The 111,942-nt window shown below is 44.2% G+C and overlaps 8 protein-coding genes and 3 long non-coding RNA genes across 19 annotated transcripts; 7 read left to right on the top strand and 4 right to left on the bottom strand.

The window, feature by feature from the left end:
• Positions 1 to 2,047: 2,047 nt before the first annotated feature.
• Positions 2,048 to 7,734, top strand: PEX26 (peroxisomal biogenesis factor 26). Its single transcript, XM_014870049.2, has 5 exons — positions 2,048 to 2,263; positions 2,780 to 2,920; positions 3,782 to 4,095; positions 4,789 to 4,935; positions 5,306 to 7,734. Exons 1-5 carry the CDS (start codon positions 2,079 to 2,081, stop codon positions 5,407 to 5,409), a joined length of 891 nt encoding a protein of 296 aa, XP_014725535.1. The 5' UTR covers positions 2,048 to 2,078; the 3' UTR covers positions 5,410 to 7,734.
• Positions 7,735 to 8,666: 932 nt separating this feature from the next.
• Positions 8,667 to 18,012, top strand: TUBA8 (tubulin alpha 8). The gene is made up of 4 exons (XM_088164547.1): positions 8,667 to 13,715; positions 14,386 to 14,534; positions 15,093 to 15,773; positions 17,690 to 18,012. The coding sequence occupies exons 1-4, from the start codon at positions 13,688 to 13,690 to the stop codon at positions 17,975 to 17,977; spliced, it is 1,146 nt and encodes a 381-aa protein (XP_088020673.1). The 5' UTR covers positions 8,667 to 13,687; the 3' UTR covers positions 17,978 to 18,012.
• LOC148223507 (uncharacterized) lies at positions 13,908 to 20,690 on the bottom strand. The gene is made up of 2 exons (XR_015803627.1): positions 20,604 to 20,690; positions 13,908 to 14,572 (listed from the first exon to the last, which is right to left on the bottom strand). It is a non-coding gene; the product is annotated as an uncharacterized LOC148223507 (long non-coding RNA).
• A 936-nt stretch (positions 20,691 to 21,626) lies between these two features.
• On the top strand, positions 21,627 to 34,267 carry USP18 (ubiquitin specific peptidase 18). Its single transcript, XM_014870047.2, has 11 exons — positions 21,627 to 21,819; positions 24,550 to 24,745; positions 25,367 to 25,463; positions 27,046 to 27,191; positions 28,707 to 28,786; positions 29,577 to 29,723; positions 30,128 to 30,223; positions 30,717 to 30,887; positions 31,609 to 31,740; positions 32,178 to 32,227; positions 32,593 to 34,267. The coding sequence occupies exons 2-11, from the start codon at positions 24,577 to 24,579 to the stop codon at positions 32,669 to 32,671; spliced, it is 1,167 nt and encodes a 388-aa protein (XP_014725533.2). The 5' UTR covers positions 21,627 to 21,819; positions 24,550 to 24,576; the 3' UTR covers positions 32,672 to 34,267.
• A 151-nt stretch (positions 34,268 to 34,418) lies between these two features.
• LOC106849368 (aldo-keto reductase family 1 member B1-like) lies at positions 34,419 to 45,996 on the top strand. Of its 4 annotated transcripts, none has more exons than XM_088164551.1 (10): positions 34,419 to 36,228; positions 38,787 to 38,954; positions 39,578 to 39,694; positions 40,473 to 40,550; positions 41,876 to 41,998; positions 42,224 to 42,330; positions 43,123 to 43,204; positions 43,643 to 43,726; positions 44,130 to 44,212; positions 45,046 to 45,996. In XM_088164551.1, exons 1-10 carry the CDS (start codon positions 36,214 to 36,216, stop codon positions 45,083 to 45,085), a joined length of 897 nt encoding a protein of 298 aa, XP_088020677.1. In that variant the 5' UTR covers positions 34,419 to 36,213; the 3' UTR covers positions 45,086 to 45,996. The 4 variants fall into 4 exon arrangements, with proteins under 4 accessions (XP_088020677.1, XP_088020678.1, XP_088020679.1 ...); XM_088164552.1 differs by lacking the exon at positions 34,419 to 36,228 and adding an exon at positions 36,307 to 36,410; XM_088164550.1 differs by lacking the exon at positions 34,419 to 36,228 and adding an exon at positions 36,503 to 36,624.
• A 5,485-nt stretch (positions 45,997 to 51,481) lies between these two features.
• On the bottom strand, positions 51,482 to 59,984 carry LOC106849438 (aldo-keto reductase family 1 member B1-like). The gene is made up of 10 exons (XM_014870055.2): positions 59,908 to 59,984; positions 59,499 to 59,666; positions 58,920 to 59,036; positions 57,543 to 57,620; positions 57,051 to 57,173; positions 54,581 to 54,687; positions 54,352 to 54,433; positions 53,735 to 53,818; positions 52,850 to 52,932; positions 51,482 to 52,107 (listed from the first exon to the last, which is right to left on the bottom strand). Exons 1-10 carry the CDS (start codon positions 59,971 to 59,973, stop codon positions 52,065 to 52,067), a joined length of 951 nt encoding a protein of 316 aa, XP_014725541.1. The 5' UTR covers positions 59,974 to 59,984; the 3' UTR covers positions 51,482 to 52,064.
• Positions 59,985 to 60,123: 139 nt separating this feature from the next.
• On the top strand, positions 60,124 to 64,238 carry LOC148223506 (uncharacterized). 4 transcript variants are annotated; one of them, XR_015803625.1, is made up of 4 exons: positions 60,124 to 60,184; positions 60,955 to 61,157; positions 62,837 to 63,002; positions 63,894 to 64,238. It is a non-coding gene; the product is annotated as an uncharacterized LOC148223506 (long non-coding RNA). The 4 variants fall into 4 exon arrangements; XR_015803624.1 differs by lacking the exon at positions 60,124 to 60,184 and having other exon boundaries at positions 60,478 to 61,157; positions 62,843 to 63,002; XR_015803623.1 differs by lacking the exon at positions 60,124 to 60,184 and having other exon boundaries at positions 60,479 to 61,157.
• An 894-nt stretch (positions 64,239 to 65,132) lies between these two features.
• On the bottom strand, positions 65,133 to 73,266 carry LOC106849439 (aldo-keto reductase family 1 member B1-like). Of its 3 annotated transcripts, XM_088164548.1 has the most exons (11): positions 73,089 to 73,244; positions 71,541 to 71,708; positions 71,105 to 71,221; positions 70,629 to 70,750; positions 69,701 to 69,778; positions 69,028 to 69,150; positions 67,815 to 67,921; positions 67,609 to 67,690; positions 66,647 to 66,730; positions 65,620 to 65,702; positions 65,133 to 65,354 (listed from the first exon to the last, which is right to left on the bottom strand). In XM_088164548.1, the coding sequence occupies exons 5-11, from the start codon at positions 69,740 to 69,742 to the stop codon at positions 65,312 to 65,314; spliced, it is 564 nt and encodes a 187-aa protein (XP_088020674.1). In that variant the 5' UTR covers positions 69,743 to 69,778; positions 70,629 to 70,750; positions 71,105 to 71,221; positions 71,541 to 71,708; positions 73,089 to 73,244; the 3' UTR covers positions 65,133 to 65,311. The 3 variants fall into 3 exon arrangements, with proteins under 3 accessions (XP_088020674.1, XP_014725542.1, XP_088020675.1); XM_014870056.2 differs by lacking the exon at positions 70,629 to 70,750 and having other exon boundaries at positions 73,089 to 73,266; XM_088164549.1 differs by lacking the exons at positions 71,541 to 71,708; positions 73,089 to 73,244 and having other exon boundaries at positions 70,629 to 70,684; positions 71,105 to 71,172.
• A 2,318-nt stretch (positions 73,267 to 75,584) lies between these two features.
• On the bottom strand, positions 75,585 to 81,300 carry LOC106849437 (aldo-keto reductase family 1 member B1-like). The gene is made up of 10 exons (XM_014870054.2): positions 81,169 to 81,300; positions 80,920 to 81,087; positions 80,515 to 80,631; positions 79,208 to 79,285; positions 78,858 to 78,980; positions 78,264 to 78,364; positions 77,994 to 78,075; positions 77,412 to 77,495; positions 76,934 to 77,016; positions 75,585 to 76,214 (listed from the first exon to the last, which is right to left on the bottom strand). Exons 1-10 carry the CDS (start codon positions 81,241 to 81,243, stop codon positions 76,172 to 76,174), a joined length of 954 nt encoding a protein of 317 aa, XP_014725540.2. The 5' UTR covers positions 81,244 to 81,300; the 3' UTR covers positions 75,585 to 76,171.
• Positions 81,301 to 81,474: 174 nt separating this feature from the next.
• On the top strand, positions 81,475 to 90,599 carry LOC148223505 (uncharacterized). The gene is made up of 3 exons (XR_015803622.1): positions 81,475 to 82,099; positions 83,670 to 83,727; positions 90,136 to 90,599. It is a non-coding gene; the product is annotated as an uncharacterized LOC148223505 (long non-coding RNA).
• A 1,854-nt stretch (positions 90,600 to 92,453) lies between these two features.
• On the top strand, positions 92,454 to 108,776 carry BPGM (bisphosphoglycerate mutase). Its single transcript, XM_088164546.1, has 5 exons — positions 92,454 to 92,573; positions 93,567 to 93,659; positions 96,054 to 96,709; positions 104,534 to 104,753; positions 108,512 to 108,776. The coding sequence occupies exons 3-4, from the start codon at positions 96,109 to 96,111 to the stop codon at positions 104,710 to 104,712; spliced, it is 780 nt and encodes a 259-aa protein (XP_088020672.1). The 5' UTR covers positions 92,454 to 92,573; positions 93,567 to 93,659; positions 96,054 to 96,108; the 3' UTR covers positions 104,713 to 104,753; positions 108,512 to 108,776.
• The last annotated feature ends 3,166 nt before the right edge of the window (positions 108,777 to 111,942 follow it).

Genomic DNA, 111,942 nt, shown 5'->3' with positions numbered 1-111,942 from the left:
AGAAGGGAGACGCGGACACCAATTCGGTCATCAGCAAAGTCTCGTTTATTGATACGCAGAGTGGCGATTAAATACAGTGCTTAATTAGCTCATGCATAGTGCAAAATCTGAGCTCATCATTGGTCTAGCTGTGCGACTTAGCTAAGCACTTCGGCATTCATGTTTTTCTCAATTCTGCGTGTCTTCCTTATCTCAAGGACACTGTATCCGTGAGACTGAGGCCCACTTTGCTAGCTTTACTAAGTTGATCTGACTATGGCCTTTTTCTTCCAGCTATTCCTGCACCAGGCTCTCTACAAATGACAGCCTGAAAAATATTCCAGGCTGGAGCTTTTCAGCTCTGTTCCCAGCCGATAAGCTGGTCCAGCTCAAGGCCAGGGAGAATTTCTCCTAGGGTGATAATTAGGTAAAAATAAAAAGGAATTAGTAACAAAGATAGAACACCTGTTGTGGTGTGTGCCCAGGCCCTGCAAATAGGGTGTCTTCTCTCTGAACCAATCACCTTTTCTCTACTCTTGGAATTGCGAGTCATCCTGTAAAACCAAGTGTGTTTCTGAATAAACTTGGCTCTTTCTTGCTGTCACGAAAAACAACTATGTAGCTGTGCATTTTATTTCCGCCGCACTTAAAGGGTTAAAACCTCTTTCCACGGCTACAGACATGCTCGGGGTTCGGGTGGGACATTCTCGGGGCTGGGATGGGACACTCTGGATTTTCGGCTGGGACACTCTCGGGGCTGGGCTGACTCCCGGTGGCCGCAGGGAGAACAGCCGAGGTGGCCCGGCCCCTTTCCCTCGGTAGCCACACGAGGAGGAAGATGAAGGAAGCGCGTTTTGGTAGGGACGGGCACCGATCTCGGTCCCCCTTGAGACCCCGCTTTCCACCGCTGATCCCCGCAGAGTCACAGCGGGGATCAGGCTGGAAGGGACCGCAGTGGTCATCTGGTCCCAGCTCCCTACTGGGCAGGGTCATTGCAGAACACACAGCACAGGATTGTATCCAAGCGATTCTAGAATATCTCCATAAAGGGAGACTCCACACCTTCTCTGGAAAATCTGTTTCAGTGCACGGTCACCGTACAGGAAAGAAGTTCTTCCCCCTGTCCAGGTGGAACTTTTTGTGCATCGGTTTCTGCCCGTTGCCTCTTGTCCTATTGCATGGTACCACAGAGCAGAGCCTGCCTTTATCTTCTTAGCACCTCCCTTTAGGTATTTATACACACATTAAAGAGGTTCGCTCTCAGCTGTGTTTTCCCAAGGCTGAACAGACCCAGCTCCCCCAACCTTTCCCTGTAAGAGATGCTCCAGCCCCCCAAGCATCCCCGTTGACCTCGGCCCACACCGGCAGCAGTGACTACAGGTCAGTCCATGTCCTCCCGCAGTGACTGCAGGTCAGTCCATGTCCAGCAATGACTGCAGGTCAGTCCATGTCCTCCAGCAGTGACTGCAGGTCAGTCCATGTCCTGCAGCAGTGACTGCAGGTCAGTCCGTGTCCTCCAGCAGTGACTACAGGTCAGTCCATGTCCTCCCGCAGTGACTGCAGGTCAGCCCATGTCCAGCAATGACTGCAGGTCAGTCCGTGCCCTCCCGCAGTGACTGCAGGTCAGTCCATGTCCTCCCGCAGTGACCACACTCAGTCCATGTTCTGCAGTGACTACAGGTCAGTCCGTGCCCTAAAGCAGTGACTACAGGTCAGCCCATGTCCTCCAGCAGTGACTGCAGGTCAATCCGTGTCCTCCCGCAGTGACCACACTCAGTCCATGTCCTCCCTCAGTGATTACAGGTCAGTCCATGTCCAGCAGTGACCACACTCAGTCCATGCCCTCTCGCAGTGACCACACTCAGTCCATGTCCTCCCGCAGTGACTACAGGTCCCGGCGGCCCGCGGGCCCGGGCCATGCTCTCCGGGGCGGCCCTTCCGCTGCCGGGCGGCTCTATCGCTGCTTTCCGGTGCGTGCCCCAGCGGAGCGGAGCCGGGCCCCGGCGGGGGCGGTGGCGGCGCTGGAGCCGGAGCCGGAGCCGGAGCCGTGCGGGGCCGGGGCCGGGGCCGGGCCCGGGCCGAACCCTCCCGGCGGTGCCATGAGGGGCGAGCCGCTCGCCTGGGCCCCGGGGCCGGCTCAGGCGGCCGCGCTGCTGGAGGAGGCGGCCGATCTGCTGGTGCTGCACCGCGACTTCGCCGCCGCCCTGGAGCGCTGCGAGGCGGGCTGCGACAGCCTGGGCCCCGGCCCCGAACCCGGCACCGAACCCGGCACCGGCCCCGAGAGGTGCGAGCGGTGCCGGCGTGCGGAGGGGACGCGGTGCCGCTGAGATCTGCTCGGTGTCGCACCAGCGCCGGGCGGGCTTGGAGCTTCAGGCCATGCCTGCCCTGCTCTGCGGTGGAAAAACAGCATCATTCTTATTTGACAACAAGTATCCATGTGACGGTTCGGTTCTGCAGCCCGAGCAGTCTCAGGCTCCCTTCCCTACATTTGCAGTGCGGCTGTGCTGCTCCATGACCCTACATAGCTGTAGGGTCTTATCTTTTCTTCTATCCTGTCGATATTTACATGTTTCATCTATGCGTGTTTGAGGGAAATGGGATGTGTCCTTCCTTCTCTCAGAGATACAGTCACCGTGCATATCCTCGGAGGTTGAATTTGCCTTTCTGTAGGGGACAAGTGGAGGGGAAGCAGCTGCCAGAGACCTGTGGAGTACCTGGGCTTCACTGAAGCTCACTGGAAGGGATGCAAGGGGAAATGCGGTTGTAAGAAGCACTTATTTAGGTGTCTGTTCCTTACCAGTTTTGCAGAAGTGAAACGCTCCCTTTGTGTTGTGGGGATTCAGGCGCTGGCTGAGATGAACCGGTGGAGAGAAGTTCTGTCCTGGGTCCTACAGTATTACCATGTCCCTGAACATCTGCCTCCGAAAGTTCTGGAGCTGTGGTGAGTTTCTGTCTGTTGCTGTCAGATATACACAGATATACACACAGGGTTTGCATTGGGTTTAACAGCAGGCCAGGCTTGGGTGTTGTGGAGGGAGCAGAAAACAGAAGAAAGTTTCCCTGCATCCTCAGAACAAGCTCCTTGGAAAATCATAGCTTAGAGATAAGAAATGGATTGTGAAATGGCGAATACAAAAGGAATTTAACTTTCCCCTCTTGGAAGACCCTCTTATCTATCTTCAATATTAGTGGTTCATTTTCTTTTAGTATCCATAGGCCAGCTTTGAATGTAAAATCCCTCAGGGATTGGTCAGAAAGTAGAATTCCCTTGGTAATTGGTGCAAATTGTAAAACCCTCAAAAGATATAAAAACCCCTGTAAAACAATAGCCATGGGTATATGCTAGATTGGATGCCTTCATAGAATAAACCATGGATTTGTGCCTCTCTGCATATGCTGGTCTCTTTTCCCCGCTGGTCTGAGAGCTCCCCACGAGCCAAAATTCTGTCTGGGCAAGGCTCGGGAATGTGCTCCGTTCACTGAGGGCTGTGAAAGCAGTCTCAGGAATCCCAAAGGGACCCCGAAACCCCACCAGTGACATTATGTGATGTTTTTACTTTGCATGGTGTAAGTGAGATCTGGGACAGGCCTGTTCTTGACCTGGGTGTGCTGGAGTGTGCCTGCAAGATTGCTTCATGGTGATCAAGTCCAAAAGGGGTGATGCTGAGACAGCAACATCAACAGCTGCACCTGTTGCCTGCCTCAGAATTCTCTCTTTTGATGTAGAACTTGCCCTGGCTATCAGGGATGTCAGCTTCGACAAGGACTTGTGTTTTTCTCACATTTGTCCCTTGCATTGCAGCATGCTGTTGTACAGCCGAGTGGGGGAGCCGCAGGTGATGCTGGAGGTGGGCAGCAGCTGGCTGAGAGCCCAGGCCAACCAGAGCCTCCCTGAGTTTGGGTCTCTGCTGGAGCTGTACCTGGCGCAGGTGCTGCTGCCCCTGGGGCGCTTCGAGGGCGCGGAGGAGCTGGTGCGGGGCTGTGCCGTGTTCGACAGCCAGCAGCAGCTGGAATTCCTCAGCACCATCCTGGAGAGCCGCTCTCGCTGGGCTCAGCGGGAAGAGACACGCTCAGCTGCTGAGGAGCAGCAAGATCCAGGCACAGAAACTGTTCTGGGTGGGCTTTCCCTCTGTTGTTTGTGCTCTTTTTTTACAGTTTCATTTCAAGTTGGTCCCTTACTAGCAAAGGGTAGCGGGTATTAACTACGTATTAAGAGCATTGCTGCGATAAACAGGCCATGAGAAAGTCCCGTTGTGTATCACAGCAGGAAATTAAAGATTTGGTGATGCCTTTGCAAAGCATATTTAGTCTCTGCCAACATCAAGAGATGACAATTAATGTCCAGGATCAAAAGCACTGTGGGGGTTTTGGAGAGTTTTTTTAAGGTAAAAAAGGAAAACTAAGACTACCTGGCAATCCTATAAGGGTATGTTTTGTTGGCTCTGTGTACAGTTTGCTTCATTTCCATTTACAGTGGAGTCCAAAGTAGAACAATGCCTGTCTAGCATTTAAAGTACTGCTTCTTCTCCAGAGCTGCAAATCATTTGATGTTTTCTCCCAGGACAGAAGCTGGCACTACTGTGGTATATGATCATATTGTAGTAAAGTAGATGCCTAAAAAAGAAGTATAATGAATTGTATTACAAAATTGTACTGTTTCTCTGTTCCATGTTATATAAAAAAACTCAAACCCAACCCAACTCTCATACAATCAGATTTCCAGTATCTTAGTTTCTTATTGTCTATATCTGTGTGATTACTTTTTAAACTTTACTTTGCCCTAACAGCCTTTCTGTTCTTGTTTTCCAGGAGTGCTGTCCCAAAAGCTCCTGACCATGTTTACCTTGCTACGCAGAGCACTGAGGTCCATGTCAAACCACTTCTATTTACTTCCTTACAAGAAGATGCTCTTGGCTACTTTTTTGCTGTACCTGGTGGTGGTGAGATTAGACCCAGGTATAAGATTAAGATTTCTAATTTTTCAAATTCCATTATGGTTATGGAGAAGAAATGGGTTGCTTGTAATAAATTTTCTCTGTGTAAATGTCTCAGGGAGACACAAAATCTGGGTGACTAGGAACTTAGTGTGTCTAATGTTTCCAGTTGCAGTCCATGGAGAAAGATGAAGCTCCACAAATGCCAGTTTTTTGCAAACTCATTCCAGCAGACAAAGACTCTGAGAGGCAGGCAGAGCTGTCCTAGTCTCAGCCTTTTCCTCATTGAAGGAAGGAAGAGAACTAGGTTAGTTAGAACCTGGTTACAACCTGGTTAGTTTTACCTGGTTAGTTTTACCTAGTAAGTTTTACCTTTTTGCTCTGCTTTGCAGCTTCTCCTACATCACTGCCATTCATTTACAAACTGGTCCAGCTCTTCAGACAGGCTTGGGCAGCTGTGCTTTCTCCAGTCCACAGGCCTCCAGTTCGGGACTAAGTGTCTTCCTCCACTGAAAGTGTCACCTTGTTTTGGGGATCTTCCCAGGGAATGTTGAAGTCTGAGATGACCACCTGTGGACTCCTGAAATTTCTTCAGACAGGGAATGGTGGTGTATGAATTTTGAAGCCACAGCAAGTATTCCTGACATTTTGCTTGGTCCTGTCCAACATTAGGGTAAAGCTACTCCTTCCATGTCTGCAACTGAATAAGAACCCTCCTTTTCAAACACTTTGCTGTGGATGTGTCTGTTGAGTGAGGGTTGTGTAGCCAGTTATGAACTATGGAAGAAGTTCTCATCCTTGCAAGTGCTGAGCAGTTCTCTGAACAAGTGCAATAGTGTTCCTGGAGCCATGACTGCAAAAGGCAACAGAGTACCAGTGATTAGGGGAATCTTCTGTTTTGCCTGAAGGCATCTGAAAAGCCCAGTTCCTGCAGCATGGGATTTAGGACAAGCACATGGAAGAAAAAAACTGGAGAAAGTAATGCCTACTGCATTTTGAAAGCCATGGTTTCTCTAGTGACTGATGCCTCTTTGGACAGGCACTGGATTTTAATCATATTTAAGCCAGAAAAATGAGGTGGGTGGGCCACAAAGACTGTTCTACTGTACCTACTCTTCTTAAATGCACATTACAGCACTTAGTGCTTGCCTGATGCATAGTCGTTCTTAGATGCACTTGGTGGTGGTGGTAAGGAAATAGACTTATTTTTTAAAATCATATTCTATGTTATTGTCCTCAGTTGAATAACTGAAGTTGTTTCTTTGTTTTACTCTTTCCCTACCTCTTGCTTTGTTTATGTAGATGTCAAAAAATCTCTCTATATATGTAGAATTCCTCCCCAAGTCCCCAGTGTCCAAAGTCCTGGGTTAGATGGGAATCATTTAGCAATGCTCTGTCATTCAGAACAAAAGTTTATTTTTTATAGAAAGAGAAACTTCTCTGACATCACAAGACCTCCCCCATATCAGTGACAAGTAAATTGTTCCTCTGCAGATCTGTCACCAGACCAACTCCATTTCTGACCACTTGGGGCAGAAATTTGAGGTTTGGGGTAGAACATTAATTTCTCCTCCATCCATTCATCCATCTGTCATCAATTGACAAAGGGTAAATTCCAAGGAGGGAGCACTAACCTAACGAAACACTGCTTTCAAACTGCTGTGTGCTGAAGGGGACAAATTAAAGGCCTCTGTGCCAAAAGGATGTCAACTCACTGATGGCAGCCCAAACTACAAAATGTTTCCAGAGCAGGCTTTTTGGTGGGACCAAACCAAAAGAGAGAAGTAGCCAGTGCAGTCCCAGTGTGGTGTCTCAGAGCAGTAGTGCCCTTTGTCTCTAGCAATAACCATACTCCAGGGTGGTAGCTGTTCCTATTTCCTTCACACACATGGGTGTGTTGGTACCCTCAGACCATGTGTGATCTGCTGCTTTGCTGCCTGCTGGGTAACTTTGCAAACAGCCTAATCTTCACTACTAAAAATAGTTGTCTGTTTCATCTTTCATCTACACTCCAGCATTGTTGTCACACAAACTCAGGCAGGTTATTCATGAGTGCAGTGATGACCTTGCCTAGTTGTCTCAAGAGTTTTTAAAACCCAAACCAATCCCATATCCCTCCCCAGAGTTTTTGTCTCTGCCAGGACTCTACACCAGGTTAAGTAGCACACAGTGCTTCTCCATATAAAAGTGTAATTTCTTATATCCTCTGCACACACAGGGAAGAGCAGCCTTTGATACTGCCAATTTGTTCCTGTAATGCAACTGTAAGTGGATTTACAACACTGAAACCAACACTTGATGTGAAGTCAGGTAGAATGAAACACAGAAGCTCTGTCTGGAGTTGAGCTCTTCCAAGGAATGACCAGGATCAATCTTCTGCCCCCCTGCTTTGCAAGGCCTCAGGTTAAGTCTTTTGTAAGTCACTTAAGGAAATGGCACACTTCACTCTGAAGTCAGGCCAAATTCTTATCAAAGTGACTGTTAGGTAATGAACACTTTTTGCTGTAGTCTTCTGGCATCATTTTTAGTTGGATGGCAGAGGTGCTGTTTTGGAGGATGGTTTGGACCAGTGGTTTCAGCAGGCCATACATAGTTTTTAGAATGCTGTTAAGTGTCATTTACCAGGACTTTTAACATTAAACTTTATTTTAAGTGTAGGTTGGTAACCTTGACTTTATTGGAGTGCAACTGATTTAGAATTATATTGTTTTTAATTCATCATGAGAGAACAAGAAGGCAGAAATAAGCTATCAGGGTTTTTTTTGCAATTAATAATAAAACTGCAGTATCTAATTTTTATAATAAAGTGAATACTGATTTACCTCTTTGTAGAGTTGCTTTTTTGTGATGTGATTGAGCAAAAAAAAAGGTGTTTATTGTATTAATACACTACAAAGTATATCAAAGTTTTCCAGAATTGTTTCACATTGTTTCATAGTTTCAGCATATTTGAATTAAGTAGAGAATGTCTTCTATATGAATCTGGTGAGATCTAATCCACTGATGATGTTGGTAGGGTGTAAGTCTGCATTTTGGGATGGCCAAGACCAATACTATCAAGAATAAAGTACCTGGTATTCATCATTATTAGATGAATGTATCTTTAAATTAGAACTAACTACAGTTCTGACCTTACTGTATTAGGGGAGAAAACTCTACAAATAAAAAGTAAAAATACATATCACAGTTCTCTGTTTCAGGGATAATGCCTGAAAACCAGTATTTTATCAATGTAGCAGCGTTATACAGGTATTTAATTACTAGACTTGGGAAGTTGAGAAATCCTGAAATGAGATGCCACTGGTTCTCCCAGCAGGTGGCAATAGACTAACAGAAAACAGTTATGCAGGGAACACAAGGAAAGTGTTTAAATCCTCATCCACTTTCTGAGGAAGGTATTATAATGTGTGGGAAATGAAAAGGCTTACATGCCCCAAATTAAAAGGAAAAGAGGATTTTATGTGATCACCTCAGAACTTACTAAGAGTGCACTGCTTTGTAAAATGGCACAATGATGTTCTAAAATAACCCATGATTCTGACACTGTTGGTGAGTCATTTAGGTAACCAACCTGTTAAAACTTACCTCCCATCAGGGAGGGAGTGATGGACATCCAGCAGAGGAGAAAAAGCATTTAACTCTCCTTCATTTGCCTCTTGATGTATTTCAATCTCCAGCATACTGAGCTGGGGGAAGAAGGAGTAAGGGGAAGACATTCAGAGTGATGGTGTTTGTCTTCCTGAGCCCCTGATGGAGCCCTGCTGTCCTGCTTGTGGCTGAACACCGTGGGAAGTGTGAATGCACCCCTTGGTTTGCTTTGCTGGTGTGCACAACTTCTGCTTTGTGTGTTAGACTACACCTCAGCTCACAGGTTCTCTCTCACTCTCCTGATCCAGTGCTCAGTTGCCAGTTGGGGTTAAACCAGTGCAACAGTACTTCTGAGTAATAGATTATTCAAAAATGCCATTTTCAGAGATGTGTCTATCTTTAAATAGGGAAAAAAGCTTTAGGTTTCATATGGCAGCTCACCATCTGCCACACAGGTTGAATGCCAGCATCCATCAAGATTATTTACTTTCCAAGGATCCAGGTCCAGGCCATATCTGCCTCATGTCTCTATGGACTCCCACTGGCAGAGAAAATGCCAAAAAGGATTAGGTTGCAAATAATTTAGTAATTCAGAAACCTCTTTTAGGGATTGTCACTGCTAGATCTGATACATTGACTCAAAGTGTGCCTAAGAGGTTTTGGGTGGTGAACTGCTCCAAGTATTTGCTGTGAGACTTTTTCCTGATTCTCTGAAGCTGTAAGCATTAACATTTCAGATTGTCCAGAGTACCAGAGCTTGTCTGGAGTGTTACCACTTCCACTGGAAGAAGGACACTAGACCAACCTATTCCTTAGTCTCAAAGCAACAGTCTGATGGTTTCCTGAAAAACTCTGAGATTCAGCTTAAACAAAGCAGCAGATGGAAATCATCATGGAAATTCTTTGTTGGAAAACAATTATGGCTCCAGAAATAATGGTTCTAGCTTTACCCAGCCAAAATCAAAAAGTAATTATTTGCAGGTTTATGTAAAGAACAGCAAAATTAAGACTGTACCAAAGTGAGTTTATAAAAAGCAGTATGAACTATTTCTCACTGTTAAAATGCAGGTGCTAAAGAAGATACTTCAATGCTGGTTGCCAAACAGTTGCAGAAAAATCTATTAATATCATCATGCCAGAGTAGACTAACTTACATTTTAGGAATTACCTGTTTAATGTCTGCTGATTAAACAACATCATAAACAGTCCATTTATAAAGTCTGGGGATACATAATGCAGATTCAAGCAATCAAGTGTGCCTTCCTCTTTGTTACCTAGGGGTTACAAACACGAGGATTTCTCTGCTGAGAGGAGCTGCAGCTTTCCAGGGGTGAACTATTGCAGAAGGAGCCAAGTGGAGGTGGCTGCACTAATGGTGTGTGTGCTGCAGGTGATGTAAAATCCTGAGCTGTGAGAGAGCACGGTGTTACATGGGCACGTTCCCAAGGAAAGCTGCACTGAGTTTGAAGCCCGGGGTGTCTGTGGGTGGGTGGATTTGCACAGGAGGGTGTTGGAGCAGCAGGGTGACCTCTTCCTCCAGCACTGTGACACTGAAGTGCAGCAGCAGGTGCCACAGGGTGCCTCCTGCCCTGCAGCCCAGAGCCAGCTCCAGCACAGAGCAGGGATCCCAAAGGAGGGAAACACCTCTGCAGACACCATGGTAAGGGGGATGTGGGAGCACCATGGTGAGGGGGACTGGGTGAGGGGAGGCACAGGGGTCTGCTGCTGGTATCAGTAGGTTTTGCCACAGAACCCTGATCTCACACACCACTTACCATGTAAGAAGAAGAGAAAGCAGTGCAGAAAATCTCACTGAAGCATTATGGCATTAAATTTTCTTCAGAGAGTCCCCAATGAGTGGAATTATAAGACAAATTAGATGTGGAGTCTTAGCTGGTTGGTACTTTCTGTTGTGACCACATTTTCTCAACACCAGTTCATTTTCATATGAGATAAATGTGGTTTTTTTTAAAAATAAACCAAAACCAGTTATTTACCTTTGTGTCTGTTTTAAATTAATTTAGCCCCAATGGCTATATTGTCCATAGCTATACAGGATATTCATGTGTGTTTCTGGAGTCCAAGAATCCTTTTCTATATGTCTGCATTTAAGTAAGTGACAAAATGTCCTTTGTTTGTAAGTGTTGGGGATTTGTTATAAATTTGTAGAAATCTCTCAAAACTTCTTAGAATGTGAAAAAATCCATTTCACCTGGTATATCTCTAGCACAGAGTCTAATTTTGGTGCAGAGGAAGAACTTCCTGCCAGCTTATCTTGCAGGCAAAATACTTCCACAGCCTTCCCAGACCTAGGGAAGGGAATGTTTGTGGAACAGCTGGAAGAATAAAGTCTGCCTTTTCCAGTAAATCCTGGAGCCAGGTATTTTGTTTTTTTAAGAGTCAAAGCTGTCCCAGATTTAGTTTCACAAAGGATCTGGTCCTTTCTACTGTTTCTTTGTTAGACCAGTCCTGGTACATTGGTGGTGGGATGTGAAACATGAGTTTGGAATAGACTCCAAATTAAAATATCATGTAAAGATCAGTTTACTCTGACTGTGACGCTGGAGAAGGCCACTCCCTTCCCTGCTAAAAGTCTGGCATCTATTTTAATGCTGTTTACTATGCAAAATCAGAAACCTTTTTTTCATTGTCTTCTCTCTTTGGCAGAATATTTGCAAATTACTGCTGGGGTAGGAGAAGATGAAATGGCTCAAAAAGCAGGATTTCAAACTAGAGCAGCTGAAAACTCAGTCTGGAAAGTCTTCAACTATAGTCCTCTATGAAGTTTTACAATATTAACTTCTAAAAGCAGCATTCACTTGTTCTACCTGTGAAAAAACAGATCAATTCCTCTACAGACCTGAAGAAGTGAGCAAAGCAGCTCTTTAGGTTTAAAATATTGCTTGATTTGTAATTGTGGTTTTGCTTTAAAAGATACTCTTTTTAAAAGCCAGCTGGCCTCATTGCTGTGTTTGAAAAGAAATATTTTTCCTTTTCTTTTTTTTTTTTTTTCCTTATTTTTCTTGCTGCCAGCCTCACAGATTCACCCTGGGATTTGAAAGAAAAGTCAGCATTAATTGAATTCTCTAAGCCTTTGGTGTCTCCTGAGTAATCCTCCATGTTGCAACACACTGACTTATGAAGCCCCATTGTCACTCTAATAACTCAGAGACTTTTGCACAACTCAGTTGAGAAAAACTGGGTTTTGCAAGCACACTTGAAAGCACATGCATTTGCAGAGTCAGCAGCTTAGGAACGAGGACTGAATAGAAATAATCTATTTCATCGAATGAAAGATTTAAATTGAGCTTTCATGTTCATATCTCTGGAGCAGTGTTTTCTTCACAAATAGACATATATTTGTGTTTAAGACACGTAACTGAAGATATTTTTCAGAAGCAACTAGAATTTCAAAAGTCATCACTGCCCCAGAGATGTTGCTGGTCGCACATTATGACTGAAAATTTAGTTTTTGGGGAGGATACATTTCATTCTCAGGTCACAGAATGATTTTTCTGGGTAAGCAGTTATAGAATTTAATTAAAAAAAAACCAACTGGTCAAATCTGATAGTGCCACTGGTTATCTCTAAATGCAATATTACAAAACGAGAATGAGTGAGGATTGTCCTTTGCCCTTAAAGCCAGGCCTCCCTCATATCTGGGCATCTCAATTCTCCTTCCCTCTCTAAAGCCTGGCAGTGGTCAGTGAGCTGCTCACTGAAACCATTCTTGGTTGTTTTCTGTGTGGGGCCCAAACATTGTCTGGAAAAATATGAACTGGCTTAAGCCAAAACTGTGTCAGTTTTTTTGAATTAGCAATCAGCACAGGAGATCACAGTTACTATGACCTGACTTTTTTTTGCTCTCTAGTATAGACAGGGATTACAAAAACCAGAACTCAGGCAGCTTTAGTTGCTCCAAAGAAGAAACCAGAAAATCTGAAAAAATCCACATGCCTGAAGCCACTCTCTCATTAAAAAAAAAAAAAAAAGCCTTCTACTACACCCAGTGTTGCAATTGCTGGGACTGACCCAGAAGTATTTGCTTTATAATTCTGTTTGTGAACTTATGGCCTTCATGGTCCTTTACTTTTAAGTGTACAGGATTTTGGATCAATTGACACCTGCCTACTTTACCTTGATGTTACAGAGTTTTCCTGGCTGGCACAGAAACAATGCTGGAAATCATGCAAATACACTGAACTGAAATGGCACTGTCTGACAAGCAATGGACCCATAAATGTAAAATTAATGTCTGCTCAGGAGCTGGAAGGAACATTTGTTTCAACCAAGAAAATCTGAAATAATTTCCTTAGGTGAAAGCAGCTCTTCCAAGTTTCCACGTGTGCTGATTTTGTATTAATTGGTGCTCAGAGGAGAGTAAATGTAGGAGAGGAAAGGAGGGGTGGTCTAAAAGTTTTATTCTAGATTCATTACTCCTCTATGTTGTTAATAAAAGTTTTCTTTACGCCCTTTAAGTTTTAAACCTACCTTACTTTTACTCCTAATCCTATCTCACAACAAAAAATAAGTATATTAAAATTAACGAATCTAAAGCACTACACCATGCTAGCCTGCTGTCAGAGGGCAGAAGGATCAAAAGACATCACCTGCCTTGGGTTACATAAGGGTGAAGGATGCCACATGGCTGTGTCAGGTTCCAGCCAGGAGTAAAAATAAACCAGACTGGGATGTGCTCCCCAGCAGGGCCAATCCAGGAGGAAAGGTGGGGTTTGTGCAAGTGAAATTTTTTCCTGACTGTTTTATAGTAGAGCACAGAGGTCTCAATTTTTTAAAGCACTGCCTCAGTGTGTGGCATGTGCATGTGCAGCCTCATTGTGGTGGTGGGGCTGAGCACCCAAATGAACAGCTGGCAGTGACAACTCCCCAATTTTTTGGCAAAGCAATACACTGGGAAAGTGTAACCAGCAGGAATAAGGAGAGCTGAGGTACTCTGCTTTTTCTGACCCTCTGTTTCCCTCTCCCCTCAGCGTGAGTGCATCTCTGTCCACGTTGGCCAGGCTGGAGTGCAGATAGGAAATGCCTGCTGGGAGCTCTTCTGCCTGGAGCATGGCATCCAGCCTGATGGCACCTTCAAGGACCTGCCAGATAAACTCAGCTCTGATGACTCTTTCACCACGTTTTTCAATGAAACAGCCACTGGGAAGCACGTGCCACGGGCTGTCATGGTGGACTTGGAACCAACTGTGGTAGGTCAGTATAGAAATAAACCTGCAAAATGGAGATGAGATTGCTTTTCCTCGAATCACTGTGGTGGGCCACCAGTCTTCACTGGCACAAAGCAGCCCTTTGTACCTTGGGCCACCACTAGGTAGCATAAAATTAATTTTCTTGTGACGCAGGACACCAGATTCTATCACAGGTGTTACAAATATAGGAACAGAAGGATCCCCAGCAGTTTAATAGTTGGTACATATAGTGTACAACTTCTCTTTTCATTAATATTTAACTTCTGGGTTTGTTTATCATGACATTTTTGCCATTCAAATTCTGCTTTTCTTCAGTTTGGATTCAAAGTGGGAGCCCAACCGCTTCCTTCCAATAATAGAAGAATGTCTAAAAATTTGGACACCAGGATTTGTTCATGCTTTTTTTTTTTCTGGGGACTTGTGGATGCAGGCTGTACTTGCCACCAACACAGGCTCATGAGAAAATAAGTGGCTGGATTGAAGATGCACCACAAATCAATCAAATGCAACACTGAAAAAAATGCTCTGGAGACATTTCCCTTCTCCATCAGCATCTGTCTTTTGGCATCATGAGCTCCCACGACTGAGGGCATGCACTGATGCCAACAACAACAACAACCACCAGAATTTGTTGTACAAATATGCTCCAGTGCCAATTTCTCTTTCCCCTTCAGATGAAGTACGGGCTGGCACCTTCCGGGAGCTTTTCCATCCAGAGCAGCTGATCACAGGGAAGGAAGATGCAGCCAATAACTACGCCCGTGGCCACTACACCATCGGCAAGGAAAGCATTGACATGGTGCTGGATCGTGTCCGTAAGCTGGTAAGCCCCAGTAGTTTTGAAAAACAGCAGTTTGGACTCTGCAGAAGAAAAAAAAAGGCAGAACTAAAGAAAGAAGGGCAGCTGGGTAATTGTAAATGGTGCCAAAGTTTCAGAAAAGTGATTGCAAGTCATACAGACGATATTTTGGACATGGTACAGAAGAGAGAAGCCCAGGAGTTCACTTCCCAGCTGCATGCCTCCAGGCTTTTTTATGAAGTGGTTCTGAATAAGTAATTTTTAATTATCAGCACAGCCCTACAGCACCAATACTGATACCGAAGGGTGGATTATGCAGTTGTACATTGCTGGTTTCAGCTACAATAACAGTGCTGTGTGAAGTTCAGAGAGAGAAAGAGAGAGAGACCTGGACAGATCCCTATGTCATAAGCTGAGACAGTGAGGGAAGCAAAGGTTGGAATTATCACCAGCCCTTTCCCAGGAAAACTTGACATGAAATCAATGCTGCATACTGCCTATGACTGCTCAGGATAAGCTCACATGGCAGTCTTTTCCACCTTTTTCAGCTGCTGCTCTTTTACTTTTTCTTCTGCTTTCTAGACCGACGCCTGTTCTGGGCTGCAAGGATTCCTGATCTTCCACAGCTTTGGCGGCGGCACCGGCTCTGGATTTACCTCCCTGCTGATGGAACGCCTCTCTGTGGATTATGGAAAGAAGTCCAAACTGGAGTTTGCCATCTACCCGGCCCCTCAGGTCTCCACGGCCGTGGTGGAGCCCTACAACTCCATCCTGACCACGCACACCACGCTGGAGCACTCGGACTGCGCCTTCATGGTGGACAACGAGGCCATCTACGACATCTGCCGCCGCAACCTGGCCATCGAGCGGCCCACCTACACCAACCTGAACCGCCTCATCAGCCAGATCGTGTCCTCCATCACGGCCTCGCTGCGCTTCGACGGCGCCCTCAACGTGGACCTGACAGAATTCCAGACCAACCTGGTGCCCTACCCGCGCATCCACTTCCCGCTGGTCACCTACGCGCCCATCATCTCCTCCGACAGGGCCCACCACGAGCAGCTCTCGGTGGCCGAGATCACCAACGCCTGCTTCGAGCCCTCCAACCAGATGGTGAAGTGTGACCCGAGGCACGGCAAGTACATGGCGTGCTGCATGCTCTACCGCGGCGACGTTGTCCCCAAGGACGTCAACGTGGCCATTGCGGCCATCAAGACCAAGAGAAGCGTCCAGTTTGTCGACTGGTGTCCAACAGGCTTCAAGGTGAGCAGGGCTGCCACCAGCTTCTCTTTGCTGCTTGAAGGGCAGGTTCAGTCGAGTAGAAAACTTGTATTTAAAAAGTTTTCTGTCTTGTTATTTCTCCTATTTCCTCCTGATTCTATTGGGAATATAGATATTTCCCAGTGAACGTAAGAAAAATGCATTTATATAAATGTACCTTTTCTCCTTTGGACATCTCAGTGACACAGGCTCTTACATTTTTAAATAAGTGGAAATTCGGAGTGTGTATGGGTTAAAATTTAAAGCAGTTTTAATTTCAGACCTGACCTTTGGAACAGACAAAAAGAGCTTCTCTTTAGTGTTTGAAGAGCAGTAGAAAACTTGTCTATTTCTCCTATTTCCCCCTGATTCTATTGGGAATATAGATATTTCCCAGTGAACGTAAGAAAAATGCATTTATATAAAATAGAAATTTGGATATCCTAATGACACGGGCTCTTACATACCAAAGTAGGTGGAAATTCAGAGTGTGTATGGGTTAAAATTTAAAGCAGTTTTAATTTCAGACCTAATCTTTGGAACAAACATTAAGAGCTTCTCTTTAGTGTTTTAAGGGCAGGTTCAGTCTAATACAAAACTTGTCCATTTCTCCTATTTCCCCCGATTCTATTGGGAAAATAGATATTTCCCAAGGAATGTAAGAAGGATGCATTTATATAAAATAGAAATTTGAACATCCCAATGACACAGGCTCTTATATATTTAAATAAGTGGAAATTCGGAGTGTGTATGGGTTAAAATTTAAAGCAGTTTTAATTTCAGACCTGATCTTTGGAACAGACAATACAAGCTTCTCTTTAGTGTTTTAAGGGCAGTAGAAAACTTGTCTATTTCTCCTATTTCCCCCGAACATGGGAGAATATAGATATTTCCCAATGAATGTAAGAAAAATGCATTTATATAAAATAGAAATTTGGATATCCTAATGACACGGGCTCTTACATACTTAAGTAAGTGGAAATTCAGAGTGTGTATGGGTTAAAATTTAAAGCAGTTTTAATTTCAGACCTGACCTTTGGAACAGACAATAAACATTGTCTCTGAGGCACCATCTAAAATTGAGGAAGTACCAAAATTGAGGAAATACCAAAACCGATAAAATTAATAAAGGAAATGCTGATATTAGGGAATCTCTTAGTTAACCTAGACATATTATACAACCTCTCCCCACTGACTGCACAGCAATGTTGGGAAACATATTTTCAACAATAATACAGACATTAAAGTGGAAACATATTTGTCATATGAACAGCTCCTTCAACAATGAAAACTTTCAACTGGAGCCAACTTTTTCTTTTAGTTTCTACAGAGTATCTTGATGAAACTCTATATTCAGTATTGAGTAGCTGTGTACACACATATATATAATATATATAATATCTATACTGTTCTACTGTTTAACATACACTGATGAGTTTGCAGCTTCTTTTTCTGTTAGTTTCTACAGAGTATCTTGATGAAACTATATTCAGGATTGAGTAGCTGCATGTACACTGATGAGTTTGCAGCTTTCTTAACAGCTACTCAAGATGGAGATAGAGATGGATATGGATATTAATATTAATATGGATATAGATATGAGTACAGATATGAATACAAATATGAATATAGATATGAGTACAGATATTAGTATAGATATGAATAGAGATATGAATACAGATATGAGTACAGATATGAATAGAGATATGAATATAGATATGAATACAGATATGAATAGAGATATGAATAGAGATATGAATACAGATATGAATAGAGATATGAATACAGATATGAATATTATATGCTCTTTGACATTTGTAATGGGGTTTGCCTACCCCAGCATCTGTAACTTGACTCTCATTTCTGCAGCTCCTTGCCTCCTGCTGTTTTACAGCCTTCTCTCCCATTGCTGTCCCCAGGTTGGGATCAACTACCAGCCTCCCACGGTGGTTCCTGGTGGAGACCTGGCCCAGGTGCAGAGGGCAGTCTGCATGCTGAGCAACACCACGGCCATTGCTGAGGCTTGGGCCAGGCTGGACCACAAGTTCGACCTGATGTATGCCAAAAGAGCTTTTGTGCACTGGTATGTGGGTGAAGGCATGGAGGAGGGAGAGTTTGCAGAGGCCCGAGAGGACCTGGCTGCCCTGGAAAAGGACTATGAAGAAGTGGGAACTGACTCGTTTGAAGAGGAGAATGATGGGGAGTGATTTTAAAATACATTTTGTTCCTGGCGAGCACAGAATTGTCTCTGGTCACTGTATTGCATGTGTCAACAATTAGGTCAGCTTTTCTGTAAGTTGTAAACATAAATTTAGGAGTGACATTTTTTATTCTATAAATGACAGGCAGATCCCATCAGCTGTAGTAATGCCCCACCACTCCAGTAATGTAAAAGAGACTCGCTTTCCCTTGCACACTTAATATGAGCCCTTAAAAGCTCTAATGTACATGATAAACTCACTACATTCCACATAGGTCATCCCAAAAAGCTGCAGAATCCTGCTCCTGCCAACAGGGACATCACAGACATCTGCCAAAGCTGGGATTCTGTGGAATCCCCAATCAGCTACAACACTCTTTGGGATATTTGAAAAGTCATGAAGTCCCAGGGGATTGGAAAAGGTGAAACATTGTCCCCATTGTTAAAATGGGTAGAAAGGAGGGTCCTGGTGGCTGCCAACCTTGTTGGCCTCACCTCTGTGGGAAGATCATGGAAGAAGTCCTCCCAGGAGCTATGCTAAGGTATATAGAGGCAGATTTAATTGGATGCTCATGGATAAATTAACTGGGCACTAATGCATGAAGCACCTAGGTGCTCATGCATAAATTAATTGGGAATTTATTAACACCTTGGTGTGACAAATGAGATGTTGTCTTGCTTTTTGATTAGGTTCTCCTACATGCATTTCTGATCCTCCTTGCTCATTTCAGAACCTGGATTTTTTATGATGCTGATACAGAATTCCTTTCAAGAAGAACCTGCCTATAAAAAGTAAGGCAATTCTTAGAAATATCCAAGTTGCCTTTCTTTTAGGACTGTGAACTTGCAGACCTGAAAACATTTCTGGGACTGATTCTGCCAGGTTTTCTCTCAAAAAGTAAGACAATATCTCTCCTTTGTTGCACAGGTGTGTTCATAAATTCCCAGTTAATTAATGCATGAATGTTACTTACCTCACATTTCCCTCCCTTACCCCTTGTATTTCTCATCCTTTTTTCACCTCACATTTCCCACCATTTTTTCTCTCATTTACTGCCCTTTCACCCTCTGTTCAAATACTTCAGGTGTTGTAAAGAGGAGGATTTTTCCTCAATTAAACATTAAATAATGGAAAAGGCAAGTTTTCCTTTAATTGATACCCTTAAAATCACAGGTGAAAAGGGATCCCTTTAAATACAGACAATAATGGAAAAGGAGATTTCCCCCTCAATTCAAACCCCTTTTCCATCCTTTTAAACCCCCCTTCTCTTTTCTGGGGTCACTGGGATGCAGTAGGGGGGGACAGGGAAGATGAAATAGAAAAGAGAAAGAAAAAGGATCTTCCCTGCTCCTCCCCACGCTGCCCCACCTGCTCAGGTGTGCTGCTCCCCTCTCCTGTGCTGTCCTGGCACAGGGCTCGTCCCTTTGCCCATCCTGAGCAAAGCCCTGGGAGCAGCCAGGTGTTCCCCCTGAACAGCCACTGCTGGCATCATTGTCCCTTGAGAGATCCCTGGGGATTGGGACAGAAACAGAACAGGGACAGAAACCCCCTGAAAACAGCCCCGAGCAGGGCCTGCCCCTCCTCATCCTCACTGACCACACCTGGGGCTGTGATTTCTTGTCTTCCCCAGTGCTTTTAGGTCTCATCCTGACGCTCTGATTTATTTTATTTGTGGGGACACTCAGTAACCAGCAGCCCTGCTCTTGATTGAAGCAGTCAAGGCACTTTTTGGAGCTGTTTGGACATTGGAAGTGCCGTGGCAATTATCAGCAGCTTTTGTCGCAGGGACACTCCATGGTGACACTCAGCAGTCAGTGCGTTTGGACCCCCAAACTCTGCACCTTTTCCCTTTGAGCCCCTCCCTTCATCTGAGCCCATTTTCTGGGCTGGCTTCTGCCTGCTACCTGCTTTGGAAGTGACGTGTCACTTAGGCGAAGCTTAAAATACTCTTGACACATAATACTCCTCCTAACTGAGTGTCCAGGCTCTCACAGAGGTCATTACCAAAAGCTCTTTCAGCTCCACCCGGAATATCTAGTTCCTGTGTAAGCTCCGATGTCCTTTTGCACTTTGCTCAGGCGGTTTCCTTCTCTCTAGGTAATTTTATGGCTTAGAGGTTCTTATCTCTCCCTCTCTTCTATCAGGCAGTCGCCACACAAGCCAGTAATAGGAAGAAGATGTCAGGAAAATTAATCCACAAACACCAGAGGTTTATGTCCAAAAAGGAGACAGAGGAGTCCTTTTTGTTTTATTCGAATAAAGGGAGAAATCATGGGGCATTCCCCTGGAATCTCTCCAATTTTTGGAGGACCCAGTCTCCCTTTTTATCCCAATTTCCCGGCCACATTTCCCTCTTTCTTTCCCCGTGGGCTGAGGTACTTGAGAGGTACAGACTTCCTAGAACACCTGATACCTGAGATTCCCCTCGAATGTACAACCCTCCCTTTTAATTTTTAATTCTTAGAGAATTCATGGTTTCCCCCCCACCATTGTTTCTTTCCTCTTTCGATATCCAGTTTCATTTATCAGCAAACCTACAGTTTGTTCGTAAAGGCAAATATATATTTTTTTTCCATTCGTTAGTTAGTGGAATCCTTCCCATTGTTAATCTCTCAGTGCTGGTTTTACCTACCCGCAAACCCACAGCTTGTGTGTAAAGACAAATCCTTCATTCTTCTCAGGAACGTCACTAAATCTAAACTATTGCTCTTAAACTCTGCCACAGCCACGACGCTGAGTCATTTGTGCCGTTTTCTCAGAAGTCCCTGCAGATATGTGGGATATACAGATGTACCCTCCAGATATAGATACAGATATATCCAGCACAGTTCTCACTCTCCCTCTGCCTCGACTGAACACCTGTGTGATAATTGATAAAATTTTCGTGTTAATTACAAAAGCATTGGGTTTGTATAAACCAGAATACTAAGCTCTGAAGTGAAGCATGGACACTAGATAAAGGAAATTATATGATTAAATAATTCTGTTTAAAATCACCTTGTTATGTTATGTTGTATTATGTTACATTATATTATGTTATGTTTTCCAAATAAGTTGTATCGGCTACCAGCTTGCAAAATCAGACTTCCCAATAGCCCTTCCTGCCTTTGTCTGATCAATGCTGCCTATCTCAAGGACCAGAGTCCCAGAACTTCTCTGGTGGTTATCTACAAGGACCAGATGGTTATCCGTGACTGATTATCGCCCGGAGGCTTTGGGAATTTGGATAAGGATGTTTATTCGACCACCACTTCTTACCTGGCAAAATTATGACAGCAAAAAACCCCAAAATTATTGATTACAACGAGAAACCACGGTATAAGAAGAGGCTGCAAACCAAGGTTCGGTGGGGCGTGGAGTGGGCGGTGACCCCTCGCGTTCCCCAGCGCGCTGCTTGCTCTGTCTAGATCAAATAAAAACAACCTAAATTTTGCCGAATATCGAGACTTTCGTCTCTCATTTATAACACCCAGAAGGGAATAAACGTATTAAAGGACAAAGAACCGGCAGTAAAACCCTCTCGGCTCTTTCTCCCAGCCCCCTCCGTGCCGGGAGGAGGCGGCTCCGAGTTTCACTTTCTGTGCCCGCTCTCAGCCGAGCGAGAAATGAAACCTGCGGGGCCTCTCCCGCTGCTCCTCCCCGTTCCTGCTGCTCCTCCCCGCTCCTGCTGCTCCTCCCCGCCGCTCTCCCGGCTCTCCTGGCCCGGAGGAGCGGCTGTGGCTGCCCTGGGTGAGCTCTGCTCTGCTCTGCTCTGCTCTGCGGGCAGATGTGCCGTGCCAGCCCCGCCGTGCCAGCCCCGCCGTCAGCCTGAGGTCCAGCTTTTTCTTTTGTTTTTCCTGCTGGAAATGGTAAGAAGGCGGTTTTTTGCCGGTTTGTGGGGTTACCGGATGTCCGAGGCGCATGTTATCAGGAAGGAAGGAAATAGGGAAATAATAACGGGGAATAGTTTGGCTGCTAAGTGGGAAGTGTGCTTTCCGTGGCACCCCAGAGGAGTGATGCGCTCTTAGGCGCTTCCTTGCCTTCAAAGGTGGGTCGGCACTCCGAACCCTTCGAGGAGCACCTCAGGGGGACCCGAAAAATCAGAATAATTAGGGTTGGAAGGGAGCTTGAAGAACATCCAGTTCCAACCCCCGTGCTGAGGACAGGGACACCTTCCAATGGAATAGATTGCTCAGAGTCACATCCAACCTGGCCTCCCCACCTGCAGCCCAAGATTCCCATGGAGGAAACCTGCCTTAGCATCATCTGCACCCCAGGATTCCCATGGGGGCGGAGGAGCTGGCAGGGAAGGGATGCCAAGTGCCAGAGGTGGGAACCCTCCTTGAGCACAGGGGTGCGGGGAGGGAAGGGACAATTTGGGGTTTGTCGATGTCTTGGGAGGGCGGATGGAGAAAGGGAGGATGCTGGGCTGGCTGAGAGGAGTGTGAGGGTGGATTATTCTGGGGTGGAGGGTCTGAGGGGGACATCACTGGTCCCTGCTCTCTGCCCGGGGCTGGTGAAGTTGCTTGGCTTGGTACTTGAGGTCCCAAGTCCTACCCGTGACTTGCAAAGAAAATCGAGAAGCAGCGCTGCTCCTCCGGCACTGGGGACAGGAGGAGAGACTCCTGCTCAGTTCCTTGGCTCACTCATCGGTTGTTTTTTATCCTTGTGCAGGGAAAAGGAGGTCAGGTGCCAGCCTTAGGAAGGCTGTACAGCCAAAAGGAGGCGGTTCCAAGGGTTGGGAAGTTGTACTCGTGTCCCTGCTCCCACAGCAGGATTCCTGATAGTGGTGACTGGGAGAGAATTCCATGGAACCAGAGACACAAATCCTCCTGTATCCCCCTGCACCTTCCTGCCCTGAGATCTCTTACCTTTTCCTCAAGTCACCCAAAGCCATTCAGCCCTGTGCTTGCTCTTTATTCCCACTCTTAGTCCTCCCTTTCCCGTCTTGCAGGTTTGCTTTATCCCCAGTACATCTCTAGGTGTTGTAATTACCTCTGGGCTGCCTCCCCTCTCCTTTCTGTCTCTTTTGACATCCCCTCTGCCTGGGAGCATCCCTTACCTTCTATTTAGCTGAATTTATGTGGGTTTAGCTGGCTGATTCTACACCAGGCTCCCACTCCAGCTCAGCTTTCAGAAACGTGAATGTGTTGTTAAATCATCTCCGGGAGAACAGGCAGTCTGTGTTCAGTTTCTCTTCTCCAAGGGAGAAATCCGATGAAATTTACCTTTTCCTGCGTAGCTGTTCTAATCACCAAATTTGTGTAGAAAAAGTAATGTTCTCAAATCTGTCTTTCAGAGTTGTTTTTTTTCCCCCCCCAAAAAAAATTTCTCGGCAAATTCGACAATATTTGGTGAATCTTAGACACTTAGAGATGAAAAGTAATCTTCAAAAGTAAAGAATTAAAAGTACAGTTGGAAATAAGTGTACTTAAGCTTAAAGGTAATAATCAGGGAAAAAATCCATTTCATTTCTAGCTTCTCTGCCTGATTCTTCAGTAACTGATATTTAACACTATTAGGCATAGTTAACCCAAAAGCATGCTTTTTAAAGCAAAGATTTTTTTTTTTTTAAATGAAAGGCAGAACCAGGATTTTGCTTATTTCCCTTTCTTGGTAGCTTTTCTTCATTCTTGTAGTTCTTGGCCTTAGGTTGATTTTACACACTGTTTAATACTTGTAAAATAATAATTTCTGAGCTTTTTTGGGGTCTCCACCCCCCCTTTGCTGTGACTATCTGCTTTTTTTCTGATTCTATCTCCGTTTTGGCAGCAGGCTTTTAGAAAGTTTCCTTTTTGCCTGGTTGCATTTGAACTTTTATCAGATTGTTTTGTTTGTGTACTTTTATTTTGCTTTAGTAGCTGAGTCGCAGGAGATTGTCAGAGTAATGGTCAGTTGAATACTCCCTTCAAAATCTGGGCATTATAATGGTTCTCCTGCACGAACAGTTACATTGCCTGTGATCACTCGAAGGAACAGAAAAAGAAACTGATATGTTGGTGCTTTAGTGTCTTCCACAATGACAGTCCAAAGTGCCACAGTAGTGCTGTGACCCAAATGCTTCAAACCAATGCAGGGAGCTCAGGACAGAAACTGAACGTGCTTCTCTGGTCAGAAGAGAAGATGAAAGTTGACCTTTTCAATACTTGGGCTGCTTTTTTTTTTTTTTTCTTGATAAAAGATTTACCAAATCTTTCCAAACAGAAGTGTGTGGAGTTCCTTGGTTAGATGGAGCTGCTTCTGTGGAACTGAAGGCTCATTTATTTATTTAGCCACAAGAGGAAGACAGGATGAGAATTGTCATGAGATTCCACTTCTGTTCCCTTAGCAATAGCCTGCACACCTCAACACCCGTTAACCAAAACCCATTAATTTGAATTAACCTGTTAATTCAAATATCCCACGTGCTGTTGCAGTAATCTTACTGATTTTATTGATATTCCAGACTGGGCTGGATGGGACCCTGAGCAATCTGATTTAGTGGGTGACACTAGAACCTAGATGATCTTTAAGGTTCCTTTCCAACCCAAACCATTCAATGTTGTTTTGTTTTGTTTTTTTTTTCTTTCACCTTTTTCATAATGAAAACGACCCTGCAGTCCTTCTATCCTTGAACAATATTCTTGATGGGACAAAGAAGTGGACGTCAAGAAGGAAGCAAGAAACCAGAGGTGGCCCTAAGTGAGACCATGGAGGCAGAAATTGAAGTACAAAATAATAAAGAGGAAATTGAAGAGGTGAAGGCCAAAAACCAGGAGCTGAGATCAGTCTTTGGCATGGCAGACTTAAAAAATGGTAATAACATTTTGCCTATTCTTCACTGTCATATTTTCTGTTTCTCTGTCCATAGGCTTAATTTTCTCCTATTCCTTACCTCCTCACTGAGGAATATACAGATGATTCTCATTTTGCCTTGCCAAGTAATAATTTTGAGGTTTTTTTTAGAATGGAATTCATGAAGATCTCAGAGCTTTTTCCCAATTTAAGCCCTCAAATTGGCCATTGCAGCCAAAAAAGCCAAGTTGCTGGCTCTGTCTCTGTCCAAACACAGCCAGCATTGCTGGATTTGCTAAACCATGCACTGGGGCCCTGATTATTCCCCTCATACCAGCAGTCTTTGCCTCCTCTTGTTCTATTTTATGTTCAGGTGTCTTATGAGAGGACTGAAAATAGAGGAACTGGGAGAAATCTGAGCACCATTAGCCTGGTTTACTTGGATTTTTTTTCAGTCAGTTGCCAAGAAAAACCAAATGTTATCAGCTTGAGCAACAGAAGAATAGATGGAACACTTTTTCAGGTGTGACCAAGATGCTGATCACTGAATGACTGAATACTTGTGCTGCTTTCAGATAATTTTCACTTTCTTTTCCTGTACCTATCCCCAGGGCCTCACTTCCTCTTTTTTGTCCCCTGCAGAAGCTGTTGGACTGTACAACCTTGGCCAGACCTGCTGCCTGAACTCTCTGCTCCAAGTGTTCCTCATGAACATCCACTTCACAAGGATACTCCGAAGGTACCTGTTGGAACCACCTGAGATATTTCCATTGTTTCCCTGTTGTCTCCACTCCTTTTTTTTAATATGGGACGTGCATTTCAAGGCTTGGATCGCTGAGGTGCTATCAGGATGCTTTTAGGTCCCTCAGCAAGGTCTCTGCCTTGTTGTGCCTGTCAAACAGCCCTTGCAAAGGCAGAAGTTGCAGTTTTTAGACTTGTTAATCATCTCTGATTCATTTCCTGAGCTGAGTCTTTATGGTTTGTATCTCTCTTTTCCCTAACAGGATATAATTTTATTCCAGGTTTACTCACAGGCTGTTATAACAAAGGATGTGTCACTTGTAGCTATCCCAACTATTAATTTTGTCACTTGAAGCATGTAAATATAAATATACTCTAATCCCTGACTGCCCTGCCTAGTCCCTGATAGAGAAGAGTGTTCTTGCAGATCATAAACACATAGCATTACTTTGTTTGGCTTGACTGTTGTCCCTGTGTGCTTTGAGGAGGATTTGGGCTTCTGTCTCCCTACTGACCACACTAATAACTGGTTTGATTTGTTTTCAGTTTACTCACTTCACTGCAGATTTAATGATCTAAGTGGATTGTTGCAGTCAGGTAGATAAATCATAAAAAGAAAGGCGTCATAAAATCATACCTTGCTCTCTAAATTAATTAAATAGATTAAATTAATTAACTAAATTAATAGCTTGCTTATCACTTCTCCTATGGGCAGCTAAGTAATTTGCAAGTTCCCATGTGGAAACAATCTTAAGCATGAAAAAAATGACACAACAAACTATTCTGGTAAGAGAACTGTTTGCACCTGCAAAGAACAAGAAATCTGTCTCGTGGGAATCAGTGAACAAAATATGTAAACTAACCAAGAATAGAGAAATTTGATAAACCAGTAAAATACCTTTTACTAGCCAATGGAGTAATTGGCAAGAAACCATAGAGTTGCACACAAGGTCTGTAAAAACTATGTAAAATAAGTTGTGTGAATAAAGAATTGGCTTTTCCCACATGAAGAAAATGGAGTCTCAGCTAATTTATTACCACAGTGGATCATTTCCTATTCAGTCCTTTCTTATATGCTCACTAGTGAGCAGAGGAGAAAGACAAATTCCAGACATGCAGAAATGATAAATGGGAAAAGCTAAATAGTGTAGACTGTAGGTTACCATGCTCATGTGAAGAAAGAAAAACCTGTGGGCTACAGTAAATTCAGGGAGAATTAAGAGTTTTTGTTGGCATACAGTTGAAATACAAGCATTATGATATATGTGCCCCATGAAATATTGAGAGTGAGGACATGAACGAGTGGGAGGCAATAAAGGTCTGAAATTGGCTGTAACTAAAGTTGCTTCTAGAGGCCAGAAAGCACTTGAGGTCCTGCTTGGCTTGTCTCTTATTCAGGAACAAGCCAACTTAAAATTTTACTTGAGAGCTGTCAGGCTGGGCTGTGGGATGAGCTAGTGCAAGTGACTGCTTTCCCTTATTCCTTCTTTTGCTGTTTCTTCTTGAGCTGCTGTCTCTGCTGCTGACCTGTGCTCCTTTCAGGTGTGATGTCTGATATTTCTCCATTAATTCCCTTTCAGGATCACAGTGCCATCCTCTCTTGCCCGGAGGACGAGCAATGTCCCCTATCAAATGCTCCTGCTGCTGGAGAAGATGCAGTGTGGCAAGTGCAAAGCTGTTTGTCCCGAAGACCTGGCTTACTGCCTTTCAAAGCACAGAGTGGCATGTAAGCAGCCCTGCCTGGTGCCCACCTCTGTCTGCATTATCCAGCATTTCCAAGCACTGCAGGCTCCAACATCTCCTTCAGGAATTCAGGAATGCCAGGAGTTAGGTGCACAGTCACACAGTGCTCTTTGTAGCTGAGTGCATTGCTGTGTCTCACTTGTGAAGAGAGGAAAAAAAATAAAAAACCCTGCTGGATATATTTGCTGATATCCAAAGGGTGGGAATACTATCAGACTGCTTGAAAATTCAGCTGTAGATACTGGCAGGGCAGAGAGGAGAGTTCATTGTTTGATTTGTCTTGCTGTACTGGCATCATGATAGTGAAATAGCTGCTGTTACTTATTAGAAGGAAGGGATAGTGTGGAAAAGAGAATGAATTCACACAGATCCCCTCCTGCTCCTTCTTAGAAGGGCAGAGAGAAGAATTTGCAGGCTAAATCTCCCAGCTGGTCAAAGTTCTAAAAGAGAGAGGTTTTTAATGCATGAGTGACCAGTGACAATGGGATGCCAAGAGTCTGCCTATGTGTACAAATACACAGGGTATAACCAAATGCCCTTGTCTTTGTCATATAAAAGCCCAAACAGGAGAGCACTGAAAGAGGAGGTGCCCTGACCTTTATAAAAGAGGAACACAAGATTAACTCATTATCCTGTTTGTATCAGTTTTCTCCTGACTCTGAGTGGCTTTGCAGTCTGCCATCTCTCTAAAGAGAGATAGGGACCAAGGGGTTTATACTACCTGGTGTGTGAGACATATGGGTGGGCCCTCCTGTCATTTTAATCTCAGCACTCAGGAGCATTTTCACCTTCATGGGGCATGAGGGGATGGGGGAAGCAGGTCTGTGGAGTAATGAGGGTGAAAAAGAGAACAGAATCTTCCCTGTGTTGTTTCTAAGGAGGATTCAAAGGGAACTGCTAACAAGGGCATGGTAGGACATGTGACATAGAATTGATAGGACAAGGGGTTAAGGCTTGAAATGGAGAGCTGGTTTAGATTAAATATTGGGATATTTGGATTAAATATTAGATTAAACATTTTTACTGTGGGAGTGGTGAGACACTGGTGCAGGATGCCCAGAGAAGCTGTTGGAAGGTGTTTGTTGTCTAGTGGAAGATGCCTTTGCCTGTGGTAGGGGCACTGGAACCAGGTGATGTTTAAAGCTCCTTCCACCCCAAACCATTCTCTGATGCTGTGAAATGCAGCTCTCAACTCAGTGAGCCATCTGAGCCCTGCTCTGGTAGGTATTGAGTGTCCTCTTGTCCCTGCATCTGGTGACAAGGACATGACTTTTGCACTGGGTGGTACAAACCCTCCTGTCTTTTCCCACTGCCTGCTCAGCTCACGTGGAGAAATTGCAGCTTGTGTGCAGCCTAAGCTCTGTCTCTGCAGGGAGGAGCAAACAAGAGACTGGTTCTAAGGAGGGACAATAAATCTCCCTTTGCCATGTGTGGGAAATCTGTGCTTGGTGCTGTTCCTGATACTGATGGAGGCTGTATTTTCTGTTTGTTTCTGCAGTGTTTGTGCAGTATGATGCTGCTCAGCTCTTTCTGACTCTCTGGAACTTGTTAAAGAAGCAAATGAAAAAGCCAGAGCTGGTAAGGATGGTGACTGAAATGAATCTTTGCCCCTTATCACGTGTGGTTTCCTCTGCTCCTTGAAGGATCCCATTCACTGGCAATTGTCCAAAGTTAAATTTTTAAAGTTAACTCCTCCTTCATTGCATCCTTCAAATGAGACAGAGAATCTTTGTTTCATAAGCTTTGACATTTTGAATCACAGTTAAGTTTTGCTCATCCTGCTTTCAGGGTATGCCAGTCTCCATTCTAATAGGAGAGCTGATTAATAACTAGAAGATTGATTTTTTTTTTCCAGCATTGTATTTAGTTATATTTAATTTATTTCCCCCCCAAATTTCTGTAAGCATTTATTGGTGTATCTTGGCACAGCTTTTCCAATCATTGAAGTCAGTTACATTCATTTCATTATAATTAATCACTGATAGTACATGATGTATCCAACAGTTCCTCCCATGGGACTGGGAAGAGAAAAGTGACTCTTTCCTGACTGACTGCCACAGTTTTATTAATACAGAAGACAGGCTCCTCTTGCAGTTTCAAACAAAACAGAATTCTGTACCAAGGCAGATATTTAACTCTCTGATCTTATAGGTTGTGTCTTTCCCCTCTGTCAGGGAATGAGGGGAAGGAGTTGCTCTCCTTTAAATTGTGAGAAGTATCCTGTCCACATAAGTTATTGTCACATCTTGGTTCCAATCTTAAAGCAATAACCTGGCTTGAAATGGCCACCCAGGCTTTCCCACCCACAGGGAAACAGCTCAGATGTTTCTTCATAAACCTTTTTGTGGCCTTTTTTTCACCCCTCCAGGTGGAAGAGCTGAGTGATTTGTACACGATCTGCATACAGGAGCATCTGGCCTGTCAGAAATGCTCTTTTGAAATAAAGAGCAACAGCACCATGTTAACCCTTCCAGTCCCAGTGCTGGATGCCAATTCTCACAAGCTGAGGAATCTGGTAAGTTTAGCAGCAGCACTGTTACCTTAGGAGATGATTCCCCTCTGTTCATAGTGGATTTTTCAAATGGACCTTATTGAATCTCTGACCCCTTTACACTGTTTCAGCATAAAGGAACTGCTTGGAAAACCTTTATGACTTTGAAGTAGGTATAAAAGACATTTCTACATCAATATCTTCTTTGTGGAATATGTGTATTCCTTTTTTTTCCCCAGCTATTGCAATTACAGCAGCAGCTAGGAAAAATGAGGAACCTTTTGTTCCAGGCTGCTAGGCAGGCTTTTGTCTCTTGAATAAAACCTGCCTTCTGTAACTTTGCTGTTTGCTTGGACTCTCTGAAACAATGTAGAAATTAAAATCCAGCTTGAAAAATTCAGTTGAAAGAAGTCTCTATCTTTTTTTAGGTGGACTGTCTGCGATACTTCTTCCATCCAGAGGAGCTGACTGGACAAAACAAGTGTTTCTGTCAGCAGTGTGGGATGAAAACACCTTTTGTGCAGGTAATTGGAGAATTATTTTCCCATGTCTGATACCCAGACCTCCCTTGAGGACTGGAGAGGGTGGGGAAAGGACTCAACCATATCAGTTTAAGAGGAGAGCAACAACTCAGATTTGTCAGCACAGCAGTGGCAGCGTCAGTGGCATTTTTCCTCCTGTTGGGAAGGGGGTCCCTTGTCACAGGGAAGTTGGTTTGCCTCTCCTCACCCTCCTAATGCTACCATCTAGGGCTGGGAATGCACATGAGAAGTGAAGCAGCTCTTGAGACACCCAAAGCTGGGTGCTGATGACACTGGAGCTGAGACTCGTGGCTGTCACAGCTCTCTTGTGTGCCTGTGCCTCGTGTGCAGATGGGCTACAAAGGTTTGGCTGTGCTGTGGGATTGGCAAATACCCACTGGAGCACTGGCTGTTCACTGGGGGACAATGGCTGTTTCCACCCTGCCTCCCCAGGGTTTGCTCCCCAGTTTTTCATTGCATTATTTATTATTTACAGAGCATGAAGCTCGTCCATCTGCCCCAGACTCTGACCTTGCACCTGAAGCGCTTCTGCTTCGAAAGATCCTCTCACTCACACAAGCTGAGTCACTCCCTGCCATTCCCACAAGAACTTGATTTCAGGGAAGTCTTGACAGAAAATCAGTGCCAAGCAGATGACAGTGAAAAGGTGAGATACTCCTGTTCAAAAAGGGCAGGTTTTCTTCTTCTCTCTGCTCCATTGTCATAAAAATTTAAGAGGTCACACCAATACTTGTCTCAGTTAAAAGTGCCTGAAACTTTACCTGTGCCTGGTGCTGTCTCACATCCCATAGATTAACTGGTTCTGTCATTATTCAACATTCTGTGCTCAGATTAAATCACCAAAGGCACCGTAACTGGAGCTCCTGCCTTGAGGGCAAAAGCCAGGCTTTGCAGATCTCCCCTGTCCAAGACAGGAACTCTATTCCTGGTATTTCCCCTGTCCAAGACAGGAACTCTATTCCTGGTATTTCCCATGCAGCATTGTTGGTATTGTTGGCCACAGAGTTTGGTGCTGTTGGCCACAAGAGCTTTGCCAGGTAGCTGAGATGGATCTGCCCCACTGTGGATCTGTTTCCCTTTCTGGGAATTAACAAGGGGAAGTGTGGCAATAACAGAAGTCAGCACTGCAGTGTTGGCTGTGGTGAATCTCTTTGCTGTTCCTTTGCTGTCCTGCTGCCTTTTCCACAATCCCCTGGGCTCCAGGGAGGCTGCCAGGCAAAACTCTGAGGGTAAGAACAAAAAAGGCAGGATACTCAAGGCCAACCTGCCCTTTTTTCCTTACAAAATGCACATCCTTGCTGCTTCTCTGCAGTCCGTGGCAGGTGAGAGTCGCTGCACTGGAAGTTGCTCTTTGTGTCTCTTTGCAGGCTGCCTGGCAGTACGAGCTTTTTGCTGTGGTTGCTCATTCGGGATCAACCAGCTTTGGCCATTACTGTGCCTACATTCGGAGCCTCACAGAGTGTAAATGGTATTGCTTCAACGATTCTCACGTTTGCCAGGTGAGCAGATCAAACCACGCTCCTTCTGTGCCTTCCACACCCCTCCAGGTCTCACCCAGCCTGGCTGCTGGCTAAAGAGAACCAGGAAAGGAAACTGAGGCTGCAGAGCTTTGTCCACCTCTGCTGCAGGATGCTCAGGGCTGAGGGCAGGGTGACTCTCACTTCTGTACCAAACAGAGCCTCAAGTTCTCTTTTGTGATTTGCAGAAGCAGCCATTTGCTGAATCCCCTACTCCATGTACCCTACATCTGCTTAATGCATACATTCAGAACTGTTTTTCCTCAAAGAGTAAAAGCAGTGATCAATTTTTTGAAAGGTGTTTAGTTCCTGGAAGTGCCACTTATCCCACTCTTATGAGAACTCCTGGGATGGTATCAGAATGTGTCTGTCTCTTAAGAGTTTTTACCAGTCTCCCCTTGTGTGTTTTTCTTCTCTAGGTGTCGTGGGATGATGTTAAATGCACCTATGGACGTTCCAACCTCAACTGGTATGCAAATGTATCCCTGATTTCCCCTAATGCTGCTCTGGACATTGGAATGAGGGTAGCAAAGAGAGGGAGGATAAATGGTTTGGGCTGCATGTTGCCTGGGGTGTGGTGGGGATGCAGCAGAGGTGTCAGTCAGGATTTCTCCATGGTTTTTGTTTGGATGCATCATTAGAAAATGAGGTTACAGGAGAGAGATAATCTCTGCTATAAACTACAGCACTGCCAGGGAATCTTGGGAACAGTGGAGAGGATCAGCTTAGTTGACCTAAAGCTCAGAAAGCTGAGCAGGAGCAATTCTGGGATGTTTACCTGCAACCTGGATCTTCAAACATACCTTGTGATTTGCTTTCTCTTTGCCTCCACAGGAGAGAAACAGCCTATCTCCTGTTTTACATGAAAAAACACCCTCAGCAGCCCTGTCCAGGAGTATCAGAATGTCTCTGAAAGCTGTGCATTGTCCATGGGGCTCAGCATCTCTGTGCCAGTGTGGACATGTCCAAACTTTTCACAAGGAAGACATTCTGCACTCAGCAACCTCGGTCTTCACATTTCTTTATGGAAAAAAGTGCAGCAGACACTTCAGCTAGAGAAAGGATCTAGGAACTGTTGTAACTAGAGAGCACTTATTTCATGACTCTACATGTTCATTTCCTCTGTAAAAGATGGTGAAGTTAGTCCTTGTCTCTGCTGCCTTACCATTTTCCTTCCTGCTCATGCCTGGATTCCAGTCCAGGGGAAGTGTTTGTCCTGAAAGCCTGTGTGATGTTCCAGGGAGGTGTGTGCTTTGGCTGGAGAGCTGTGGGAGTCACACAGAGCTTGAGATTTTCTTTGTCCTTTTAGCACTGTGTTAGCTGGGCAGGACACCCCAAAAATCACCCCAGAGACAGCTGGAGGAAGGAGCAGAACCCTTATGACATCACACACTCCTTAAAATCCTCCCTGAAAATGAATCACTGCAGGGGCTGAGATGTGCCAAGAGGTGTTTTAAATCAGGAGCTACTGGAGCAGTTCTGATTTACAGAATGAGTTTCTATACATTTGTGCAGGTGATTATTACTTCAGCAGGGCTATCAGGCTTTTAGATTTTCTTTTCTGTAGAGGAAAATATTCAGAGCAGCAGAGATTCTGGTTAGTGATTTTGCACAATCCAGGCCATACATGGTGGTAAGGGAAGTGGGATGCCTTGATGTGCTTGAACTTTTGGGATTTTACGGTTGTGTGGCTTTTAAAGCACTCATGGTGTTAACTCTTGCTGATCCTCTTGGATTGAGGATCCCAGCAGTTTGAGATCTGGAAGTACCTTCAACCTAACATACTCTATGACTCTATCTTTACAAAGGTGCTGTTTTTGTGGACTGAGCAATTATTAAATTATATTAAAATTATATAAATTATATAGAACTATAAAACTAATGTAGATATACTACCATCTATACATAACTTAATTTTATTGTGGCAATGATGATGAAGTTCACAAATCATTTTCTGAAGGTAAACTGAGAAATCTTAGAGCATAGCTGTGAAATTCCTCTTTCACTGTGTGATAGGTATTTATTTCTGTATTAGCAAGGCCCATTATTCTGTTCAGCTCTGTATTTGTATTATTTATTCTGTGGTAAAAGAATCCCAGCGTATTATTTGCCACTAGTGTGAGGAATTTTCAGGCTGTTCACCTTCAGGAATGCATTGCACTATTTCTAAAGCATCTTGCAATGGGTGAGTAAGAAAAACAAGTTTCTGTTTGCTTTTCCAATACTGCCTCTGTGAAGGAGCTGAAAAAAAGTGCACTTTCAGGAGCTGAGAAGTTAATAGGATAAGAGACTGACATTTCTAATTAGCTGTAGCTTGAAATATAAAAACTTGTGCCTTAAATGTGTCATCACCTTCCAGGGATGTCATCCACCAAGGAAACAATTGCAGAGATGTGTTTAAGAATCTTTTCAGTTAGTGAAAAAAAAAAAACTCATTTCATTCCAATGAAAAGTAATCTCTGTTTGTTTTTTTAAATAAAACATTATGGGATACATTCCTTAAAAGTCAGTTTTGTGGTTTATTCTTGATCTAAACACTGTGAATACAGGACAAGTATGCAGGGTAGAGCTGCTGCTAATGTTCATCTGCAGGGGCCAAGGAAAACCAGCTCAACCTGGACACTTCACCCTCGTGCTGGAGGCACAGGGAGGTTGTTTTCAGCTTTGCTGTCACCTGAAAGCTGGAATTGCATCCACACACAGCTGGGCCATGGGAGGATGGGAGGGTGAGCAAAAAAATCAGTGTTTGACTCTGGTGTTTTTATGTTGTTTTTGTGTGTATTATTATTATTATTATTTTTATTTAGGAGAGAGAATAAAGTGTTTGCAAGTTTTATTTTGGGCAGTGAAAGAATGAATATTTTGTATGGGTAGTAGAGGGGTTTTTTTATTTATTTTTTTTAGTTGGAGCAGTTGGAGTTATTTATGATAAAGAGTTTTTTAAGGTTATGTTGGGGGTTGTGTTAGGATTGTAGAGTTTTGTTAGTGTGCTGGTTTTTTATTAATTGATATTAAAAAAAAGCAGCCACAGAAGGTTTTTTTTTGGGACCTTTTTTTGTAAGTTAATAGAACTGATTGGCAGCTGGTTCAGTTGTTGAGAGCCTAGGAAACTAATTGGAAAGGGTAGTCTAAAAGTTTTATTTAAAATTTATTATTTCCTTCTATTGTCAATAAAGTTTTTCTTTACACCCTTTAAGTTTTAGACCTGCCTTGCTTTTGCTCCTAATTCTATCTCACAACAAAAAAACAAGTATATTAAAATTGTAAAATTTAAACTATAACACTAATTAGTGTTTCCACCTAGTTCAAACTAAAACCAGCACAGTTAGAAAAGTGGTGATGAATTTTTGTTTTTATGGTTGCTTTTTTGGTATTTATATATATATATATATATATTGGTGTGTATATATTTGTTGGGTTTTTTTGGTATTTGTTGTATTTAATTTTAGTTCTAGGTTGGGTTGGTTTTTTTTAATTTTGTTTAGTAAAAACTGCCCAACCTGGGCTTTTTCTGCAGAAAATCACCTTGGCTGCCCCTGTGTCCACAGCTAAGCCCAGCCTAAGGAGTTATTTCCATCCAAGGAGGTCCCTGGCAGCCCAGTGCCTGGGATTCAGAGCTGCCACAAAAACAGATCCTGGCATTGCTGCCAGACACATTTTTACCAAAAAAAAAAAAAACCTGCTACAAAGGAGCTGGGATTATTTATCCTGTGTTTGAGTCACTGTGCAAATGGAGGCCAGCCCCAACAAGGGCTTTGAAAAGCCAGATAAAGTTCAGAGGATTTGTGTGGAGAGATTATTGTAGGTCCTGGTAACTCCTCGTTTCCCGTTTTTGTTTGGTTTGGGATTACCAGGCAGCAGCAAATGACACATTCTCTGCTTCATCCCTGCCACACTCACACTCAGATATTCTTCACCAAACGCCCAGAAAACCAGGAAAAAAAAGCAAATACATCCAATAAATGTCTCATAAAGGTATAATTTGTAAAATTTCTATATGTAATTTACAAAATCACTGTAGGACAGGGCAACAGGGATTCAGAGAGTTGTGGTCATCACATAATCCCTTTTTCTCACAAATAAGGAGAAAAACCACGTGGGGGAAATGAAATCTCCACGGAGCAGCCCTGGGAGCTACAATTTCTGGTTAAACATTACTTTCATGGCAGAATCCAAGCCAACAGGCCTGATCTTTTTGAGCTCAGAAATAAAATTAAAAGGGTTGTGAATGGAGTGACCACTCATCATACAGCAGCTGAGAGCAAAAGCTATGGGGAGCCATGAGATCATATATATACATATCTATATATATATGAAGAAGAATATAAAGAAGTATAAAGATATAGGTGTCTGGTGCTGTGGGGATGAAGATGAATTCCCATATTGGGAATTTAAAAAAATGATTCCTCCTGTGGACAGGTCAATGCTTCTGCAGCTGTCTGGCATCTTCTGGTGATGTGCTCAAGACAGGTGAGATGGGAAATGGTTTTGGGACATGTGCCAACTCCCCAAATACCTCTTTTCTTGCAGAAAAGCAGAGACCATGAGCTATACAAAAATCTGTAACCTCAGCCAATCCCAAATTGCCACAAGGTGCTCACTCAATAAATGAATGAGGAGCCTGCAATCAGTTTTTTTAAATTCTTCAAATGGTGAGATAACCCCAAATCCCTGCCTCCTCTTATTACAGCACCAATCTTTGCTCGTTCTGCAGCCAGTCAGCAGGCAGGAGGGAGGGGCAAAGCCGATTTAAAAGGTTTTGTGAGCGAGCACAGCTCGAGGTGCTGGCAGGAGAGGGACATGGCCACTCACCTGGAGCTGCCCACTGGTGGCAGGATGCCCATCCTGGGACTGGGCACCTGGCAGGTACCTGCTGCAGCTGGGCACTTGTGGTCAGGCAGGTGACACCAGCAGCTTGCTGAAAATCACGCGTTTTTTTTTTTGTTGTTGTTTTTTTGTTGTTTTTTTTTTTTGTTGGTTTTTTGTTTTTGTTTTTTTTTTCAGCAGAAGTATCTCAGGTAATGTAGGTGGTTTTTATTTATATTTATTTATTTATATTCCCGGTCTTCAGGAAACCTTTGGAGTGAATGGAGGTAGTCAAGTAGGTACAAGATTTTTCTTAGCTATGGGAAAAAAAATATTATATGCTACAATAATGCAGTAAAAACTTCTGCCTGGATAATTTTTATTTGTTGCTTTTTTGCGTGTTTGTTTGTTTGTTTATTTGTTTTGGTTTGGGTTTTTTTTTACTTTTGGCACTGGATATTAATATCCCAGCATGTCATGTAGGTGCCATCTTTGATGACTGTGTGTAGACATAGGAATTTAAGGGGCAATAAGTAGATTTGGAAATGGGAATTCACAATAATTTCGTAGAGATTGAACATAATTTATTTTTATTGGCAGCAGATGAGTATGGAGCACTTTGCAGGGATAGAGTTTGGGTGGTTCTTTACCTGCAAATGTTACCTAATGGACTTTTGATAAGAGAAAGTAGATTTAAGAATATACTGAATTATAAATGTAAAAGGAATCTGGAAATGAGCTCAAAATTTTAAGGATCTTAAGGATATCAAATAAAATTTTAAAAATAAAAATATTTTAAAAGTAGATTTTCCCCTGGATCTCAGACTGGAAACAAAATATGTCAAATCACAACTTCCCAGCTCAATCAAACACTTTTCCAGTCACCATAAAAATATCTTAAATTCTTGCCATATTTTTGGTTGCTGCTAATCAGCATTTAACTTTAGGAGCACAAATGGGAGTGAGTTTGTTTAACCCTTTCAGTCTTTATTTTTCTGATGACACAGGACACTGAGGAGCCTGAATTAGGCTTTAAAAACTAAAGTGTTCCTTTGGGGATCTCTTAGGGCACAAAGCTGTGATGGGGGAGCTCTCTGAAGGAAATTGTTAAATTGCTAGTAGTGGTTAGGACTAAGTAGAAAGAAAATTTTGGGTACACGATCCCTGCCACCACACAATAATGTCACCTGTTATGTAATGAAGACGTGGCCCAAGCCCATGGTGATTATTTCATTAAAGTAATTTGATTTCAAGGTTCCCACAGCAGCCTCAGAGTTTCAGTGCAGTGTTGGAGCCTCCCCTTTACTGAGCTCTGGCTCAGAGCCAAGCTCAGTGAACACCTTGGAAAATGAAACAATTGATTTAATTTTCTCTGAAAAACATCTCACCTGACAGAGAGTCGTGCATGGCAGCTTTGCCCAGCTGCAGCAGCACCCAGGGGTGAGGGGCTCCAAAATTCCAGCCTTTGGCCACTGTGAGCCACCTTCCCCTTGCCTGCTTCCCTGGGCTGCCCTGCAGGCTCACATATGGGAGGGGGAAAGGGACTGCAGAAAAGAAAACCTGCAAAACTTAAAAAAAAAAAAAAAAGAAAAAAAGAAAAAAAATGCTGCATTTGCTATGTTTTTGTTGTTTTTAATTTAGGTGAACCAGCTGAACCCCCTTTGACTGGAAAAATTTGGAGAAGTGATATAATTTAAAAAAAAATTAATAAAGGAGGTGGTCACGGTTTTGAATCACGTTTCTGTTTGCAGTGCCATTTTCTGGACTCAGACATCAAAACAGCTCTGTAGTGTCCCCAAGCCAAGAATCTGAAGTGATTTATTTTGCTGTTAAGTACCGAGTGTGAATTTTACCCAGGAGGTGGCACTGTCTGTAGTGTTTTGAGTCCCTGTCCTGTGTCAACAAGAGCTGGATTGTTTTTGTGTGATTGGTTTCCTCGTGTCACCAGTGTGTCACACTAAAGTTGCTTTTAATTTCTGGGGAAATTAGAACTTATTTCAAGGTAGCTTCGTCTCCCAAAGTGAGCTTCCAACCCTTAGGAAAGCGCAGATCAGCTCAGGTGATCATCACTGCCACCCTTTGCCATTTGATTTCACAAAGTTAATGAAAGCCGGATCCAGCCTGGAACTCGTTATTCGGGGGCTTTAAAACACCAGGTTTGCAGAACAGCAAATTTCTTCATGTGCTGTTTAGCAAAGCCCTGGGTTCCGTTGTGGTTTCAGGCTCTGCGGGGAGCGGCCAGGGAGGCAGTGAAGTTTGCCATCGATGTTGGGTACCGCCACTTGGACTGCGCCTTCCTGTACCACAACGAGAGCGACATCGGGGATGCTCTGAGACAAAAAATCCAGGAGGGCGTGGTGAGGAGAGAAGAGCTCTTCATCGTCAGCAAGGTGTGCCCTTGGATAATATTTGTCACATGGGGCCAAGCTCCAGGGAGGAAAGATAAAGTCCCAGCACGGAAAGTGCCACGGGATGAAGCTGGGAGTTAACTCCTCTCTGTCAGAGCAGAGCAGTTTGTGAACCCTTGAGAAACAAAAGGGTTGGAGAGGGGCTTTTTTGTAGCCCATATCCATTGTCAGCCATGGAGACAGGAACTGAGGCCGTGCTCTCTGGGATAGGAAGCCGGGCTATTGTTTTCATGGTCACTCCTGCTGTGCCACCGGCCTCAGCCTGTCAGCTCCTCTATGTTATGCTTTGTTTTGTTTTTTCCCCCCAACAACAATGGTAGGAAAAATACAGTAACTTCTATCTGCTGGAAGCTGGTGGGTTGATTTTCAGCAGGTTCAATTATTTTCTTTGTTTTAATAGTTGCAATAATTGATGGAATTTCAGAGTATCCCATTCTCATTTTACTTACTTAACAGTATCCCAAATCAATTAAGGCACCTCCAGTGGCACTTCCTCCAGAAGAGGAGATGTGCCACATCCTGAGCTGCCTCTGTGTCTGTGCTGTGTGTCTCCCTGCCATTGTGAGGGCAGGAGAGCAGCTCCCAGGCTTTGTGTCCCCCCACAGCTGTGGTCCACCTTCCACGAGAGATCCCTGGTGAAGGAGGCGTGCCAGAAAACACTTGCTGCCCTCCAGCTGGATTATTTGGATCTCTACCTGATGCACTGTCCCATGGGATTCAAGGTATTTAAGTGCTGGGATCCATCTGTCGGGGCTCTGCCCCTTTTGCCTTCGGGACCAGACATGTCTTTAATCCTCTGCAACGAGGAATGTTGGTAAAGCTCATTAGCACATAATGATGAACCTCTGCAGGCAGAGTCCAGGAGCAAAGGTAAGGTCATGGCTGATTAAATTAGGTCTTGTATTACAAGAAACACTTTATTTTTCTCTACACAGCGTTTTCAAGTCATGGATCAAATTACCATCTGTGATATCACACATTTCTGTTTAACTACACACCCGTGACTCTAACTCCATCACTCAAATTTGGAGCCTTCTCCAAGGCTTCAGGTCAAAAGCAGTGTTTTCCAGGGAGTCAGTGCCAGAAAGCACAGAAAGCTCAAAACCCCCAGGTTTCTGGGATCCAACATCCATCCAGATCACATTCCTCTTAGAGTGTGGGGTTTGGCTGCCATTTCCTTATCAAAAATCAAACATGCCAACTACTTAGTTCTGATTTTTCTCTTCTCTCTTTATGCCCAGGGTAAATAAATCCTTGTTTCTCCATCGTGTCACCTCCCAACCTGAGGCTCACAGAAATGCCTGCCCTTCCTCTGCCTGCCAGGACAGTCTCAAGGGACAGATTTTCTTGAGGATTTCTCTGTTGGCTACTTGTGTCTCACCCCATCACAAACATTAAGTCAGGATATCCAGCTCAGTGCCTCCAGCTCCACTCGCCCAAATTTCTTAAGTCCTTGTAATTCAACTGACCTTAATGTTGTTTTTCTTTTTGTGCTGATAGGCAGGAGAGGAGTTATTTCCTGCAGATGGAAATGGCATGATCATTCCCAGCAATACAGATTTTCTGGATACGTGGGAGGTACGTTCGTTTACAGGCCAAAAATATCTCACTAGATTGAAATAACAGCCTGAAAACTCCAAGCTTTCCACTGTGGGAATTGTTCTGAGAGAATTTCTAACACAAAGTATTCGAGATTGTTGATTTCTCTGTGTCCTTGGGCTCCTTTATGTGTCACTGTGCCAAAATTTAGGTATTTTTATATCTACTGCTTACTAAACTGGCTGGGTTGGCATGACAAGAGGAAATCTTTGACTGTGTGTGTACCCTGCAGTGGCTTGAGCTAACAAGTGCTGCTGCTCTCATCCCTACCCCACTCTCTGGGCAGTTTTTGGTGGCTTTAGTTGTAGCCATGCTCATCTCTAGTTGCTGTCCAAACCCCAGGAAAGCCAACATGCCCATGGCCAATGTACCAGAGCACCCAAATTTGTGTCTCTAGAAGGCAGTGGAACTTGGCCCAAGTCCTTTCTAAGCTCTGTGTGCAGCACAGGCTGTGTGGGAGGCCAGGCTCAGGCACAAGTTCAAATTTGGGCTTCCTTCCCCTTCCACTGTGTGCTCAGCACAGCCACACCAAAAGCAGGTGAGAAACTCAGCAGAGTCAGAAGAATTCACTGATGCTTTTTGCCTGCTGTCAGATGAAAAATAAGGCACATTTTTATTGTTAATTTGAACGAAAGAAGTGGACATTTCAGGCTGCTGCTTATGGCAGCAACTTCAAATGAAAATTATTTCTGCTTTGGAACAAGGGGATCTCCTGCTCTAAAGGCTGGTAGTAGATTATTTTCCCCTGTTTCTTTTCTGCTGGATGTGACAATCTAATTAGGGCTGTCTGGCTGTTTTATTGCTCATTAGTGTGAAAGAAAATAGGTGATGGAGAGGGGAACACAGTGCTGCTTATCCTATAATCCAACTGCTAAATGGTACATCTCTCCTGGGAAATTAATCAGCCTTGATCACCAGTATCCATCCTGTTCCAGCTTGTAACAGCTCCTTGTTGAACTGCTCTGTTCCAAAGAAGGTGCTTGTTATTATGGGATGATTATTTCCTTAGCTGAAGAATTAATCTAAAAGAATTTCTTTCATCTATGTGAAGAGCTGCCTGGGCATAATATTTTAAAATAGTCATATTTTACTGAAATAATAACAGTTTAGGAATTGTGTGAATATTGTTGTTGTTTGTCTGTAAGGTGACACATGATGTGAGATCCTGACTCTGACCAGAGCCCCACTGTTCATGTACTGTCCAGCCAGGAAGATTTTTACCACTGAACTTTTTGTGTGGGCTTTTTTTTTCCATATAAAAATGAAAGAGCTGAAGAGGAAGCGTGGTTCTGTGGTGTTTCTAGGCTATGGAAGAGCTCGTGGATGTGGGAATGGTGAAGGCTATTGGAGTCTCCAACTTCAACCACAAACAGATCCATCAGCTCCTGAGCAAACCAGGCTTAAGACACAGACCTGTAAATAATCAGGTAAATTGGCCTCCAGCTCCTCAATACTGACATCACACTTGTCTGGGCTGTTGCACTGCTTGGAACAGCTCTTAAAAACCCCTTAAAATCCCCACACTTGCAAAAAGAATCAACTTTTCAAAGCTGATGTGGCACATGGTAGTCACCACAGTGATGCTAAACCTTGAAGTATCTTCTGCTTCTGAGAGGTGAAAGCTAATTTTATTTATTTTTTTTTTTTTTGAGATTGAGAGCCACCCCTATCTTCCTCAGGAAGAGCTGATTAAGTTTTGCCAATCCAAAGGGATCTCTGTCACTGCATATTGTCCCCTTGGAGCACCCAACTGGCCAAGGTAAGAATATTTTATGAGATTTCTTTCTTAGATGTAGATTGGAGTCAGTGCACTAAACCCATCTTAGGATGTGGATGAAATCTCAAAGTAAAACTGTAATTAGAGGAAGATTTACTAATTCATTAAAAGTCACACCCACAGAAACCTCACACTTACTGTGATATTCAGTCCACTACAGTTTATATTTTGAAGAAAAAGGATCAATTGGTTGATGAAAGCAGAGAATTCTTAATTAATTCTGAGCTTTGGTGAGCTTATTAAACATGTAGGAGAATTTCTGAACTAAAAAAAACCCCACCCACAACAAACCAAACAAAAAACCAAAGCAGCAGATGCTTATGAAAATAGCAACTTTCCAGTCCTGCTGGGATAAAGAGATCCAGTTTTTAAACAGATAAGTTGCAGAAATTTTGCTTTTACTCTCCTCTTCGTGGCTTTCTCTGACCCAGGACAGGGCATTTGCCAGAGCAGCTGTGCTTGTAAAGGACAAAATTAAATTCTTGGGATCTGGATCAAAGAAATTCCCAGCCTGATTTCAGGCTGGACATAAGTGTGTTATAGTGACCTGTTTTTACTAGAAACTACAGGCTCTTTTCATGTGCTCATGAGAAAGAATTCCTCCATTCATGGAAAGAATGAAGGCAGGAACTGAAGTAACAAGATGTTAAAGTGTGTAAGATTGTGCTTTTTTAATGATTGAAATAATATTCTTATGATACAAGGCTTGAGGGAGAAGACAATGGGTCATTCAACTACTGAAGCCTTTTTTTTTTTTATTTTTTATTTTCACAGGTCCAAGCCTGACCATATTTCCCTTCTTGACGATCCTCAAATTAAGGAAATTGCACTCAAGCATAACAAAACCCCAGCTCAGGTTAATACTGGTCAGAGTAATTTTCCTGTATTTTATAAAAGAACTATTTACAGAGGTATTATGGAATAATAATATGGAGTTCCAGCTGTGTCTTTTATGTAGTTTTAATACTTTTGAAAAATATTCCCTCTACCTTAGTTTTAGTGATGGACAGCAGATTATTAACTGCAATAGGGGCTGCCTCTCCACACAGCATCCCTGCCAATCCTGAACTCTTGCTCAATGCACTCCCTTGTTGTCATCTCTGCTTCAGAGATGGATAAGGATTTAATGAGCTCATGTGATAATTAGGAATGGTTTAGGTAATGCTTCTCCTCTGTCAACCCTCCCTGATTACCACTAGAGCTGCTCTGTGTAACCATGCAGGCACCTTTGGTTTTCAGCTTTCTGAAGACAGGCAGCACTTCTCATGTGTAAATTCCCTTTGTTTTCCTGCAGGTGCTTATCCGCCTCCACATTCAAAGAAATGTGAGTGTAATTCCCAAATCTGTCACTCCACAGAGGATTGAAGAAAATTTTAAGGTAAGATGGTACCTTACAGTCATTAATGATGTTAAACTACAGGAAAAAACCCCACTCTGCCAATGGCACAAACCACCCCCCTCAAACTCTGAACCAGCAAAACCTTTGTCAGATACCACACAAGTTATTACTTTTTTAATGAATGCAAAAAGTTACTTTGAAAGTAAAGACCCATGAGTTCATTAGAACACATCAGGTAAGAGCCAAACCCTTCCAGCTTGTGGCACAATTATGATGCAGGTTAGCAGCACTGGAACCTCACACATTTATTCACTGCTCTCCCTGCATGGTGCCTGCTGCACACCTGCTACTGCTTCAGCCCACTTTGGGTATTTTTCTGCAAATAAACCTCCTCTTCTCACTGCAAGCTGAAGTAACCCAGCTGTCTGGGACCTTCATGCAGGTGTTTGACTTTGAACTGGCTCAGGAGGACATGGAGACCCTCCTTGGATTTAAGAAGCGCTATCGCATCTGTGCCTTAAGCGAGTGAGTACCTCATCCTCATCCTCCTCATCCTCCTGGCTGCAGCAGGACTGGAGATCCTAACAGACATTATTTGATAGCCCCACTCAATAACGGACCACTGGAAATCCTCTTAACACTCTTTGACAGCCCCACTTAAAAATGAGAAGAGAGGGAGGCGTAGCCAACCTCCTGGAACCTCACACTTGGATTTATGAGAGCATTGCCCATCCTGTACTGGTTGGGAAAATTGGGATTTCTGCAGGCACCGTGTTCTAAAGATATCCTGTACTGGATGCATACCAAACTGCTGTCTGAAAATCAAAATCAGCTGGAAATTCCAAAAGAAATAAACAGCTATCCCCCACTCCCCATTTTCTTTGTCTCCTTCACATAAGGGACAGTCAGAGTAAATAAACTCCATTTTAAGAATGAGAGTTATAAGTTTTTTTTGAAGGGAAGAGCTGTGCCTATGTACTCCTGCCAACGTTATTAAGGCAGTGCCTAGATAACAGGATGGTTACAGACTCACCAAGATTTGCATTTTATTCAGTTTTCCCAGGTCACCCACTTGTCTAAGAGCATGCTGGGGGGGCTTGGGAGTTCCCAAGAGAGAGGTTTAATATCTCAGGGAACTTTGGAAATTTCAGCTAAGCAAAAGATACATTATCCTGTGAGAAGGATACATCACTGATACATGTGAAGGTTACAGAGAATTTGCTTCCCCTGCCCTGGGTACACTAAGCAGACACACATGCTTTTAATGTATTTCAGTGTTAATTCTTTTATCAGGGGAAAAAAAGCTTTTCCTTTAAACTAGATCCTTAAAATGTTTTAATCATGTTCTCTTTTTCTAGATGCAAAAATCACAAGGACTATCCTTTTCTTGAAGACTGATACAGACAGCAGCTTCAGATCCTCCAGGGATCCAGACCCATTTATTGTTACTTCAAGCAATTTGCAATACTTTGTGTACTAATTCACAATAGAAGAAGAATATATATTAAAAAATGGGAGAAGGTACCTCACAGGCATTCTGAAGATTCATCTGTGAACATGCTTCCCTTTTTATCAGCCAGTTGTATCAGTCCTTTATCTGCTCTTGTAACACAATTTCCAGTTGCAGTAAAGTATATATTTCTATTAATTTAGTAATGATAATGAAGTTAAATAAATCCATATATTTGGATTAGGAAAAAGCAGTCTTTGTCATAACTATAAATCCTGAAAAAGTTTAGAGAAAACTTCAAGTCTCTGACTAGTTATGTTTTTGGATAAAAGGGTAATACATACACTATATTTTAATTATCAGTTCAAGACAATCTATTTAACATCTTAAGAATTAAAAAGATCTTAATGACATGACATGCTGCTTGAGATGCTGAGTTCAGTAATTTCAGTGTAACAGACTGAAAGGTCTTTAGAGGACACTGCTGAAATACGATTCTGGAGATCTTTTCTTAATGAGCTTTCCTATTTATGAACTGCTAAAAACTAATAAACTACTAGGAGATTTGTATATTTGGTTTATAGTATCTGCAAGAGTATATAAATACTGTCTTTATCAGTAGAATGGCTGCAGTTGAGACTGTGAATCTCTCCTAGAAAATCCAAAGGCTGATAAAGGAGACACACAGGAATTATTTTGTTTGGCAACTGTCACATTTAGCAAGCAGAAAAGCTGGGCAGTTTCACAGAAGGCAACAGTAGATTTTCACTCTCCTGTACTGTTCCTTGGGTACTGTTTGCTTGTGTTTTGACTCAAAGGATGTCTCTGGTTAAAATAAAGAAAAGTCAGTGCTGCTGCAGTTTTAATGAGGTGTCTGTAAATCAAGAGCTGCTCCTAAGCTCTAACACTTCACTCCAAACTCCTGTACTTGCTTTAGGCTCTTGGAGCCCAGCTCCAAGCTCAGCACTGCATGCACAGAGAAGGACAATTTTGTCATTAAGGTTTAGGACTAGGATACACACTTTATGGCTATCCTTTCCCAACTGACTTTCTTTGTAGTTGATAAAGGAAATGATGACATATCTTTAAGCTACTTCACTTTTCCAAGATGTTTGAGTAACAGGTGCCCAAGAAACAACAGAGCAAATTCCCATCAAATTTAATTTCCTACAGCAACTCTTCTAAAGAAAGAGGTCTGGTTAAAAAAAAAATCTATCAGGAATTGACACTGAACAGTTATAATGCAGTATATGGACAGGAAGGTGCCTGTAATGGGCATTCTCTTTTTGCTCCTCCTGAACCTGCTACGTTTAAAAGGCCAGTTGCAGGTTATCATCCCAGATGCAATTAGAAAGTGAACTCTGTGGAAGGTGCTCTGCTCCCAAATATTCAGCCTGTGGTCACTTGTCAATCTACAGCAGCAGCAGCAATACCCACTTAAGGCTGTAGCACACAGTCATCTTGAAATATTCTCTACTTCATAGGAATTTTCTAAACCACATTCCAATTTAATCACAGCTATCAGACTTGAAGCTATTTACAGGATGTTTATAGACTGTGGTAGGCAGGAAGTCAGACTAGATGATCACAGTAGCCATATAATAGTAAAAAATTCAAAACAAGTTAGAAGCCAGAGATTGTGTGTTTGTTTCAGAGACAATAGATCTTTTTCAGCTGCAGAGACTTTAGCAAAGGTAAAAGGAGAAGAATTTGGGTGGTGTCAGTTACTGGGAAATAAAGCCCCCCTGTTTTGCAGCAGAGCCACAGCCCTATTTACAACGTGAATTCTAGAAGGGAGAGCAAGCAAAGCCCTGAGCCTGCTGCCAGGAGCTGTATGGAAAGGTTTCTAATATCCCAAATTAATTTTCAGTCTCCATCAGCTGTGCAGCAGTGCTCTCACACCAAAGCCACACATACATGGTTCCTAGTCAGCAGCAACAACATTATCTGTGCCAGTGAGCCCAGTAAAATGAAAACCTTAGCTTAGCATTTTGTCTTTGGATGAACTCCACAATAAAAAGCTGAAGTCATGGGGCAACACATTGTGATACATTCTGGTACAGTCAAGCCTCATGAAAAGTTCCAAAGGGCTGGGTGAAAGAAGTAAAATGTTATGTCCATGCTTTGGAGGGAAAAGTGGATAACACAGGTAATGAACAACAGGTAAAAATCCAAAACTCTGCTGATCATCACTGCTCAAGTTTTCCATCTACTGTAATTCCAAGCTCTCATACTGAGGTAAACATTGTTCAAAAGCAAACTGAATGAGAAACCAGTCAGGTACAAACCTATTCCATGAACTTTTTGCAAGCAATCCTGCACAAGAATTACTGGTTCTTGCCTTCCTCTGAATCTTACAAGAAGACTTGCAAAGACTGATTGAGATAATCACTGGCCTAGGAATAAGTTATACAGATGGCAATAAGAATAAGACTTTCCTTGACCTGACACCAGTACAAGGAGCTGTGCCAGATGTTTATCAAATCTGGAACAGCTTCCAGAGTGTGACTGGAAATAAACCAGTTGTTATTCCCTCCACTGTAAAAACCAGCAGAATCAAATTAATCTAATCAGTAGATTAGCCCAAAACATGTAAGAGATGGCAATTCTTCACAAAGTGTGAGTGTGAACCATCATTCCCTTGGAACATAACAGATTCAGAAGGTAACTGAACAAAGTTAACTGATGGCTGTTAAACATAAAAGAACATAAACTGCTGTCAGAATATTTAAATAACACTCTGCTGCAATACTCAACTTACTCATCATCAGCAAATTATTTTGACCACAGCTGGAGACAAGATGCTGCAATATGTAGCTACTTGGTCTGATTCAGTTCAGCTGCTCTTATGAGCAGCTACCAGCTGGCTTGTAATCAGGCCTGTTTCAGTTTAGAATAGCTTGATTTTGCAATCAGCTTTTTTTCCTTAAGAATTCAGAAAAAAAAAAGGGAGTTTTGCAGATGTTTGCACTAGTGGTCCTGTACCATGCACTTTAACAAGTTAAAATGCAAGACCAATGAGGCTTATTTAATAGTTTTAAGAGCTGCCTCACAGGTAAAATAAACAAAGTCCTGCTAGAATAAGACAGGGCTCTGTATTTTAATGAAACTGAGGACAAGGCAGAGGGAGGGATGACAAATAGTTACTGACAGTTTGTAGATGACACACTAGAGGAGTACTAAGTGACTGAAATGAAAATAATTTGTCCCAAGTTAACTCTTCTGTGCCTCAGTTAAGCAGGAGACTCTAGATTTCTAGTTGTATCTTCAACACGGTTAATAAAAATTAAAATCCAAAGACAGGATTTTCTTTCCCCATTTTGAATACTGTAGTTTCCTGTGCCCCAGTTTTCATAACTCAAACAAGTGTATTCCATAGCATCCATGTGCAGTCTTATGAGCTCAGCAAGAGGAGAGGTCCTGTCTCCTTTTTCCCCTGAGGGAAGCAAAAACCAAATTAGAGATCATAAAAAAAGTGATTCCAGCCAGGCAGGCCTGTGTATTTGTGCTCCAATACCAGAAGTAAAGCTATTTTCTCTCAAAGGAATAGCCACTGCAACCTGAAACAAACATGCTGTGTCTGTCACACTGTGCTGTCCTACCTTCAACCAGCAAGTTACTCCTTGTATCCTCTGCTACACAAAAAAACTTGCAAAACCAGTATCTTGCCTTCTCTAAAGAGATAACTGCTGATTTTCTTTACCTGTTTTCCCTGACAAATCAGTTCACCATCATTCTTTGCTACAATATAAACAGATCTGTCCTGTGAGAGCCATTTTCTTTGAAACATGAAATAAAGGCCTGCTAATCTGGTATCACTTGGAGCAGTGAATGCAGCTGGAAGTGAAACAAATTTTGTTCAAGTACTGATTTTACCAGTTCCAAGGACGTGTTTTTTTCTGTTAGCTGCTCTTAATCCTTCCTTAGGCTGGGAATCCTCTTCCCAGGGTGTGCTACAGTATCACACTAGCTCAGCTGCTGCAGCACAGTCCCCAGAATGTCAAGGAAGAGGCTGACGAGGTGGAGCTGAACTACAAGTTCTTAAATTAAGAACACAAAACAAAACACAACCAACTTTTCATTGGAAGAGCTACAAGACTGTATTTATCCTTAAAAATGTCTTTGATCAGAAACCCAGAGATCTGTCAAATCACAATAGAAAAACAAATGCTGTGAACAGTTTCAGCAGGAAGAGCTCAGTTAGCAGGAATGCTGAGCTCCGGATATTGAGCTCTTTGATCTTTCCACTTTACCTTTTAGGAGATGAAAGGAAATCTCTGCTCTTGTAGGCAGAGTATGGCAAAAGCATGGGGGTATAAGTGTTTTACTTGTAACAATTCTTAGACTGAAGGCAGACTGCCTCTTCCTCTATCTCAGCCTTAATTAGCTCTACCCTTGGAGGAGCAATCCAAAGCCATTAAGGATGCCAGGGTTTCCTGTCACTCCCTTCCCGTGCTTTGACAACAGCCTGCTTTCTGTGACAGCCTGTGCATCGTTACCCCTGCACTCAGGTGCTTCTCTGTTTACCCTCAATTCTCACTCTGACACTTCACCAACATCCGAGCCCTCTGCCGGCTGAGGGCTGCACTGTGTCCCAGTGTGACCCTTTCCAAATTCCTTCCCACTAAGTCACGCAGTGAAATACAGAGAGAGCCTGTTACAATGCCACTCCACACCCCGAGTGCTCGCTGCTCTCCCTTCTGCCGTGCAGCAGTCCCTCTCCAAGCTGTCTCCAGTAAAATTCCTACTTGCAGAATGGAAAATTTCAGGCACAAACTTTATGAAAGTTACAGTGAAATGAAAACAGAGGAAGCTAACAGAACCTGATGTACTATTCTGGAAACCCTGACCCTCGATGTAACTTCTGGCCAGAACACACTTGTCACAAAAATGCTATTTGCAAGCAAGTCAACATTGCCCCAAACAGTTTTCTGTCACAGCTCAGACTAAGCAAAGAACATCACTCTTCTGGCTCTTTTTTAGATGCCTTAGGGCTTTTGTTTATCACATTAAGTATTCCCAAAAACACACAAAGAGCTGAAGCTTTCTGTATATGCTTTTAAGCCCAGAATTTAAAGTGATTTATAATCAATTTATATTAGAAGAGTCAGCATTAGAGGAGCATATTGCTTCAAGTCAGACATTGATTCTCTCCTCCTCGTTTTTTAAGTTAACCCAATCTTGTCTGTTCAGACTATTGTAAATTGTGACCAAACACATGTTGCATGCTAATTCTGGTCTCAGCATTACTAAAAAGATTAAAAAAAATTCTTTCTAATAAATACTAGCCATTACATTGAGAAAACAGATTTTTGTAATTTTCAATTAGTATGACTCCTTAGTCAGACTCCTTTTGATGAGAACCAGGAAACAAACCACCTATTTCACAAATACCTTGATATCTACTTGCCTTCATGCTACATTTTAATCTGGCCGAGTTCACTTTAAGGTTTGCTATGCAGTTATGGAATCACAATCCCACATTTACCATTTAGATTGACTTGGCCCTGGTGTCTCCCATCAGTTCAGAGAGAACCTCCCCTTTCTGCCAGGCCGACACAACCTCCTCAGAGGGACGATTCACATCCCAGATCTACTCAGACATCTAAAAAACTCTCACAGGAATATGCAAGAAAGCCACCCAACATTAGCCACTGCTTTTACCAGTGCCCAAATGCATTTTGTGAACAGCCTTGAGCAGCTCTCAGGTGGCAACAGCTTTAAAACCACTACATGCAAGTATTGTGAAAACCACAAAGGGACAAACACACTTCACAAAGCAGAAGTTCAGTATCAGCCTATTTTTCTGTGCTCCCTGAACAAAGAATTAAGCTTCTGTTCTGCTAGCTCAATGACACAGGATTTTCTCAGAAACCCATTTTTACTATATTTGCCAATGGGATCTTGTACAAGCACAGAATTCCTTCCTGCATCCTGTGCTCCCCTGCTGGAGAGGGCAAGTTTTCCACTGCTTATTAAAGCAATCCCAGAGGATGCTGTGTAGGCTTCAAGTGTTCAGTGGAGTTAAGTTTTCTACCAGCAAAAGTATACTATCAACCTCAGTAAAATAAAAACTGAATTAAACATGACTCTATTGGTTGTCAGAACCAAAACAGTTCTATTTAAAGAGAGACACAAACAAATTCATTAGCCACAAGTTCAACCATGAGAACAGCAGGCAGCTCCCAGGGCACACGTAAGAAGTCAACATCAACAGATGATTTTGTGGGGGATGGTAACTTTCCCTGCTTTTGTGTAATCTCTAGAGACAGCTGACAATATACAGCTGCTCCAGCATTACTACCATTAGAGCATTGCTGAAATAACCATCTCATTACACACAGTAATGAAACTGTATTTTATTATAAGCAAAACAGCTTTTATATCACAAAGAAACCAGGATCTCTACACTTTTCAAAGATCTACCCATGTAGAAAACACTTAGAAATCAACTTATAATTCCAATTAGAGAGAAAAAGGCATGGAGTGTTACAAAGAAACAGAACCAATCCCAAAAGTAATCAGAAAAAAAAAAAGCAGACCTCATTATGCAGCATCTGCCAATATCCTGGTCCTTCCAGACAATAATAGTCACTAACTCCAAATCACAGTATTCCAAAATTAAAGTGATTGCTTGTTCAAACTTGCTCAATGCTTTCTGCTTACCAATTCCAGACTTGATGTTTGGCAAAGAAAATCTACTAATCCACATAGTGTGCTCTTCAGAACCATTTCAGCATTTCCTTCTTCCAAAAAAGCAAACAGCACAAAGTCACAGAGTACATATACTGCATCTTTGTGAGGAAAAAAGAAGGAAAAAAAATGGGGGCGTGGAGGGGTGTCTGATGCAGTGAAAAAGCTACACAGAACTCATAGGCAACAGCAGAAGCTTATCTGGGAAGCCTGGAGAAAGGCAGGAAACCATCTTCAGTATTCTGTATTGAAAGGGTAATCCTTGTGAGTTTTGCACCTGAAGGAAATAAAAAAGCCAAGATTATCTCACCTCTCAAAGACATTACATGCAGCTGTAACCACTTCAAAGAACCACCAAGGGAGGAGATTAAGTGTATAAAGGCAAAGTCTGTTTCTCTTTCCTTTGTGACATGCTGCATTTCCAAACAAAGTTTTTGAGTGCCTTCTGTTGTTTGGGTGATGGGACCTAGAGGTGCTTTGTAGACAAAGTCAAGATTTTGCTGTTTACTGACAGGAAGACCTTTTTTGCAGCCTTCCAAAAAAGATTTTGTATCTGGATCTAGGCTTCCAAGTTGGAAATCCTCACATTATATTTTGAATATTCATCTACCTTCCCAGCAGCTCCTGAAGAACACACAGATTTTTGTAATATACTTAAGAGTGATGAGGAAGAAAGACAAAACACCACAGGCAAAGCTAATCAAGACTAAGTCTCCATCATGCTCATTCCTCCAATATGAACAAAAAAAATATGAATAAGAAGCCTCCTGTTGCAATTCCAGCTACAAAGAGTTTCTTGGCTACTCAACTGAAAATGAAGTTTGCTCAATGCTCATCATGTTTTAGTTCATAAAATGAACATTTAAATGAAAATCTTACTCTGCAAAGTTATTTTGAAGATGACCCTTTTGAAAATTGAGTTTGAATATCTTGAATTTCAGTCAAGACTACCCTCTGTAACTTCATCTACTGAACTATGTGATAACTTAACAGCTTAAAGAAAAGGAAGTGCCACTTACATGGTCATTTCACAGGCTCTCCAGTTTCTATTAAAGCTGAGAATAGTTGCCATCTCCTCTTTAGTCAATTCAAAGTCAAACACCTAACAGGAGAAAAAGATGGAAATCAGAGATCACCTCTTTGAACAAATCAGTGCTTGTAAACAAAAAAAAAAAGAAAAAAAAATCACAAAATTAAAGAACAAGCTCATAGTGTAGGGCGCTTGCTAGAAGTGACTGCTTCACAAAGGAAAAGGAAAAAGAACTCTGGATTTCTGAGCCTTTTCTAGCTGGAGTGGGAGAGGCAGGAATTATAGAATCTCAAGCTGCAGTTACACATGCCAGTTGTGTTAAGAAGTTTGGGGAGCACTGTGCAGCAGAATGCCTCCAACTTGTGAAGGATGCATCTTCCTGTGCTATGCCAAAGTAGTGGCTGCAAGACCTCCATATTCCACCCAAAGCCACTGAGTGTTTGGAAGCAAAATCCTAATACTGGGTCCAGTCCAGGACCACTGAATCAAGAGTTAAAAAACAGTTTATGGACACCAGGACTATTTCCTTAAAAGTGCTTGCTCTACAGAAGTTTTTTTGGCTGTGCTACTGCACTCAGGCCCCAAATAAGCTGTCAAATGACTCATTCACATGACACAGAACAGGAAGAATCACAAAGTGTCTGCTCAGATTATCAGGATATAGTGTTTCCCAAAGCTTTAGTCACTCCTGCTCTCCCACTGTCATCTTGAGGTCAGCCCTCAGGAGACTGCAGGTAAACACATGGAGAAAAAGCCCAGGTCTCTTGTCAGAAGAGCACCTGGGAAAGGTGAGAAAGGATCACTGCTCACTGTGCAAGGAGAAGCCAAGCCATCCCTGGACATGCCATGCACCCAGCTCACTCCTATGGCTCACCTTGAAGTTCTCCACAATGCGCTGTGGTGTGATGGATTTGGGAATCACAATCACATTTCTCTGGATGTGGAACCGAATGAGAACCTGCAAGAGGCACATCACTGCATCAGAGAGGGGATGGCTCTTGCCCCATGGCAAGCAGAGCTTGTTTGGCAGTTACTTACTGTAAATGGTATAATTCAGAAGAATTAACCCACTCTTTGGAGCTGTGATTCAAATAATACCTGAATTCTAAACGGTACTTCCTGAAGTGCATGTAGAGGAGTGGTGGAATGCCACAAGGCTTCCTTTCTCCTCTCCCCTGCAATTTAATGACACTCAACTCCTTTCTTTCTCACCCAGATTTTGAGTAGGCTATTCAAATGTTCCTTTCTTTGCAAGAGCACTTGAGATGGGAAGACAAACACGGCAGCATTTGAAGATGGGTCAAGAAAATGTTTCTTGTGATGATTGGAGCACCCTTGCAAGCATGCATGGAATGGCCACACAAGGAACAAACCTGCATTGCCACCTAACACCACAGGTGACAGGGAATGAAGAGCCAGCCTGTCCTCCACATTGTCATTAGCTGTCCTTCATGTTTTGCTACAGGAAGGGGAACTCTGGCACCCACTCACCTGTGCTGGGGTTTTGTTGTGCTTGGCTGCAATCTCCTTGATCTTGGGGTCATCCAGAAGGGAAGGATCCTCAGGCTTAGCCCTACACAAAGGAAAGATCATCAGTGGCAAGAAACTTCAACAGGTACAACCTAGTAAAGATCTGTATCTGATGAAAAATGGATGCTGCACATGTAGTCTCAGTGCTTCCAGAATAATCCACACCAGCTCCCTGGCAAGGCAGTCTTACCATGGTCTGTCAGGAGAGCCCAGGGGGCTGTATGCTGTCACAGAAATGCCTTTGGATTGGCAGTACTTGATCAGCTTCTCCTGGGTAAGGTATGGATGACACTCCACCTGCCAACATAAAAGTGTAGAGACTGACAGTGACTTAACTGCTTTAACATGTTCCAGGGATTAGTTTCTAATCAGAGGCTGATTTTTGTGCTCAGTCTAAGCAATATTATACAATCTTTATTTTCTCTATGCTCCACCCCCTTCCTACTATTTATAGTAGCTCTCCTTGCAGTGAAGGGTCCAAGGACTGTGATAAATCTCCTTAAAATTTTACTGATCCAGATCCCCTCCAGTATATGGCTGACCTGCTACACAATTGCCTCAACGGGACTGTAAAATCCCAGCAATAGGATTGCAGATCAGGCAAGTACAAAGTTCTCTTTTCACCCCTAATTAAACATGCCGTATTATTGTTTTGCAGCTACTATATTATCTTCAAGGTCAGCATTGTTTCATTAATCTTTATTTGCTTTGTGTCAATAGTCCCACTCAACACCTCTAGTCTGAAAATGTTGAGAATGGTTGCCTGCTACACTGCCCATTACAGACCTTTTACTAACACACGTGCACTCAGCGTGAACATCCATAAAAATTGCTGTATAATGCAATACAGACTCCTCCACAGCAGATCTGTGTTCTGGCAGGCAAATGCACAGATAAGGAGTATGGAACAGGAACTGTTCACGTGTCAGGAGGCAGTGAACGAGCATGAATATTTGATAGTTTGCACGGAGGGACTTTCAGGATAGTTGCACACCAGGAAGCACTACTTTTATTTCAGCAGGCAACAGCAAGAACCATTTGGATTATGCTGCCATTTGAGCCTCCTGCAGCTGCACTCTGAGGGCAGTCCCTGGAAACTTGTGTGGCTGGCAGGTGGAGCAAAGGAGTGCAAAACATGGAATCAGTTTACAGCCTCGAGCGCTTTATTTGTGGTTCGAGTTGCCTGCTGTTATCAGAGGCCTGCATGCCTGTTTCCCCTCTGAGACATGCTGGAATATTAAACAGAAAAGAGCTCCATTTTTAGGGCAGATTATACATATTTATTTTGCTTCAGCAGTTGCAGGAACACAGCTATTTAAGAGTAATAGAGTATCTAGTTTTCTTAACTATTCAATAGGTAGAATCTTGAAGGTGATGTCGAACTGGGGAACAACCAACCAACACACTCAAGGGCAGGACTGCCACTTCAGAGGGACCCATTCAGGCAGAAACAACAGGCAAACAAACCTGAGGGAATTCAAGGCTGCACACAAAATCATGCACCTGGGAAGGAAAAGCCCCCGGCAATAGCACAGGCTGAAACCTAACTACCTGTTAAGCAGGTATGCTAGAAAGGACTTGGGGGGGTCATAGACTGAGCTGGACATGAGCCAGCAGTGAGCCCTGGCAGCAGGAACGCAGCCAGTAAATTGTGAGAACTGATCATTTGCCTCTAGTCATCCTTGCTACACCACCTTCATAATACTGTGTTCAGTTTCCTCTTCCCAGCTCCCCTCAGTAGCAGAAATATTGACAGACTGCCATCAGTTCAGCAGAGAACCCCCAGGATGGGCTGGAGAACCTGCTGTACTGGGAAAGGCTGAGGGAGCTGGGCTGGTTGTGCCTGGGGAAGGGAGGATTTCAGGCCTCCCAGGAGCAGCTTTCCAGTACCTAAAATGAGGGCATTCCAAGACAAGCCAAGCTCTTTAGTGGTGCTTGGAGGAAGGCAACAGATGCAAGCTGAGAATAGGAGAGGTTGAGACTGGATGTAGGAGAACTCCCTCTTCCTGCCACACACTCAAGGGGGTCAGGGAGCACTGACCTAGGTGCTGCCTAGGGAGGCTGTGCAGCCTCCATCCTCACAGGTTTTCAAGATGGATAAAGTCCTGCACAATCTGGTCTGATCGCAGGGCTGATGCTCCTCTGAGCACCTCCCAAGGTCTCTTGCCACCTGAATTTTCCTAATATTTCATTCAAGTGCTGTCTATACAACTTTTACTCCATTGTCTACCCTGCAACTTCATTTCCTCCTAACTCTCCTTAAGTCTTGAGTCCATAAAGCATGTTCCTGATCAATTCCCTCAGCCATCACCAACAGGAACTGGCTTCTCCACAGAAATATCATGAGACAGTCATCCAGTTCTCTATATATACATACACCAAGCCTTACTCTACTGCAAGGAAGCTTTCAGAGCTCATCTGAGTTCCCCCTCTTTTCCTCCAACAAGAAGGGATTCTGGAGCTGCTTATTGCCTCACAGCACCTTGGCAGCCAGAAGCAGCTGGAGGGTGAGATTGAAGAATATGTAGCGCCTACTCCAGTCTTTTTCTATAACCTTATTTCAAAGTAAGATTTTTGTAATTTTCTTTAAAAAAACCCACAACAAATGACCACACAAAAAAAGAACACCAAACATTTGCCCCTGCCACTCTGCAGCTTACCTGATTAGTTGCAGGTTTGTACTTCAGTCCTGGCTTGTTCAGGATTCTTTCAATCTGCTCATGGTTGAAGTTGGAGACTCCAATGGCTTTTACCAGACCAGCATCCACCAGCTCTTCCATAGCCTGGCAGAAAGAAGCACAAAGTCAGCATCTAATATACAAAGGCAGGGCCTGAAGAACACACACTTCCTAACGTGCCTTGTTTCCTTCATAGGAAAACTAAAGTAAGTGTTTAGAGTTCAAGCTTGAGGAAAAAAACCTCAGCATTGGTGTATATGTGCCATGCCTGAAGGGCTCATTCTTTGAGATAATGGAAATTCACAGCAAGTTAGAAGCAGAAAGTGATGAATTGACACATGACAATTTGCTATTTTAACAGTGAGTCCTTCCAAGTAATTCTAAGTGTACGAGATTGTCTTCTGTTTTCAGCAGCCTCTGATGCTCTCCTTACCTTCATCAGTCTAAATTTTCTCCTGCTGTGGCTGAACTCACCTCCCACGTCTGTAGAATATCTGTGTTGCTGGGGATAGCCACACCTTTGTCATCTACAGGGAACAGGTCCTCTCCTGCCTGTCAGTGAGAGAGAAATTGCTTGAAACACACATTATTGGGAAGTTGGGTTAACACCAGCTGAAAACCATGATCCTATAAACTCTTCTTACAAGACTAACTAATCCTTACTGTTATACTAATTATCTACAGATGTATTAGACACTAATACTCACTATCTATAGTCTTCAGCCTTTTATTTTTTTTTCACTTGGTATTATAGCATTTTTTTTGCCTACAGTCAACCCAGTAAGGACAGATACATCTGATGGACACCATGTCCCATTGCTCATCAAAATCCATATGGTGAAACTTAAGTCTCCACTTGTAGTACAGAAAGTAGAATTATAGCCAGTTTACAAAAATACACAGTTGTTACCTGCTCATAATGAAGTGTTTTAGTGAAATGCTTAATAAGGAACCACTTAGGACTTGGAATGTGTTCACCTTATACTGCACCAGAGTTCCTGACAGGTCTTTCATGAAGAGTCTCATTGTTTAATTTGCTGGCATAAGGAAGGTTAGAACACCCTGTGTCCCAGTTAGCACTATCTACCAGATATCAACTTCATTCACAACCAGTTATTTTCTACTCATTATTTACACCACAACATATTTTCACTTTGATACTTCTATCCATGTGAAACTAATTTTAAAAATACAGATATTATAAAGAACAGTTCATCTTGGAATAAAGAGGTAGAGAGAAAATTTTGATCAAGCTCTCACTAAAAGCCTAAGCTTGGACATACTCAAAGTGAAACATCAGCTCCTTTGCATGCAGTCAGTAGAAGAGTTAGGAATTAAGAAGTTTAACTCTAGAGCCTGTGGAATGCTAAAGCTCCTATAGCAAAGGTCAGTTCAGGCTGAATTGAATTGGACTCAGTGATGAACAAGAGAAATGAAAGACAAGCGATCTCTTATTTTATGGTTCTGTAACATGCAGAGGAAAGTCAGACAGCAAAGTATAACCCTCTTCCTACAAAGAGGGAACCACACTGAGCATAACTTTGGACTTGTAGAAGGCAACACAAGCAATAATCAAAAGGAAAGAGATATAACTTCTGCTTCCAGCAGGGAAACACATCCTTAGGATTTAAGGTCTGCCTCTTCCATGACCAGAGGGCAGCAGATGCCATGTAAGCAGGGATGTCACAGCTGGCTCACATGGCCACAGTGCAGCTGAGCACCAGAGCAGTGCTGTTACACAATACACACAGCATGATTTGTGCAACTGAAGCAATCACTGGGCTATAAAGCCATACAGCTCTTCATAATTGCCACTCACAGATAAAGCCAAGGGCACTGCTACTACTGTACCTTGAAACCAAGAGGCCAGTGGATAAGGTACAGATCCAGGTAATCCAGTTTCAGGGCAGCAAGAGTCTTCTGGCAGGCTCCCTTCACCAGAGGCTTGTCATGAAACGTGCACCACAGCTGGAGACAAAAAAAGCACATGGTGACCTCTTGGGTTAAAGCTCTTGGAATTCTTCTGTACTGTTCAGCAGGGTGCCTATCCCCTTGGGAAAGTGATGTAAAACCAGGTCATCCTACAGCTCTTCTAGTGGGGCTTGTTCTGTGAGCAGGACTGGCCTGTGACACTGGGCAGTGTGTGCAGTGGCAGCACACATGACTGACTGCACGGTGTCCTGGCAGACAGCAGAAATAGTCTTGTTTCACTTATTGAGACTTAAGTTGAAAGCATTGCCCAGATTTGTGGTATGGACCCTGCATAATTCTCAGTACAGGACGAGATTTAATAGGAACCTCAGGAATAGCTTAAGCGATGTTCTGAATTGTTCCACACTGCACAAGAGCGTAGGTAAGTAAAGAACTGGGGGGTTACTTTAGAATAAAAAAAGGTATCCCCTGGTATATCCTATATCACCAGACCCATACCTTACTGACAACAAAGAGGTCCTCTCGTTTCACAACGCCTTCCTTGATTTTCTGCTGGATCCCTTCCCCGACTTCGTTCTCGTTCTGGTACACATAGGCACAGTCGAAGTGGCGGTACCCGGCATCGATGGCAGCCGTCACCGCAGCTGTCACTTTCCCTGGCTGGGACTGAAAAAAGCGACGGCAAAAAAAAAGCTCTCGTCAACACAGCATGGAAGATCTTTCTCACGGCAAGATAAAACCAAGAAAGCCACCATATCCAAAGCAAACCAAAATTAAATAAAACCAGATCCTAGCGGCGGCCTGGCCGAGTGTCAGCGTTAGCAAGGCCCGGGCAGCGCTCCTTCCTTCCCCCGTCCCCATCGCCCTCACGCCGCCAGCCCAAGGCGGCGTGCCCCGGTCCCGGTACCTTCCATGTGCCCAGCCCCAGGATGGGCATCTTAGCTCCGGTGTTGAGCTGCACGTAATTCGCCATGACTGCACACCGCGGCTACAGCCGAACCCCGCGCCTTTAATAGCGAGCGGAGCGGGGCCGGGCCCGCCCCGCCCGGAGCGGCGCGGGGCTGTGGGGGCGGCGCCGGGCCCGGGGATGAGGAGCAGGCCGCGGGTCCGGCTCTGTGCCGGGGGATCGGATCGGATCGGATCGGATCGGCCCGGCCCGGCCCGGCCCGGCCCGCAGCCCCCGGGTCTGGTTCCGTGCCGGGGGATCGGATCGGATCGGATCGGATCGGCCCGAAGCCCCCGGGTCTGGTTCCGTGCCGGGGGATCGGATCGGATCGGATCGGCCCGATGTCCCCGGGTCTGGTTCCGTGCCGGGGGATCGGATCGGATCGGCCCGAAGCCCCCGGGTCTGGTTCCGTGCCGGGGGATCGGATCGGATCGGCCCGAAGCCCCCGGGTCTGGTTCCGTGCTGGGGGATCGGATCGGATCGGCCCGCAGTCCCCGGGTTCTGTGGGACGGGCCTGGCCCCCGGGACTCTTCCTTAGCCCCTCGGTCCCCTGGAGCCTCATCCCGGCGTTGAGGGGATGAGATAGAGGGGACATGAGGGGACATGGGGACAGAGGGGCAGAGCTGTGTCCCCGCGCCCCAAGAGCTCTTGGCGCTTTGTGTGTCCCAGGACATGGAAGCGCTGAGCCCCGTGTCAGGGTGGTGGCCCGGGCCGGTCCCCACAGAGTTTTGTTGCCCTGCGTGTGCTGATACGGCCACACGACAGCAGAAACCTCGGTGTGCCTGGCTCCTGAGAGCCAGGAGAAGCTGGTTCTGCACCAAGGCACAAACGCAGCTTCCACTGGAGCTGCGGCTTAGGAGTACTTCAGGATAGAGTGAATCTAAAAAAAAAAAAAAAAAAAACAGCTTTATTTTGAATCGTAGAAGAGGGTTTTTTTGGAAGTCTCGAAAGGGGAGCAGTGACTTTTTAATGAGTGACATAATGATCGTGTTGTCCCTGTGTCTTTAGGGAAGTGCTGAGGACATGGCAGGATGAAATGCACGATTGTAATCACACGCTGTAGTGGCCAGCAGCCTCACACCAGAATGTGGCTCTGATGCTTTTGCAGACAAGCATTCGCTGTTCTGCTGAAGACGTCACATGCAATGGAAAAATCCAGACTTGCCTGGGAGGCTTTGCTGCTGATTCATGTGTGGAGAGTTTCTTCAGGTGTGAGTGTTTCCTCTGAGTGCCTCTCCCTGCTCTCTGCAGCCTCATATTTTTTGCTCCATTTAGCTAAGGGTGGCAAGATAATTGGTTTTCCTCTTTAATGTTCCTCCTGTTTTGTGTCAGCACCATCAGGCATCCCTGGCAGGATGTGCTTTCACTCGGATCACAAAACCTTTACACAACTTGGTGCTTCTCGAGCTTGGGTTGAATTTTCCCTCATGGTTTCAAGTCAGAGAGATCCTCCATCTCTGCCTCCATCCTGTCACAAGAGGCTTCAGGCAGAAGTTCTGTATTTTGTTAGTGCTGTTAGCTCTTTCCCTTCGATCTGTAAGGCCAGTCAGCTCTCCACTGTTTGCCTCTCCCGAAGGTCTGGTGGGGGCCTTGGGAGAGGAAGAAGTACTGCATGTGTCACCCTGTGACAACCAGCCTGCTAAATCTTGTGCCTGGTGTCCTTGATAGCATGGCCAGAGAGTGCTGACAATGAGGAACTGTGAGGGGGAAGTCATTCTTGTTTTCTTTTTTTCCCCTTTGATCCACATGCACTGAAAAGGGGTGTAATATCATGAGTTTTCAGTTTGTTTTGCTGACTTTGCATTTAGTAACTGTAATTTCACCACAAGCTGTGACTTTGGTGACCAGCAGTGTTTGGAATCTGAGAACAGGGCCCAAAATAATGGAAGTGGGTATGTCCTCATGGACAGTGTTTACCAGAGACATCCAGTGGCCTGCTGAAAAAAACATGAAAGCGAAGTAGGGAGGTGACAATGCTGCAAGGTGTGATCATCTCTACGACTAAGGGGAAGAGCTACAGCTTCAGAGCTACCATCAGACACAAGCATAGCTTAAACCAGGGTTTGGAGGTGAGGGCATGCAGGTTTCAAGCTTGAATGGCTGGGAAGCACTGCAGGAATTTCTGCTTCACCTGGAGGTAGATTTATCTTGCTCAGTGGGGGGTTTGAGTTTACCCCCTGGATGCCAGGAGGCAGATCTGAGGATCTTGGCCAGCCCTGACTGTAGAAGACCTCGGCTTCTTTGTCACTCTGAGCTCAAATCAGCCCAGGAGCACATCTTGGTGCATCTCCCATATTCTCAGAGCTGGTGATGCTTTTTGTCCTCATGCTTTTATTCTTTAATCACACCTGCTGAAATAACAAGCCAAGGATGAGGCAGTGATCCCACCACCCCTCTCTGGTGGGAAGGACATGTCTAGTTTAAGTTTAAGTTTAATTTAAGGAAGCAGCAGGGGAAGCCTGGGCAATCCATGAACTGATTCTGGCCAGCACTGAAACTGGTGCTGTACCTGGGGTGGCTGAGTTCTGGCAGATGGGAAGCACCTGTGTGTCCTCCACAGTCCCCCTCACTCCAAAGAGGGGTCCTGTGGGCTGGGCCACCCCTGCTGGGCAGGACAGTGGCAGCCCTGGGGACAGCAGACTGCCCACCCAGGAGCTCTAGGACACAGTAAGCAGGACTGAGTGGTGAAAGGAAGCATCAGGCACCCAGCATCACCCTCTGAGCAACCCTTGGTTCCAGGAAGGGACTGGGATGGCCTGGATGTAATCTGTGGTGACAAAGGAGGGGTGAAGAGGAGGAGAGGGATGGGTGTTTGACTTAAACAGAGGCTGGGGAAGGGGGAGAAAGGCATTTACTCATTTGTTCTTCTGTGTTCTTTTTTTCACCTGAGTGACAGCCAAGAAGTGGAGTAGTGAGAAGAGCTCTGGAAGGAGCAATGATCCTGGCCCTGGGAATACACAGCAGGGGAAGTGGAGCAGCCAGTGCATGTCCAGGAGGGAGTACACACAGTGTGCAATTGCCTGAAGAGAGGAGGCATCTGGGCAGGCCAGTGCTGGGTAGGAAGATGACTTAGAAGAGAGAAACAGATGCTTTCTGAAAGCTGATGGCCAAGTGAAAACAAAGCCTCTTCAGGGAGCCTGAGTTGCAGGGTTGGGTAGGCCTGTGGGGGTGGGGGTGCTTCTCCTCAGAATGTGAGTGATCTCTTGACAGTCCTTTGCTCAGAATGAAATTGCAGAAATATTGAACACTTGCAGCAACTGTCCCTGCAGTGGCTGTGTCAGTGGTGGGAAACTGAAGCAAATGGGACACAGGTTTTTGCCTGGTAAGAGCAGAGTTCTGAGAAGTTTGGGCTCTCTGCTACTAGCAGGCACTGCCCTTCCCAAGGGAGGAAGGTTTTAGGACCCACTAGTGAAGGGCTGTGGGGAGAAATCGTCTGATCCTGCTGATCCCACAGATGAGAGTCCCCCAAAGTTGTTTGAACTGCTGGGTTGTGTTTACAGGCCAGGGGGAAGGGACCCTGAAAAAGTGATGATCACTGATGCTGTGGCCTGGAAGCTCCAAGGTCTGAGCACAGTTACTACTGGTATCATTTGATAAGCTGTTGGGACATCAAGGAGTAACTTACACACACTGTACTGTTTGGTGCATGCCAGAAGATGAGCAGATTAGTGGCACAACCAAGGATAGAGCTGAGAGTTCAGCTTGGAAAGCGTTTTAGAAGCAGTTGGAAAACATGTTGACTGTTACAGTGTTGATCCTGATAATTTTGTGGGAGAAGGGGTGGGTTTGGGATATGTGTCATTTGTTCACACTGGTGAGGTGTTAACTCCAGTGGTCTGCAGGGGCAAGGGGTGGGGTTTATAATGAATATCCAGTAAGATGATGATTGTGTTAAAGATGGAGTTTGAATAAGGAAGAAACAATTCTTAATATATCTTTCAATTAAGTGCAGGGTGGAATGTAAAGAAGATAAATTGCCGTGGTGACATGTGTGGAGACCCCTGAAACAGATATAAACATCCTGCCTCATGCCAAAATTTAAGCTCACAGTACTGTGACTCAGGAATACTTCTGGAGACCCAGGTGCACCATTTGAAGAAGATCCATGCTGAAAAGACTTAATTCCAAGGGGACTGCAGCTGGTGGATGAGTTATGCTTGAACAAGGAATGCCCTGAAGGCTCTATGGCAACTGAGAAAGTATTCACTAAAAAAAAAAAAAAAAGCTCCAAACTTGTGCATCATAGTAACATTGTACCTTTATTGTTCAATAAAAATGTGTGTTTGATCTCAGCAGAGCTAAGTCTCACCTCAGCCTGGGGATTACAGAAGGTTTTATGGGTTGCTTCCTTTAGGAAGCTGCAAAGCAAACGTTCTTGGATTACATTTTCATGAATTGAAAGTGGAAATTTTGGAAAGAAGTCCATAAGATGCTCGTTTTCTTGAACAAAGATTTTGCTCTTTTGCCTTGAAACGCAGTGTGCAACTTGGTAATTGTTTTTGGTCACCTGCCCAGGCGCTGGGAGCGGAAAGGTGACACAGCCCCAAAGGCAAACACCTGCTGATCTCCCCTGGGGCTGTGGGGCCAAGGGCAGTGGGATGGGTGCCTGGGCTGAAAGGGGAGGTGGATGGAGCTGGAGGGGCTGGAGCTGCAGCCAGAATTTGGCCTTGAGGGGATGCTGGCACTTTGGGGGCTGAGCTGCCCCTGCCAGCAGCCAGATCCTCGGGCTGTGTGACATCAGAGATGTCCCTGCACTGCCGGGACAGTGGCTGAGGGATGGCCGCCCTCTGCTGCCCGCAGGGAAATGGGGAATGGGCTGTCCCAGGGAAAATCCACATCCTCAGGAGGAAACCTGGCTAAAAATACTGCCGACCACGCACCTGTGTATTTTCTGCTTCTGAAGTTTTTTAGTTGCTTTTTTTTTTTTTTTGTTTTTTTTTTTTCCAAGAGAAAGTTTTCCCTAAGTAGGAAAAGCTCCTTTCTCAGTTACTTCTGGAATGATAAAACTGCTGGCCTTTACATTTCACATTTCTCAGATTTTTCTCCCATAATTGCCAACTATCCTCCTGAGCATGTTGTGTTGAAGCAAGATAAATTAAAAATGTGAATGTGTAGTTCAAAATCTCTCCCTCGCTAAATGCGGATTTCTCAATTCACATTTTGACCGAAAATTATTACAGCCCCCATTTGATTATTTTGGAACAATTTTAGTGTATCTTTCAGAAAGAACAAAAAAAAGATGATCACTGAATACATATGCTGTGACTTCACTGGCTGCAGGAGGAGAAATGCAATAAGAAAGTCAGATAAATTGATAGGAAGAATATCAGACCAAGCTCTGAAGGAGGGCAGGATATGAGCATCTTCAATATTCTGCATTGAATGGGTAGTCCTTGTGAGTTTTGCCCCTGCAGTGAATAGAAAACTTTGTTTTAGCCATAATTTTCCTTTCTAGTTTTGCTTAAAGACGCCATTGAAGTGGGATCTGAACTCTAATTGAAGGATGTGTTCATTCCATATTTGTTTTCCTCTACAGTATGTGTTTTTTGTACACTTGGAAAATCCCAATTACTTCATCATTCAGGCTGTTGGCATTCTAGGCAGTATTTAAGTGTAAAACCTCTGTGTATATAGTTACAGGTTTGGAGAAAAATACTGAATGCTACCACTTACATGCTCATTGTATAGACTCTCCAGTTTCTGTTAAAGCTGAAAATAGTTGTCATCTCCTCTTTAGTCAATTTGAAGTCAAACACCTAAAAAGAGAAACAGCTGGGAATCACCCCTTTGAACAAAAGAGAGGCTGTAAGCAAAATCCACAAAATTAAAGAACAAGTCTGCAAGGGAGGGTAGCTGGTTAAAACACATGACTGCTTCATGAAAAATAGTTGGTTAGAAGACATGACTACTTCATCTCTCTGTATCACCAAGAATGCATTGGCAGAAGGAATAGAAAAATTCATCCAAAGTGGCAGTTACACATGCCAGCTGTTACAGGACACTTGGCAGGCTCTTGCATCTGCCACTTGTGAGAGATTAATCTTTCTGTCCTCTTCCAAAAGAACATCTACAAGATTTCCATATTTCACTTAATCTATCTAGGCTTTTTGAAATCCTAATGACCAGTTTCAAAGACCACTGAATTAACAATAGAGCAAAATGGTTTGTGAACACCACAACTGTTTTCTTAACATTGCTTGCTCTACACAAGCCTTTTGTGGCATGCTGCTGCACTCAAGTGCCAGTGAAAAACCATGTGCCAATTCCTCTCCAGTCTGCAGAATACAAGACACCATGTAAAGTGACTGCTAGAATTATCAGCATACTAAAATAAGACTTGGTTCACTCCTGCTCTCCAACTTTAACCTTAAGTTTAGCCCTTAAAGAGTTAAAAAGTTAGAAAGTTAGAAGAGTCTTTGTATACAAGTTATGAAAAGATGCCAAGACTGGACTGATTTTAGCAGCTGTTTGCTGCTGTCACCACGGGACAGTTTCATTTCCATGGCTTTGTTAATATAAAGTTAAAATAAAGCATGAAAGAAAGATGAGCATCTCAAAGAGTGTGTAAACAGGCAAAAAGCCTGGTGTTGTTGCCTGAGCAGGAGCTGGGAAGAATGATAAAGGATCTTCTCCCTTTCTGTGCAGGGAGAAGCCCGGCCATCCCTGAGGGGCAGCACCCAGCTCACTCCTCATCCCTCACCTTGAAGTTCTCCACGATGCGCTGTGGGGAGGCAGATTTGGGAATCACAATCACATTTCTCTGGATCTGGAAGCGAAGGAGAACCTGCAAGAACAGACAACTGTAGCTGTGGAAAGGGGTTTTAACCCTTTAAGTGCAGCAGAAATAAGATGCACAGCTACATGGTCGTCTTTCATGACAGGAAGAAAGAGCCAAGTTTATTCAGGAGCACACTTGGGTTTATAGCATGACTGCAACTCCAAGAGTAGAGAAAAGGTGATTGGTTCAGAGAGAAGACACCCCATTGCCATTGTGGTGTGGCACACACCACAACAGGTGTTCTATCTTGTTATTAATTGTTATCTTGTTATTAATTCCTTTTTATTTTGACCAAATCATCACCCTGGGAGAAATTCTCCTTAGCCTTGAGCTGGACCAGCTTATCGGCTGGGAACAGAGCTGAAAAGCTCCAGCCTGGAATATTTTTCAGGCTGTAATTTTCTTACTTTCTCAATATGTGTCCCACAGACAACTGAATCATTCCTCCTGCTCTGGAAGAAGCACAGCCTGTTCCAACAGCTGTTATCCCTGTTTCCAGTCATTCCCATCCCTGCAGCCGTTGTTGCCCTGCCTGAATAGCAAAGAGGGAAGTGGTGGAGCCTCACATGGAGGCCTCCTTGCCCATCCAGTTTTGAGCCAGCCAAGTCTTCCTGCTCACCCAGACTTCTATCAGGATTTCATTCTCTTCAAGAGGACTTGAGATGAAGAACAAAACATTCCAGCATTTGAAGATGGGTCATGAAAATCCTTCATGATGTCAGAGCACACTTGAGAGTGTGCACATTGCAGGCTGCACAGAAAACAGACCCTGCCCTGCTGCCTCTCACCAGAGGGGACTGGGAACAGAGCCAGCCTGTTCTCTACATTGTCATTAGCAGTCCTGTGTTACAGGAAGGGGTACCCACAGTCTGGCATCCATGTACCTGGGCTGTGGATTTGTTGTGCTTGGCTGCAATTTCTTTGATCTTGGGGTCATCCAGAAGGGAAGGATCCTCTGGCTTAGCCCTACACAGAGGAGAGATAACACCAGAAATGTGTTTTGAGATCAATGTCTAATAGTACACTTACTGTCTCAGTGCTCCAAGCATTATCCATGCCAGCTCCATCACAAATTGCAGAGCAGTCTTACCATGGTCTGTCAGGAGAGCCCAGGGGGCTGTATGCTGTCACAGCAATCCCTTTGGATTGGCAGTAGCTCACCAGCTTCTCCTGGGTAAGGTATGGATTGCATTCAATCTGCCAGCAGAAGAGTACAGAGATTGATAGAATACATCTATAATTCCCAATTGTCTCCCAATGCACTTAAAGGCTGCTGTTTGTCCTCTTGTGTCAGTCTTTGCAAAGTATTTTTCAGCTGTAGTTTTCTACAGCACCTGCTTCTACAGTGAGATTTCTTGTACCTCTGGGTCTTTGCTCTGGGAAAAGAGAATTTCATAAGGCTCACCTCTGGGTTCTTTGGTCCTGCTTCTTTGGCATGTTCTGAGGTCCTTCTCAGATTTCTAAGCAGTAGCTTAGCAAATATTGAAAACCCCAATGCCTTGTATGTTCAGCAATAGTGTGGAGAGGGATGAGGACATGCTGCATCTGCTCTGTTCTCCCCCATCTCTGTTCTAGACATAAAAGCTCCCTTTCCCATGAATTGGTGTCCCTTTCTCATGTGGTATAGTTTTGGACAAAGATGCATTTCTTTTTTTCCTTTCAGCATGCTCTTTTTTTGTAACTACATGCAGTGGAAGGACTGGCAGGCCCTGGAGACTGAGGGAACTTGGTACTCTTACTAAATATGCAAGAAGTACTGAATTCAGAACTGTAAGAGATGTCTGAGTCTGTCCAAGAACCCTTGAAGGCATAAACTTCTGCAGCTCCTTCATACAAAAGGGCAGTGGCTGCTGTATGCAAAGACTAGGTGATTTTTAAAATATGTGTACATAAAAACACTCTTTTTTTAAAATTTTACATAAATCAGGGTAGATACCAGGAAGTCACTAGTGTGTAAGTAAATGCTCTGCTTCTGTATAGAAGTTAAAACTGACCTCCCTTTCCCACTGGGTGACTGAATTGTGGATTCCTGCATTAGAAAAAAATACATGTTGTGTGAACAATTATCTGCTATTAAGAACAGATTGATGCCATTACTCATAACAGAACAAGCATTTTAAGAAATTCTTTTTGCAGTTTGTGTACCACAACTTCATTCCCTATCAGGACACAAATCTACAACACCTTTACATGCACTCAGAAATAATCACAGGGTGTAATGTGCTGTGTCTGCTTTGTTCTTCCTCTTTGCATCTCCTCATTCAACTGTAATTGGATCTTTATAATCCCACCAAACCAGTCACCTGATTATTTGCAGGTTTGTACTTCAGTCCTGGCTTGTTCAGGATTCTTTCAATCTGCTCATGGTTGAAGTTGGAGATTCCAATGGCTTTTACCAGACCAGCATCCACCAGCTCTTCCATAGCCTGGCAGGAAGGAGCACAGTCAGCACCAGTGTACAAGACAGGCCCTGAAGGAATTATTCCTTGTGTGGCTCCATTTCCCTTCATGGGCAAGGGAAGACAACTGTTTGGAGCTTCAAAGATTGTCCCCTGGGGGAAAGTGCACCCTGGTGTGTTTGTGCCATGTCCTCCACCTCACCCAAACAAGAGGGCTCCTTCCTTGAGCTGGCAGAAATTCACTCTCAGTTATTCTCACATGGGAAATAAGGATAATCAAGGACATGTTCTTGAGCCAGCACCAGAGGGCTGTATTGCAGGCTGTGGGTATGATCACAACCTAATTTATTTCAGCAGTTTAAGGACAGTGGTGAGGACAGTTCTGGTTCTCTTATGGCCAAACAGTTTGGTTTACAGCTTCACTAAAGGTTATCAGCTCGACTATGTATGTCTTGAAAAGCTACACTGTGTATGGTGCAATAAATACACAAGAACTTCGAGGCTGCTGAAGGTAATGAAAGCATGGAAAAGACTGCCAGTAATAGCTAACATGATTTCCCATCCTGGCTTAACTTACCTCCCATGTATCTAGAAAATCTGTGTTGCTGGGGATAGCCATGCCTTTGTCATCTGCAGGAAACAGCTCCTCTCCTGCCTGTCAGTGACAAAAAAGAGTGTTTCAGTCTCTTTTTTTTATTGGCAAGTTAATACCAAGACAACTGAAGACCATGATGACTTCAGCTACTAGTACAGAAAATACAAATATTTGTCCACATTGTTCCTGGTAGTTTTGCCAGCAATCATTCCTAGTAGGAATGATCAGGTATCATTCCTAGTAGGAATGTCAGGTGTATCTCCTAGACCAAGCAAAGTGGTGACTCACTAAAACACATATAGATAAACAAGTCACACCACTTGTGGAGCAACAAGCTTCCTGTACTTCTCTATTATTCCTTTAAGAGAGAACTGTGTTTGTTTTGTTTTTATTTGCTTGTGCTTTTTGTTTGTTTGTTTTTTTGTTTTACTTTTTGTTTGTTTTGTTGCCTTTTTTTTTTTTTTTTTTGGACCTGTTAATGTCCCAGGAGCATTTAAGTCAGGTTTAGGCTAAGCCACATCTGCTGAACAAGGTATTATGTTCACAGGTGTTCTGTGAGGAGAGCCTCAGTTAAAGTTGGTGGCAAATCAGAACACCCCAGATGTACAAACTCAGAAATAGAATTCCACATTTCCACGTTGCTCCACATCCAGTATGCAGATGTCAGATGATTATGCCATGACACTTTTACTCAAGCTCTTTTTGCACATAAAACTAACCATAACAGCTTTGCAAGTGGGACAAGCAGTTGACAAGCTCAAAATCAACAGATAGGATGGAGGTCTTAACCTGCCTGCAGCAGAAAGAAAAAGCCAAGACTAGACACAGACGGAGCCATCAGCTCCTTTGGAGTACATGAAGGATGGGATGTATTTCATGTACTTCTGATATGGATGTCACAAAGTCTCACCTTTTGAAATCCAGGGTCTGTGGAACAACTTTAAGGCTCCTACAGCTCAATCTGTACTGTATTAAGGAGTCAGTGATTACAGAAAGAAATGGAAGACAGAAACATTCTCTTGTTCTGTGATTCTGTAACACGCAGAGGAAAGAATTTCTGTCAGGCAGCAAAGTACAGCTTTCCTTCCCTCAAAGCAGGAAAGGATCATTCAGCCCAAAGTTAAGCAACGTGAGTCAATCGTGCAGGCAGAGCCTGACCTTAGTGCTGGGTCTGCCCCCCATTATCAGGAGGGCAGAGAATGCTGTGCAGGCAGTGGTGTTGGGGCAGAGATCAGGGGCAGAGCAGGGTGGGATGGGCAGCTCCAGAGCAGTGCTGGCACAACAGGCACAGGCTCTTTCTGGAGCAGCAGTGGTGTTGCAAGTGCTCCTGGCACTTCTGAGGAGCTCTCCCAGGAGAGAAAACCAAGGGCACTGATTTTACTGTACCTTGAACCCCATAGGCCAGTGCATGAGGTAGAGATCCAGGTAATCCAATTTCAGGTTGGCAAGGGTCTTCTGGCAGGCTCCCTTCACCAGAGACTTCTCATGAAAAGTGGACCACAGCTAGAGAAAAAAAAAAACAAGGCAGACTGTGACCTCCTGGGCTGAAGCTCTTTCCTGCAGAAGGGAAAAAAATTAGCACACTTTCTGGGACCATTTTCACTTAACACCTATTTTGAACAGTCCCATGAAAATGGAGAATGTGGAACACAAATTATGCTCTACAAAATACAGTGACAAAAAGAAGTTTCTACCAGTATGGGTCTGAACTATCCTCCTAATCACTCCATGCTATAGCACACAGCCTTTCCCCACTGCTCTGAATTTTCCCTCTATACATATATTGGCACACAGCTTTCCCTTGGATCCTAGGTCACCTTACCTTACTGACCACGAAGAGATCTTCTCTTTTCACAACCCCTTCCTTGATTTTCTGCTGGATCCCTTCCCCAATCTCATTCTCATTGTGGTATGCATAGGCACAGTCAATGTGGCGGTACCCAGCATCGATGGCGGCCATCACTGCAGCTTTTGCTTGCCCGGCTTCAGACTGCAAAAAGAATGTTCAGATCCCAAATCAAAGCATACAGGCCATTCCCTAGTTATCTAGCAGCTAAAGAAACACATACAATGGGGTTTTTTAAGTAGTGTATTTCCATGCCATGTTCTTAAAGCTCTCCTCATCTTACAAATGCAGGCTGTTGGGTTTGAAGCCAGCCTCCAGCCACTGATCCATAGACCCATCCCAAGCAGGCTCAGACAACAGCCAGGTAGAGCAAAGCCCACAACACTGCCAGAGATGGACCAGGGGAACCGAGTTTTGTGCCAGGGAGCTCTGCAGTGCCTCTTGCTCAACACTCCTCACTTCCCAGCGCTGTGTCTAAGAGAAACAATGGCCCAGCTGGGAGAATTCTAGTTCTATGAGGAGGGCAGTGGTCTACACCTTAGTCATCCACATCACTTTGGGGTGTTGTCATGTGGTCTATGCAAGCTTGTCCTGGGGCATCCCACCTGTAATTTGAACTTTATGTCAGCTGCTTCCTTCAGAGACAGAGGAGGTGTGCAATTCTATGTGTTCTTATACCCTGAAATGACTCGTAAGAGCTGGGCACAAAGAAATGTTGGCATATCTTGTTCACAAAAATCCAGCAATTGTATAGATCGGTGGTTTTGTAGTCATCGTAACAACAGTGCAAACCTCTTTGTCAGAACTTGCTTGAAACGCATGGATTGTTTTCTAAAGCCCTACCTCGTTACCAGATGATTCCCGGGGACCTCGCCCAGATTAGTTACTCAGCACGGAAGCAGCAGGGAAATGCTCAGTGCAGGGATATGGGAAGGGCAGGGAAATGCTCGGTGCAGGAGCAGGGGAAGGGGCAGGGAAATGCTCAGTGCAGGGACACGGGAAGGGCAGGGAAATGCTCGGTGCAGGAGCAGGGGAAGGGGCAGGGAAATGCTCAGTGCAGGGACACGGGAAGGGCAGGGAAATGCTCGGTGCAGGAGCAGGGGAAGCGCAGGGAGAGTGGACCGGGGGGGCTCGGGAGCCTGGTCAGGATAGCAGGGGATGGATGATGGATGGATGATGGATGATGGATTGATGGATGATGGATGGATGATGGATGGTGGATGATGGATTGATGGATGATATCCGCGCATCCCTGGCGATTACGGGAGGGACGGAGCCGCCCCTTTCACGGGCTGAGGACACCCAAGGGTCACCTCTGCCCCGCGACAGGGACGGAGGGCACAGCAGGGAAAGCAGCTTCAAAAGCAGCGCCGGGGCTCTGCCTGCGGGGAGCAGCGGAGGGACAGAGCATTCCGGGCGGGATGGCGAGGGTGGCGAGGGGGATGTGACACCGAGCCCAGCTGTCCCCGCTCCCTGCCCACCCCCGAGGGCTCCGGACCCCTCCGGAGGAGATGGCCCCGTTACCTTCCATGTGCCCAGCCCCATGACGGGCATGCCGGCCCCGGTGTAGAGCTGCACGCTGGTGGCCATGGCTGTAGCCAGGAGCGCTGCCCGGCAGCACCGCCCGCCCAAGGCTTTAAGGACGGCAGCGCCCTGCCCGCCCCGTCCCGGCACAGCCCTGCTGACAGGAACGAGGGATTTGTCTTTACAAACAAGCTGTGCGCCTGCTGGTAGATAAAACCAGCACTGAGAGATAAAAGAAAAACAGTGGGATGGATTCCACTGATTGATGAATGGAAAATATATATATATATATATATATATATATATATATATATACTTGCCTTTACAAACAAACTGTAGGTTTGCTGATAAATGAAATTGGATATTGAAAGATGAAAGAAGCAATGGGGAAAACTATGAATTCTCTAAGAATTAAAAATTAAAAGGGAGGGTTGCACATTAGAGGGGAATCTCAGGTATCAGGCGTTCCGGGCAGTCTGTACCTCTCAAGTACCTCAGCCAACGGGGAAAGAGAGAGGGAAATGCGGCCGGGAAATTGGAATAAAAAGGGAGACTGGGTCCTCCAAAAATTGGAGACATCCCAGGGGAATGCCCCATGGCCTCTCCATTTATTCGAATAAAGTAAAAGGACTCCTCTGTCTCCTTTTTGGACATAAACCTCTGGTGTTCGTGGATTAATTTTCCTGACACCGGGCTGGGTCGGGCTAGCGCTGCTTCCCCCTGACTCCCGAAGCTGCAGCTCCCTCCGAAGGGAGGGATGATGCTTGAGATAACACGAGAGGAAAAGTGACCTCCTTTGTAGGGGTAAATTAGAAAGCAGTTATTTTAAAGGAAAATGTTATTTTTAGTGTTGGAAGAGGCTTCTTTTAATGTTTTTTGAAAGCTGATGAAGAATAATAGATCTTATGTTGAAACTTTGCTGCATGCTCACTCTTGGAGAATTTATTCAGGTGTGAGCATCAGCTGCCAATATAATAGTGCATTTTTCTTTGTGTGCCTTTCCCACAGCAGATGCCCAGCTGCTTTGTAGCTCCTTTTTTTTGCCCTGCTCACCTGAGGGCAGACATCAGTTTCCCTCTGTAAGCCCCCTGTTTTTTGTCAGCACCATCGGCCATCCTCAGCAGGATGTGACGTTTCAGTTAACATCACAGAATAGTTACATAACAGTGTTTGCCTTTTGCTTTTTTTTCCCCCTGGATTCCTTCTCTGTAAATCTGCTCTGAGCATGCTCAGACTCCTGGGCTTTGGTTTGAGGGATAGTGAAATCAGTGAAAAGATTGTGGTATTAGGAGTACAGTATTAAAAGCCAAGCTGTTTGCATGAGAGGCTTGCTGCCATCCTAATCTGGGGGTTTTCCCCCAATGGTTTCTTGACTGAGAAATGTCTCTGTCTTTTAGAAAGGATTTTGGGCAGAAGGTTTGCATTTGCTGTAATGAATTCGAGGTCCATTGTCCTGTCTCTCATAACCTAAATGCTCAAGCTAAAAGCACAAGTTTTGTTCACACCTCATTTGAGAACAAAAGCTTCTTTTCTTTTTAATCACATACAAAGGCCAAGTTCTTTTTGCATCTGTCATGGGGTAAGGGAACAGAGCCATGGTTCATATGAGGTACAGACGATAAAATGACAGGAGAATGATACCTGGAAATATTCACAATGTGTAAGTGTGTGCCCTTCATAAAATACTCCAGTGAATCAGTGTGGCCTTAGCTGGGGGACTCTGACCTGTGTCAGGCTCTGGGCAGTGGCTCAGCACTAACATATGCTCTTATACCTCACGTCCTCATAATTTTGGATATCTGTGTGGGTGTAGTCATTTTTCCCCATAATCTGTTTTATTGAGGGCTTGTAAAGCTAGATCGATGTCAGCACAGCCTGGCAGCCAGAGCAGTCCACACTTCCACCACAGAGCTTTCCAGCACTTCCAGTTATTGTGCTCCTGGCACTTTCAATCATATGGACCAAGACTCCTCCCACAATTCTTGTCTGCACCAACTGGTCAGTCATGGCTCATTACATCCAGTTATTTTAACTCCTAATCAAGGCAAGCTCTTGATGCTCCTGTGACAGGTAGCCTCTCAGCCTTTCTGTCATCTGTCAAGCACCTTTCACCCATGCACTCACACCTACAACCCAATGATGCACAATGCAGGTAGCTCAAGCTTGTCTAAGTGTATTCACCCCCTGCATACTGAGTTAAATAGTGCAGCACAAGCACTGAGTCAGTCAGCATTGGGCCCTAATATCTAAGTAACCTTCAACAATGCTGTGGACCCACAGTCCATACTAAGGCTTGTCCTGCTCAATTGCTCTTTTCAGCATTGCTGTATCAATGCTTGTTATAACAAATTATTCAACTTTTGATCAAGACAAGATCTCAATGCTCTTGTGACATCACTTAAAATTGAATAGGGATGATTATTTCTAATTACATTGTCAATGCAAGCTTCTGGGTTTGTTAATTTTAACATTAGAACAGAATTTCCAAACCAGAAGTAATCCAAATATTTTTATTTTGATCAAGAATGAAATTAAACATCAATCTCTGTCCAGTTTTAGCCTGTAAAAAAAGCAACTAAAATAAGGCCCAATACGAGTTGGCACTCATCTATAGGTCTGGACACTTGTCCCATTGATGTTTTTCTTTCCCAGAAAGCTTTGGCCTGTACTCTAGAACTTAATTTTGTCTTTTACCTTCAGGCAGTGATTATGTGATTATACAGGATGGGTTTTCCTCTTGCACTTACATATCCTTAACCCTGCAGCCTTAAGTGGTGCTGATGGAAGACAGTAGGTAAATTCAGTTGCTAGTTCCCTCTTCCCTTTGTTTTCTCCTTTGCTATTTCAGCCATGCAGAGACACTCATGAAATGAGAATTACCATAGCCCACACTTTGTTCTTCAGAACAATTATACAGTCTCCTTCCACCAAAGAAGGAAACCCAAAGTCGCTGAACACATATCCTGTGCCTTTGCCAGCAAGAGGGATACAGTGTGTAAGCTACACAGTGCACAGTTTGAGGCAATGGTACAAGCTCATTAGACCTTGGAGGCTTGAGAGAGGGCAGAAAAAACCAAACACCTTCAGTATTCTGCGTTGAAAGGGTACTCCTTGTGATTTTTGCACCTGGAGGAAAACAAAGAGGAAAGATTACTCATGGATTAAATAATTGCTATATAGAACAACAGTGTGTGTACAGAGGAGCTTTCAAAGGAGGCTCAGGACTGAGTACCTGCAGAGTGAACTTAAGAGACTTGACAGCATAGAAACAGCCTAGAGGACCAACAAGTTCCAGCCTTTTTCTATTATTCAGGCACTGAACAGTGGTTGAACCAAGTTACTTTCTAGATACAGAGTTAAAATTCACACTGCTTACAGAGACAGCAGCCGTTTCTGTGGCCTTGCAGCCAAGACTTCCTCTCTTGGCCTTTAAGGCATGTATCTGCAACAGCTGTGCTTTTTACTGCACAACAGATGGTCATTCCACACCACAAACACCTGTGTAACCACCTGGCATCAATTTGTAATACCCCCCAGAAAAAAATTACCCTAAGTTTAAAAAAGAGTCTCCCATAAAGATGCAGCCAAAGTTATCAACTAAAACCCTAATTTTGAAATTCCAGGCATACAAAGTTTCCTGGAGAATGGATTTACAATGAACACACAGCACAACTTATGCTCGCCTTTCAGTCAATAAAGTAGAAGTATAACAACAGATGCTTCATCCCCAAAATTATTTCATATTTCAAAATATACCCAATTTGAACAGCTATACCTGTTCCTGTAAGATCAGAATAAAGATCACAGAAAATGTAGGAGTTTGAAGGACACAAACTGTCACTTACGTGAGCATTTCACAGATCCTCCAGTTTCTGTTTAGGCTAAGGAGGGTTGCCATCTCCTCTTTAGTCAGTTCAAAGTCAAACACCTAAAAAGAGAAAACCAGCTGGATTTAACTTCTTTGAACAAATCAAATCAGAAGCAAGATTCACAAGATGAAAGAACAAGTTCATATGAGAAAGGATGCTGGTTACAAGTGATGGAGTCATGAAACATGGAAAGGAAAAGAAATATCTTTGGATTTTCCAGACTCTACTGGCAGAGGGAAGAAACAGAAGAACAGGACACACCATGTAAAGTGCCTGATAAGGTTAACAGCATCCTGTTTCCAAGAGCTCTGTCTATTCTTCACTGAAGCCCTGACTCACAGACAGACAGAAGGAGCCCAGCCCTCTTGCTGCAGGAGGCCATGGCAAGGGTGATGAAGGATCACTGCCAGGCCATCCCTCAGGGGCAGCACCCAGCTCACTCCTCATCCCTCACCTGGAAGTTCTCCACGATGCGCTGTGGGGTGACAGATTTGGGAATCACAATCACATTTCTCTGGATCTGGAAGCGAAGGAGAACCTGCAAGAACAGACAACTCAATCCTTCCTCCTGTCCCAACAGCTGTTTTCCTTATCTATACCCACTTCTGCAAAGCTGCATTGCAAACCAGCCCTGTCCCTGCAGTCCAGGTTGTACTGCCTGGAAAGCAAAGAGGGAAGTAAGTGGTGGAAGCCCCCATGGAAGGTCTCCTTTACATTCTGGTTTTGGGCCAGTCAATTTCTTTTCTTAACACTCAGAAGTCTTGCACTATATACACGGCTTTCATTTCTGCAAGAAGGCTTGAGAAGGGAAGTGACAACTGAAAATGAGTCAGGAATATTTTCTTGACTGATGGCCTGAGTTAGTAGCAGTACATCTTGTAGGCCACAGAATGGACAACCTGCATTGCTTGTTAACAAGACAAAAAAGCAGCAGTGTTCACAGGTAACACCACAGAGGCTGTTCCCTCTCCTCAGACATAATTTCCTAAATTGCTGTGTTACAGGAAGGGGTATCCACTGTTTGCCATCTACTCACCTGTGCTGGGGTTTTGTTGTGCTTAGCTGCAATCTCCTTGATCTTGGGGTCATCCAGAAGGGAAGGTGCCTCTGGCTTAGAACTAGACAAAGTGGGGGAGAAAACGATGAAACAACAAAGAATCACTTCAGAAAGATTCTATCTAGCCCCATTAATTTAAAAAAAAAAGTATATATATATATATATATATATATATATATACACGTGCATCATTACTTGATTAGTCTGAATGCTTCAGACTTAAATCATGCAAACCCACTAGGAAATTACCCATCAGGACGTCCAAGGGGACAGTATGCTGTCACAGTGATCCCTTTGGAGTGGCAGTAGTCAATCAGCTTCTCCTGGGAAAGGTATGGATGACACTCAATCTGCCAATACAGAAGCAGAGAGTGAGAGCTGTAAAACTACTGTAATTTTCCCTTGCTCCAGAGGTTTTTCTGAATCCTAATTTGCAAATTACAGGTTGCCTTCACCCAACCCTGCAGGTGGCCTATGTGACAATACAAGACTGTAATTCTATAGGGCATCAGCTTTTACACTCAGTCTTTAGCTGCTTTTTGGACATTTTTTCTGAGAGGCTTTTTAAGAGTCAATCATTATGTCAGAATGATTACTCATATCTGGATTCTTCATGCCTCCAGAGAGAATGGCTCCTAGGAGAATACTCCCAAGTTAGTGGTTCAACAAGATGAGACAAGAAGGAAATACTGTGGTTCTGTTTCTATGAAGAAATATCCAGAGAGAGGGATTTAAAGTACATGCTGTGTCTACTTTGTTCTCCATTTTCCACCTCCTCACTTAACTGTAATCAGAGCTTTAAAATATCTGAAAAGTATTCCCTGCAGTCACTTTGCAGCTTACCTGATTATTTACAGGCTTGTGCTTCAGTCCTGGTTTGTTCAGGATTCTTTCAGTCTGCTCACGGTTGAAGTTGGAGATTCCAATGGCTTTTACCAGACCAGCATCCACCAGCTCTTCCATAGCCTGGCAGGAAGGAGCACAGTCAGCATGCAGCAGGTAAGACATGACTGAACACATCCTTCCTGACATGCTCTGCTTTTCTTCATGGGAAGCACATTTTTAAAAGCTACCATGTACTTCTGTGAATTCATTCCAATTAATTCTGCATACAGGGATGAACATTCTTCAACTGCTGATGCCAACACCACTGCTGAGAACAGAAGATGTGACTCTTCCACTTGGGAACTCACCTCCCACGTCTGTAGAATATCTGTGTTGCTGGGGATAGCCATGCCTTTGTCATCTACAGGGAACAGGTCCTCTCCTGCCTGTCAGTGACAAAAAAAATGCTTGAAAATCTCTTGACAAGTCCACACAAGTGGTGGTGGTTGTGAGTGCTCACAACCACAGTTATCTTAAACTTCTAGTGCAAGAAGTGCTAATTCTTGTCTACATTCAGTCATTCCCTCATGAGAAGTGGAAGGAATTTAAGGCATGTTTGCAAGTGACCATTCCCTGTAAGAACAGGTTTTTCTGCTGGACCCCTGGCAGTGATGGCTCACCCAAACACCTACAGGGAAACAAACCAGTCAGAGCTACAGCCCCCAGTCTCACATGTGCTCCCTTCAGGTGCTGTTCTTTAGCTCCCACTTAGCAAGAACTGTTTTGTTCTTTTTCCAGGGTCTACACCACACCAGATCTACTGAAAAGAGGTGTTGTGGGCACTGACAGCTCTTCCATGACAGCACTTAGTTTAAAGCCACCAACACCAGGAAAGTTAGAAGAGCCTTTGTGTACAAGTTACAAAAGATGCCAAGACTGAACTGTGTTTAGCAGCTGTTTGCTGCTGTCACCTTGAGACAGTTTCATTTCCATGGCTCTGTTAATATAAAGTTAAAATAAAGCATGAAAAAAAGATGAGCATCTCAAAGGCAACAGGTGGAACGGGGAGGGATCAGGCTGCAGGAGGATACAAAGGCTGTGACTAGAAATATTCAAACTGAAACATCATCTCCTTCACTGACCTTGGGGGGGGGGCTAAACTCTACCACAGAAGTTTCAGCTTTTAAATTCCTGTCTCAGTGGAACAACACTAAGGCTCCTACAAGCAAGGTCAGCTCAATCTGTACTGCATTAAGGATTTGGTGATTAAAGAGAAAAATGGAAAACAGAAATGCTTTCTTTTGCTCTCTGATTCTGTAGAACACAAAGGAAAATTGCAGAGAAGCAGCAAAAAGCAACCCTCCCTCCCACGAGGGGTGATTTTGGAATGAACACACATTGGATTTGCAAGAGAAAAGGAAAGCAGCCTGTCTTATGCTTGGAGCTGGGAGAGCTGCCTGTAGTTTCTCTAGTTTTCAGGCCATCATTCCCAGGATCAAAGGGAAAACAACTGCCCCTGGGGCAGAGGCCAAGAGCCTGAATCACATGGTCAGGGTCAAGCTGAGCACCAGAGCAATGCTGGCATAGGCATATAATTGTCTTGTGAGCCAGAACAATTGTTGTGCTGTTAAACCAGCCACAAGAAACAAAGTTATGGCCATTGCTGCTACTGTACCTTGAAGCCAAAAGGCCAGTGCATGAGGTAAAGATCCAGGTAATCCAGCTTCAGGTCTGCAAGAGTCTTCTGGCAGGCTCCCTTCACCAAGGACTTCTCATGAAAGGTGCACCAGAGCTGGAGACAAAAACAGGGCAGGCTGTGAGCTCCTGTTAAAGCTCTCGTTTGCTCTCCTGCACAGCACAGGAATGCTGCCTGCTCTTTGGAATGAGATGTGCAATGAGGCCAGAGCAGTGCTCTTCACTCGTAGTGAAGCAGCACAGGAAATAAGAAAATAGTCTCAGGAATTAACTCATTTATATTACAAACTTCTCCATTGCTCCAGTTAAATGTTAGATGTTCCTACTGTAAAAACATCACAGGTAAAACCAGTATGTCAATAACCCATGTCCATCTGATCCATACCTTACTGACGACAAAGAGGTCCTCTCGTTTCACAGCACCTTCCTTGATTTTCTGCTGGATCCCGTCCCCAACTTCCTTCTCGTTCTGGTACACATAGGCACAGTCGAAGTGGCGGTACCCGGCATCGATGGCAGCCGTCACCGCAGCTGTCACCTTACCTGGGGGGGACTAAAGGGGAAAAGGGCAGGACAGGTCTGGGTGAGGGGTTCTCAGGTGCTCCCCCGTCCTGCGGCGCGGTGCTCGCCTCACCTTCCATGTGCCCAGCCCCATGAGGGGCGCGCTGGCAGCGGCCCCGAGCCGCACGTACCCCGCCATGGCCGCCATGGCTGCCCCGCGTCCGCGGCCAATCAGCGCCCCCCTCCCCGCGCGAGCCCAGCCGCGCCAACCAATCAGCGCCCCCTTGTCCCGCACGAGCCCAGTCACGTCAACCAATCAGCGCCCCCCAGTCTCGCGCGATCCGCCTCTCCAACCAATCAGTCCCCCCCCGTCCCGCGCGAGCCCACCGCGCCAACCAATCAGCAGCGGAGGCGGCCATGGGGGAGGCCGTGGGGGCAGTTCGTGAGGGAGGAGGTCTGGGCGCGCTATTGACTCTTCCCCGGGATAAGGGTGAAGTTCCTCAGCCAAAGGTGAGGGGTGAGCGCAGCTGTGCCCTGGGCCCGCTGGAATTCCAGCAAGGATCAGCTCCTGCAGCGCCCTGTCCCTGTGCCACGGGTTATCCGTGCCGATCTGCCTTGTGCCATGTCCCTGGGTACCTTCTACCCTTTCCTGAGCTCTGTTTTCCTATATTGGGAAGGAGCGTGCTGGGGTTTTGTTTTGTTTGGCTGCGATCTCTTTGATCTTGGGGTCATCCAGAAGTGTACTGGGTTTGGTGCTGGCCAAACACCAGCGCACCCACTAGGAATTATTTACTCTGTAGCTTTTACCTCCCAGCTGCCAGCCCCACGAGGGGCGTTCTGGCAGTGGTGTTGAGCTGCACGTAGCCATGGCCCTGCACTCCCTCCTGGCTGCCTCTTGCCCGTCTGGTTTAACAGTGGCCACTGACCGGAGAAGGGGACAGTGCTGGGGCATCTCTGCTGCTCTGGATCCTCCCATATCCACCAAACAAGGCTGTGGCTGTTTCTCTGTACGCTCAGCTGACAAAGGTTAATGTGAAAGCTGAAATCAATTAAAAATTGACGAGGTAAGTAATCACTTAGGGCGTGACAGTGGTGCGCCCTGCAGACCTTTCGATAAGGGTTGAGGGCAGATGTGTCCTGGTCTGGCTGGTGTTTCTGATGGGATCAGCTCCTGCCGTGCCCTGTCCGTGTCCCAGGGATTGTCCGTGTGTCTCTCTTGGCCACGTGTCTCTCACACCCTGTTGCAGTTCCCCCCATAGATTTCCTGAGAGAAGGTTTTATTCAGGGGCACTTTGGCCCAGGATTGTCACTGGTAAAGCCTGGGGGTGTCCTGAAAAGTGTCAATAAACGAGTCCTGGCGTTGGATGTGATGCAGAGGCCCCAAGCTCCCAGAGCTGCTCCCTTGCTGTGGGTGTGTGACTCTGGGCTGAGCCCTTGTCCCCAGCACAGTGGTGGTGGCCTGGGCTGCTCTCCCCCTTGTCACCTTGTGTGCTGATGAAGTGACACAGATGGAGAAACCTCAGGGTGAGTTTGCAGATGAAGGAGGAGTTCCTTTTTGTTATAAATACATATTGTGATATTGTCTTTTCTCAAATATTAAAGTACATACGATACATGTGGTGTTAAAATAGCTTTAAAGATACAGTTTTCTTTAAAAGTAACATAAGCTAATAAAGTGTCTTTGTAATAAGTAAACTACCTGCTTAATTAAATAACACCTAGTAAAAATACCTGCTACTAATATACCACTTAACAATTGACCATCTATAACAATTAAAAACCACAGCCCAAATAAAAACTACAGCCAAAAAATACACATACTCTAAAAAGGCACACTCAAAAAGTAGCCATGTAGAACAGTTCCTGAAATATAAAAAATGATTTATGAAAAGGTTTAAAAATGTACCATAGGTCTGTGAATATACAATGGACAAATAAATTTTAAAAGTGTCTCCAAAAGCAGCATGTTGTGCTCTTATCTAAATGCCAAGCACCCAGCTGTTACAACCTTTTACTTTATTGCTTATCTCTTATTATTTTTTATTACATCTTTTAAAATCTACCAAAAAGAACCCAAAAAACCAAACCTTATTTTTCACACTTTTCACCCTCCCCAAAGGTGTTGGTATCCATTCCTCAGGCTGAAAGGTGAGGCACAGTCTAGAACAGGGAAGTTCACACAGGGCATGCATGCCAAGTATGAGAAATAAAATTAAGTCCCTGTTTTTCCCCAGTCTTGAGAGAATCATCCCTCTGGTAAAATGCCAGAACTGCCTTTTCTTTTTTTTTTTTTTCCCTTCACTTCTCCTTGTTTTATTATTGTGGGCAGCAGGCATATCTCTATGGCTTGTTTTTTACAGCCAGTGCAGTCATAAATGAGTTTCATAATGCAAAGACACGTGAGTGTAGAAGAGAAAAGGTGTCCTGTAGCTTCATGGTCATTGTGGATGCCATATATAATTACTGCCACAAACTAACGCACCCTTTAGCACAAAACCAGAGCAGCATCCGGGGTGGATGGATGTGTTTTAATGTTTGCACACACGGGGGCAGAGTTTAACTTGTGTGTGGCCACTGCTTTTGCATTTCTTCAGTCTTAACTCAGCAGACTGATTCGGATATTGTATTCCTTAGATTTTGTAATAAAGAGAAGTTGGAAATCTCTCTTCGTCTGCCTCTTTTCCAGAAAAAGGTAAGAAGAAAGAAAAAAAAAAAGGTGGCCTACATTTGTAATGAATAGACTTGAAAATTTTCTGGTTGGGACTCCAAAGATACAAACCTGAGTTTAAAGAGGAAATTAGCCAGTTGTCGCTAATATATCAATTTTCTGAATTTTCTGATCCTTAAATTAAAGATAAAAAAAAATTTCCTTTTCCCTGCTGTGTTTCTCACTGAGATATACAAGATGGTCTCCTGCTTCAACTCACCACTGTATCTCAAAGATATTCCAAAACTTGCACTTTTAATGTACCTGCAGAGGAAATCAAGTCTGTTTTCTCCTTCCTGTTAACGAAGCACTTACCTTCAACATTGATGTCCGAGGAGAATCAGAAAGAGCATCTAAAATTTAGCATGGTTGGATTTCATACAGCTGGGAGTGCTCTCCTGTGCTGAACGGCTCCAGCTCGTTTTTGGCTGCAGCTGGCTGTGGGTACTGTGGTCCATGTGCAGCTGCTGGGAAGCAAAGTGTGCTGTACAGATTTGGGGGGGTGAACTGCACATTTGGGGCCAGAGGCTGCTTCCATTGGCAAGTTTGCCATGGATTCAATAGCATGGAAATGAGCCATTTGTTAAAATGTCTGCCAGCAGTGCCAGCTCTTTGTTCAGCCAGTGGAGAAGCAAACTCTGTCTGACCTATTCTGCATGTTGGCCCTGGTGTGCTGGGAATGGCTGGATGCTGTGATTTCAGCACTGTTTTCCAGTGCCTCATCCCCAGAAATCCCCTGTGTTCCCCCTGCAGCTCACAGGGCAGCAATGGTGCTTGGCTGGGGCAAAATGGGGACAGAAAATTCCTCAGGATCCACATCCCATTGTTGGCCTGGCCATGCTGGCCTCTGGGGGACAAACCAATAACAGAAGAGTAAGAATTGACCTTTTCCTTCTTCCCATTCTCTGTAGTGTAAAACAGTGAGCTCAAGAGGTGCTGGGATATCATGCAAAGCTGAGAAAATAGCTGCTAAAAATGGCCTTTTAAATACTTCCTCTCACTCACTGTATGTCACCCTCTGAGCAAGATGGGCTTCCCAGAAGTAGTCACAGTCACAAGAAGCCTGAAACAATATATTTTGTGTTCTGAAGCTGGAGTAACTATTACTGTTACAAATAGAGGAAAGGTGAAAATCTGGAGAACATCGAGTTGAAACTACCCTGAAGAGGAACTTTTTAACTTAGCAGAACTGCAGGAATCTACAGTTTTTGAGAACTACATCAAATGGGGTGGTGGTTTCATGTTAAAGAGAAGTGTAACTTGCCAACAAGTAGGTACCTGAGGGTAAACAGGACAGGAAGAGATAGTTAATAAAACTGTCAGGCAGTGGGGAGCAGACCCCTGGAGGCAGTGGAGGAGGTGTTGACAGCAGACAAGGGCAAAACAAGGCATGTTCATGATATTCCCAAAGAATAATATAGTTACATTTTCTTCTGAGTCTTGTCTACATGAAAATCTTGCACTGTTTCATTATGCTGATGCAAATGCCTTTTTTGGACACATATCAGTTGAATTATGTTGTGTATTGATTTTAGCTTAAATCTCTTCCTTACCACTTCAGTTAAAACAGTAGAAACTGCTCCAGCAAAATAACATCCATCCTCCCAAAGATTTCACATTAATTTAACAGCATCAGTTTTTGAACTGGTTTAATTAAACTGCAACTTCCTTGCACAGGCCAGGACTGGTTGCTCTAGAAGCAGAAACATGTCAGTGTCTTTTGTGTCTTTTCTTTAACTTGTAAAAAGAAACCTGATCACAGACTGGAGAGATGGATTAATGTGGGACTGGCAAATACTTTGCTTGATTTTCTCTAGGTGAAAAGAGCAGGTACCAAAGCATCAACAAAGATCAAACCTTCTCATTTGTTTCTGTGGGAGAATGGGCTTTGTAATGAGGGGATAGGCAACTTCAATTAAATAGGAAGAACACCATGGCTAGCATCCAAACCCATCTGATCTATAAATGGAAAATTCACCCATCCCAGACCTATATTCCTGTCCAGTTCTGTTGGTAGGCATGGTTATCACAGGAATGGGATTTTCCTTTCTTGTACATGCAGACTGTAGGTTTCCCAAAGCTCATCACTTTAGAGAACAGTTGACTATTTTTCTTGCCAAGTGGAGGATCTTGTTCTCATGGAAAAATATTTTCATGCTTCCTTTCAAGTTTCAGCAGTAAGCCATGTCTGGTTTTGACAAGGAAAAGGATGCTTTGAATGTCTTAAGACTGGAGGAAAAGATACGTTTTCCCTTTTAAAAATCACATAAGTTTTGAAAAGCGTTGGAAATATTTTCCTCATGTTTGAAAAACAAAACAAAATGAAGCACACAGTAAAACCAGTAGGAGCAACATGAAAAATACCACAGTGGAATGTGTACAGTTAGAGCTGAATGGGAATTGCTTTATAACCTGAACTTGTACACAACAGGGGAGCCAGATTGTTTTAGCTGACTGAGTTACTCAGGTTTTGTGACTATGAGAGCAGAACCTCATGTGCTGTTTCTGCCATCACATGGCAGGACCCGTGGGCAGTGTGAACATTTAATGGGGATGTGGAAGGTCCAGTGATTCCCACAGAAGTTCAGCTCATTGTTTCTCACTAATCCATGGCTGTGCAGTCATTGCTCTCTGTGCTCCAGGTCTGCTCCAGGTCAGATGGGCACTCTCAGCATCTGTCATTTCCAGAAGGAATTCAGGGTGGGCAGGGAGGAGGCTGTGAGCTGAACATTGTTCCAGCACGAGGTTTCCAGCAATTGTCTTGGCTGGGGACTCTGCTTGTCCTGCAACCAGAATGAGTGTGGAACCCCAGGGGCTGGGAAGAGATGGTGGCCACGTGTGGGTTGCTGCAGAAGCCAGGAAAGTTGGCTTGTGCTCCCAGCTGCCCCCCCCAAACTACCAAAAGCAACCAAAAGAGCAGATCAAGTGGCTTCTTCATCTCTAAACTTTCTGTTTCTTGAGAAGTCCTTGGTCCAACAGCATGGGCCTCATTTTCTGCTGTCTTTCTAGAGACATTATACCCTTCCCCAAAACGAAGACTGGTTGTTTCCAGATGTCTCCACTTGTGCAAATTCCTTCTTAAGAAGGGCAGGACTGTAGTGCCCGTTTTTCTCCTGACACATCCCTTGTATTGATCTTGGCTCAATCCCTTGTTTGATACATTACAGCTGCAGACTTGTACAGAGAAGAATAAGGACAGCAATACCGAATGTTTAAACAAGTACTTGACCTATCAAAATGTTGAATGTTGGGCAGTGCTGAAGCAGAAAAGTCTCTTTCTCTGTAAGTTAAAAAGGAGATACTGAATTACAGGCAAAATATTTTTTCCTGGCCCTTCCGTGGATAGCTGGATCTGGTGACAATATAGAGGATTAGACTAATTCTGAATAGAAAAAGAGTGGAAGTCAGGCACAACTTTTTTAAAGTGAATATTTTTTCATGTAAGTAAAACAGAAGGAAAGTCAAATTGAAAAACTCTGGGAAGTAGGATATTCTGCCTCCCCATCATACATGATTTATTAGTTCTGGCTGTCTTTCCACTCACGCTCCCTTTTTGTTAAAGAAATGAGATGGGGTGGAGGGGGAGGAAGCATGAATTAACTTGTGATACACAGCTATTTATTTAGTAACCTAACTCCTAAAGTTTCCTGGGAAACAATCCTGTAAAAGAGAGGCCTGATTTTGTTGCTTTTTATGGTCGGGAGCAGTCCCAGTGAATTCTGAGGAGTTACAGTAGACTAGAAAAACAATGTGATTCAGTCCTTCTCTTGATATTATCTAACCATGACACATAGCACAGACTTTTAATATAGGAAGCTCATTTTTGTGCTCCATTCAAAACCAAACTGAACTTCAGGCAGTCTTGTTTTGTAAACTGCTGTGATTCAACAGAACCACATACCATGGACAGAAACATAAGAAGCACCAGAAAGGTCTTTGTGATTTGTAGAGTGTTTGTGAGAAAACAAACATCATAAACACACACATCAACAAGGTCTTAGTTAATGCAGAGTTCATTGTAGCATGGAAATAAAAGACTTTAGAGCAGCTTTTTTTTTTAGGTGAACCATTCATTTTTCGTAGCAAGATGTTAATTAACACGAACTTGAGTATGTGATGTGTGTTTGTTGTTCTCACCATTCTCTTCAAGGACATTGAAGTTCCCATTTTTACCCTTTTTGTTGTATTTGCCCAGATTGTTTTGTGCTGTCATCATGCTCTAGTCTGTTTTCCAGTCTGTTTTCAAAATAACTTATCATGACTAGACACCACCCTGCTGCTTTCTTTTTTTCATAGCCCTTGAAAATTATCTCTTTCCAGACAGTGCCTTACTGACGTCTAGTGTCTGGAGCACTTTGTTTATCATGGGAGGGAAAAAAGCAGATTCATCACAGGATTTTCTTTGCTTTTGATACTGCTACAATAAGTTAATTTGTACAATACTGTGACTAAAAACCAGTGAAATTCTCCAAACCAAAATCTGAAATGTAAACTCTACCAAACCCACAAAATTTAAAAATGAACCTTGTAAATCTTCAAATTTTGTCTCTGGCTCTAGAAGTGGGAAAACTTTTGATTGTGAGAAAGAATTTTGTTTTCCAAGCCATTGATACCTTGTAAAACTTTTTTTATAGGTATTTTTGAAGACTAGAACTGTATCCACGAGGATTTCTTCAGAATATTGTGTTCCACGCACTTTTTTTCTAGGCACCTGCTGTGCTGAGGTGTTTATTTGAGGATGACAATGTAATGGTTTTAAGGGCATAGAGAATATAAGCTTTTTTCCCCCATATGTATGTTCTCAGCTTGGGGTATGCAGAAATAAAATAAATTTTTTTAAGTTAATATTTCAGAAAAACAGACAGAAGTGATCTTTTTTTTTACTTCAGAATAACATTACCAGTACCTAGCCATTGGGATTACATAAAAAATTCAGTTCCCACTTCAGGTTTAGAATATGATGCCTCACAAAGCAGCTTCCCTCCATCTGTTTTGCATATAATGAGTGCTTTTATGTATTTTCTTCCTCCTTCTTGGTCATTTATTTGGTATTAATGTTTCAGGAAAACTTCTACACTTACTTAAAAGCTCTCATTCTGGTGACAAATGCAAGGTTAGTTTAAGTCTTTTTTTTTTAACAGCTTTTCCTTCCAAGTAATGCAGTTAGAGAGAGAGAGAAGGAAAAAAAATAAGGTAGAGTATTTTGTTTGCTCTTCACATGGACTTCTGGTTTTGATATAAAGAGAATGTACTGAAGTTGTGTAATGCCTCCATACCCAAACAGGATGAAAGCCCCAGTGTGTCAACACAAGAGCATTATATTAAGCAGGTGTCAAGCAGTGCCTAAACTAGTAAAACAAAAGGTGAAAAAGGGCATTTGCTAAGGAGCTGAAGTTGTAATTGGGTGACTACCTGGTCACCCAGCTGTGCAAGGTGTGCCTTGCTGCTCTGTCAGGTGCAGCCCCAAGTTGGAGGTAATAACAGCCTTGATTTAAGATGTGGTGGTGTGATGTGTTGACAAATAGGGGTAGGTGTGTGATGAAAAATTACCCACGCACAGGTGAGAGCCACCTGTATGGGTACTGCAAGATGTGGAGAATGGCTTCAGCAGAGAGAAGGGAGCCTGGCACGTCCTGCTCCTGCTCCCTGAGCTCTGGAATGAAAAAGGTTAATTTTCCTTGTGTTACACACCGAGATCTGGTGTGTAGAGATGTATGAAGAGGTGGATTTAGCCAGAGTAATTTTATGATGTTGTAGTTCTGAGTCCTCAGGAGGCAGTGAGGAGTTTTCTCTGCATAGTGTGTTGTACTCCCAGAGCTTTCTCCATACAAATTTGTCCACGGGTGGAAATGAGCCATCAGAATAATTGCAGAGGAATGTGAGACAATAGCATGGATAGCAGACAGAGGAAAGACAGGATCTAGGTCTTTTGTAGGGGAAAAAATGTCAAGTGTTGAAAATGAATGAGCCTGAATCCCAGAAAAAGGTGAGGGAGGATTCCCTGGGCACATCTGGGTGGCAGAGAAGATGGGCTGGAAAGGAGTAGGGAGGGTCTAGAGAAGGAGATAAATTCATACAGTAGGGAAACACACAGGAGAAGTTTTAGAGAGAGGGTTTCAAGGTTATTAAAGAGTTCAAGGACTTGATTACAGAACTTTATTTTGAGCATGAAATTATGAATGAAGACAGATCATGTATCAAATAGTTCTAAACAAAGAGCTCAGGGTTTTCTGGAAATTAAAATGGGTCTGTCTGCAATGCTCTGTGGCAAACACTGGATCTGGCTTTGAACAAAGTAACTATTCTGTGAGAGTACCAAGGGCATAGTCAGTGAAGAACACTCCTGTTTGCCACAGTTTTAATCCATCATTAATCAGCCTTTCTTCTTTCCAGTTCTGTTTTCTTCTGCTTCTGCCTTGCTCAGCTCCAGGCCTTTATTCAGTGTGGTGCAGTTAGACTGGTGCCCCTGGTGGAAGTTTATTCGTTGAGGAAAGGAGTTTCCTGGACTAATTCTGCCACAAACATTCCAGCTAAATGCAACAGCCTGGAAGGGCTCCAGAGCAGAGCCCCTGAAAAACACAACCCAGCTGGTGTGAGAGATAATAGCTGCCAAGTGAGTAGAGCTGTCTGCGAGAAGTCACGCACAGGGATGTGGCTTTGACTCTTCTGTCCTTGGATAGTTTGAGATGTGAATCAAAGTCATTAGGCTGCTTTTGCCATGCTAATGAAATGGTCTTTCCTAAAGGAGACAAAAATCTGTATTTTATGGCCATAGAGGTCCTGGATTGTGGCATGAGTTACTGTCTGCTCACTCATGACTGCATATTGGCATAGAATGTTTTTCTCTGTTAATTGTATTCTTAATGGTCGAGTAATAGCCAATGCACACAGTGCTGATACTAAATAAAAGACATTTTTCCTTCTATCTCTAGGAACTTTGCTTCTTTTCCTTCCAAAGTCAACCCAGGCATGGTGGCTGCAGGTGTGTGGTTGAGCAGTGGGATGTGGGAGCTTTTCTCTTCACCATTGGAGCTGATGGGTGGCAAATCAAACTCTTCTACACTGTGAACTTGAGTATTGCTTTGATTACATAGGCTGGACTGGGTTTAGACAAAGCTGACAGAAATGAAAGGTAGTTGTTAATATTAAAGTTGGTGGATGAGGTGAAAAGGATTTTATGTATAACTGTTAAGTACAATGCATATCTAGTAGAAATATTCTGCAGAAGCAGCAGATTTTATTGTGGTTCTGTGGTGAGGTCGGGAATAGCTCTATCAGGAAAGGCATTGAGAGTATTCTCCCTGAGATGCAGAATGCTTTCTGGAGCCTCCCAAATGAATGAGGAACAAAGTGCAGTATTCACCAAAGAGATGCAGGATGCTGCTCACCAGCAGCCTGGCCACTCTTAGCACACAGTGCTGTGAGCCTGGCAAAGCAGTGTTTCATCTGGATTAGCCTTTTGCCCCCCATTAGATATTAAGACCTAATCCCTACAAATATAAAATTAGACATTTCTCCTGATAGCACAATAGAGACATCATTTTAATACTTCTGCTCCAAATTTTCTTAAATTTAGTCATGTCACTTTTTCCTATCAGAATTTGAATCCTCCATCTTTTATTTTCATGCACTATCTTTTTAACTTATTAAAAAAGGAAGATCACTTCTATCCTCTGTAGAGAGGATGACAGTACATTTGGTGTACATCCAGTTTGTGGCCCTCTAAGCTTTACCTTGTGGCTGTTCAGGGGTAAGCATTTAGGGAAGATAATGTGACTCTGAAGGGGTATGAAAGATGTGCTCTTCTGCTTTTTAAAGATAGAATCAGACCTCTGGCAATAGAAGCACTAAAGGACATCATCTCACACCACTACCCTCTTATTTCACAGGCTGCTCCATCCACTTGTTTTTAATTACTTTAGACTGGGTTTACAGCCTGTGGGAATGAGGGAGCTAGCATGATCCTTAGGAAGACTCACGTCTATTTATTTTTTTTTGGCTACTGATTTCATTATGAGTAATTTGATTTTGGACTCTTGCTTTTCACCAAAACCAGAAGGTCCTAAAGCAATTTCGGGAGAAGCCAGAGGTTTGGATGCCTCCGATCGCGCTCTGCGCGTTTCACAATGCCCGGACCCTCGGGGGTATCCAGCATCTGTGCCGCGATCCCTGGGGTTAGATCGGGCCGCTCCGGGATGCCGGGATTCCCGCGGGAGGCAGGAGCGGAGCGCGGCAGATCGGGCCGCTCCGGGATTCCCGGGGGAGGCAGGAGCGGAGCGCGGCAGATCGGGCCGCTCCGGGATTCCCGGGGGAGGCAGGAGGGGAGCGCGGCAGATCGGGCCCCTCCGGGATTCCCGGGGGAGGCAGGAGCGGAGCGCGGCAGATCGGGCCGCTCCGGGATTCCCGGGGGAGGCAGGAGGGGAGCGCAGCAGATCGGGCCGCTCCGGGATTCCCGGGGGAGGCAGGAGCGGAGCGCGGCAGATCGGGCCGCTCCGGGATTCCCGGGGGAGGCAGGAGCGGAGCGCGGCAGATCGGGCCGCTCCGGGATTCCCGCGGGGGGCAGGAGGGGAGGCCCGGCCGAGCATCCCGGAGCCCCGCCGGGCACGGCAGCGCCGGGCTCAGGGCAGGGCCGGGCGCCCAGGGCACCGCGTCACCGCCCCGCGCCGCGCTCATTGGCTGAGCCCGCTGCCCATCCTCCTGGCCGGCCAATCAGAGCGCGCCGCTCTCGCGGGCACGGAGGCGCGGCGGCCGCAATAAGACGCGCTGCCCGCCCCTCGCCCGGCCCGGCGGCGGCCCCGGCGCTCCCCGTGAGGCGGAGCGGCTCCAGCCCGGTAACTCCCGGGAGCGCGGGGTCGGGGAGCGGCCCTGGGTTCGGGGAGGGCTCCCTCAGCGCTCCGGGCAGGGATTGCGGCGGTGTCCCCTGGGCAAGCGGCGGGTTCCCGAGGGGGCGGTGGCTGCGAGGCGCCGTGTGCGAGCCCGGGGCCGTGCCTGCGAGCCCGTGTTTGTGTTCGTGTTTGTGTTTATGCGCGGGTCATCGCTCCGCGCTGGGGTTTACGCGTGTCGCGGAGGTGCTGCCCTACTTCTGGAGGCTCCGCCGTGCTCGGGGAGGGCTGGGACGCGCAGGTGCCTCCGCGCAGGGACGCGGTGTAAAGGGGGTGAGCAGGGGAGCTTGTCCCGGCTGCAGCTGGGAGTGACCGCCGCTAGTATTAGACCTTAAAGCTGTGCTTGGCCGGGAGATCCGCCGGTGTAAGAGGTTATCCTGAGCACCGTGCTGAGCTGGGGCTCTGGGTTTCTGTTCTCTCACAGAGTTAAGCACACGATGGTTTGAGTTGGAAGGGACCCTAAAGGCCATCCAGTTCCAACCCCTGTGCCATGGGTACCGTTCACTAGACTAGGTTGCTCAAGGCTCCAGGCAGCCTGGCTTTTAACACCTCTGGCGATGGGGCACCCACAGCTTCTCTGGGTCCCCTGTTCCTGTGCCGCTGAGCTGGGTCCAGGTCTGCTCTGTGTATCCCCTGTAGTGTCGCAGAGCTTTCAGTAGAGTTCTGCACGCTAGAGCTATGGTAATTACAGTCTAAGCAAATCTTAGGGAGCAAACGATATCCCGGGGCATGCGGGAGGCCAGAAATTTTCCCTTGTTGGAAATGCAGGAGCTGTGTGTTGGCATCTCTTTTTTGGGAGAAGGCATTTGATAGCTTTCCCAGCCCATACGAGGGGTGTGTGCACTATTTTTTGAACAGCTTTGAGAGCAAATGGTGGCTGGCATAGCCCTTTGCACTTGTGGCTCTTTCTGTGAGCACTCAGTGTTTATTCTTTCCCTGCAGGTAACCAGCCAAGAGTGTGTGGTGGCCTCGGTATAAAGCAGCTCTTCAGCCTCTGCTGGGATTTGTGTAGGTTGTTCCTTTGCCATAGGAAAGGTGAGTAGGATTATTTCCATGTGTTGCTCTAAGGCTTTCTAGTTTAAATGCTTCCAGAAGTGGACTGATATTTAAACAATGCTGGGACTGCTAGTTCCTTCTAAATTTGTTTGAGAATTTGGCTTCTGCCTAATGTTTTATATGAGTAAACTGGAGTTTTTGGCACTCAGATGATATTTGGTCTTTGTGTAAATGTATCTTTTATACTAACTGAATTTTTTATTGCTTTTGGCTAAAGTGCCAACTAAACTTTGGTGAAGAGGTCCATCACCCCTATTGTTGGGTCTTAATTTGGTTTTGTAGATTATGTAATCTATTCCTGTGGATAATAGAATCAATTAATCTGAATAATGAGGTATCTGCAGAGACAGAGCTTTCTGTGAGGCTGTTTTATGTGTAGTAGCTCATGCTGTGAACACAATGCAGCGTTTTAATTGTATCTGTGGTATGTTGGGTAAGGATCGGTTACTTTTGGTAGAAATGCTGTCAAATTCTTGTTTTTGTTATAAACCTAGGGTCTTACAGGGTGCAGTTTAGTGTTGGATCTGATGTGACATGACACCTGACTCTAGCAGTAGCTGATTTCTTTGCTTAAAAGTGCAGCTGATTATTGTGTGTGGAAAAAGTGGACCATGCAGGAGATTTTGTCCGAGATGTTCCTTGCTCTGCACAAATCTCAGCCTGCCTTTGCATGAAATAAGACGTTCTTTTGTTTTTAGCAAATACAAAATTTTTGTATTTTGTATTGTGTGCCAAAAAATATCTCCTGATATTGTGTAAAAATCTCAGACCTCAAAGGCTTTTAGGCAGAAGTTAGCACTGGGGGGGCTTTGCATAGTGCCCTTGTGTGATGTAGACTGTCTTAATGTGATATAAGATGAGAACTGAACTGCTGTTACAAGCAAGATCAGATTCCTGAGTCTGTTAATGAATTCAACTTTTCTAGACACTTTTTTTTTTTTAGAGTCTGGAAAAATGAATGCTGGTATTGTGCTGGGTGTTTCCCAAAACCCAGAAGGCATGGGCCTATCCCATCCTGCTAACCTAATTCAGGGTCACAGGTGAATTTGAGATGCTTGGAGTGCGATTGAAGCGACTCCAGCTGATTTGGGATGATGGGAGCTCCTGAAGTGTGTTTTGGAAATCTAGCCCAAGGCTGGGGGTGCAGAAATCAGAGCTCAGTCTCCCACTGTCCATGGTTTTGAGAGCACCTAATATACATCTGATGTACAGCAGTCCCCCCAGTGCAGATAGTTGTATTTTTTTATTTTTTCCCCTGCTCTGTCCATTGCCATCTAGCCTGTGTCTCAGGTCAGAGGGATCAGGTGGGGTTTTCATATTTGCGCTCCTGGGTTAGATGGACCTTTCAGGCATCCCATTGTCTGCTAGCAGATCTTTGTCCACCTCGGCAGACCTTTGGGTGTGGTCAAAATATATCTGCCATTGACGACAATCCAGAGGTGCTGTTGCTTGGTCCAGAAAAAAGAGAAAGGTGCTGTTTGACCTGAGGAATGTGTAACTGTCTAAGTTTATGCAGACAGCAAATAGTTTGTACTTTTGTTCCCTCTCCAAAAGTAAAAACATTAATCCTGGTGCCTAGGAACAGGGCAATGAAATTCAGAGACAGGAGAGGAAGAATAGACTGGAAAGTCAGGAAGAGGATGGGATAATCCATGAGATCACTTGTGGACTCAGTGAAATGAGGACTCACTAATTGTATATTGCATCCCAGAGTGTCTGTGTTGTCACACTTGAGTGTGGAGAAATGATGGAGGAGGTGGCCTGGGGAGAAAAATCAAGCGTAGACTGGCATAATTAGCAGGACAGGATGAGGATATGAGGAAATTATGCCGAGTGTTCCTATGTTGACATCTCCTTTGAGAAAAGCTGATAAGATTTTGTGTGTTGCCAGTTGCAGCTCTGTGGTCCCACTCTGCAGTTCCTCTGGCTGAGGACCAGCTGCTGTCTGTGCCTGCATTCCCTCGGAGCAGTGAGGATCAGGACAGCCCTTTTGGGCTCAAGCTTCATGTGGCACCTCAGAGCTCCCCAGTGAGGGAGTTGTGCTGCTCTGGGAGCCTGTGATGAGTGAGTGAGGCTCTGTTTAAGCACTTGAGGGAAACACGTAGGCTGGAACAGCTTCTACAAATCTGCTCCTAATCAATTGTTTAAGTGGGCTAGTTGCAACAAGCTGGGTGAAGGATGGCACTTCCCTTCCCACGTGAGGTCTCTCAGTTTGGAATTCCTCCCACTCTCAATTGTAAAATCATACTCAGCAGACACTTATTTCTTTGGTTGTTTTGATTCTGATAGTTGTTTACTTTTCACTGCCATCTTGCTGCTTGCAGTGCATTATCTGTGGGATGTTTGATGTGTCTATCTCCTGTCTTTGTGCAGATGTACTGTTATTAGATGCCAGACCAGCTGCCATCTGTGCTGAGCTGCAACCAAAATGGCCAAGTATAGGCTCGTTCTCCTAAGACATGGGGAAGGAGCCTGGACCAAGGAGAATCGCTTCTGCAGCTGGGTGGACCAGAAGCTGAGCAGTGATGGGATAAAGGAAGCTCAGAACTGTGGCAAACACCTCAAAGCGCTGGGCTTCGAGTTCGACCTCGTCTTCACCTCCGTGCTGAGCCGCTCCATCCAGACTGCCTGGCTGATCCTGCAAGAGATGGGCCAGGAGTGGGTGCCCATCCAGAGCTCCTGGAGGCTGAATGAGCGTCACTACGGAGCTCTGATCGGACTCAACAGAGCAGAGATGGCTCTGAACCACGGCGAGGAGCAAGTGAAAATCTGGAGGAGAAGCTACGATGTTACCCCGCCTCCCATCTCTGAATCCCACCCCTATTATGCAGAGATCTACAACGACCGCCGCTATAAATGTGGTGATGTCTCTCAGGAGAATCTCCCAAAGGCTGAAAGTCTCAAAGATGTGCTTGATAGACTCCTTCCCTATTGGAATGAAAAGATAGTGCCAGAACTGAAAAGTGGCAAAATGATTCTTATCTCTGCTCATGGCAACAGCAGCAGGGCATTGCTGAAGCACGTGGAAGGTAAAGGCCTTTGTTTTAGCATTCCTCTCTCCTTCTTACTCAATGCCTTGGAGCTTTACATCTTGCTCTGCAGTGTATATTACTTACCTGGGCAAGGTAATAATGCCTGTGTCTCCAAGGAGGAAGTAGAAAGCTGATCAAGGAAGCAAACTGGGAGATGTGGAAAGGGGAGATAATTAGTTAGGTTAATGTAGTTAAGGAAAAGGCCAGATGCTTTCATTTTATTTCTCATTGTTCATTTAAAACTATTGTCTTCAAACAAACTTTGGGGTTGGTTTAGATAGACAAAAACTCTGCAGGCTCACATTGTTGTTTTTTTCAGCTGCTTTGTCAAGTTTGTGATAATCATCTCTTAATTAAAAAAGCACTGCTATAACAGCAGAATAAAAGTGCTAGGCTAGGGTTGTGGAAGATATTCTTGTTCCTCTGATGGGCCACGCTGATAATTTTTTACTTACAAGTTATGTGACAAGAGTTCTGCAGAGAGCAGGCACTTGCTAAAGCTTGTGCAGATACTGCACTATATCCCAATACAGAAAATGCATCCCAATAAACAGCCAAGTTGGTAGCTTAGCATAAGGTTGTTGATTTACCACAGAATGGTGTGTGTTGGGAGAGATCTTTTAAAAGCCATCTAGTCCAGTCCCTGTGCAATGAGCAGGGACATCTTCTACTAGATCAGGTTGTTAAGAGTCCTGTTCAACCTGGCCTTTCCAGGAATGGGATGTCTGCTGCCTCTTTGGGCAGTGTGTTCCAGTGTTCTACCAGCCTCACCATAGAAATTGTCTTCCCTATAGCTAGTCTGAAGCTATCTGCTTTTAGTTTAAAACCATTACCCCTTGTCCTATTGTAACAGGCCATGCTAAAAAGTCTTTTTCCATTGTTCTTAGAGGCCCTCTGGAACATTCTCTTCTCCAAGCTGAACAGCCCCAACTCAGTCTTTCCTCACAGATGATCTCCACCTTCTGTTCATTTTTGTGGCTCTCTGGTCCTGCTCCAGCAAGTCTTACCTGGGCTTAAAATCCCAGAACTGATCTTGAAAAGGACTTATTGGGGACTTGATGATAAAACACATCCTTTTCATTGTTAGTGTCTTCCCTCCCTTCCTCTTTCATCTCCTAGCTTCTAGGCCGTCTTAAAACTGGAAGTTGAACTATGCTGACTTCTTTGTGGGTAGAGCAGAATTTAATGATTTATATATATGTGAATGCAGCCTACTATAGCTGTAGTTACAAATATGCACAGACTGGATTGTGTCCACTCAGGTTTTTCTTTTTAGTTATAAAATCCTGTGTTCTGTGGCTCTGCTTGCTGAGTACTTTTTGCATGCTGGAATAGTCAGGGCATCAGGAGTCTGAAGCCTGTGAAATGTGCAGGTACAAATGGTTTGTGGAACTAGAGATGCTGTGGATGCTGGGGTGCAGATCACTGCTTGGATGAAGGAGGAAGGGCTGGTTCAGTCAGTTCCATGGTGTGGTCAGAGTGGTTGTCCACACTGTGTGAAATGATACAGGACAAAGGGGAAGAGGGATCTTTAGCTGTGGTGACTCCCCTGCCTCCCAAGAGCTGAACCAGCTCCATGAAACCATGCTGGCTGAAATGGTGACAGCTGAATGTAGGTTCCAGCAGAGATCCTGGGCCACCTCCTGTGCAGGCCTGCAACAGGGGTTGGGAAGGCTTGCTTTGGAGTCAGCATGGCTGGATTTCTTGGATTTCAGACAGGAGCAGTGCTGCAGAACTTCTCTGGGACAATTGCTAACTCTGTAACTCTTCCAGGACTGTCCATACTCAAAGTACAATCCTTTGTCTTGCAGTACACCTTCACCCTCCCAGCATGTGCCAACACAGGGAATTGTGAGCAATCCTTGACAGAGGATCTAGTTCTGTTGACCAAGGACCATTTGTGAGCTCCCCTGGCTCCCCCAGGAAGAACTGGCACGTACCTGCTGGTTCTCCTGCTCTTTATGTAGTGGAGATTGGATTTCTGAAGAGCTGGCCTGAAGGGTAGCACAGACAGAGCTTTGAGACCCCTGGTATTGCAATCTGCCTTTGTTTTGATTTTGTTTTTTTTTTTTTTTCCTCCCTCAGCCTAAAATCTAGCTGGATCTAAGAGGTTCCTTGTTTGCTTTGCTGTCTCCCTTTCTCTCCTGAAAGGTTGTGAGTTGCTCTGGAGCCCTGCTAGAGTTGGACCTGATTCAACAGTGCTTAAACTTTGCCAGTCTGCTGTATTTATAGCACCCACTGTGAGGTGGGCAGTGTTTTGGTGGATTTTTCTTTTTTATAAGCTTAGTGTGTGCTGCACTTGAACAGAGTTTCCTAAGCCCCTCCAGCTTAGTTAGCTGGACCCTTTTTTTTTTTTGGCATTTTGAAATCTGGACTCCAAATGCCTCAAGCAGCAATCTTGCACAGCTGCTTGGATGTTTTAATCGTGGCATTAACTTGATCTTGGAAAATGTAGATCAAGCTTTAAATGGCAGGAAATATGAATGTTTTCATTCAGTTGGATCTGATGAAACAATTATAATTGTTTTAGTCTCAGTTCGAATATTTTCTCCTAAAAGACCACAGAGTATCCGTTGAAGTTACTATTTCAAGAAAGTATTTTCTTGAAACAGGCCCTCAATTCTCTGAATCTTTGTTTTCCTTGTTCTGAGTAATTGGTAAAGAGCTGGTAATGTAGTTCTGCTTTCTCCTTGCATGCAATCATTGGAGCAGCAGTATCATGCTCAAAAGCTTTGATTGTGGGTTTGGATCATGTTCTTGTTTTCTTATTGCATGCAGTAGACCTCATTAAGGTGTATGAAATGTCTGTAGAATCTGTCATGCTGAATGAGCATCCTGGATGCACAGGATCTATTTGCAGGTGTTTTTTCTCAATTTTTTGGGGGGAAGATAGTTTTCTCTTTATCTAATAACTAGTGCTTCATATTGGAACCGTGTTGACAGTGTCCCTTTATGAAGGCATTAGTGTAATGCTTGTGACCACCTTGTCCTGTTTCTGTTGAAGTGCTGGTTAGAGACCCAGCCCAATGGACTGACTTAGCAGATGAAGGATTGATGGGTTGTCTCAACTTTTCTTTCTTCCCAGCCATTTGACCTTGGAGACTGGTGTCAAGTACCTCAAAATGGGGGTTTGTGGAATGTCTGATTCTAGAATTTCCAATAGTGTTCCAACAGTTTACATGCTGGAAGCTGCACATTGTGACACCTGGTGTGGATTGTGTGCTGAGGGTTTCTTAACAAGATTATTTCACTGATTTTGCTGCTTAGCCTTCTTAAGGAAATACTGCTTATGTGAGTGCAGCTGCAGGAAACAGCTTGAGATCTAAAAACCTGGTGCTCTTAAAATGAGATGGTCTTGCTCTCTGTGTCATTTCCCCAGCCTTTGCTCAGTGCTTCTGCTGCTTATTTCTTGTGAACTTGTTGGGCCTTGCTGCAAATTACCTTGGCCTGTATTTTGGCCACTGCTAAGCAATGCTTCCACAGCATCAGGAATGTCTCTCCAACACTGTCCCCAAATAGGCTGGGGTTGGGCAAGCTCTTGGGAAGGGAGGTAGCCAGGAGAACTGACCCAAACTGCCCAGAGGGAAATCCCTCACCCCTTATGATGACTGCTCAGCAGTAAAAGCTAGGAGCAAGGGCATTTGTAATGACATTGGAGCAATAGCCCTGCATACTGAAGCCCTGATTAGTGGGAAATGACTGGATTGCCTGCTGATGGGAAGTAGAGAATAAATCCTTTGTTTATCTTTGCTTCTGTGCTTGGCTTCTACTTGTGCTTCAGCAAACTGCCTTTATGTTGATCTGCAAGTTATTTTTGCATCTTTCTCCCTACCCGTTGTGCTGAGGATGGGGCTGATAGAGCAGCTTGGTGGGCACCACAGTTCCTTTTTGGTGCCCCACTGTACCCCCCTAGTATTAAAGCCTGTGCAAACCTAAGACAGACAGAACATCTTGGCAGACATGAGTGGAACAAATGTAAATGATATGCTACAACTATCGTTGTAGCCCACCCGTGTTTTTTTCCTTAAAATTTGCACAGCAAGGTAAGATTCTGTCAAGATCAAAAGCCAGATTCTAACACTGTGCTCATTTCCCTCCTCTGCCTTCTTGAAGTTAGATCAGCCTGCAGAAAGTGGCTCTGAATATTTACTTTACTAGGCTAAAGCTTTAGTATTCTCATTAAGCATGTGGGAAGGATGCTGTGACCTGATTTGGAACCCAATTACAAAGCACCAGTATTAAACAAGCTCTTGTGACTGAATTTATGCATTTGATCTTGTGTATGATCTTTTATTGGATGAATCATCTGGCCTCAAGTGCAGTTGACATGCAGAGAGGAGGGCTGTTGTTATTCTCAATAGCTCTTGTGGGTTTTGGGTTCTTCTGACCATAAGAACAGGTGAGAGGGAAGGGCAAGCTGAACCAGCCCCTGTGAAAGTGCTATAGGTGCTCAAAATCAGTTGGGTTTGTCTCTTTAGGACTTTGCAAGGTACAAATATTTCAAAACACACCATGGGCTACCACATAAAGGTGAATTCTTTAGCTTGCCTGGAGATATTTCCAGTTTGTGTGTTTGGTCACCCAGTTCAGTTAAACGGAGGATAAGTGAGCTGGGGAAGAATTTTGAATGTGTTTTTGAAAGGTATCTTTTATGATAAATGCTGTACCAAATTACAGTAGTGTTCCTGTAGTGGTGTAACTGCTTCCTGCTGTCCAGGTGAGGAGCAGTGTTCTCAGGATAATAGAGCATGGGAGATGTCACTTGAGGAGTGCAGTTGCTAGTCAGCATTTTGTCTGGGCTCCTGAGCAAGTCATCCTGAGTACTTCAGGAATGTTGTAGCCGTGGAAAGGGGTTTTAACCCTTTAAGTGCAGTGGAAATAAGATGCACAGCTACATGGTCGTCTTTCATGATAGCAAGGAAAGAGCCAAGTTTACTCAGAAACACACTTGGTTTTATAGCATGACTGACAATTCCAAGAGTATAGGAAAAGGTGATTGGTTCAGAGAGAAGACACCCCATTCCCAGAGCCTGGGCACACACCACAACAGGTGTTCTATCTTTGTTATCAATTCCTTTTTATTTTGACCAAATTCTCACCCTGGGAGAAATTCTCCCTAGCCTTGATCTGGACCAGCTTATTGGCTGGGAACAGAGCTGAAAAGCTCCAGCCTGGAATATTTTTTCAGACTGTAATTTTCTTACTTTCTCAATATGAGTCCCTACATAATATCCGTGGGTTCTCATGGCTGTAAATAGGTAGCACATGGGTTTTAAATATTCTTGCTTAAAGACTGCTTCCAGCAGCACAGTATTTCAGCAGTGCTGACACCTAGGCTTTGGTATTAAACTGCAGGGAAGAGTGTTGCTCCTTCAGTGGTCTCATTTACCATTGCACCTTGTAGTCAGCAGTTGGGATCCTGCCCTTTCACCCTTTTTCCCCGTGCCACAGGCCGGGTTATGACACAGGCCAGGTCAGATGGAGTGCAGGAAAAGGTCGGCTGGTTATAGTTACAGCACATGGAGTAACTGGATAGCAGTGAACTCCCACTGCAGCCACGGCAACTGCAAGGTGTGATCCCTTTGCTGGGGAGGGTTCTGGTGAGCTCTCCCTGCAGCCCAAGAGCTGGTGTGAGCAGCCTGCTCACTTATTGCTTCCTGAAGAACAGAAATGCTGTGCACAGCCTCAGGGCACTGTTGTTTCCTTAGGATTTTCTTCTGACTTCAGCTTGAATTTTTCTTCTGATTTTAGCTGTGGGGCAGCAATTCTGTATGAGGAAAAGCCCTGAGGAGAAAACCATCATGTTTGCTGCTGTGTGTTTATCCTAGACTGTACTGTTTTGCTTTGTAAATCAATACTAGTTGACATTGTGGTCACTTTGTGTTCTGTAAAAGCAGTAAAATGCGTTTTTGAATCCATGTAGCTACAGCTAGTTTTGTTTAATCCATCTCCAGAGGAAACTTCTAAATATCATGTCTCCTAACCACATTATGTGGTTTGCCTGAACTCTCCTGCATGACTTCATCTGTTTTGTGTGTATATGGATGGTTTAGTCTGGGAGACTGAACTTAGGAGGTGGTCAGAACATTTCCTAGGCAGATTCTCAGGGAATGTACATGGTGATGTGGGTATTGTTAAAATCTAATGTTTAACAATCCTTGAAATAAGAGCTCAGGCAGCTTGGCTGCTTGTTTTGCAAAACAAAGTCCTTGAGAGCAGTGCTTGTACCTGGTGAATGGATGCAGTATTTTTCCAATTAATTTTTAAATTTTACTCTTGTTTTTTGAGTTTTTTTCCCTGTAGGTCTGATTCTGTGGCCTACACCAGGTGAATTATTTGTCCCTTGTATGCAGTTGCTTAAGCTGAGTGTGGCTTGTTTCAATGGACTGATGCTCAGGATGTAACAGGGTGTCAGTTTTTTTGCAAAGGCTTGTTTCTGGTTCTCCATACCCTTCTGAAACTTAGGTTTTGCAGTGACCTATTCTTGCTTTATGCTCAGCACCTTGGTGAGCCCTGAGTGCTGGGCTCTCCAAGCCCCAAAATATTTCTGTTTTTTCTGACCTGTTGTCACCCCACTGTTGCTGAGTTGCTTGACTCGTGTGTGTTTTCCTTTTGATATGATGGCTCTGCTTTTCTACTTAATGTGAAAATCTCTGGTAAATTTACACCCCATCTGTTTTGTCAGCTGCTCCAGGAGGATGTTTGCTTGCTGCACCTTGGTCTAGTTCATGTGGTGTCATCACTTTAGAAGCTTGGTTGTGTGCATTTTCTGAGTGAGTTACTCAAAGCTGCCCTGCTTCACTATAGCAGGCTGCTGCTGGGACCTCAGAGCTTCTAAAAAGGGGAGGGAAAAGGAAATCTTGACATTCCCAGTGACATTAGCTTTCTTTTGCCTGATTTTTTTTTTTTTTTTTTTTTTTTTTTAATGGATAATGTCTTTGCAGTTACTGCTTGTAATGCAACTATTTTAGACCTGGTATGGAAACTTTACTAGGATGTTTGGTCTTGAAATTCACTTGGAGGCTTTGGGTTTGATGTAAACATAACCAGCAATTTCATTGAGATGAGAGCCCAGAATATTTTATTTACACATCTGTGTAAAATAAACTTTGTTTCCAGGTACGCATTCCTTTAGTTAAGTGGAAAAAAAGAAAAATGCTTCAAGCTGTACAAGTTGAATTTCTGCCTCCTTTTTCTTCCCCTCATTTGAAAGTGGAAATGAATATCCTGCATGTAGTAATTCTGAGAACAGTACTATGTACCCTGCTATAAACTTGCTTGTGAGAAATCAAGTGTGGGCAAAGAGATTGTCACACAAGAAGAATTAAACACTGATTTTTATGACAGCTTGTGTGATAAGAGTTGCCCAGAAAATGTAAGAGAAAAATTAACCTTGTTATCCTGTCTTTTTAAAGAGTCTCTATTGGTTGTGTAGCACAAGTTGTTTCATGTTGGAGCAGCACGTGTGGACTTTTATCATCTTTTGTGATGTGTGAGTTGGGAAAATATGGAGGGGACCCTGTTATACTCCATGTCCTGTATTGAAGGAACCTTGTAGTCTCCAGGGCTATCTCTTCCTGTTTATTTCATGCATGTAGGCTGAAAAGTGAAAAACTGTCTTCACCTTGATGGGAATTCTCTCCTTCATCTGTTCCTAAAGCACTTGCCAAGCTGGGAATTGACCCTTGAGTGGCTGGTGCTATGGATGGAGGCTGGAAGGTGTCCTTGACTAGGTTGTTTAAAACACCTTGACTAGGTGACCTCAGAAATAAGGCAGTGAGGAAGCTGAAGGTGTAACTCTGTTCTGTTTTTCTTTGGCAGGCATCTCTGATGAGGACATCATCAATGTCACCCTCCCCACTGGTGTGCCCATACTCCTTGAACTTGATGAGAATTTGCACCCCCTGGGCCCTCACCAGTTTCTGGGTGATCAAGAAGCTATCCAAGCTGCCATCAAAAAAGTGGAAGATCAAGGGAAAGTAAAATCTGCTGAGAAGTGAAATCCCCCCTGTCTAACACAGCTGTTGAGTGTGATAGTGAGGTGTGTGTATGACTGCTAGGTTGCACTGTGTGAATGTCTCAATTTCAAGCACTAAATAATTGGAAGGGACAATTGTTGAGTCTCAGGTTGATAGTTTAACCCTCTGCCTTTTCAAAAACTGGAATTTAGATTGCAGCATGAGATTTTCAAGACTGGAAAAGGAAGAGATGATTCAGGTAATGGAAACTTGCAGGGCAGTCTGCCCCAGATCCAGCACTGAGGATGGCCCAGCAGAGAAATAAAGGGATGTGTTATTGGAGTCCACCAACAATCAGTCCTAATCTGTGAAGGAGAAAAACACCAGCTTACTGGACTAATTTAAGTGCAGGATGTTATAGGCACTAAAACTGTCACTAATAAAATGGAACCAGATAATTCTGTTATCAACCATGATTTTTCTGTGTCATTATAGCCTTGTCAATTTGTTCTCAATGGATTTCCTTCAGTCTTTCAGAATACTTCCAGCTGGACAACTCTCTGCCTTTGTAATTTTGAGTCTTCTGTGGCCAGTTCATGGTCCAGAGAATTTTGTAGAGATGTTCTGACTACTAGAGTTACTGTAGTTGTCTTTTGTTACACTGTATTCAGTTTTTAAGGAACCCAGATAGAATCTCTTTTCCTCCACCATCTTTGCAAAGCCTAGCATCACTGCATTTAGCTGGCTTGAACTAATAGGATTCAAGTCCTACTTGAATCCACAAAAGAAGCACAAAGGTTTTCTGCTCAATGTTTCAATTATTATGTAGCTCCTAGCAAGGGATCTGAATACATTTGAAACACTTCGGTAATGTGTACTGGAGGTTTGATCATCCCTTAGTCAAGTTGCTGAATAATTCCTGCTCACCTTAGCAAAAGTGACATATGGAAAAGCCCTCTAACTTGTCTTGAGTTGCTAAGGTATCTTGGTAAATGTGTTCCACAGTAACATTGCTGTGCCATGATCTGTATCAAATTATCTGAAGGGCTGGAGGAGATGCACGAAGCATTTCAGAATTGTTGCTGGGAGCAGCTCGTTTAGCCATCCTGCTGGTAAGGAAGGATATTCTGAAGGTGTTCTCCTGTAAATTAAACCTCTCCTGACAATGGGAGCTTGATTGATTGTGGCCTTGCAGTTGTGTGGCACTGGGTGTGACCAGTCCACCCTGTGGTTCTGTGCAGTGTAGCAGCTGTGGCAGCCTGCTGTTCTCTTTATTACACAAACATCAGGGTGATTCCACTTCTGAACACTTGCTCTTTTACCTGCAAATATGAAACTGTTAAGAAGTTTATATCTGACCCACTGTCTCGACACCTGTCTGATTCTGACCTTGGGTATCAGCATGGGTGACACCTGTGTGTGCTGCTTGAGCTGAAAGTGTTCTCAGCATGGCCCAGCTACCAATCTCAGTGTTGATGAGAATTTCCTTGCTATGATGACAAAGTTTTAAAATCCTAGAGGAGCTGCTGCTTTGCAGTGAGCAGCCCTGTAGCTTGCTTTGTAAGTGTGAGAGGATGTTTTTCTCTTTTGAGGAGAGCAGTGTGACAGTGTGGTGTGCCTCTGACAGTCTTGCTGACATGTGGAGCAAGACTTTGCAAGTGTGATGCCAGCTCACATTAGAGTAGCACATATTCCATAAAAGACTTCTTGCTAAAGGTAGTTTCTCATGCATGGATGATGCTTTGGCTTCTCTTTGGTTTTGTTTTTGTAGCCCTTGCAGTAGGAGCAAAGTTAAATGTTTCTCTTTTAAACATAAAGCTGGTAGGTTTCCTCTGTCTTTGTACACGGGAGGTATTTCAGTGTTATTTGGTTGTTTTATTTGGATTTTTTCCCCCTGGGAAATGCTATTAGCAGCTTCTCTACTACTTGATTTGATACCGACCTAGTTTCTGGGGTTTAGTTTCTGTGCTTCGATTAACTCAATCTTAGTTGATAGTTTACAAGTGAGTGTTAGATTGCAAATCTTCAATAAATGTTCACCTGTGAAAGCCCTGAGAAGGGTCACTGGCACTCAAGTGAATAAATTCTTCCCCAAATCTTAAATAATGTGTGAAGCTTAATGTCAAGTAAATGTTGCTGTAGGTGTGTAAACAAGACCTGCAGAGCCACCTGTTGCCAGTGGGAGCTGTGTGTATCCAGGTGTGTGGGCACACAGGCCATGTCCCTTTGGCATTGTGGAATTGCAGTGTACAGCTTCTTCAGGAGGTGACAAACAGCTGGAGTATACTCAGAAATGAGCCCAGCTGAACTGGGAGACAGGCTTTCCCCTCATCTCAGAGAATCCATGATCTCTTCTGTGGGTGGAGAGGGGAATGGAAAGGTGGGTGAGGGAGTTTAGGGAGCATTAATTGCAGCTGAAAGGAAGAAACTGGCTGAAATCACCCTTGAGTCATGGACAGGAAGAGAACAGCAGTGTGATGTTTTCAGGAGGTGCTGTTTCTATAGTGATGCTCGAGATGTGAGCAGTGACAGTGCTCTGGGAAGTTTGACTTGTTTGCTTGGATTGTGGCTCCAAAGTGATGACAGGATTTTTATGTGCACATCTGGCAGCAATAACACCTCACAAAAATATCCAACAGAACCAACTGGGATTTCATTATGGTCTTTAAGATTATTTTAACACCTTGCAATTTTGAGTAACCTTTTAATTAGAATCCTGAATCATAAACCATGTCTGTTGAAGAACAGAAACCAAGTTCCATCAACAGTGGCATAAGGATTCCTGATCTTTGGGCATAGCTACATCAGAGGGAGAAATGAGAATCTTGCTTTAGAGATCAGTGGCTAGGAAGCATTTTTCCCTATGTTTGAGTGTGCCTCAAAGTCCTATAAGGTAAATGGTATTTTTACAGTTAACATAATGGATGTGGTTGATTTGGTTTGTTTATGCATTTTTAACGTGGTTCAGTAGCAGTAATAGCTCTAGATCATCTCAAAAACCTTTGTAAATATGGTGGAGCTGGCAGGTTCTTTATAACTCAATAAATTCACCTGAAATAGAATTTAATTTGGCTTCAGTCTTTTTTTTTTTTTTTCCATTCTATTCCTATCCCCTTTGTTTCCTTTTCAGGGCTGATAAGTAAATAAAACTGACCTTCAGGGTTCCAAAACTTCCCAAGCAGCCGTTTATCACACACCATGCAGTCAATTGGGTTAAAATAGTGCTGGAGCCAACACTTCCTCGTGTTTACATGTAAAGGAGCTGTGTTGGAGGGAATACATGGGGCTATTTACTTAGGAACAAGGAACTTTAGTTCCAGAACAGTGGATCTAAACAAATGCTTACTGATTCCCATGCTTGCTTTTCCTTTTAGTAAAAAGCATTACTTGTTAAAGCTGTGGCTTCTGGAGACAAAGCCAAACCCTTCAGTCTCCAAAGCACTTTGATGCCAAGCAGGTTTGGAGCTCCAATGACAAGCACATGGAACTGTGAGCCTGCTGAGGGCTGCCTCTTATTGCTGATCTTCACATGGAAAGCCTTGGATGCTGGGATAGTGGGAGGCAGTATAAAAGTCCTGTGAAAAATTGGACATTCAGATAGAAGTGGGGAAGACGCAGCTGTGGGGCTTAAAAAAAAAAAAAGCATGCTCTTCAAAACTTGGTCTTGTGATTGTGTTGAGATTGAGTGGGCAATGGAACAGATCTGTCTGAGCCATTTGTGTAGTGCTGTTTATCATTTTGCAGTTAATGTGGCACTGCTGCCAACCAATTCAAAATTGCACTGGTATTTTAAGTTGTATTCTCTCTCTTTCCCCCAGTCACTTTTTGTACTTTGTTTTAGTAACACCTGAGATTGTTCCAGAGCCATGTCCACGGTTTCCTGTGTTGGGAAAAGACCATCTGAAGACCAGCTGCTTTCAGTCTGCCACACTTTTGTGCCAAGGACTTTGCTATGAACCTGCTGTGCACAGCCTGAGGAGAGACAGACTCTACCTAGTCACATTTTCAAAATTTCAACTTTGCTTTTCGTCTTCCTTTTTTTTTTTTTTTTTATTTTAGATTGTGGAGAGTCCTCAAAGTTCACAATAAATGACACTTGCATTGTCTGTTTTCTCTGCTGGGCTCAGCACCTCCTCAGCCTTACATTCCCATGGGCAGGAGAGGAAGGTGACATGACATCTGTGCTCCTCAAGGAAGCTCAGAGCTGTGGTAGGAGCTGACTGATTCAAACAGAGGGTGCAGAGGGGTTTGGAATCTCCTTGGAGAGCTGTGCTGAACAGGGGTTGCTGCCTCTTCCTTGTGTTATGGGGTGGGTGAATAGAAGAGGGGACTTCAGCTTAGCCCCGAGAGCAGGATGGCTGTGACCTGGCACTCCTCCCCCTGCTTCATTCCTTGGTACCCAGCAGCCAGCCCTTTTGGGGCTATTCCAGCAGAGTTTAGCAGCCAGGCTGTGTCCCCATGCTACAGAAAAAGGGGGAGCAGGGGCAGAGGCTCCCTGTTCTTGCTCTTCCTGTTCTGCTGGCAGGGCAGGGGATACCTGGCAGACACCAGACTGTGGCTCTTGCTGTGATGTCCCTCCCAGTGCAACGAAGTGACCTGAAGGTGACTTCTGAGGGCTCTCTTGAAAGGAGGGGCATTGATCCACAGCAGTGTGGCTGATCCCTGTGGGTCCCTTCCAGCTCAGATGATTCCGTGGCTGTTGCTGCAATTACTCTTATCAGACTTCAGGAAGCACTTGTGGCCCTGATGGGACCCCTGGCCCTACAAATGCTGTGCCTGCAGCATTATTACCTCATTAACAAAGCCATTCTCTTCCTCAGGTCTTCACCAGCTCCCCCTCAGCACAGCACATGAGTATTTCCCCTCCTTGGTCTGGTACTTCAATTAAAGTATTAGCATGTATTAATTAGGGCAAAGAATCTCGGGAAAGCAGTGTGAATCCAGTGACAGCAAATGCTTACATTTGGGCTGCTGTTGGCCTCAGAAGAGCCAGGCAATGCTTTGCTGCCATCTTCCAGGCTGCTCATGTCTCCCCATGAGGAGCTGAATGCACACATGGAGCACCCTGATGTTGCCAGAGCTGTTGAGTGGAAGTGCTTGTTTCCTTCAGTAAAAACTATTTTTTTCCTCCTTGTTCTTGGGGATAATCTAGCAGAAGAGCTGGAATGTAGGAATGTGCCATAACCTAGACTGAGGATGCCTTGCTGAGTAATTTACCCAGTGCATCCTGCTTTCCTGGCAGACACTTGTCAGTGATTAAAGCTGAGCTAGACCTCTAAGATCTGTGGCTCTTCAGCTGTTCCTGAACTGCAGGTTGTTTTTTCCCAGAGTTTCTGTATAAGACAGTGATGCTGGCTGTGCTAGGAGTGAGAAAGCAGCTACAAAGATCCCCGAGTATTGGCAAAGCAACTGCACAAATTGCAGCCGTGGCTGGACTTGTAGAAAAGCAAGTGGACAACAGGTGGAGCAAGAGCATTGTGGAAAAGCAAGCCCAGGAAAATGGGATCAGTTTTACATTCCTGTGTGCACGTGGGGACAGCGAGGTGTAATCTCCTGAGAGGCAGCACATTTTATCTCTGCCAGAGCTGCCCTCTGGTTTAACAATGGTGTGAAGGTGAGTTAGTTCTGCTGTGGAATAAATTGCAGTCATCGTCCAAGGTGGCTGGTGCAGATTGGTTCTGCTTTCACATCAGCAGCTTCACCAGGCCAGTCAGTGCTGCGTGAGAAAAGGTGCTCAGCAGTGAGGAAAAATTAAAAACATCATGATTTGGAAGGTGCCTTGGATTTCAGGGATCTTATTGCAGATATTCTTGTACTAATTTTTTCCAAGGGCTCTTATATTCTTCTCTCTCCCTGTCAGAATTTGTGGACATTTATAAGCGTTCTGCATGCTGTCAAATTGAGCTTTGAGAAAGACAGTGCAGACCCCCCTTACACCTCTCTTGAAATATGTGGACTGATGTGAGTTATCCAAATAAGTGAGTCTGTAGGTGTAGCTGATAGAAAAAGACTCCTGCAAAGTAAATTCTCATTCTTGTTCTGCGACCCTCCCTACCACATTAGTGTGAAAAGTGCTCGTTAGTGATGCAAAACTCATGAGCTTTGTTTCTGTACTTGGTGTATACCTCAACCCATATCTCTAAAGGAATTTTTAAAGCACATGAACATACACATTCAATTTCATGAGATGTTGTGGGAACTGATACTTAATTTTTGTTGGACAATAGCAAAACAGAATAAACTTTCCCAGACCTCATTTTCTCAGGTGAAAGCCTTAGGAGACTCTACAGAAATGAAAAGAACTTTGTTTCAATACTTATATTGTAAATCTTATATTCTTATATTATTATATTGGAAATCTTATATTCTGTGCTTTCCCTTCTGTGTGGTTGGCTCGAGTGTTTTCCATGGCCAGAAACACCTCCTTTTAACTAGCACTAGTACTTTATATCCTATTGTCCTCTAGTTCCTTATTTAGCTTCCCTGCCTTTCCCTTCTGATACCTTAGAACTCAAATTCCACAGGAGCTTGGATTTTGGTCCTATTTTCTTAGCTTGGAAAGCATGAATCAGATTTGGTCAGAATCCACCAGAAATACTGACATCTTTGTTCAGAACAATGAAAAAAAAATAAAAAAGAACACTGGCAAGTGCCAAAATGGTTTCCATGGAAAGCTGCTGTCTGCACAATAAGGAAACAAATGCCAGTTGGCTTAAAACTCACGTGGCCCTTCATGTTTGTTTGGGGGGGAAAAGTTCTCACCTGGCTCTGGGTGATGCCTTTGGCTACTGTGTTTCTCACATCTTCTCAGCTTTGTGGTTTTTTTTCCCTGTCCCCTGATGTGACCCTGCCCTAAACTTCTCCATCCAACCACAAAATACCATCCAGGTGTTCCATGGCACCTTCCTCCATGTGTGTCCTGCCAGCTTCAGGCTGCTCATCAGAGGTGTTTAGAGGGGGGAGACAGGGTCAAGTGTGGAATAGGTTTGAGAGGGAGATGCATCTGAAAAAGCCTGAGAACTGCTGTGCTGAGGTATGGATTTCCAGCTGGATCACATTTTATATTTTACAGTCCTGTCTGCATTCCAATGATGCACAGGGGAAAATGAGGATTTTTATATTTTAGCTGGAAAAAGCCACCCACGTGAGAGAAACACTGAGTGACCTGTTTTCCTCTTAATAATTTTTATCTGCTTGTTCTGTTCTCTCTGTTCTCTCTTTCCCACCGTGATGCCCAGCAGTTTTTTTGTAGCTGACAGGGGTGGAACTTGT

This window comes from Sturnus vulgaris, chromosome 5 (assembly GCF_052056855.1).
Source record: "Sturnus vulgaris isolate bStuVul1 chromosome 5, bStuVul1.hap1, whole genome shotgun sequence".
Taxonomy (NCBI): domain Eukaryota; kingdom Metazoa; phylum Chordata; class Aves; order Passeriformes; family Sturnidae; genus Sturnus; species Sturnus vulgaris.
Note: the sequence above shows the minus strand (reverse complement) of the source record. Positions and strands in the feature narration are given on the sequence as shown.

Excerpts from the sequence above, each read along its gene's own strand:
- LOC106849439 (XM_014870056.2), bottom strand. The coding sequence starts at position 73,154 with ATGGCCACCAGCGTGCAGCTCTACACCGGGGCCGGCATGCCCGTCATG. Across the intron at positions 66,731-67,608 it reads ACAACAAATCCACAGCCCAG|GTTCTCCTTCGCTTCCAGAT; the intron begins GTACATGGATGC and ends CTGTTCTTGCAG. Across the intron at positions 65,703-66,646 it reads GCATCGTGGAGAACTTCAAG|GTGTTTGACTTCAAATTGAC; the intron begins GTGAGGGATGAG and ends TTCTCTTTTTAG.
- PEX26 (XM_014870049.2), top strand. The coding sequence starts at position 2,079 with ATGAGGGGCGAGCCGCTCGCCTGGGCCCCGGGGCCGGCTCAGGCGGCC. Across the intron at positions 2,264-2,779 it reads CCCGGCACCGGCCCCGAGAG|TTTTGCAGAAGTGAAACGCT; the intron begins GTGCGAGCGGTG and ends GTTCCTTACCAG. Across the intron at positions 4,936-5,305 it reads GGTGGTGAGATTAGACCCAG|CTTCTCCTACATCACTGCCA; the intron begins GTATAAGATTAA and ends TCTGCTTTGCAG.
- BPGM (XM_088164546.1), top strand. The coding sequence starts at position 96,109 with ATGGCCAAGTATAGGCTCGTTCTCCTAAGACATGGGGAAGGAGCCTGG. Across the intron at positions 96,710-104,533 it reads ATTGCTGAAGCACGTGGAAG|GCATCTCTGATGAGGACATC; the intron begins GTAAAGGCCTTT and ends TTTCTTTGGCAG.
- TUBA8 (XM_088164547.1), top strand. The coding sequence starts at position 13,688 with ATGGTGGACTTGGAACCAACTGTGGTAG. Across the intron at positions 13,716-14,385 it reads CTTGGAACCAACTGTGGTAG|ATGAAGTACGGGCTGGCACC; the intron begins GTCAGTATAGAA and ends TTTCCCCTTCAG. Across the intron at positions 15,774-17,689 it reads GGTGTCCAACAGGCTTCAAG|GTTGGGATCAACTACCAGCC; the intron begins GTGAGCAGGGCT and ends TGCTGTCCCCAG.
- LOC106849437 (XM_014870054.2), bottom strand. The coding sequence starts at position 81,243 with ATGGCGGCCATGGCGGGGTACGTGCGGCTCGGGGCCGCTGCCAGCGCG. Across the intron at positions 78,365-78,857 it reads ACAAGCCTGTAAATAATCAG|ATTGAGTGTCATCCATACCT; the intron begins GTAAGCTGCAAA and ends CTGTATTGGCAG. Across the intron at positions 77,017-77,411 it reads GCATCGTGGAGAACTTCCAG|GTGTTTGACTTTGAACTGAC; the intron begins GTGAGGGATGAG and ends TTCTCTTTTTAG.
- LOC106849368 (XM_088164550.1), top strand. The coding sequence starts at position 36,559 with ATGGCCACTCACCTGGAGCTGCCCACTGGTGGCAGGATGCCCATCCTG. Across the intron at positions 36,625-38,786 it reads TGGGACTGGGCACCTGGCAG|GCTCTGCGGGGAGCGGCCAG; the intron begins GTACCTGCTGCA and ends TTGTGGTTTCAG. Across the intron at positions 38,955-39,577 it reads AGCTCTTCATCGTCAGCAAG|CTGTGGTCCACCTTCCACGA; the intron begins GTGTGCCCTTGG and ends GTCCCCCCACAG.
- LOC106849438 (XM_014870055.2), bottom strand. The coding sequence starts at position 59,973 with ATGGCGAATTACGTGCAGCTCAACACCGGAGCTAAGATGCCCATCCTG. Across the intron at positions 54,688-57,050 it reads ACAAACCTGCAACTAATCAG|GTGGAGTGTCATCCATACCT; the intron begins GTAAGCTGCAGA and ends TTATGTTGGCAG. Across the intron at positions 54,434-54,580 it reads GGCTCTCCTGACAGACCATG|GGCTAAGCCTGAGGATCCTT; the intron begins GTAAGACTGCCT and ends TCCTTTGTGTAG.
- USP18 (XM_014870047.2), top strand. The coding sequence starts at position 24,577 with ATGGGACAAAGAAGTGGACGTCAAGAAGGAAGCAAGAAACCAGAGGTG. Across the intron at positions 25,464-27,045 it reads TTCACAAGGATACTCCGAAG|GATCACAGTGCCATCCTCTC; the intron begins GTACCTGTTGGA and ends ATTCCCTTTCAG. Across the intron at positions 31,741-32,177 it reads ACGATTCTCACGTTTGCCAG|GTGTCGTGGGATGATGTTAA; the intron begins GTGAGCAGATCA and ends TTTCTTCTCTAG.